This window comes from Mchenga conophoros, linkage group LG11 (genome assembly GCF_057382185.1).
Source record: "Mchenga conophoros isolate Kocher_MC1m ecotype Shallow Benthic linkage group LG11, M_conophoros_male_GT1.1, whole genome shotgun sequence".
NCBI lineage: Eukaryota > Metazoa > Chordata > Actinopteri > Cichliformes > Cichlidae > Mchenga > Mchenga conophoros.
Window position 1 is genome coordinate 35,965,325 of NC_140536.1, and position 101,078 is coordinate 36,066,402.

A 101,078-nucleotide genomic window follows, 5' to 3' on the forward strand; every position below is an offset into this window, starting at 1 on the left:
AATGAAATTGCTGCATTTGGGTGCACTCTGAAGAGGGTAGATTTGCTCGCAGCTGGAAGAGGGTGCGGTTAAAACGGCACTATTATTTTTTCCGTAGACTGCTTCTCTTAGCTTCAATTAACAATATTAGCAAACTTACTAATGGGCAAATAAATAAATGAATAAATATATCGCTCTTGCAAAAATGATCAATGAAAGGCTCAGCTTATTGTCAATGGTCGATAAATACGTCCAATCGCCCAAATGCAGCTCTTTTAGTGAGTCATCATTCATGTAAATGGCCTGTAAATGTATAGCGCTTTACTTAGTCTCTAAGGACCCCAAAGCACTTTACACTACATTCAGTCAGATCTGGCTCATATTTATCCATCTGTGATATTGTGCTCATTCACATTCTAATCAAGATGTGTCCATTTTCAGTGTGTGTTCAGTCTGATAAAGAATATTGAAACTCTGAATCTTTTGCCTTTAACTATTTCTGATTACAATACCTGTAAACAGAAGGCAGTTGCCTGTTTATCTCTTAGTCTTTGATCTTGTCACCCCACTGTTGTCTTCCAGACTCTTGATGCCACACATTTATCTCAGTTTAACACCCAAATGTAAAAAAACACACCCTTCACCGAATGTTGTGCCCCCCGATAAATGCTGTGCCTTTGTTATGGCACAGGCTACAGCAAACCTTGAGAAACAGGATTTAAAGTATAATTTCTTCGATATGTTAACTCAGTAGAAAACCTTCTCCTACAGATTTTATGCATCTACCTAAGTTTGGTTATGGAGTCAAGCCACCGAGCTGGTTAGCTCTAGTATTTACTGTAAAGTTAACCTGTTGTCCCTGGAAACTTGACAGGTAGTTGTGGCAAATCTGTGCGCAGTGGATGAACTCAGCATTTACTAACGTGCTGAATAATAGCTGTGTCTGTTAGGTTTTGTAGTTTCACAGTAATTTGAGAAAAGGGCGTGTTGATGAGTGTAAGCTGATCCTCATCGCATGTGTGTTCATGTTTTATCAAACTGACTATCTGTGCGTTTGTGCGTGTGTGTTATTTTCTTCTTTTGTTATATGTTTCACAACCTTTTCTTTTCTCAACCTCCTCCTCTACTCAGGTTTCTTTTTCAAACAAGAGTCTCTTTTTTTTTTTTTTAGAAAAGGTTTATCTCCATAGCTATACAGTGATCAAATTGTTATATAAGGGGTGGCTGTAGATCAGAAGGTTGGTCATTTGAGCTCTCGCTATAGAGTCCCTGTGTGTTAGAGTGTTGGATAGAAATCACTTAATTCAGTTCAGTTTAATTTTTTTTATATATAGTGCCAAATTACAACTGCAGTCACCTCAAGACTCTTTATATTGTTAGGTAAAGACCCTGCAGTAATACAGAGAAAACTCCAATAATCAAACACCCCCTTTTAAGTAGCACTGGGCAACATTAGGTCAGAAAAAAAACCTTTTAACCTCCTCCTCTGCTATTCCTACTTGGATAGAAAAAACATAGAGAAAAGTGTTCGTGTGAACGGCTGTGAAAGTGCTTTGATTGCTCGAGTAGAGTAGAACAGCGCTATATAAGAACGAGTCCATTTGCCATTTAAGGTGCAGGGCATCGTATATCTGCTCCTGGCCCTTTGCTTAGGATTGTTTTCGGTTTGTTAGTTCCCCTTCATGTTTCCATTGTGCGTTTCCTGTTCTGTCTCTGTGATTCTTTCTGTTTTTGTCTGTATCTCAATATTAGTTATTTCCTGTTTTTATTTTGTCTTCTGTCTCTCGTGCTTTTTATTTAGCTCTGCTTCTCTTGTCTTATCTTCTGTGATTTAGACCCAGCTGAGCTCCCACCTGTTTCTTCACTCCTCATTACCTGGTTTGTATTTATTGTCTGAGTCCTCTCTTCCTCTCCTGTATTCCTGACTCAAGCCCTGTTGAGATTTTGTATTTTATATTTTTTGAAAGAGACTTCAGCAGCTGAATACAGAAAAAAAAACCCTTAACAATCAGACATCCCTCCTAGCACGTACTTGGCTACAGTAGGAGAGAAAGACTCCCTTATAACAGGAAGAAACCTCCAGCAGAACCAGCAGTAGGTAAGGGGAGGGAGTCGGGACAAAAGACAGAGTTTTCGAATAATATTGTCTATGGGAAACATGTATTTTGTGAAAAATATGGGTTTCAGATAAATAAGGCTTAAGAGGCACTGCAGGACTTCTGACACGGTCGTATGTGTTCTGTTTCGTATTATTAATCTTTGATTTCCTGATGTACGTTTGTTAATTCTTAGTTTGGTTTCTCTGTTCCCTCGGTTTAGTGTCTTTTCCATGTCTCTGTGCATTTCCTGTTTTATTGTGAAGGTTCGTGTCTCATGTGAGTGTATTCTGTTTTGATTCATGTGGTCTTGTCTTCCCCAATCAGTCCCAGCTGTGTTGCCAACTGTTCCTCGTTGCCTCTTGTGCCTGCCTGTGTATTTATGTGTGTCATCTTGTACTCGTCGCTGGTTCACCTGTGTCATTTCTCTCCGTCATCCTGTGATTTCTCCCTGCTCGTTGTCTCCACTCGTGTTTTCCCTCGCGTTCAGGTTTGTTGTTTAGGTTTTAGTTTTTCCTGTACATATTACAAGTTCTGTTTCTCACCGCCCTGACCTTCGGTTTGTTATCACTCAGTCTCAATAAAGCCCTCTCTCTTCACTGCAATATTCACATCTTGGGTCCTTAGTTAAATTCTACACGGCTTGCCCAGCAAGCCGAGAAAGCTTCTCCAGGTCTACAGACTGAACCTTCCTTCACGAAGCACATGGAAAGGTCATTAACACTTAGCTGCATGGCAGAATATATCAAATTCTATGAAACGATTGTAACCTGAAAGAACTGTTAAATAATAATAATTTAAAAAAGCCTTGAGGTCTTGTGAAGAACTAACATGAGTACATCATGACCTAACTGTGAACCTGTGGAAATGTGGGCCGTGTGGACAGGGTAAATGATCTGAACAGTTCCTTCAACAGGTTTAGTCCACAACACTCTGTTGGCTCCTCCATCACGCTGGTCTTCACATACTCCAACTACCTATACTTATTTTGCCCTTTTCCTTCTCTTCCCTCAAGTAAATTCTGTGTATCGCGCCCACCCACCAATGACAAATACTCCCTGTTGGACTGTTAGTCAGCTGGAGCTCCGCCCCATTTATAGTTCAGCCAAACTTCAGCTGCCCATTTTTCTCACTCTCTTCCCAAAGTTACTTTGTACATTAAGTACACAGTTAAACTGTCAGTGGTGAGGCCTGCTGACAGTCAGTAGTCTTCTAATTGGAGCCTGCAGAAGATTTCTGAATAGCTGGATGCTCACCAAGTGAAAAGGTTAAAATTAGCAACATCACCAGGTACAACAACTAAACAAGCCAGCACAGAGTGCCAACTCTGCTAACAAACAGAACAAAAGGTGACTGAGACTCCACACCCGATCATCAAGGAGAAAGCTCATTTCTGCTGCTTGCATCGATGATTTAATTCTTTCAGTCACTACCTACACCTTGTATTCATAAACATGGGTAGGAACACAGGTCAGCTGGTAAATTGACAGCTTTACTGTCACACTCTGCTCTCCTTCACTATAACAGTGTCAGATACAGTGTTTGCATCACTGCAGATGGCAAAATAGTCTGTCCATCAATCTGCTGCAGTCCATACAGCTCCAGCACAAGAGCCTGAGGCACTCCAATTGTTTTGCCAGTTGGCTATAATATAAAAGAGCACAGTGACTTCATTCATGTGTGTACTGTAATCTGAACTTTTACTCTCAAGTAACATTCACGCCCTGCGTGTGTAAACTGACACTAGTTTCACCAATTCCCACTCCACCTCAAAACCTCAGCTGCACCTTGTTCTTTCTCTGTTCCTAAACACACCTCGATAGGGATGATAACTACACTGTTAAACACTCAGAGGTGAGCCCTGCTCTGCTTCTTTCTTTCAAGCTCACGTCCATGCGCTCTGTAAGCAAACACACTTAAAAGCCCTTTAACACAGCACGCCAATTCAATTCAGTTTTATTCAGTTTCAAATATAGTTGCCTGAAGGTGCTTTTTATTATAAGGTAAATGCCCTACAATATAAGAGAGAAATCCCAACAATCAGGCAACCCCTGACAAGCAAGAACTTTGTGACAGTGAAATGAGAAAACCTCATTTTTAACCGAAAGAAACCTCTATAGCTGAACCAGACTCAGGGAGGGAGGCAGGACAAAAGACACTATGGATGAGAGACAGTAATTAATGACTAAATACAGAGTGTTGTATAAACACAGAGTGAGAAGAGGTGAGTAAAGAATAAACATCCAATGCATCATGGAAAAACCCCAGCAGCCTAGATGTAACAGAGGGTGTGTTCAGGGTCACCTGGTCCAGCCCTAACTATATGCTTTACCTAAAAGGAAAGTTTGAAGCCTAATCTTGAAAGTAGAGATAGTGTCTGTCCCCTGAATCCAAACTGGAAGCTGGTTCCACAGAAGAGGGGCCTGAAAACTGAAGGCTCTGCCTCCCATTCTACTTTTAAATACGCTGGGAACGGAAGTAGCAGCAGCCTCAGAGTGACGTGCTCCTTTGGGGTGATTTGGTACTATGAGATCTTCAAGATAAGCCAAGTGTAAGCTCCACAATGCAAGAAGACAGTGTAATTGAAGTTGTGTACAATTTTCATAATTGCTTTCTAGTTCTTGCTTAAAAAAGGTTGGACATAAAGAGTAAAATGTTTGCGTATTTGAGTGATGTGTGTGCAGCCGAGTAAGACAGCCTTAGATACGCTTTTAAGTGTTTTTAGTTACTGGGTGACCATATAATTTTGATTGTTTAGAATTAAATGTTTTAGAAGTGAATTAAATCACCTGTCATACTTACGTTACTGTGCCAGCAGCACATCTGAGGTTAGTTTAGAAAAATTAAAATGGCTAAGTTAGTTCAGCAGAGAAAAAAGGGCCCATGCTTTCGTCTGGGCCGGGCTTTCAAAGTAAAAGTTAAACTGGACCAGAAAACTTCCTGTTTTAGATGCTCCATCGGTGAAGTCCTGCCCGAATCAATGACTGAACAAGCAGACTGGTGACAAGCCACAGAACACCTTGTCATATTGTAAGGTAAAGATTCTAAAGTATTACAATTATTCCATTCACATTCCACATCATTACACCCTGTATTTGCTTAAACATCATTGCCACTCATTTACAATTTGAGAGAAACCAAATGTGTCTAATAATAAATTAAATGCTGCACTGACTTTGCTTTTTTAGGCTTTTGCATTAAAGTTAAAAGCACCACTATAATTATTTTTATCTGACCTGAACACTAACTTAACATTTAAAAAGTCTGAGAAATCAAATAAGAACTCAGACAAAAAAATGTTCCCCCAGCTTCAGTGTAAAAGGCTCAGACTACATCTTTTAAAGAAATTGTGTCAAATTAATGTCATATATCACACATATCACATGTATCTTCCAGCTGTAAAGATGATCCAGCGTAACTCCTGCGTTTCTTAAAGCCTTCTGTGAATGACGCCAAATTAAACAGTCATAGTTCATAGCAGTAACTCATGATTCAGCTGTGGGTTGTTTATAAAATTTCCAACTGTATCAGCAGGTTATGGCTTGGACTGGAAAAGACACAACTCATATTATGACTGCTAGGCAATGTGACGTTAGTCAGTTGAGAAACCTTCTGAAGCAAATTTGACCCTGTGATGAAAGCCTGTGTAAATTACTACCTTTGTTTTATACAGTTGTATCTGTGCAGTAGATAGTAAATGGTAAATGACCTGTATTTATATAGCGCTTTACTAGTCCCTAAGGACCCCAAAGCGCTTTACATATCCAGTCATCCATCCACCCATTCACACACTGGTGATGGCAGCTACATTGTAGCCACAGCCACCCTGGGGCGCACTGACAGAGGCGAGGCTGCCGGACACTGGTGCCACCGGGCCCTCTGACCACCACCAGTAGGCAACGGGTGAAGCGTCTTGCCCAAGGACACAACGACCGAGACTGTCCAAGCCGGGGCTCGAACCAGCAACCTTCCGATTACAAGGCGAACTCCCAACTCTTGAGCCACGAGTATGCTAATTTAATCTACATGTGATTTAATGATAATAATAAGTTTAAGAGTATTGTAGCAGGAATCATAGCAGAGAATAATTCTTTCTTTCTTTTCATTTTTGTGACAGTTTGATTGTGTATTAGTGCCACACAGTGGAAATTTGTGTTTTTATGTTTTATCAATCTGTGTATTGGTACATAGTGTTGATTTTATTGTGATATTTATATTGCATGTTTGTTTATTGATATTTATATTGCATGGTTTTATCCTCATAATTATATTATGTGTGTTAATGTTGTTGTACCATATTCCTTTAATCCACTGTGGACTAAACAGACAATTGTAGGCACCTGTGAGGTGGGGGCGTTCCCCAAGGTGGCCTATCAGCCGCCAGGTTGACCTGTTAAAGGGGATAGTGAGCGGAGAGAAAAAGAAGCGACGCATGAAAGATGAGCAGGAGAAAAAGGAACGCGTGCAAGCCCACACGTGCGTTGAAGGAACTGCTGCCTGACTGTGGGGCGCCGCGAGTCATTCGGCGATCCAGTCCCAACGGCAGGAACAGCAACAGCGGGTGGCGATGGCCGCAATTCACAACAGGGCAGGGATGCCCCTCTGCCTGCATCTGACGGTGAGACGAGGGAGGCCGTGTTCAGGTGTGGCGTGGGGCGGGACTGTGCGGCGACATGTTGTCAGGAGGAGACAGGTCTACGATAGGAGCCTCCTCCCTGGTCTGCTGCTGGCGAGTTTTACCATACCGGAAGAGAAGTTCCCCTCCTGTCTCTTGCAGATAAGGACCATCCGCCCATGAGGCCTCACCAGCAGTGGCGTGTCTAGAAAATTTTTGTTGGGGGGGCCAGGTAGGGGCACAGATTTGGAGAAGGGTGGCAGATTTAATTGGCAGATAATGTTTAAAAAAAAAAAATTCTACCAACCCTTAACCATAATTCAATAATCCTATAAACCTAATAACCAAATGCACTTTTAACTCTTATTAGAATGAGATTTTAACCACTACGGTGCAAAGTTTTTAGATACTGCGTTGATAAAGTACAAGAGATACAATCAGTGCTTTGTCAGTGTTTACTCAGCATTCAAGGACAGCAATATTTGCATAGTATTTTTACTGACATATACTGCACATATGTTTTGGGCAAAAACATTTTTGAAAATTAAAATACGAACATTTGTAACAAACAATTGACAAATTAGCCAATGCCAATGCAAAACTTTATCTGCCTGTTAAAAAAAGAAGATAATCTTCTCACAAACTGGTGTTTGATTTTGAAACAGGAAAAAAGTGGGGAAACAAATGAAAAGACTAACATTTGAATAAAACCTGAAAGCAAGTAAATACTTTCTATGCTGCCTTATGGTAAACTTTGGTAATATTGATAAAGAACAACACTGGCTGATGATGAAATACAGTCAGCTGGCATGGTGACACTGCCAGTATTAACCTGCAGGGCTGGACTGGGACAAAAAAATTGGGCATTTTTACTACAGACCGACCCACCAGGTAGTAAAGCCATAAAGCCTTTGAATGAAAACAAATGCTGTTGTGACAGTGATGTACAGTCTTGTTGGTATATGTATGATTTCTATACATTTTACGTCAGATAAAAACTTTGGTTGTAAGATTTAGATAATTATTTAATAAAAACTAGGTATTTTAAATGAGAATAAGAAAGAAAAGTATTTCTTTGTGCCCCCCTTTCCCTGTTAATTCCCTACCTGGCCCCCTGGCAAAACTTTGCTAGACCCGCCCCTGCACAGTTACCAGCTGTCAGCTACATAAAAAAGGATCCTGGTGTTATTTATCTCTCAGAAACAGTTGATAACTTCAACTCATTCATGTCACCTAAAAGGTAAACCTGTTTCTCCATCACCTGTTCAGCTCTGATGATTCAGTAAGGACATCTCCTGGTTTCATCTTCATGTTTCCCTCTCACCACATATCTAAACAGACATCATGACCAGCAGCTTTACAGCTGTGGCTCCAGCAAACATCAGCTGATACTAGAAATTAATATTAAATACATTCTAACAACAGCTGATCAAGCTTAAACGTGCTGCTGTTGTTTAGCGCAATATCTGCTGGTTTCCTCTTTCTGGCGCAAAGTGGGCGATAAACAAACAAGAGAGAAAAGCCGATCAGCTGATCATTGATCAGTTTCATGATTGAAGTAGCAACAGGAGAGGGAGGGGGAGAGAATGAGAGAAGAGGCAGCTGTGCAGCATAAAGACAGAATAAATCCAGCTTTGTGTCTTTTTTCCATTCTAGCTAAAGTTCGGGACAAACTGCGTCTCTTCTCAGCTCAATACGAAACGTGTAATATTTTCTCTGATTGAGGGACCATTCCATTTTTAAGGAGCCGTTGGCAACTCTACTAACTAACCTTATAAATAAAATAAAGTTCACTATCAGTAACATCATAGCACCCACCCAGCTGTATAAAAACTCCGTCAAGCTGGCTAGAACGCAGTACGAGTTATTGCAACTGACAGTAAAAAGTCAGCAACATGAAAATAAACTCCACCTAAACTTGGTTTATATCTGACCCAGATAGACTGCAGGTCATAACTTCTTACATGAAGTTCAGTTCACCTGACACTCGGACTGGTGGCTGCTTCGGGTCTCTCCTCCTGCCTCCCCTTCCCTCATCCACCTGTTGCCTCTGTGGAAGCCCCGCCATAGCCACCACCAAACACCTGAGTTATTTCTACACATCGACCTGCATCTGGCCAATCCACCACCTCTCATTGTTCATGCCATTACAAAAAAAATAAAAAATAAGTCACTGGGGATATGCCCGATGGCCAGTCCAGCTATGTTAACCTGCAACCAAATTTGCAGCTCCATACAGCAATGTTACGACTTAGATTATATCTTATAACTCTTATGTTAGCTGCCCTCAGTAGCCTACTGTCTGAAATATTCCACGGCTGCAATAATTCTTTAAGTGTTATTTTTTCCTTGGTATTCTAATTTCACCGAAGTTTACTAAACTCAACAAACTTGATATTACTTACCGGGACATTTATTCTGTCCTCATTTTCTTTCACCGAAAAATTGTTTCCTGCAGTGCCGTCTTTCGCGCCTGGCTCTCCTACCTTTGCTAACGTGATGCGCATAGCGCAGAAGCGATGCTGCATTCACTTACACTTGGATATCTGAGCGTCACCGTGAAAACATAATCGGACATTTGATATTTGATTGAATTTTATTGTTTTGCCTTTGGGGTGGCACCTGGGGTGGCCAGTCTGGTTTGGGGGGTGGCCTGTGCCCCCCCAGGCCACCCCGCTGGACACGCCATTGCTCACCAGCTGCTGTTTATCTGGGGCTTTGAAGGGGAGAGGGTGAGCTGCTTTAGATACCTGAGCGTCTACATGTCTGAGGACCTCACCTGGACACTGAACACCATACAGTTGGCCAAGAAGGCTCAGCAGCGGCTGTATTTTCTGAGGCGGGTGAGGAAATTTGGTATGTTGGCCAAGATCCTCAGCAGGTTCTGCAGCTACACTGTGGAGAGCACCGTGACCAGCTGCACGGTACAGCAGCACTACTGCTATGGACCGAAAACGCCTGCAGAGAGTGATAACACCTGCGGAGAACATCACCAGGACCCCGCTGACCTCTCTGCAGAGCATCTACCATCAGAGTCCAGAAGAGAGCTGCTGCATAAGTCTATTTAATACTTCAATTTTTTTGTCTCCGTTTATTTGTTCATACTATTTGTATTTTATCTATTTGTACGTATTAACCGGCATCTGTGTGTGGCCAGCAGAGAAAGAATTTCATTGTACAGAGAAATGCTTTTTCTTAGTACACATGACAATAAACTCTTTGAATCTTTGAATATTCATTACCTGTAAAGTGAAACGTTTCATGTATTTCATTTCGATTAAGGCTCACAAAAATCAGAAATCGTGTGTGTGTGTGTGTGTGTGTGTGTGTGTGTGTGTGTGTGTGTGTGTGTGTGTGTGTGTGTTCTGGGCTAAGGAGTAAGAACTGAACTGCTGCTTTTTGCTACGAGTTCTGATTTTCAGATTAAAGCAAATTTTGCATTTAATTTAGAAATCGAGGTCTTAGCGTCTGGAGGAAGATTAGAGAGGATCAGGCGTCTTCACAGAATTTACAAACCAAAGCGATGCACTGTCACCTAGTGGGTGGCATCACAGCACACAACATGTAATCTAAAATGTGAGAACAGTTTAAATCAATCAATTCAGAGAATACATATTCTGATTATTCAAATGGGCTTTCAGGAGCCCTCTAGTGATGGTAAGTGACAGAAGGAAACATGGGCCCGCCCTTCTAGACAGAGCCTAGGTGCAGACGGCTTTTACTTTGGTAGCCTCAGACTCTCATCTCTGCTTTTTTTGTGGATGATGCGGTTCTGCTGTCTTCATCAGGTGGTAGAGTCCAGCTCTCACTCGAGCAGTTGCAGTCAAGTGTCAAGCAGCGTTTGGATATCTGACCAGGAGGCCTCCTGGGTAAGATGTACCAGGCATATCCTACCAGGCCTTGGTGTGTCTGGCCTTAGCTGGCCTGGGAATGCTTCCCTCAAATAGTAGGTGGCTGGGAAGAGGGAGATCTGGGCTTGTATGTTTAGGTTGCTGACACCCGTGGCCTGGCCCCAGATAAGCGGAAGAAAATAGATGTGTAAATGCTAATCACAGGTCAAGCAGCTGTGCATACTTGCTTGTTTAAAAAAAAAAAAGCTTTTCAGTGTCACAGCTTTCCACAAATCATATTCAAACATTCCTGACATTTTGCTAAGTTAAGACTTTGAGATATAACAGCTGTGTTCTCACCAAATTGTTCAGGATCAGCTCCACTTTGAGCTAACCTGATAGCGCTGGTTCACATTTTATTTCTTACAAAGCGTGTCCAGCATGTACGCTGAGACGCCTGCAGAAAAGCTGACTGAATATTATTACTGAAAAAACCCCACAGCGTAATATCACATCTTTTGCAATTTATTTAGGTTTTATTCAATAAATGTAGAAGATTATTTGCAGCCAGAAAACACACTTAACATTTTGAAATATACTGAAACGGGTATCAGAGTAAATACTGTCTTTACTGTGTAACTATTACATGATAGTTACACATGGGGACACTGTGTTAAATGTGAATACAACGATTTGCAAATCTCATAAACCCACATTTTATTCCGAGTAGAACAAAACATTTAAATGTTTAACCTCAGATTTTTACTGTTTCACTTAAAATAGTAGCTTATTTTGAATTTGATGGCAGCAATTAAACAAAAAAATGGTATGGGTGCAAGCTAATTAGGTTAATGAGCAACAGGTCGGTAGGATTACTGGATATAAAAAGGATCTCACAGAGGCAGATTTTCTCAGAAACAGAGACAGTTGGAGGTTTTCTACTCCACAAAAACTGTCTACAAATTGTGGAACAATTTCAGAAAAATGTTCCTTAATGTAAAGTTACAAAAACGTTGAACATCTAATTATCTACTGTACAGACTGTCATCAAAACATTCAGACTCTGCACGACCGACAAGGCCAAAAATCAACACCAGATGCCTGTGATCTTCCTCAAGAGCCAATAAAAACAGGCATCATTTTAATGGAATCCGTGCATGGGCTCAGAAACACTTTCACAAATCACTGTCTGTGGACACAACTCACAATGACCTCCATGTTGTTGCTGCTATTAAATTTAAAATTACCTTTTTGTTTTTTTCCTGAAATTTACATTTTCTCAGTTCAAACATTTGACATCTATTTCTGTTCTACTGTGAATAAAATATGGGTTTCTGAGATTTACTCATTTTCACTGCATTTTAACTTTACACTTTACACAGAATCCCAGCTTCTTCAGAGTTGGGGTTGTACTTTTGATTACCTTTCACTAACGCATCTTATAGATTTACACAAGGTTTAAAAAGACATATCGCTTTTTCATGCATCCACATGTTAGGGTAGTTGATTTCAGGCACCAGGACACGTCATGAGGACTTCCTTCAATACAGGCTTGTAAATCTCAGCATGTCTGAGATCCTGCTGAGACAAAGCAGAGTAAAAAGTCAATTACAGATAATTGTACAGGCCGTATCTATTTTTCTTCATGTAGTTTTTAGTCAAGCTATATCAGCACATCCAGCAGCCCAGAGCAACTGATACCTGATAGGTCGTTACAAAGAATAGTACTATAAATATTATGGTCTGAGGAGGACCTCGACTCTTACACCTCGATGTGCCGTTGTTTTTGTGCTTTAGAAAATCAAGTCAGTAATTGATGACTTTAGCCAATTACAGTCTTACAAATACACCATCAACACAAGGTTATTCCTTTCATTATACCATAAAGAGAGAGAGTGTGTGTGTGTGTGTGTGTGTTTGTCTTAGTTCATACCTTTTCCTTCATCCTGTTACCCAGAGCCCTGATTCCCAGAACCGTGGCACTAATGCAGACGCACAGCTGGAGAACAGTGAGCACGATCAAAGTAATGTCCATGGCTGTCAGCAAACTCTGAAATAAAGGAATAATTAACAAAATACAATCAATGTGCACAATTAATGACAAAAATATGCTATTCTGTATGTTTTAAAAGCATATTTACCTGAGCAAAGAACGCCACATATTTGCAGTTATCGTTGAATTGAGCAGTGGACCAGTTCAAGTCACACATCCAGACAACAGAGGCTTCTGCCAGGTCTATAGCATACAGCACAATACCAGTGATGGCGAAGATGCAGCCAGCTATGTTCATAAACACAGCATACCATGTCTGAGAGGAGAGATTCAATCATTTACCTCACTGTGCTCCATAACAATGTACGTTTCCTTTTAACTTTAGTCTTTAAAGTAAAGTGTGCGTGTTAGTCCCCATAGGGAAATAGTTCCTCTGCATTTAACCCATTCACCCAGTGAAGCAGTGGGCAGCCACCAGTGCAGCGCCCGGGGAGCAGTGTGTAGGGACGGTACCTTGCTCAGGGTACCTCAGGGTAGCCGTTCAGTGGAGTCGAACCCCCGACGTCCGATCATGGGGCCACCACTCTACCTACTGAGCTATCCCTGCCCTCGAGTAGTAGTAGTAGTCTTTACTTACAAAGCACAAGCAGGGGCACTGGCCGATGATAATGGAAAGGATTCCAGCTGCGATGCACTGAACGGGGATCAACGACTCATTAAACAACTCATTAAAGTCAGAAATACTAAATGCATCATTTCTTATTTTGTTTTTATTCTTAAATCAACAGTTTTATTTTTTTACCACTGCACCCAGCCAGTAAGGAGCTCCCAAGCTGGTCAAATCTCCAGGATGTGTGCTTGTGCGTCCGGGACCAAGCCCAATGTTAAACAGCCCCACCATGATCTGTATGGTCTGTAAAAGAATAAATCACACAGTCATACCAATGAAAAATGAATTTTTTAAATGAATTTGAGTTCCCCTCACCCCAAGAACTGCAAATGCCCCATTAGGCATCGCCCCCCTGAACACTGGACAGCTGGTGAAAGCCTTGAGGGTTTGATGCAGTGGTGGAAATCTGCTCTTTTTTGTGGTCATCACAGTGACTATGGATAACTCTCACATCTGCAAAGTGGCAAAGAGATTTTAGGAGGCATGGTTCAACAGACACACTGAAATTATGAATCCCACTATGAAGCCAAAACAGTAAATCACAACTCAAACAACACAAGACTGACATATCGCTATGACTCAAATATATGCAGTGAGAGTGTGTAGTGACATGCTGCATAATGTAATCCTGCTGTGTCATATAATTTTACATAATGATATTTCACAGATAACTTGTCTCTATACACTTAAGCATTTGCACGTGTGACATATAAAGGAATGTATAACTATGTTATAAACACCTGTTTCCAAAGAAATTGAGAAGAGATGTAAATAAAAACAATAAAAATATAATGATTTCTAAATCACTGAAACCCTGCTAATTAGATTCATTGGCAAAAGGTTGGCTGATAACATGATTATGGACAGAAGTGCATCTGAGAGAAGGTGGATGCATTGGTAAAGGTAGTTTGTTTTTTGGTTTTGTTTGTTATTGTTGTTTTTAAATAACTGTTCTCAAAATAAAATTAGAAAAGAAAATGCATGGATGTCATCATCAATTTTATTGCTACTCTATAAGTACAAAATTTAAAAAGTAAAGAAGAGGTGGGAAAAAACACTCTTCAATCATGCTATGACTGTCCACCAGAGGGCGCTCTGCAACTTCGCTGTTTGCTGCTGTTGGAATGCCACAAAAAGAATAACCAGCAACCTTAGAGCACAAACAAACAAATAAACGGGAATAAAGGGAAAATTGTTCTCATTTTTCTAAAGAATATATATATATATATATATATATATATATATATATATATATATATATATATATATATATATATATATATATATATATTAGTCGACATATTGGCATATCGCATTTTGAAATGACAAAATATGTGTATTTTTTAAAATCTAAATTTTTTTTCTTTTAACAAAATAATAAGCACTGGATCGCCTTAATGTAGGTTTTTCTTTTGATTGTCGTTTGTTATCATAACTACCCAAAGTCCCCGAACTGTCAAATTATAAGTTGTTTGCTTTGTTTATGGCAGGTTTATGAGTGTAGGAACGCTTGGATTGTTGGTTGAAGAGAAGAAGAAGTCAGTTTGCTCCGTGGGAAGTGTTAGTGGTCCTTTTCACTATCATATTACACTTCACAGCTACAAACGCTGGAATTTAATGTGATTGACATGCGTAATTTCAAAACAGGAAGCGCTGCTTGGTATTTGAAAGAGTAACTGTGATTGAATGCTTACGAACGGGTTTTGTCTCTCAGCAGATGAAGTTCTGAGAAATCTTTGCACTTCCTTCAGCCTCTTATATTATAGCAAAGATATGTACTCAAATAAGAAATCAGGGTAATTGAAAGTGACCTTGAAAATCAATTATTAACCCAAAACAGCTAAAATAAAACAAAATCGAACAAAATTAAAACGAATAGGCTACATGATAAAAAAAATTAATGTATTCAAAGTTTAAGTTTAAATTATTCCTTGTCTATTCATTTCTTTTGCAAGCAGTGCAAACATTGAGAAAAATCCGCATCATACAGTCCGCGGCTTCACGTTAAGTATTATAAATGACTGCAAGTGTGCGTTTCGTGCAGATGACTTACCTGGCGAGCTGCCTCAATCCCTGTAACGCCAACAGTTTCGTTCGCTGGTGACAAACTCAGGTAAAAATAAAAGTGAAACTTCCTGTGTCACACTTTTCTTCAAAATAAAAGCCATTTAAAACTGAATGTGCAAAATCTATGACCAGGTTAAAGTTCAGCATTTCTGGAACATAATACAGTGATGCCACCTGGTACTCTGTAAATAATTACTCCCAGCTCTCTTTATTTTGTTCCTGCTGATTCGATACACAGTGGTAACGTAAAGTTTGTTTAACACAGAGACAGTTCTTTGTCTTTTATATAAAGGGACGATTTTCTGCACATGAAAAATATTATGTGCAGACTTTATCTTAACATTAGTTAACAAAAGAGCAGTGACACATCAAAAAAATAATAATATGGTCTATGAATAAAAATACATGTGACGAAGGTTTTTAGATTTTTTTTTAAATAATAAAATTGTCACGTGATGAAGGTATTCCAGAAAAAAATATGTTCTAGTGTTTTGTTTTCCTCTTCTTCTATCGTTTTAATATTAATCATATTAAAAAATGATAAGTGCTGTAACTGAAGAGTCATCATTGTTTTCATTATGCTTTTTAATTAAACGAGTAAGAACAATACATAAAGCTCATCATTTTATTTTTTTTTTATAGGTTGGTTCATTTTACAGTTTCATTTCTAATTCACTGTGTATTCTTTCTGTTGTCATATGCAGCTAAAAGCTAAAACAACATTTGGGCCCTTTTTCAAAACAAACAAACAAAAACGGGGAAAATAAGTGAAAATAACAGTGAAAATATTTATTAATTAAAATTATCATTTTGCAGTTTGCTCCATTCACTCAGTGAAGTTACAGTTTATTAAAAGAGCTAAAAATACGAGAAAAAACAGACAAACTAGTACTTCCATACCGTGCATTGATGTGCTTTGCTAATGTGCAACCGTGCCATTCAATTACTATTATATGTTTGTAGAATAGAAAATCTGCAAGTTAGAAAATGATTAGAATGAATTAATTGAGTTAAGAAACAGCTTTGCAGTAACAGTCATTAAACATTATTACTGTTGTAATGCAGTTTTGATTTGATTCTGCTAGTAGATCTTGAGGATTTATTTCAAGGATCCAAACATTAGAGTGAATCCTTTTTCAGCACCGGGACTCATCATGAGGACTTCCTTCAAAATTGGCTGGGAAATCTCAGTATCTTTGACACCCTGCAGACACAAAACACAGTGCACTTCAAGAACATTACATCATGATTTACTGATGGGTTATTTTTGTTCTGTGAGTTGTCAATTTTATATCTGCACAGGTGCATTCTTATCATTTATTGTACGTGTGTGTAGAACAGAGTCTTCTCATTTGTTTACACAATGACATCAGAAAATTAGCATAAAGAAATATTTCAAGTACTTCCCAACGGTGGAAAAAGCCAGAAATCCTATGAAACTGAAGAACAAAACAAATAGTTTTACTTCTTTTTTAAATTCAAGCATCAAAGAAATCATCTACAAGCAGATGAGGATTTACAGAGAGATACTGGACGGGATTATTGTCAATACTTTCTGCTGGAGTTCAGAGAAACAGAAGTAAATGTGCAGCTCATGCATTCATGTGTTCACGAGGTCAGTTTTCATTTCTGGGATGGATCAGGATGATCTCTTCCATGATTTGTGGCAACTGTTCCTCGACATCTTTGTCACCCTGTGGACACAGAGCTCTGATGCCCCAAATAGCATAACGAATATTGACAGCCAGCTGAAGAAGAGCCAGGATGATCAGTGTGATGTCCAAGGATTTCAGTAATTTCTGATGATTTTAGAACACAGTAAAATAAAGAAAAAACACAATTTATCTCAAAAATTGTCATATAGCACTGTACAGAGCAACTCACATGACAACTTTGCTGCAGTTATGGTACACTGTAAATGTGTGTTTAGGCTGGATTACTTGGGCAAAAAGCGCTACATTTCTGCAGTTGTCTTCATCAAGAACAGCATCATCGCTGCTGCGGTCACAAATCCAGAGGAGAGAGGTGTCTCTCAGGTCCATGCCATACAGCACAATGGCAGTAATGGCAAAGATCCCACCAGCAATATTCATGAAAACAGAGAAGCCCATCTGAGAGGAGACATTTAGAAAATTAAAACTTAGAAACAAGTTGTTTAACACATTTTTTATTGACAATCTTATTTAGAGTACAGTCTTAAGTCCTTCATGAGTTTTCTTACCAAACAGGATGAACGGAGTTGTCCAGCCAAAATGGACACAATTCCACTAACAATGAACTGGTGAGAGGTCAGTAGACACGATGTTAGAGGTGATCATAAATTCAAGAAAAGTCCTTTTTTTTAAAAAGAAAAAGGTAATAGACCATTTAACAAATTGTTAATGTATTTATCGAAAAGTTATAGACTTTAGTTTCGGGTGATTTTACACCTTTGCTTAGCAGGTGAGTTCCAGCTGGAAACATAAATTCTTTTGAGATTGTATCAGGAAGGAGATCTGGTGTAAAACTCCACCAGAGCTACCTGCTTTGGTGACCCTTGTGACAAAGGGACAGCTTTGGTCATGTCAGGCAAACAGCCCCACCTCACTGCTGTAAAATCAATCAGCAGAAATTTGACACATAGGGAGAGGAGCTACAACACCAAGCCCAGCATGAGTTATGAAGTAATTGATCTGAGCTATTGTGAAGTCCAATTGAGAGCTGCCACGAAGTGTACAGTTGTAGGTTGAAGAATGACTCCCAACATTAAATATTTGGACCTACAAATGACAGGATAACTAACATGTGCATAAAAGACACGTTAATTTAAGAAAGGCCTTCTTTTTTCCTGCAGGTCAAAATAAAAAACTCTTCTACCACAAAAAATGCTAAATATGCAACAATAAAAGGAAAAAGAAGATTATTTTACCACAGCACCCAGCCAGTAAGCAGCTCCCAGGCTGCTGAGGTCCCCAGGATGTGTGCTTGTTCGTCCCGGCCCAAGTCCAATGTTAAACAGGCCCACTAAGATCTGTATAGTCTGTAAAGGATTCAGAACGATTAAAGTAAAAGCTTAAAATTATCTTTTAACAGCTGGATGATACATTTCTTTTACGTTCTCACCCCAATAGCTGCAGCATCAAAGACCTGCAGCAGATGCAAACAGCAGCAAATCTTTGGACTGCAGCAAAGAAACTTCAGGATGTGACACACTGATGGAAGCATCTTCTCACTATTTGCCAGCTTCCTTTTTTTGATGATGGACCGACACCTAAAACTTGAAAGACGTTTCTGTCCTTTTGTTCAGCAGTGGGAATGTGCCTCCCACCAAAGAAATGTGTCGTCTTGCTACTGACTAGAGGTTGGAGCTCACGCAGTTGGTCTCTCATTTTTGGTTCATGTGTGCATGTGAAGGGTGGGTATTTGCAGAGGACCCACATTTGAATGTGCCAAATTCTCAATGCTTAAAGCAAACAGAGTCACAATTATCAGTCAACAAACCTATCAAATCCAAACATGCAGGTGTATTAAAGCTGTGGGTGTGCTCTAAGGCAGTGAGATAATGCTTGTGTCCTTTGCCTGCCATTATTTATTTAGTAACTGTAAAATATGCAACAGAGGACAAAGTAAAGCTTGTTGTGTTTCTGTCTTTTCTGTCTTATTCTTTAATAATACATATTTTTATTAAATACTTCTGCTTTTTTAATCTTCCATTCACCTGTGATATGTATATATTATTAAGTGCTGTATGATGCAATGGTGGCTTCAAGTGGGACTTGGGGAAAAGGTCAAAATGTGACATTTCTTCTGTTGCAGCTAATAAAAAAGATAACTTGAATGTTGTCATGGTTACTTGGATTATGTATATGTTCCTTAGCTGTTAGTTTCCTTTTGTGATTCCTGTCTCCCTGGTTGTGTCCTTGTGTTTGTCTGGTTTCTCTGTGTTCCCTCTCTTGTGTTGTTATTATATCTGTAGCCCTGCATCCTGTGTTTCTCCCTATCCTGGTCCCACATTCTCCTCTCTGTGTTTCATCTTTTTGTTTTTCCAGTCTTTCTGTTTTTCTTCACTCCCAGTGTCAAGCTTATGTGTCTGAGTCTCAGTGTGGATGTGTTACTTTCCTATTGTGTATATATTGTCTGTTTCTGCCACTGCTCTTTGTTACATGGTCGTCAATTTTTCCCTCATCCTGGCTGGCCTGTTCATTTAGAAGTTTCCTGTTTAGTTCCTTTTTATTTCTAAGTGTCAGCTTAGTGGTAGTGACAGACAAATGAAGCTTTCTGAAGCATCGGAACTTGTATCCATAAAGGGTTCATTACTCAAAGTCTTTCAACATAATCTTCTTTGGTAGCATCTGGTGGCCAAAAATATGAAGCAGGTTGAATCTACAACTTAAAAGGAACTGTTTCCTCATGGTTGCCCACACAAGAGAGCAGAGTTGACAGCTTCTGTTTAATAAAATGTAGCAGTTCTACCTGAAATCATTCTAATCATTCTAACATTGTGGAGTTTTGTACATGTTTCTTTTTAACAGTTCCAGTAGACTGAGTAGTAGTACAGGCTTTTTGATCTAAATCCATCACAGGACAGCAAACTAACCTGTTCATCCTGCAGTAACCTGCAGAGCATTTTTAAGCAGCCTATAAATGACACAGGTAGTCTGCCTCAGTTTGATTTGTAGCACCTTTCACAATCTGAAGAAATATAATGTCACATGTAGCCTACAGACCCAAAAAACAATAACAATCCCCCCCCCCCACACACACACACACACACACTAAAAAGAAAGAAAGAAAGAAAGAAAGAAAGAAAGAAAGAAAGAAAGAAAGAAAGAAACACTCAAGTAAACTTCAGATGCCTGAAAATTCTACTTAAGTACAGTGACAAAGTATGTGTACTTCGTTACTTCCCACCTCTGCAATCACCACCAAAACACGCAGCGCAAATCCCGTCAGTGATTCATTTTCTTGTAAACTTTTGGAGGATTGGCGCAGTTACGATTTTCTGTCACGTTCACCTGTGTCTTAAATTTTTAGCAATAACGCTGTTTCAAGCTTAATAACAATAGTAGTTATTTAATACTTAAATGCCATCCAAAATTAATTATAATTATGTTGTAATATAACACACTTCTTGGAGGTTTGCTGTGCTTCCACTAAAATCCTACGAACAGTCATTAATGTGCATTTCTACAACAATTTGCTGTTTCACTTAATGCCTAAATAAATAGATAAAAATCGGCGCTTTGATTATTATAATCTGTTTCCTTATCCTTAGGTTAATGTAGTGACACGTCTGATTTCATATGTGTGTCCACCAGAGAGCACCGTAATTCTTTTCAATAGTCCCAAATTTGATGAAGCCTCATAAAAACGTTTATTTGCTAGATTATTGTCAGAAATTATCATCATTTTAGCTAAACTTTTTAGAAAAATTGAAACAACAACACAATGTCAAAGTAATATAAAAAAGTTTTGCAGATGTTTATATAAATATTTATAATATATAGTTATAACCGGAGTTCATTTAAAATATTGCTAAATTAGTCCACCAACGTTTTCCACTGTGTTGTTCCTTTTTGCTAGTGAGGGTAATTCTTCTATATTGGATTATTTTCAATTATCAGTGTGTTTAACTGGACGTTGAGCAAAGGGTTAATTTGTTTATATCTTCCTTGTGGGCGGAAGAACAACGGGCAAAATTTCGCATCCAACAACAGCTGCGCAACAAACATACAACCAGATATTAATTTGATCTTGCTTGCTTTTCTTCTGCTCTGACAAGTAAATCGGTTTTTGTTTTATTTTGTATTGTAATTTAGGTCAATGTGACGTAATCATTGGTAAACAGGGGCTGGAGATCAAAGCGGGCCTGTAGGACTAACTTGGAAAGCTGCAATGCCCTCCGTGGTGCCAGTCACGGGTGGAGCTGTATTACTGTAATAGTTGAATTACGTCATACTGCGCCATATTATAGTGTCCAGAAAAAAGGCTGACCAAAAGCATAGCTCGATTTTCCGGAACAGTTGACGCAGTTTCGCTCCCTGCCGCTGGTAGCAGGGCAGTCACTTTCAAACATTTACAGGAGTAAAGTCGAGCTTCTTCCGCTTTACAGCAGATTAACGTCGAGTTTTCTCTCTGGTAGGTAACAGCACTTTCCTTATATGAGGATAAAAAAAACAAAAAACAAAGGCCAGACGATTTCAAAAATATCAACAAAGCTAATGAAAAGAGAATTAAGTTCAGAATTTTTCATGCAGCTTTACGCTGTTACTTAATTTCACAGGAAGATGGAATTACAGTACAATCTGTCTGATATTTGTTTCATGATTTCTCAGTCTCGGTTTCAGAAATACTCTCCAATGCCACTTTATCGAGTGCATGCTGCTAATAGGAGCCTTTGCCTTCAGAGCTGGTTTAATTCTGCTTGGCACAGATATGCTTGCGATTCTCAGCCTGTTGCTTCTACTCATTCAGACGTTCTATTCAGACTGCCTTGTCCCAGAGAAATGTCACCCTGATTTTAATTAGTTATGATGTGCATGTTTGCAAATCCTTCTGCAACTCAGCACGTCAGCCTCAATAATTCGATTCAATTATAGCACTGAATTGATGCTTTTGACCTTTATTATACAGAGTGCCAACTCTTAATGAGCACAACTGGAATGTGTATAAAAAAACACATAAAAACAACTTATTTAATCATTTTATTCCTAACACCTTTGTTAAAGCTCAAAGCAGTCTGGCCATTCTTCTCTGACCTCTATAATAAACAAGGTATTTTTCTCTCATAGACCTCACTGAATTTGTCATTATGGACATTTTTCTGTAAACCTTAGAAATCATTGTCTAAGTAGATCATCAGTTTCTGTAATATTCAGACCAGCCCATCTCTTACCGAAGACCACTTAAATCACCTTCCTTCACTTTAACCTCAGCAGGTCATCTTTCCAATATCTGCATGTTTAAATACTTTAAAGTGCTTTCATTAGATATTTCACTAACAAGCAGTTTAATGGTTAATAAAGTGACTGTGAGTGTTTTTCTTTAGTACTGTTATTCAGTTAATCATCATCTTTATCTAATATTTAAATGTATAGCACATGGACAGCAAATGTAAACATAACTGCATCACTTTATGTAGTAATTTATTTATATACAAGTTATTTTATTTAATTATAATTAACAGCCATTCAGTATAAGTTACCGTTAATGGAGCTCACCTTCATTATAAGGTGATTTTATAAGAATTAATATAAGACAATAGTGTGACAGGGTGTGGTTGGTAGCTCAGCTGCAGAGGAGGAGTGAAGCAGTGGGTTCAGGGTGTGGTGTCAGGGAAGGCTGGTGTTTACAGTCGACGAGCATCATCTAATCATGCCTTCCCTATTTCAGTAGTGGCCGGGCTGGAGAGGAGAAGAGCTGCTGGAGCAGAGCACTGGTGCAGATCTGGAGCCGAAGAAGTGTGCGCTGGAAAGTGCAAAAAGTGATATTGTAGCAAATAAACAAAGGCAAAACGCACGTTTCTGCATCATGTCGGTGTTTTGGGTTACAGTGGTGCTGAAACCCAAGCTCCCCAGATGACCCCCAAGCAATTCTGGAGGTGTTCCAGGCAACCACGGTCGCATACTAGTGGAAGCCCAGGTGGCGGCGCTGAGCCTTCTCACAACAGTGTACGTGTCCTTTCTGACGTTAGGAGAGCCATCGTGGACTGATTGGGGCCCTCCCCTGAGGACCATCAGCGCCCCTTCCAGATGGGATGGGAGGACTGGCCCTTGGCGTTCAGGAGGCTGCATGGCGCTGCAGCACTGTTTTGAGAGTGTTTTGCAGTTATGTTCTGCCATACAAATCTCATGAAGCATCACTTTGAAACGCAGGCTGGTGTGATGGTGTGTTCGCACCACTACATGTTACCTGAGCACGAAAGACAAATTGTGCAAAACGAACTGGCAGAAATGTTAAAGCTGGGAATAGTAGAAGAGTCGCACAGTGCTTGGTGTAGCCCCATAGTTAGGTCTATGTGGTTCTGTGTGAAGTATTGCAAGATGAACGAAGTGCCACCGTTTGATGCCTACCCAATGACCCAGGTCGACGAGCTCCTGTGTACATCATTGACTGCCCCATTGTGTACATCAGCTGAAAATTGTCGGAGCATGAGGCCAGGTACGGTACATTAGAAAAGGAGTGCCTGGCCATCTGGTGAGCGGTCAACTCCCTATTTCTGTAGCGGCAGGGCCGGAGATGAAGAGAGCTGCTGGAGCAGAGCACCGGTGCAGCTCCGGAGCTGGAGCAAAATTCGCTGGAACGTGCAAAAAGTGCTATTGTACAAAGAAAAAAACGACAAAGCACAAGCTTCTGCGTTGTGTCAAATCCTTTGGGTTACAAATCGGTATTGAGGGAATTAGATTTTTTATTTTGTTATTTGCACAAGTTAAATAAATGTTTTGTCTTAACACTTCAATGAGTTCAGCCATTTCTCCACAGCTGGGGCCTTAATGTGATTCAGACTATGTTCATTTTTTTCTACTCTTCTCTCTTTCAGTCTCCAGGATCTCAATTCAGGATGTCTGTCACTGTGTCCAAGGCTGATGGAGTCACTATACTCACCTTGACCTCTGACCCTAATAGCCCTTGGCCTCCTCTGTGCCAGATCCTCAAGAACCTTTGCAGCAGTCCAGTGTGCTGCAAAGTGTCTCAGCACCTGAGGCGCCTCAAAAGACCTTCTGAGATAGTGCTGGGGGTGAGCTACAACCTTTAAAGCTTCAGATAAGCCTCCAGATGTTCTATTAACTCATTCACTGCCAGCCATTGGCAGTGAATGGGTTAAACCCATTGACTCATGCACTGCAATTGACGGCTGTAGACGTCAATGGCAGTGAATGAGTTAAAAATGCAAATGAACTGCTAACTTAGTCTGATACACGTTTAGTTAATATTCTTTTAATGAGCTTCTTCTTTGCACCCACCACATACTTCTTTAAAGGCTTACAGACAAACTCACTCATCCACTTGTACATTTAAACATTCAGGAGATAAAACACTGTCAGAACTTTTGTTGCCTCCTATTAATGTCAGAAAGCCTTCCAAGAAGACAGAGTAAAGGTAAATTTTATGTGTCAGGGATGCCACTGGCTTTGTATCAGTGTCATGTTTCCTTACCCCACGTGAGTCTAACTCTCACGTGAGTCTAACTCTCTCACTGACAAATTTATTGGACTTAAAAGTGAGACGCTTTTATCCACTGTGGTTTAAAAGAGGGCAGCACGATGGTTAGCGATGTTGCCTCCTCCTGACTTCACTTCCACCATCAGGCTGGGGTCTTTCCGTGTCGAGTCTGTCCAGGGTGTACTCTGCCTCTCGTCCTAAGACAGTTGGGATAGGCTCCACCCCCCCCCGCAACCTTGTAAAAGCAGAAGAGAATGGATAGATGGTTTAAGAGTTTTCTCATCACACTACAGAAAAAGCCTGAGAGAAAGTGCTCCAGTATACAGCATATCCTATGACTGGTGTTGAACACCACATGATCACCAGTTGTTAATTCTGTGCTTCTTCTTTGTCAGACTCTGCAGATTATGATTGGGCTTCTCAATGTTGTCCTCGGATCAATCCTTATAAGCCAACACGATGGATCATGGACCATGAGTTATACCGGCTATCCTTGTTGGATGGGAGGGTTGGTAAGCAAGCTAAGCAGCTTTTTCCTCATGTTTCTGAACTAAGATTGGATCCACATAAGTAAATACTACTCAAAGGAGCTGCTGGAGAAACATTTTGCAGCGTATTAGGTTAACTGGTAACAGGGCAGAAATATCTTCTCTGGGCCAAAGCTAATTTAAAAAGCAAAGTGTATAACTGTTCTGTGGTCAGACGAATCAAAATGTGGAAATAATATCCAAAAACATTTAATTTCTTCGAAGGAAGTACAGGAGAAATATCTGTTTTTTGAAAAGATTTCATTTGCTTTGGCAGCGCTGGACCTCTGTGAAAGCAGCCATGTGACTCGACAAATAACATGACCCTGAATTGGGCAATACAGTTTTATATCCCAACAATAACACATTACTATTATGACTTTCTTCTTCTGGAACTGACGTGGCAGTCCTGTTGTCACCCTTTGAATCTCCTTCCCCCGCTCACGTCTGTTCACATCCCTCATTATCTGCTCCTTTCCTGGAATGACACAGACAAAAAAAAACCCTCCCTGCCTTGCTTTGATATTATCCTGATACCGATTTATTATCTAAGTTTGGGACATTCTGTTCGGACTCACTTGGCCCAGAAAATATCATCCTGACTGTTATTTGGTGTGATGAAAGACCCTCTGCGCTTTATGCCAATTCTCAATATTTCAGTCCAGACATGGCACTGACAGAGGCTCCCGACCCTCAAAAACACAGAGCGCCAACAAGTTTATGAGTACATGTGATATGTATATAAAAATATCAAAAAACAGATTTTGTCTGTGAAGAATTTAGCGAAGTCTTTGCAGGCCATGGTCGAATGAAGTTCAGCTGAAGTGAAGGCCAGTTGGTTTCAGAGATTTCAGCTCGCCGTGCCCTGCTTGTGATACGTCCTCCCCCTTCCAGGAGACATGATTTATGTCATGTTTATGTCAGAGTTTTATTTCTTGGTCACATTATCTGTGCTCCTTAGCTGTGTGCTAGCTTGCTCATCGCCATTGTTTTGAATCAATGGCGAGGTTGTTTCATTTCTACACAGTGCATTTACCTCCACGTTTACTTCTAAGCGATTAATTTTTGTCTCCAGTACTGCAATCTTCTGCAGGAGGCTGTGGTAGTCATCTGTGGAGAAGGGAGGCATCTTGTTGCCAGTTAGCCTAGCGGTTAGCACCTTTCACTTCACTGGATAACCGGTGTTCCCAGGTGTGCTGTCAGATCTAGGCAAACTCAAAAAGTCAGGCAGAAGCTCCAGGTGTTGTAGTTTGTACCCCAGTTCTTTGTGATGACGTTTGTAATTTTTGGGCTTCAACTTGTAATTTGTGGTCTGGATCTTGGATTCTTACTTGTCTTTCTTTTCCTCTTAGCATCCAATAGCACATTAGTGATGGGATTTCTGGCTCTTTTTAGCGAACCGACTCTTTTGGCTCGGCTCACTAAAAAGAGCCGGCTCTTTCGGTCGCACGACTCAAAGATCGGCTTAAAATGGGCCAAAAATCGCACAGTGTGAGCCCGGCATAAGAGCCGTTTCATTCACGATTGACACACCACTTTAGCACATATCTAAGGTTGTCATCACGTGCTCTCGCTTCTTGTCCATTTCCTTCCTCCTGATTTTCTCCCTTTTTTCGTCCATTCTGCTTGCTCATATTCTTCATTAGCTTGCTTCTCTATTTGGAATATGGTTGCACTCCTGGCTGTTGCCCCCACCCAAGACAAGATGCTATATCTAGGAATAAGGACTCGCTTACTTGCAGGTCTAATTATTATTTATTTCCTTTACTTTGCTGATATGTTTTTTCTCTGTTATTCTTTGAAATTTCTTCATCAATTGCTAAGAATTAGACCTCTATTTGAAAATGATGACAATGCAATGTTTTTCTCTTTTCACAAAACTGCAAACTTCAACTGTAAAGAAAGTAATACTGAAATAAAACTGCAAATGTAATTATTCTAATTTAACGCAAGGAAAATCAAAGCAGTGCAACCCAGCTGGTAAAAAAATTCAAAAACAAACACACTGTACTAAACTAATAAAAGATGAAATCAACAATGTCAAATGTAAGAATTAACTATAAAAGAATCTGTATCAATACTTGATTAGAAATGAATCAAACAAAAATAAAAGTCAATTTAGCAATCGACTTAAGAGTAATTATCTTCAGAATCAAAACAAACAAAAATGAAAATTAATTTAGAAATTGACTCACGCAATTAACTGTATATATGAATCCAAGAAAATCATATCTGACAAAAATCCATTATAGGATCAAATGCAAAAACACTTGTCATCAACTGATGACAGAAATTAATCCCAAGATCAAATCCAAGGATCAGAAAAAAACAGCAGTTACTCTAAGAGTGTTAACTGATAACTCAATTAAATGATGAAGATACAAAGTCCAGATGCAAAAACAAATAGCAGTTAACTCTACAGCAGTTTACTGATAACAACTAATGACAGATCATTTGTTTCACACTGTAAACTGTAAAGCTGCTACGTTGGTCATTTTGAACCGCTTCAAAGTCAGTTCAAAATTTCAATTGTAAATTTTTAGACTGTTATTAACCATTTTTGCCTCAAAGTGTATATTTTACTCCTCTTACCTCAGTCTCAAATTGTACATATATTTATTCTTCTCATTCTTACTCTTCCTATATTTATTGTTGTTCTTTTGCACTGTATAGAACTGGAGCCTCTTCGTCTCATCTCTCTATATACTGAACTGTATATAGCAGAGGTGACAATAAAGTTTACTTTGAGTGGAATTGAAAGGTCAAACTGCAAAAACAAATACCAGTTAATGCTAAGTGATTGCCAAACAAAAATAAATGTCAATTTAATATTTATCGTCAGAAACATCTAATTGTTTATCAAACAAAACAAAGTCAATTTCGACTTTGTTCCTCATTATCTGCTCCTTTCCTGGAATGACAGAGATCATGACCACTACTCATGCTAGTTCCTTCATCTGGGTAGGAATCTTCTCCAGGACCCAGGTCAGGTTCTTTTCAAATATTTATCTATTGGTATTACATGCTGCATCGTCTCACTGCATGACTATTATGTAATATCTCCTTCGTCTTCTTCTGTTTTACTGGCAGTTGGCAACCCATTTAATTAGAGCAGGTAGTTGTACTGTCTTCTAGTGGAAGAGAATGTAATTGTTCTGCCCGTTACTCATGCCAGTTGCTTAGAGTACGAATTAGGTGGAACCAGATTATCTTCCACGGCACACCTGACCATTTCTCACAGCACACCTGTGTGCCACAGCACAGTGGTTGAGAAACCGGGGTTCAGAGTATGTAGAGTATCAGACTTGGTGTTTAAGAAAAATCAGGAGGATCTTATGAAATCAAATGTGTTTTATTACTGGAAATCTTAATCCCTTACTTCTATGGTTTTATTGATATATTGCAGTTTCTTGTTGTCACCTTAGACACATGATGTGTCTCCTCGTTCAGTTGGAGGAATGTAACTTTATTGTCTTTGTTTTTTTGTCTTGTGTAGTTCATCATGTTTGGAATTGTCAGCATTTTGTCTGACAAGTATCCAAGTCCATGTCTGGTGAGTAGTTCAGATGTACCTTAGAAGGACAACTTGAATTTCGTGTGTCTTCTTTTTCCTGTTTAAGTTGAAGATATGAAAGTAGAAGTATACTATTCTATTTCAATATACAAGTTTACACCAGGTCTCATGTATGCACATCTATGTATATGTATTTATGTAGGATGGAGCTGCAGAGCTTTAATACCAACCATTGCAAGCTTTCCGGCACTGACTGACTGTAAAACTTTTAACCGACCAGCCTTCTAATGTCTAAAATTTTATTTTACACTAACTGACCCATCTTGTATTTCAGGTTATCGTCAATGTGATTCTGAATCTGACTGGCGTTGCTTTTGCCATTGCAGCTATTGTGCTGTATAGCATCAGTGTATCTAATCTATATTGGCCGGAAATGTGTTATGAATGCTACGGCGGCAAAACAGTAATTATGGTAAGTGTAGTTAAGGTTAGTTCAGGTTCAAATACCTAAGTGACAAGTGGAAAATATATGGTTTTAATTGTTTTGTAGATATAATCACAGGTTTCTGCTTCTGAAATCTGTGGATTTGCAGCTGGTAATCAGATAGGTTTTTGACTGTAGGAGGATGTTGCGATCACAGTCACGTCTGTACAGAAGTCTCCGCCCACTCTCCGGTCAAAGGGTCTGAGCCTCTGATCCTTTTATTACTGCAATAAAATTGAGCGCTGTTGTTTGTATCCCAACAGATGCTCTACAGAAGCATCATTGCTGTGCTAATTGTGCTGTCAGTCCTGGAGCTCTGCGTCACCATCAGCTCAGTCGTCTTGGGGATCAAGAGTCTGAAGAGCAAAGAAAAGGGACAAACCAAGGTAACAGACTAGCATCACAGAAAATGTTGGCTGTAAATGTGGAGGGTTTTTTTGTTTTTGTTTTGAGTTCTTGTGTGGAAGTTTGTGAATATTTGGTGACTTGCTCAAAAGCCAAAAAGATTTAGTGTCATTTTACTTCACCAATCTTTTCTTTTTTAGAGCACTGATGACCCAGAGCTCTACAAACCACTTCTCGAGGAAGTTACCACTAAGCCTACAGTCTGAATGTAATTGTGCTGTGAGGAATTGTAAGCATGTGCCTTCATAGCTTTGACTCTGTACTACGACTATATTGGTCCATGTTACATAAAAATAACGGAATCTGTTGCACGTTTCATCAGCATTTGACTACAGACGTGAGGGCTGTAGGTCTTTAGTCATTGAAGCTGAGGCACTGAGGCAACACTGTCTATATACTTTTGGCAGTGATGTTATTATTTTAGTTGTGACCATCATGGATGCAATGTGTTTTAGTGGCGAAAGCAATCACTTCTAACATTATAACTATGCTTAAAAAAGTGATCACATTTTTAAGCATAGTTATATTTAGAATAAACTTATTTAAAATTTTATAATGATATCTAATTTGAAGCCATCTCTAAGCTTATGAGATCATGCATATACTGTATATAGATCCATGATGTCAAGAGATGGGTTATGAAGCCTTTTTGTGAAGCTGTGGGCTGAGTGTTTTCGTCATCGTAGTGTTTTGAAATGACTCGAGAGTTTTCAAATTTCGTCTCCTTTATTAGTGCTAGTACGACTGGACTGAGGACGATCTGCAGGGCAGTTTGGACAGATACTAGAACCTTTTTGAATGGTTTTGACAACTTCCCATGCTGTGGATTTTTGGATGACATGTATATCTATACCCCAAGTGGAGGAGTTTAAGTATCTCAGGGTCTTGTTCACAAGTAACGGGAGAAGGGAGCAGGAGATCGACAGACGGATTGGTGAAGCGGCCGCAGTACTGGTCTGTTGTGGTGAAGAGAGAGCTGAGTGTAAAAGGAAAGCTCTAAATTTACCGTTCGACCTATATCCTTACCCTCACCTATGGTCAAGAGCTGTGGGTAGTGACCGAAAGAACGAGATCGCGGATACAAGCAGCAGAAATGGGCTTCCTCCGTAGGGTGGCTGGCCTCTCCCTTAGAGATAAGGTGAGACGTTCAGCCATCCGGGAGGGGCTGCCTTCCGGATGAGGGGTCCCGGGCATGTCCCACCGAGAGGAGGCTCCAGGGCAGACCCAGGACACACTGGAGAGATTATATCTCTCTGCTGGCCTGGGTGTTCCCCCGGACAAGCTAGAGGAGGTGGCTGGAAAGAGGGAGGTCTGGCTTCTCTGCATGGGCTGCTGCCCCCGCGACTCAGCCCCGGATAAGCGGAAGAAGATGGATGGATGGATGGATGGATGGATACCTATATACCTGCACTGAACGTCACCAGACGTTTTGCTCCAATGGATTACAACCAAAACATGTCTCTTAAAAAAACAGAAAGTGTGCAGCAAAAATAGTGAACAGATCACAATAAAATCACCTTAAGGATCATAACAGTACTATATAATCATATATACACACACTTTACCTACACTGAAGTGTTTATATATATATATATTAGAATTAGCATTTTAAGCATTTAACCTATATATATATATATATATATATATATATATATATATAAAAATTGTATGTAACCAATATATTTAGGCCAAGTATTATCCACATCATAAATTTATGCATACTGCTTGTTTTGTGATTTAATAATCAGGATTAATGTCTGACATTTGACATGTTGTGGCCTATTGTGACAAAGCACAACAATGGTTTCTTTTTTTAAATTTATTGATTAGCATTCAAATGTATTCATTAAACGTGATCCATCTGAAGATGGCTCCTGGCCACACCCCTGACCTGCACCTGATCCTGCATCTGCTGTTTTTGGCTGGAGGACGAGTGGAAAGTTACCCAGTAGCAGGAGTGATTCCTGACCCCTATAAAAGATGGGTCAGCGGTCCACCAGGCTCTTTTCTGTCTCTCTTGGTGAGACTCTGCAGTCTGTGCTTATGGCTCTACACCCCAGGGTTTGCTTTGCTTCTTTCTATCTGTTGTTTTTCTATTCTGTCTTAATGTACTATCTTGCTGTTCACATGAGTCTGCTTATTAAATTGTGTTTCAAGAATGCCTGCTACTTCTTTCCAGAGGATTTTGTTTTTTTGAGTAATTTGATTTTCATTGGATTTAAAAAGTTGGATCTCCAAACCATTGGCTAGATAAGGTTATCATGTTGGCTTTAAAACCTGCGACCCAACACCTGTCCTGGAAAATCCAAAGAATTTCACTGGAGAAGATACTCTCAACAGTTATCATACAAGGATACATGAAAATGATTTGATATACCTTTATTAGTCCCACAAGGGGAAATTTCATAAGGCTGCCGACCTATTGCACACAATGGCGGCGCCATCTTACCCTCCGACCATACATACATTACACAAAAACATCACATGGGGAAGACAGGTCAGAGAGGTATAACAATGGAAAATGCACCACATGAGGAAAGATAAGGAGAAAAAATAACTCCCCCCAGACTGAGCTCCAACAGGGAGATCAATTTGAGACTGGAAAAAACACCTCTGCACATGAAAAACTCTTAATACACCAAAGAAACACATGACAAGCAACAGTGGTGGGTAAAGGGTGCAGCATCGGAAGGGAATAAGCGTCGAAGGCGTTTGGAAATGGAGGGGGGATGAGTGTGTGCATATCAGTGTATGTGTGTGCGTGTCCAGAGTTCAGCTGAGACAGTGTCGTTCGCCCTGCTAGGCTAAGTAAACAGTCTTCCAGCCAACCCAGGTGGCCTTGCATGGAATGGGAAGGAACAGACTAAACACAGACCGCCGCTGGCGCCAAAGGGGCTATCCACATGAAGTGATAATGTGGAAGTTGATACATTTTATTAGCCCATAGAACATGAAAGCAGTAAAGTCAGAGACACTGCACTCTCATTAGGAAAGCCTGGTTGTTAGCCAAGTATTACTCCTTGGATCATCCTACTTAACAACTTTTATAATAACCATAATTTACAAAATTAACTCTTTTTTTTCTCAATACAGTTTACATGAGCACACACACATCAAGGACAAACCAGGAGCGGATCTAGAGAAATATTCTTGGGGTGGCATGAAAATCAAATGGAAGAAAATCAAAGCTTTTTCTTTTTTCCAAACACATGCAGGTGGTTACTGCATTTGAATCCTTTTAAACATTTCAGTTACATAAAACAAGCACATTTGGATTTTTTGTACTGTATAGCCTATAAAATAAATAAATATGTAGCTCAATAAATACAAAATCCAGAAAATAACATGAATGGTTCATTTACAAACACAAGTCTAACGTAAGTTTCACACTGTTTTTCTGTTAGAAAAAAAATCAAATTGTTGCTTAAAGTTAAAAGTAAACGTCAGAAATCTGCCCTGTCGTGAATACAAATTTAAACCCATGTTTTCATGATTTTTTGGGTTAACCCTCTAAAGTCCAAAGTATAATTGGCTATTTTGGACTTATTCTTTTCAGCTCAACTTCACGTGTCTGAATTTGGTTGTTTTTTCATTGACATATTAACACAACTGATCTGAAATTACACAAAACACAAAATCCTAGTGGTAGTTTTTTGTTTTGGGTTTTTTTGGGGGTTTTTTTTACAAAAAAACTTCATAACTTGAAATGAAAATATAAACTGTAAATTTTGAAAACGTGTGCACAAATTCTGTAAACATATACAAATATATATTTAAAAATGCAGGTGTAACGCAATCTGTACTTACGCCAAACCTTTAATGCGTGGAAATCAGGACTGTTGACCTTGGGCAGTTCACTAGGTGTCAGTGTCATCAATTTCACCCCGATGTTTAACCCAGAATCACAGTTTCTCTAAAAATAGGTTACAAGAAATCAAATGTATCCCAAATACCTGTATCCTGTCAGAAGCTAGTTTCGTAAAGGAGATTGGTAGTAGCTGCTCCACCACAGGAACAATAAGGCTTCCAGCACACAATGGACACCACACTTACTTAGCATAAACACATTTATTTGACACAATTTTAAATAATAAACCCCTTTTTTTGTAGTGTCTTTCCACTCAGTGTCATAAGAAAAATAAAATAAATAAAAACAAATATGTATCCTTTAAGGTCCTTTGGCCAAAAGAAAATCACCTGAGCTCAGGGAAAAATAAAGCGCATCGTTGGGGCCCTTTGAATTGTTCCTACCGCTCTGTTGGAACGGTGTAGCATCCAATAATAGCATCCAGCAAGCAGCAACGACCATCTATTTGCCAGGACGGTTCGGCAGAGTCATCAGATGAGGACTTCCACAAGGCAGTTCATCCAGTAGGATCCAGGGCACCAAAAGGGCAAACAAACCAGCCAGAGGAGTTCGTGTAATGGCGAATGCTGTCGGACTCAGCTCCGCTTCACGTTTGTAACCGCTACAAGACTTTTTCCCGAATTTCCAGCTCGTAGAGGGCACGAGAGCAGCATGCGCCTCATCGGACGAACGGAAGGAAAAACTCTGTAGCTGGACTAGAGAGTGGCTATGCGCACGGCACAGTGGTGCGTTCAGTGACCACAAATAATCAGAAATCCCATACTCAAACAATGATCTGGGTTACACTCTCCCCCTCTAAAGTGCATGAGTCTCTGCATGCACACTTGACTTAACAGGTGTGTGAAGGAAAGTGCTCTGAGAGAATACAATTGCGAAACTCTGACAAAAAGGAACTGAGAGCCAAAATTAAAGGCTCACCTAACTCATCATAAGTTAGTTTACGAGGTTGGCGTCTCTCTCTCCCAGAACGCCGCAACTCTACTGTCTCTGGCTCTAAACTCCGCTCAGCAGTGTCGCTGCTTCCTTGATTCATTTCAACAGATTCTGTTTGTTCAGGAATGTCAATAACAACCCAACCTGGACCTTCATCAGATGGAATGGGAGATGTGGTCACCTCATTGCTTTCTGAGTGTAACAAAGGCTCAGGTTCAGAAACATGACTGGGTGTTTCTCGTGCGTGTGACTCGTCTTGTGGCTCTGCACGGGGCAAACTAGAATGCACATCCCCAGTGGACAGCTGAGGTGTGATAACCTGCCTTTCAGTCTGGATAAAAGGACCTCTGGTTATTATTTCTGGAACCACAAAAGCTGGATACACTTCGTCCTCATCACTGTATACCTCATCTTCCTGACCATCAGGGTTATCAGAAGATTGTACTTCTCTTTCGGCTTTGTTCCTTGGTTTCTTCCCTTTAGAGGGCCCATGAGATCTGCTCCCTGCCATTTCTTCCACAGGTAAGAACCCACACGGTAGAAGGAGATCCCTGTGTAAGGTGCGTTTTGGTCCGTCTCCCAACTCGGGTTCCACAACATAGACAGGGCCATCATTGATTCGTTTAACCACAACATGTACTTTCTGTTCCCACCTGTCTGAGATTTTGTGTTTACCTCTGATACTCATGTTCCTAACCAAAACCCTGTCACCTGCACAGAGCTCGGCCACTCTAATCCTCTTGTCAAACCTAACTTTATTCCTTTCTCCGATCTTCTGGGAGTTTTTTGCAGCTAGAGTGTAGCTCTCCTCCAGACGTTGACGAAGGTTGTTCACATACTCTGAATGAGACTTATGGTTGGCATTTTCAGGTTGGATACCTAAGACTAAATCAATGGGTAGTCGGGGTTGTCTGCCAAACATCAGTTCATAAGGAGAGAAACCAGTTGTGTCGTTCCTCGTGCAGTTATACGCATGAACTAAGGGTTTAACGAAGTCCCTCCAGTGAGATTTGTCTTCCTCTTCCAACGTACCCAACATATCAAGAAGCGTCCGGTTAAACCTTTCCACCGGGTTTCCGCGAGGATGATAAGGTGTAGTGCGGATTTTGTCTGCTCCTATCAACGCACATAGCTCTTTGATTGTGTGAGATTCAAAGTCTCTACCCTGATCACTGAGTAGACGACTGGGAAACCCATAATGAACTATGAAGTTCTCCCACAGAGCTTTTGCAATGGTCCTGGACTTCTGATCTTTAGTTGGCACTGCCACAGCAAACTTCGTAAAATGGTCAGTGATAACTAATATGTTCCGGGTGTCTCTGTTGTCTGGCTCAACTGACAAATAGTCCATACAGACGAGTTCAAGCGGGTAAGTTGCTATAATATTTTCAAGAGGCGCTGCCTTCTGAGGCACTGCTTTCCTCCTGACACAGCGTGGACACTGTCTGCACTTCTCTTCTACAGACTTTGTCATCATTGGCCAATAGAATCTGGAACGGGCAAGATGCAGTGCTCGTTCAAAACCAAGATGACCAACTTCATCATGCACTCCACGCAACGCTTTCCCTCTGAACTGTTCAGGTAGGACTAACTGCCATACAGTGTTGTCTCTATTTGTCCATTTCCTGTACAATACTCCATCTCTCATTTCGAGTCTTCTCCACTCCTTGAGAAGGAGCCTAACATCAGGAACTTCAAGGTTTGTTTCTCTGAAGCTGGGCTTTTGAGCTCTTTCAACGAAGGTAATGACACGTGAGACAACCGGGTCATCCCTCTGAGCTTTATACCAGTCAGAGCTTGTCATAGATGGTAATGTGTCTTCTCCAAATACATCCGCAACTGTTGAGGGATCAACAGCAAGAGACTCTACAGCCAAAGGTTGTTCTAGATTTGAACAGTGCTCGATCTTTGACACCACAAGATGGCGTTGACACAAGGCAGATACCACCTCGTGACTCATCTCGTTGCTCACCTCTAGAAGACGGTTTTTCATGTCATCAACTCTCTCCCTTTCTTTGATGAAATCCTCATCTTCAAAAGGAGGAGCTTGTGGTCGTCGGGACAGCCCGTCTGCATCGCGATTGGCATGACCGGCCCTGTACTTAACGGTGAACTGATAAGTAGACAGCGCAGCTAACCAGCGATGACCAGCAGCATCTAACTTTGCAGATGTCAGTACATACGTGAGAGGATTGTTATCCGTCACAATGGTGAAGTTAGCGCCATAAAGGTAGCTGTTAAACTTCTCACAAACTGCCCACTTCAAAGCTAGAAATTCAAGCTTGTGAGTGGGATAGTTTCTCTCACTTTTGGAAAGTCCTCTGCTTGCATAAGCCACAGCTCTCAGCTTCCCGTCCTGCTCTTGGTAGAGCGCTGCACCCAAGCCTTCACGACTGGCATCAGTGTGCAGGACATATGGTAGCTGTGGGTTGGCAAAAGCAAGGACAGGTGCCGATGTCAGTCTCTCAATCAAAGTCTTAAACGCATTTTCACATTCAGGTGTCCACTCCTCTCCAAAAGGTAAGTTAATGTTTGATGGTTGTTTGAAACGTTCTCCAAGATACACTTTACCCCTCTTTTTGGGTGAGTAGTAACCAGCCGTGAGACTATTTAAAGGCTTTGCGATCTTTGAGTATCCATCAATGAATCTCCGGTAATAACCGGCAAAGCCTAGGAAACATTTTAACTCTCTCTTGTTTGTAGGACGAGGCCATGTTTTCAAAGCTGAGATCTTATCAGGATCTGTGTGAACTCCTTGGGCATCAACCACATGGCCAAGGTACTTCACCGAGGGCCTAAAGAAATGACATTTTTCTGGGGACAGCTTCAACCCAAAGTCCCTCAACCGGTTCAGCACCCTCATGAGTCTCACCTCATGTTCCTCCAGGGTGTCTGAAAACACAATCAGATCATCCAAAAACACAAGTACCTCACTCAAGTTCAAATCCCCAACACACTTCTCCATCAGTCGTTGAAACGTACTTGGGGCATTTGTAACGCCCTGAGGCAGGCGATTAAACTCATAAAACCCAAGAGGACAGACAAAAGCAGTTTTAGCTTTATCTTCCTCGGCCATCTCAACCTGATAATAGCCTGATTTGAGGTCCATGACCGAGAACCACTTGGCACCACTAAGGGCCGTGAAGGTCTCCTCAATGTTTGGGAGGGCATAAGCATCCCTAATGGTCCGTGCGTTCAACTTGCGGTAATCAACGCACAACCTGATTGAACCATCCTTTTTACGCACAACTACTATTGGAGATGCGTAGGGGCTCTCTGACTCCCTAATAACCCCTGCATTAAGCAGTTCTTTGAGGTGTTGCTTGACAGCTTCTCTGTCACTTGGGTGGATGGGCCTCGACCGTTCCTTAAACGGCGTGTCATCGTTCAGCCGAATGTGGTGTTTTACCACAGTGGTGTGACCATAAGACAGATCATCAACCGCAAACACTTCTGAAATAGACTTGAGCTTGGTGGTGATGCGCTCTTTCCATTCTTCAGAGATGGGTGACTCATCAAGATTAAACTTAAGCTTCTCTCCATCAAACTTGTCATGAGAAGAAGCATTTGAAACAGGCACCAGGGGTGAAATGTGCTGGGCTACACATACCTGGGCAACTGTACTTCCTGGTTGCAATACAATACTATGCCCACTCAAGTTCTGCAAGACGACTGGAACCTTACTCTTAGCTTTGTAAGGGATGTCTATCAAAGCAGTTTCAAGAAATAAACCACCAGGTAACTTGTCGTGTTCATTTGGTTCAAGGACGAAACTTACGTTAGGAGTGTTCTTTCTCAGCCTAACATCGCCCATTAAACAGCACTTGTGGTTGGCAGGGATGGTGACTGGTACTTTCCCGTGCAACCTCACTGGGTGTATATGGCAATCATCCATTTGTTTAGCCAAGTGCTGGAGAACCAGTGCTACATCTCTGGAACACAGTCTGTGAAGGAAATCTGGACCGTCACGTTCAGATAACTTATCATGGAGTCTTAACAGTGCATTGGTACCAATCAAAACTGGTATTCTGCTGTTAAAATGGCACTCAGGCACAACAAGAGCCAAAACAACCAACTCTTCCTCTTTGCCTGTAATGTTGTGAGGAAAAGTGATGTGGGTCTCAACATAACCAAGGTAGGGAACGTGCTGTCCACCTGCACCCTCAATCTCAAGCAATGCTTGAATGGGCTGAATGGGGAGATGTGCCAGCTTATCCTTGTGAAATGATTCGGAGATTGTAGTGACTTGTGAACCACTATCCATGATAGAGTTGCATTGTACACCCTCAACCAAAACAGAAGCTGAACAACGAGGACCTATCAGACCGGGTGGCAAGCGGGATTGGGAACTGAAATCTTGAACCGTTGTCTGGGTCTTTATTTTGCTCTGAACACCAATTCTTTGGTCACTTGAGGCGGGACTAATGCTGGTCTCAGCTCCTGGACGTCCCACAGCAGGAGCCGCTACAAGTTTAAAGCAAAAGGCTCAGTAACCTGTTGGGCTTGGAACCTTCCTTGCTTTTCCTTTAACTCAGCATTCTTCTGGCGGACTAGTGCCTGGTTGGGTTCATTTGGGCATCGAGCGGCAATGTGGTTATCTTCACCACATCTAAAGCAGAACCATGCTTTTGGCATAGAGGGAACCTTAACTGGTCTCCTGGCACTGCTATTTCTTGCCGCAAGGAAGTCTTTGCCACTATTATTCTCTTTAGGACATTTTTGGTTCTGAGTGAGCTCTCTGAGTTGTTTAGACAACTCATCTATTTTACTTTCAAGTTTAACAGTTTCTTCTTGTCTCTGTTTTAACGCTGCACTAAGCTCACTGTCAAAAGGAGAATTCTTGGACCTTTGACTCAGTTTCTCTACCTGCTTTGAAAGCTCATCCATTCTCCTCTCAAGCTTAGATGCTTCGCTCTGCTTTGCAGTCTGTGTTGGAACGGGCTCATCATCATAGGAGGGTACATCAAAAATGGAGTGGGCATGTACAGCTGCTTTTGTAGCACCCAGATGTTTTTTCATCCTGTCTAGCTTTGCAGATCTACGACCTTCCTCGGTCCTCAACATAAGGAGTAGATCTGGGAATGTTGGTGGACTGTTCTTTTTGTTTTCTAGTTGGAGAGCTATAATGAGACTCTGGTCCCAGCAGCCTCTAATAAACTGTCTGAGTAGGTGTTCGCTCAAACTTTCGACAGAGACTCCCCCTCTAGAAATAGCTCGAGTAAGGAGGCTATGGAGTCTGTTCAAATATGCTGAGGGCTTTTCTCCGCTATTCTGGTTGGAGCTGAGAAAGGTTGCAAATAACTCTTCTCCGTCCTCTACAACACTGAAAGCGGAATCGAGCTGCCTAACATAAGCCCTGGGTGGTGAGCTCACACCAAGCAACTTAACAACATCGGCTGCTGGACTTAGCAAACTTTCAAATATTTTCCTAACCTTTTGCACATCACTAAGAGAGCAATCACTGACAAGAAGGTCCACTTGTGTGCGCCATGTTTCATAGTCTACCTCACCATTGGGCCTAGGAGCACGGCCAGAAAAGGTGCGCAGTCTGGTTTGTGTAGACCACGGGGCTGTTGAGTCATTTCTGATAACGTGCTCAACGACAACTTTTTGAATCTGAGGTGGGTTAAGGAGACTGCGGTCGATATTAACAGGGTTCACCACAGCACTATCAGGTGCATTGTGGGTCTGTGTGTAGTGATTAGGTTCATCATGATCACTAGCTACAATGTCATGGAGGGATGTGTCCCCATCCTGAGCTGTGTGTGGCTGTGTGTCAGGAATCTCAGAGTTATGTCGAACTTCTTTGACCTCACTCTGAATAACACTCAAGAAACCTGCTTTACCACTATCTCCAACAGCCTTCAGTTCTTCTAAATATCTACGAGCTAACTCCTTGCCTACCTCTTCCTGAGCAACATCTCGAATGGTTTTGACAGACCAACCGATAGCAGGATCCTTGGGGCTCGGCAAGTCGCCTAAGATCTGGGGGTTGATCTTGGAAATGGCTTGATCGGACAAATATTGTATCAGGACTCTACCCTCTGGCTGGTTTGATTCATCTGGAATTCGAACTATCCGAGAAACTTTACCATTTACTGAAAAAACACTAGCAATGTCATCATCTGTGTAAATCCCTTCAACGCCAGTCACAAAAAGTGAGCACTGGCCATCTACATCAAAACGTCTGCAAAGATCCATGTCCAACACAATAGGGTCAAGGAAAAGAGGTAGGTGTTGTGAGCTGGAAAGTCAAGGTGCTACTTTTCACCAATCTCCTGGCTGGCTCGCCACTTGTAACGCAATCTGTACTTACGCCAAACCTTTAATGCGTGGAAATCAGGACTGTTGACCTTGGGCAGTTCACTAGGTGTCAGTGTCATCAATTTCACCCCGATGTTTAACCCAGAATCACAGTTTCTCTAAAAATAGGTTACAAGAAATCAAATGTATCCCAAATACCTGTATCCTGTCAGAAGCTAGTTTCGTAAAGGAGATTGGTAGTAGCTGCTCCACCACAGGAACAATAAGGCTTCCAGCACACAATGGACACCACACTTACTTAGCATAAACACATTTATTTGACACAATTTTAAATAATAAACCCCTTTTTTTGTAGTGTCTTTCCACTCAGTGTCATAAGAAAAATAAAATAAATAAAAACAAATATGTATCCTTTAAGGTCCTTTGGCCAAAAGAAAATCACCTGAGCTCAGGGAAAAATAAAGCGCATCGTTGGGGCCCTTTGAATTGTTCCTACCGCTCTGTTGGAACGGTGTAGCATCCAATAATAGCATCCAGCAAGCAGCAACGACCATCTATTTGCCAGGACGGTTCGGCAGAGTCATCAGATGAGGACTTCCACAAGGCAGTTCATCCAGTAGGATCCAGGGCACCAAAAGGGCAAACAAACCAGCCAGAGGAGTTCGTGTAATGGCGAATGCTGTCGGACTCAGCTCCGCTTCACGTTTGTAACCGCTACAAGACTTTTTCCCGAATTTCCAGCTCGTAGAGGGCACGAGAGCAGCATGCGCCTCATCGGACGAACGGAAGGAAAAACTCTGTAGCTGGACTAGAGAGTGGCTATGCGCACGGCACAGTGGTGCGTTCAGTGACCACAAATAATCAGAAATCCCATACTCAAACAATGATCTGGGTTACACAGGCATTACATTGGAGGGTTTTTTTTTTTCATTTTGTGCAACCATTTAAAAACACTACTATAACTAAAATGAAAGAACAATCAGGTGTCACAATAAGATGCCCCACAAATTATTTGTGCCATTAAAAAACATATTTGTCCGCTACAAGACAATCCATTTCCAAAAACCTGTTGAAATCTCAAATGCCATAGCTGGGCTGGCCATCGGGCATACCAGGCATTTGCCCGGTGGGGATGACTTATTTATTTTTTTGTAACGCATGAACAATGAAAGGTGGTGGATTGACCAGATGCTGGCCATGTGTAAAAATAACTCAGTTGTTTGGTGGTGGCTGTGGCAGAGCTTCCACAGAGGCCAGCAGGTGGTGGTCTGAGTGTCAGGTGAACTGAACTTCAGGTAAGAAGTTATGACCTGCAGTCTATCTGGGTCAGATATAAACCAAGTTTAGGTGGAGTTTATTTTCGTTGTGCTAACTTTTTATAATCAGTTACAATAACTCGTACTGCGTACTATCTAGCATGATGGAGTTTCTATACAGCTGGGTGGGTGCTATGATGTTACTGATAGTGAACTTTATTTTATTCATAAGGTTAGTTAGTAGAGTTGCCAACGACTCCTTAAAAAATGGAATGGTTACTTTTACGTGTTTCGTATTGAGCTGAGAAGGGACGCAGTTTGTCCCGGACTTCAGCTAGAATGGAAAAAGGCACAAAGCTGGAGTTATTCTGTGTCTTTGCTGCACAGCTGCATCTTCTTCTGTTATTCTCTGCCCCCCTCCTGTCCTACTTCAATCATGAAACTGATCAATGATCAGCTGATCGGCTTTTCTCTCGTTTGTTTATCGCCCACTTTGCGCCAGAAAGAGGAAACCGGCGGATGTCGTGCTAAACAACAGCAGCATGTTTAAGCTTGATCAGCTGTTGTTATAATTTATTTAATATTAATTTCTAGCAGCTGATGTTTGCTGGAGCCTGTCAGTTTGGATATGTGGTGAGAGGGAAACATGTCCCCGTCCGGCCCTGTGAAATGCCCATGGTTGATTGAAATGTGCTCTGGCACAATCATAGGCATTACCACTGAAAACAAGAAAAAAAAGCGCTAAGGGCTGAACCAGTGCTGGACTGGAACAAAAAAAAATCGGCCCGGCATTTTGGCTGGAGACCGGCCCACCAGGTCTTATAGGAACGGCCATAAAGCCTTTGACAACAGGCATCTCCAAAAACGTTAGAGCACTTTTGCAAATATGTGATGGCTTGATAAATCGAGCAGGTATTTGAAGTTTACACAGCACCATTATCGCATGAAAATATCTTTAAATTTTATTTTGTGACCCAGAAAGAGTAATATTCCAAACTCTGCCACTCTGTGTTCCTCCGCCACTGCCTCCTTTGAGTTTTGGACGAAATGGATTCTGGGATATTGCATTTCGTCATTTCGAGCTGATTGGAGAGCAGAACAGCCAATCAGATTTTTTTGTATCCAAGTCTGTGATTGGCTGGTTTTGTGGCACAAATATAACGGTGTAGAGAAAGAGTTGAGCGCGCATGGGCAGAAATGTTGAGAGCGCGAGCAACACATTGCGAGCGAGCGCAAATGCAAAAACTGAGCTGGAGGGGCTGCTGGTGTTTGTATGTGGATAATAAAAACACTGAAATACATTTTTTGCACGCAGGAATGAATTTTGTTCACTCAAATTCAGCTTTTCTTCGCTCAAAATAAATTTCTCCTCAAAATTCAACACATGCACCTGCAAACTTTTTTTACGTGCGCTCAAATTTTTTTTACGTGTGCTCAGAATAGTGGCACAAAAATAACGCCATAGCTCTCGAGGCCTGGAGTTCCCCCACCTCTGACTTAACACAGTAACCCCAAGTCAATCACACTTCCAGTGAAAGCAAACTGTCCACTTAGGAAACAACCGAAATCCAAAATTCATTTACCTGGATTTCTACAACAATTTGCTGATTCACTTAATGCCTAAATAAATAGATCAAAATCAGTGCGTTGATTATTATAATCTGGTTATTAGTCCTAAATTAGTTTAGTTAAATTAGTCCACCAACGTTTTTCACTGTATTGTTCCGTTTTGCTAGTGAGGGTAATTCTTCCACATTTGATTTTTTTCAATTATCTTTGTGTGTAATTGGATGTTGAGCAAAGGGTTAATTTTTATATTGTCCTTATGGGCGGAGGAACAACTGGAAAATCTCATCCAGCAATAGCTGCGCAACAAACACACAACCAGATATTAATTTGGCTTTTGGTTGCTTTTCTTCTCCTCTGACAAGTAAGTTTGTTTGTTTTATTGATTTTGTATTGTAATTCAGGTTAATGTGACGTAATCATTGGTAAACAGGGGCTGTAGATCAAAGCGGGCCTGTAGGACTAACTTGGAAAGCTGCAATGCCCTTCGTGGTGCCAGTCACGGGTGGAGCTGTATTACTGTAATTGTTAAATTACGTCGTATTACTGTCGAGAACAAAGACTTTGATCAAAGACTTTTTTACATACATGTTTGTTTTTGTGGTCGTGGCTCGATTTCCCGGAACAGTCGGCGCAGTTTCGCTCCCTGCTGCTGGTAGTGGCGCAGTCACTTAATTTTTTTGGACTTTCACTCACAGGAGTAAAGTCGAGTTTCGTCCGCTTTGCAGCACATGTACGTCGAGTTTTTTCTCTGGTAGGTTACAGCACTTTCCTAATATGCGGAGGAGCCCAAAACAAGTTTAGAGGATTGCAAAAATGTCAACAAAGCTAATGAAAAGAGAATTAAGTTCTGAATTTTTCATACACCAGCTTTACTCTGTTACTTCGTTTATATTCGTTTCATGATTTCTCAGTTTCGGTTTCATAAAAACTATCCAAAGCCACTTTATTGGGTCCAGCCAGGCTTTTGTTTACACTAAATTCTGACCTGCGTCCAAAATTTGCAACGAAGCTTCGACATGTTGAGCGTTCAGAGCGTTCTCTGCATACGTTGGTCGCGGTGAGTGATTATGGGAGTTAGTCTTGCTTCGTTTATTGTCAAAGCAGTCTGGCCATTTTCCTCTGACCTCTATAATCAACAAGGCATTTTCTGCAGGTCACTGAATTCTTTATTATGGACATTTTTCTGTAAACCTTAGAGATAGTTCTCTCATCATCAGTTTCTGTAATATTCAGACCAGCCCATCTGTCACCAAAGACCACGCCCCATTCAGAGTCATTTAAATCACCTTTCTTCACTTTATCTTTTCAATGACACTGTGGTCAGCAGCACAGGAGCACCACAGGGAACTGTGCTGTCCCCTCTTCTCTTCACCCTGTACACCTCTGACTTCTGCTACAACTCTGAATTATGCCACATTCAGAAGTTTGCAGATGACACGGCCATCATGGGGTGTATCTGGGATGATCAGGAAGAGGAGTACAGAAGTCTGGTGAGGAACTTTGTCGCATGGAGTCACACAAACCACCTGCAACTCAACACCTCAAAGACTAAGGAACTGGTTGTGGACTTCGGGAGGTCCAGAGAAGGTCCACTGCCGGTTCAGATAGAGGGGGAGGAGGTGGAGGTGGTCAACAAGTACAAGTACCTCGGGCTGTGGGTGGACAATAAACTGGACTGGTCATGCAACACAGAGCACCTGTGTAAAAAAGCCCAAAGCCGACTGTACTTCCTCAGGAGGCTGAGGTCTTTTAACATCTGCAGGAAGCTCCTGAGGATGTTTTACCAGTCGGTGGTTGCTGGAGTACTTTTCTATGCTGTGGTGTGCTGGGGGAGCAGCACAGCAAAGAAGGACTCATCCAGGCTGGAGAAACTGATCAGGAAGGCTGGCTCTGTGGTCGGCATGAAGCTGGACACTCTGGTGACAGTGGCAGAGAAAAGGACATTAAAGAAACTGCTGGACATTATGGACAATGCTGGGCATCCTCTGCACACGGCCATAAACAACCAGAAGAGTCTGTTCAGTGACAGGTTGCTTCTCCCAAAGACAAGAACCAACAGACTTAAAAACTCCTTTGTCCCACACGCCATCAGACTGTTTAACTCCTCTCTGGAGGGGAGAGGGAGGAGAAAGGAGGACAAAGGAGGGGGGAACAACTAAGCTGTAGTGCCTCTTCACCTCACTGTACAATACCTTGTGCAATACTTTTTGTAAATAGTCAACAGTGCAATAGACTCAATACTTGAAATGTGCAATTCACTTGTATTTTTATTTTTTATTCCTATTTATTCTATTTATGTCATGGTCCTGGGTCGTTGACCCAGCGTTTTGTGTTTTGTGATTATTTTCCTCTGTTCTAGTTATTCTGTGTCCTCCCCCCTTGTGTCCGGTTCGGGTTCTAGATTTCCTGTTTTGTTCTGAAAGTCTGTGTCTGTTGTCATTGTGTTCAGCTTGTCCTCTGCTCCTCATGTGTATTAGGTTCAGCTGTTCTTCCCTCCTGTGTGTGATTACCTGATTACCTTGCGTGTGTATATTTAGTGGGTGTCGGTCTATGTTCATTGTCGGCTCGTCTGCGTTCATCCATGTATCACTGCATTCATCCGTCTACCTCTGCGTTCTATGGTGTTCCTGTCTCTGCGTCTCTCTGCCCCGCACCCCTTTTGTATGGTCTCAGGTTTGTCACTTAGTTTCTCCCAGTTTAGGTTTCCGTTTGTAAAGTACTCATACCTCGTTGCCTGTTTTTGTCACCACCACCTTTGTAAATAAAACATCACTCGTATCATCAGTTTGCTGCATCTTGGGTCCTCCTTTTCCTCCACACCACACGGCTCCCTCCGCCAGCCGTGACAATTTATCCCCTTTGTATATTTTATTTATATTTGTCTCTATATGTGTGTGTGTGTGTGTGTGTGTGTGTGTGTGTGTGTGTGTGTGTGTATGTGTATATATATATATATATATATATATATATATATATATATATATATATAAAAACAATTCTGTAACTGTAACTTCGGTCGTTGCTGTGCTTTTTTCTGGAAGTCGAATTTCCCAGAGGAACCCACCCGAGGGATTAATAAAGTTCTATCTTATCTTATCTTATGTCCACATGCTTAAATACTTTAAAGTGCTTTCATTAGATATTTCCACTAACAAGTAGTTTAATGGTTAATAAAGTGACTGTGAGTGTTTATCTTCATTACTGTTATTCAGTTAATCATCATCTTTATCTAATATTGAAATGTATAGCATCTTGTTATAACTGCAAACACAACTGCATCACTTAATGTAGTTATTTATTTATATACAAGTTTTTTTTTTTTTAAATTTCATTATAATTAACAGACAGTGTAAGTCACTGTTAATGGAGCTCGACATCATTATAAGGTGAGTTATAAGAGTTAATATAAGATAATAGGTATCGAGTGATTTGGATTTTTAATTTTGTTAGTTGCAGAAGTTAAATGAATGTTTTGTTTCAATACTTCGATGAGTTCAGCCATTTCTCCACAGCTGGGGCCTTAATGTGATTCAGACTATGTTCATTTTTATGTACTCTTCTCTCTTTCAGTCTCCAGGATCTACAGACAGGATGTCTGTCACTGTGTCTAAGGCTGATGGGGTCACTGTGTTCACCTTGACCTCTGACCCTGATAGCTCTTGGCCTCCTCTGTGCCAGATCCTCAAGAACCTTTGCTACAGTCCAGTGTGCTGCACCGTGTCACAGCACCTGAGGCGCCTCAACAGAACCTCTCAGACAGTGCTGGGGGTGAGCTACAACCTTTAAGGATTCAAATACCTCGCTTCTGTCAGTCTGCCCCAGGGCAGCTGTGGCTACACCTGTAGTTTGCCTCCACCAGTGTGTGAATTAATAGTGGAATTGTAAAGCGCTTTGACGGTCTCGAAAACTTGTTGTTCCTAGAGTATTTAAAAGTAGAATGGGAGGCAGAGCCTTCAGTTTTCAGGCCCCTCTTCTGTGGAACCAGCTTCCAGTTTGGATTCGGGAGACAGACACTATCTCTACTTTCAAGATTAGGCTTCAAACTTTCCTTTTTGCTAAAGCATTTTCTCACCTTTCTCACTCACTATGTGTTAATAGACCTCTCTGCATCAAATCATACCTGTTATTGATCTCTTTCTCTCTTCCACAGCATGTCTTTATCCTATCTTCCTTTTCTCACCCCAACCAATCACAGCAGATGGCCCCGCCCCTCCCTGAGCCTGGTTCTGCTGGAGGTTTCTTCCTGTTAAAAGGGAGTTTTTCCTTCCCACTGTCATCAAAGTGCTTGCTCATAGGGTGTCATATGATTGTTGGGCTTTTCTCTTTGTCTATTATTGTACGATCTACTGTACATTATAAAGCGCCTTGAGGCGACTGTTGTTGTGATTTGGCGCTGTATAAGTCGAATTGAATATATATAGTTATATATAGCTTTTATAACACAGAATATAGTTTGTGTACTCCCCTTTACGCGTGTGTGTGTGTGTGTGTGTGCGTGCGCGCGCGTGTGTGTGTCGAGTAATTCAAATCATTTTAAACATTCAGGAGATAAAACACTGTCAGAACTATTGTTGCCTCCTATTAATGTCAGATAGCCTTCCAAGAAGACAGAGTAAAGGTAAATTTTATGTGTCAGGGATGCCACCGGCTTTGTATCAGTGTCATGTTTCCTTACCCCACGTGAGTCTAACTCTCACGTGAGTCTAACTCTCTCACTGACAAATTTATTGGACTTAAAAGTGAAGAAAAGTAAAAAGTTATCCACTGTGGTTTAAAACAGGGCAGCACAATGGTTAGCGATGTCCTCTTCGGCTTCCTCCCACAGTCCAAAGGCATGCGGTTAGTGGGGTTAGGTTAGGTCAGGTTAATTGGTAACTCTAAAATCGCTCTAAGGTGTGTATGTGGTTGTGAATGTTTGTCTGTCTCGATGTGTTTGCCCTGTGACAGACTGGCGATCTGTCTAGGGAGTACCCTACATCTCGCCCTCAGACAGCTGGGATAGGCTCCAGGCCCCCACAACCCTGAATAAGCAGAAGAGAATGGATGGATAGTTTAAGAGTTTTCTTATCACACTACAGAAAAAGCCTGAGTGAAAGTGCTCCAGTATACAGCATATCCTATGACTGGTGTTAAACATCTACATCACCAGTTGTTAATTCTGTGCTTCTTCTTTGTCAGACTCTGCAGATTATGATTGGGCTTCTCAGTGTTGGACTCGGAACAATCCTTGTAAGCCGATATGTTGGATTATGGACCATACGTGAAACCGGCTACCCTTTTTGGATGGGAGGGTTGGTAAGCAAGCGAAGCAGCTTTTTCCTCAACTAAAATCCTCTGAGTCGGAAAAGAAAGGGACAACATTCCTCTTCCAAAAGTCCATCGGCTGCTCTCTACAGTTCCCAAATGTTTTGGGCTGTTGTTAAAAGAGGGGAGCTACACAGTAGTCAACATCAGATAAAAAAAATTCTCCTTTTCTTTTTTGTAATTGCAAATTTTCTCAGTTTTACTGTAAAATAAATAAATAAATACATAAGGGCATATGAAGTTTACCAATCATCGCATTCTATTTTCATTTACATTTTAAACCCATTTCAACTCTTCAGAATTGAGCCTGTAGTTCAGAGTATGTAGAGTATCAGAGTTGGCGCTTAAGACAAAGCTGGAGAATCTTATGAAATCAAATGTGTTTTATCAATTGAAATCTTAATCCCTTACTTCTGTGGTTTTATTGATAAGCTGCTGTTTCTTATTGTCACCTTAAACACATGATGTGTCTCCTCATTCAGTTAAATTACACATGGGAAGGAATTAAACTTTATTGTCTTTGGTTTTTTTTTTTTTGTCTTGTGTAGTTCATCATGTTTGGAATCGTCAGCATTTTGTCTGACAAGTATCCAAGTCCATGTCTGGTGAGTAGTCCAGATATATCCTAGAAGGACGACTTGAATTTTGTTGTCTAAGTTGAAGATATAAAAGTAGACGTATAATATTTCAATATACACACTTGTGCCAGGTCTCATGTATGCACATCTATGTAGATGTAAGATTAATGCCAACCATTGCAAGCTTTCCTGCATTGATTGACTGTAAAACTGTTAACCAACCAGCCTTCTAATGTTGAAAATTTGATTTTACATTAACTGACCCATCTTGTATTTCAGGTTATCGTCAATGTGATTCTGAATCTGACTGCCGTTGCTTTTGCCATTGCAGCCATTGTGCTGTATAGCATCAGTGTATCTAATCTATATTTGTGGAACATTTGTGGGGAGCCCGACTACTGGTATGGCCGTCATACAACACCAAGTCCGTCTCCTGAACAGATGATACTACAGGAGAGATGCTTGGAGGCCAAAGCTTTAATTAAGGTAAGCGTTAGTTCAGCAGTTTACATACAAGTTAAATTACCTAACTGACAAGTGGAAAATAATTGTTTAAAGTCGAATAATTATTAAATTGTTTTGTAGATATCATCACAGGTTTTTGCTTCTGAAATCTATGGATTTGCAGCTGGTAATCAGATAATAGTATACAGTGGTCCCTCGCTAAAACGCGGTTCACCTTTCGTGGTCTCACTTTTCCGCAGATTTTTTTTGTGCAATTTTGCATGCTCTTCAGAAAAAAAATTTGACTCCTGTACAGAACGTCAAATTTACATAAATCTTTGATCGCTAGCAGTGTAACTCTGAAGTGCTGTACTATATGTTTGTAAGTTTTCTCTCCAACTGACACAACAATGTCAATGAAACGTTTGGCACCATCAAAGGAACCTGCGCTAGCACCCAAAAGGCAGAGGAAGATGCTAACCATTGCACAAAAACTTGGACTTCTGGACATGCTAAAGGAAGGTAGATGTTAACGTAGTTAATTACCACTATGGTGGCACCACTACCATAGAATTTACAGAAACAGTCAGATAAGTCAAACTTTACTCAACTTCTTCTTGCTTCCTTTATTTCTACACCATTGATTCATTGATGTTGGATTTTCTGGCAGCTTCTCTATTCTCATGTTCTGGACCTGAAAACAGTGTTTGATCTTTGGTTTCATTCTATAATGCTGAAATTATTTTTCTACAAAGGTTTGAACTTTGAGAGCATTTTCAGAACGTTACTCCCATGATAAATGAGGGACCACTATATATAGGTTTTTGATCTTGCGATCACAGTCACGTCTGTACAGAAGTCTCCGCCCACTCTCCGGTCAAAGGGTCTGAGCCTCTGATCCTTTTATTACTGCAATAAAATTGAGCACTGTTGTTTGTATCCCAACAGATGCTCTACAGAAGCATCATTGCTGTGCTAATTGTGCTGTCAGTCCTGGAGCTCTGCGTCACCATCAGCTCAGTCGTCTTGGGGATCAAGAGTCTGAAGAGCAAAGAAAAGGGACAAACCAAGGTAACAGACTAGCGTCGCTTCAAGGTGAAACTGTTACTTAAGCAGAAAATGTTGGCCGAATATGTTTAGGGTTTTTTCTTTTGTTTTTGTTTTGTGTGAGTTCTTATGTGGAAGTTTATGAATATTTGGTGACTTGCTCAAAAGCCAAACCGATTTATTCAGTGTCATTTTACTTTACCAATCTTTTCTTTTTTAGAGCACTGATGACCCAGAGCTCTACACACCACTTCTAGAGGACCACTAAGCCTACAGTCTGAATGTAATTGTGCTGTGAGGAATTGTAACCATGTGCCTTCATAGCTTTCACCCTGTACTGCAACATTATCATGCACTTCTCTTGCACTTTTATATACTGCAAATTGAATGTATTTCTAAATCTCTACTTTTTCTCTTCAGTGTGCCTTCCTCCAGATAGTATGCCACATGCTTTGTATGCTTTGTTGTTGCTTTTCTTTCTTTCTTTCTTTCTTTTTTTTTTTTTTTTTTGACAATATTGGGCCATGATACATAAAAATAAAGAAATCTGTTGCACATTTCATCAGCATTTGAGGTCCTTTAAAAAATGTTTTCAAAGGTAATTGAGAAGTAAAAATTGTGTGGTAAAATCTGTGGAAAAAGTGTGGGGCTAATTCACTGCAGAACACTTTGTAATGTGCAGCTGTCGAGAACTCTAATCAATAATCAATGGCTGATTGGGATCTTTGATTATCTGCTGTTGTCACTGAATAGAATAGGATAGAATAGAATAGCCATTTATTATCATTTTCCCAGTACAATGACCAACCTTGCCGGAATAAAATATAAACAGTAGACAGCAGGAATAAATGACAAACAGGACAAGTTTATACAATCAAGACGGAAATATAGAAAACAAGAGAAATTTATACAAAACAAACAAATGGTGTTTATTTGCAAATGGACTGATTCTTATATAGTGCTTCTCTACTCTCCTGAAGCACTCAAAGCACTTAAGACAACATACTACATTAATTTTCTTCTATGCTGCTTAAGTACTTTCTATTTAAACATTCACACAAATTGATTCTCTGATGGATGCAACTTGCCCAAGAAAATTTAGCATGCGGACTGTGAAAGCCAGAGATTGAACCACCAACTTTCTGATAAGTAAGCGACCTGCTCTGCCTCCTGAGCTACAGCCATCACCACCGTCAGAGCTGTCTGAACGGTGAGTCTGGAGGTGTGGGAGCAGCAGCTTCTGGTCCAGTTTATTCTTCCTCAGGACTTGGAGGAAGTGCAGCCGCTCCTGGGCTGTTCCAAAACAGGGAGGAGACAAAGTAGACTGAGTCATCAACTAAGATGTTATTATAATGTGTTTGGTCAGTGAATAAATCTTTAGCTTTGAAATCAGCACAAATGAGTTTCAGTGTTATAAACTACATTTAAAGTAGCCTACACAGATACATAAGAAGACACACGTGCGATAAAACACATACAGTTAAAACCAGATATTTACATACAAAAAGACACGAATACCTTTTTTTCTCTTTTTCGTCAAACATCAAATCAGAGTAAACTTTTTGGTTTTAGATCAATAAATATTAACATATTTTTTGTATTTGTGAAACACTTTCATCAAAGTCAGAAGTATACATACACTAAGTTTATTGTGTCTTTAAACAAAAAGAAACCTTCATACGATTTTATGCTGAGCCTAAGAAGCTTCTTATAGGTTAATTGAGTCCATTTGAGTTAATTGGTGGCACACCTGTGAATGCTAATAAAGGCACACCCCAAACACAGAGACTCTTTCTACACTCCACATTAGTTGGTGGCGGTAATGCACCAATTTGTTGTTTGCCAACTGCCAATAAACAATATGAAGAAGGAGGAGGAGGAGGGCCTCTTTCTTTGACATCATGAGAAAATCAAAAGAAATCAATGAAGGCATCAGGAAAAGAATTGTGGACCTACACAAGTGTGGCTCATCCTTAGGTGCAATTTCCAGATGCCTGAAGGTCCCACATTCAGACAACAATATGCAAGTATAAAAAACATGGGGATGTGCAACCATCATGCCGCTCAGGAAGGAGACAGATCCCCAGAGAGGAATGTTTTTTGGTGTAAAATGTGTAAATCAACCAACAAGGACAACAGCGTAAGATCTTGTGAAGATGCTGGTAAGACAGTGTGACTATTCACAGTAAAAATGAGTCCTGTAGCACCATGACCTCACAGGGTACTCTGGAGGAGAAAGCCATTACTTTAAAACCTCAATAAGCTGGACTACAGTTTACAACTGCACATGGGGACAAAAATCTCTATTTCTGGAGACATGTCGTGTGGTCTGACGAAACAACTGAACTGTTGGGCCATGATAAACTGTATATTTGGAGGAAAAAGGTGGAAGCTTTGAAGCCTCAGAACACCATCCCAACTGTGAAGTATGGGGGTAACAGCATCATGTTGTGGGGCTGTTTTACCGCAGGAGGGACTGATGCACTTCACAAAATAGATGACATCATGAGAAAAGAAAATTATGTGGATATATTGAAGCAGCATCTGAAGGCATCAGCCAGGAAATTGAAGCTTGGGCCCAAATGGCTCTTCCAAATGATCAATGACCCAAGCATTCCTCCAAATTATTTACAAAGTGGCTTAAATACAACAAAGTCAAGGTATTGGAGTGATCTCAATCACAAAGGCCTGATCTCAATCTGATAGAAAACATGTGGGTGGCACTAAAAGGTGAGTGGGAGCAAGAAGGCCTGCAAGCCTGACCCAGGTACACCAGTTCTGTCAAGAGGACTGGTCCGTGATGCCCATCAACTACTGTAGAAAGCTGGTGGAAGGATACCTGAAACATTTGGCCCAAGTGAAACAGTGTCGGGGCAATTCTACCAAATACTAAGGAAGTGTATGTATGCTTCTGACTTTAATAAAAGCCATAAAAATACGTAACAGTTCTCTCTTTACTCTGACATTTCACAAATAGCCTACAAAAAATATGTTAATATTTATTGATCTAAAAGAAAGGTTTACTCTGATTTGATGTTTAATTGTAAGAATTTTTTGTTGTTTTTAAAGTGTAATATCTGGTTTTAACTGTATGTGTCAGTATTTATCTTTATTTTTATTCTTTTCTAACTTTTTTAATATTGTCATCATACATTGTGGAATGGCAAAGAAAATAACCCCATATTTCACAAGAATAAACACATTTTTACCAACAAACATAATTGAGTTTAAGGCACTTTTCTCAACTTAAATTTTAATCATTAGCACAACAATGAAATTATCAATCGATTCAATTTAGTATAATGTCTTCCTTTCAAGAAGCACTTAGGAAGACAAAGTCTTAATTATTATAAATCATCAAGACATCAAGTTAGTTGTAGGTCATAAAGGAACATGATTCCTGGTGACTGATAGAACAAAGACATTTAGGCTACAGCCTGTGCAGTGACTTCCTCCAGCAGTGGTTTGGTCAACTCTGAGTCATCAGTGCTCTACAAGAAGAAGAAAGAAATGGGAAAGTACGTGAAATGTGCTGACGATTACACAAAACTGAATGAACTGTGCTTTTGTGCTTCGTGCGGGGAGTTTTAGTCTGCGCTTCTGTAACCGCTCTTTTCTTTTCGGGTAAATTATGAGCCTCAACACTGTCAGACTTTGCATCAACAAAAGTTCAAAAGCATCCTTCTTTCTGTTATACTGAGCCACGGTGCAGTCCCTGAGTTCATTCCCTGTCTGAACCGGCTGTTTTAGCCTCTTATCATTAAAGACAAATTTAATTTGATTTAATTGAATCTGATTGACTGAATTGAACTCAGTTAAGTTAAATTCAATTGAATGCCTGTTATAAGCAGACGATTTGAACAGCATGTGGGTGGGTCCAGTGTTCTTAGACTAAGCTGTTTTCCTGGGACAACTTAGGTCACTAAGGGTATCCTCTCCATGACATTACAAATAGCCAAGAGTTGAAAAATAAACTGTATGAAACAAAAGGTTTAGAGCCGTTTGCAGACCTATTGACCAACAGGGATTACTTTAACAACAGCAAACATTATATGAATCTCTGTTTGAAATTATGAGATTTGTTTTAAAACCATGTCTAATATGAACATGGGGACATGGAGACAGACACTATCTCTACTTTTAAGATTAGACTTAAAACTTTCCTTTTTGCTAAAGCATATAGTTAGGGCTGGACCAGGTGACCCTGAATCCTCCCTTAGTTATGCTGCAATAGACGTAGGCTGCCGTGGGATTCCCATGATGCATTGAGTTTTTCCTTTCCAGTCACCTTTCTCACTCACTATGTATTAACAGACCTCTGCATTGAATCATATCTGTTATTAACCTCTGTCTCTCTTCCACAGCATGTCTTTATCCTGTCTTCCTTCTCTCACCCCAACCAGCAGATGGCCGCCCCTCCCTGAGCCTGGTTCTGTCGGAGGTTTCTTCCTGTTAAAAGGGAGTTTTTCCTTCCCACTGTCGCCAAAGTGCTTGCTCATAGGGGGTCATATGATTGTTGGGTTTTTCTCTGTACCTATGAAGCGCTTCGAGGCGACTTTTGTTGTGATTTGGCGCTACATAAATAAAGTTGAATTGAATTGAATTGAACATCCACCATCAGAGTTGGATGTATATAACACAAAGGGGAAACACAACATTTTCAAGAAAAAAAAAGAGAGAGAGATTTAAATTGACGATTTGAGAAGAAAAGAAAAAAAAGAAAAGAAAAGAAAACCTTTATGTTACCAGACAAATGTTTGGACACCACTACTCATTACATGAAGACAGAATCAAAACTATGACACATTCTTAAAAGTAATCTTTTAAGAACTCATATAAAACTACTGTCTACTCAACATTTACAGATTAATTAAGATGTTTGTCAGACTGTGTTAGTTCATACTATATATCTTGTACCTCATTTTTTCCCTTGTCCTTCCTCCTCAGAGATTTGATCCCCAGGATGGAAGAGCCAATGGTGATGCAGAGCTCGAGGACTGACAGGACAATCAGGACAACACTGATGCTTCTCAAGAGCATCTGGTGAGACAAACATCAATGCTGCATTTCAAAACAACAATGTCACCTCAAAAACTTCTGAAAATAGTTTATCTTTGTATCGATTTAATGAAGAATTTGTTCTTCATGATTTAAATTGTCTTCTTAGATGTCATATTTACACGTTTTTTGTTTGCTTATTTGGTCCAACCAAATAGTTCATTTGGTTATTAAGTTCAAATTCATCTTCTTTGCTATAACGAATGACTCCCTGCTTGTTTTGTCCAACCAACAGTTGGAAAAAAAACCTTTTAACTGTTGGCCTTTTTCAAACTTACCTTCACCACTGCTTGGCCCTCTAAGCATCTTTCCTTAATGATCATCTCCTCAGGAGATGGAGTAACTGCGGTTGTTGTACGCATCCGGTACCAGTATGGATTGTAGTCATTATCACACTGCGATCCCCACCACAGGTATATGTTTGCTAAATGGATGCTGTAGAGCACAATGGCTGTGATTGCAAAAGCAACCCCGGCAACATTTAGAGTCACAGTGAGGATGAGCTGAAATAGGAAACATATCACTTGATGTACAACCAAAAAAAATATCTCTAAATATAACCTACATACAATACAACTTTACCTTTTCACATTCTGTCACAACAAAACTGACTTTGCAATTTTTCGGCAGCTACAACTCTGTTAGTCTTGTAAGAAATGTTTCAGGCCCATTCTCAGCTGGTGTACATCCCCACTACTTGTTTTGCCGTCAGTCTGGATCCCTGATATTGAAGATTCCACAGGTCCCTCATCCTTTTTATGTAACCCCTTCCACTAGGATTACTTGCATAGTACCTTTCCAACAGCACAGTCCAATCATAATCTGCAGAGTCTGTGAAAAAGGAAGGACAGTATTGGTGATAAACATCTGTGGTGCAGTGATGCTGTACAGTGGACCACTTTGCCTTTTTGCTTTTCTAAATAAACACCTGAAGCGATTACATCCATGAGGAGTGACAGCAATATGAAAAAAAATCACTAATTATTTCATCAGCAGAAATGATTAACTCAAAGTTTAGGTTTAGAGTTCTGAAAAAAATCTAATACGTATATTAATGTATTAGTAATTATATGGAAACTATCTGTTCTATCTTTGATCTATCTTCTATCTTTGAATGTTGTAGCTCACCCCCAGCACTGTCTGAGAAGTTCTGTTGAGGCTCCTCAGGCGCTGAGACACAGTGCAGCACACTGGGCTGTAGCAAAGGTTCTTGAGGATCTGGCACAGAGGAGGCCAAGAGCTATCAGGGTCAGAGGTCAAGGTGAATACAGTGACCCCATCAGCCTTGGACACAGTGACAGACATCCTGTCTGTAGACTGAAAGACAGAACAGAATGCATGAAATTAAAATGAAATTCTGGACCCAATCATCCTTTCACATCGAGGGTTAGGTTCATCTAACTAACAGTCTAAGCTAAGCCAACACCACAGTCTTTTGACTGTGAGAGGAAGCCAGAGAGAGAACTCACACAGACAAGGAACATGCAAACTTCACACAGAAAAGCTGCTGTCATATATACACATGCATTAACAAACCAAGCTACTAAGTAATTAATATGATCTTATTCCTGCATTTCTGTATTTATTCCTCATTTCTCCATTTTTCCATCCAGAATTATCCAGTGTGTAGTTACTTCCACATTGTTTCAACAATTCAAATAAATGCAACCTTTGTTGTTTAGGTTACATTTGCTCACCCAGATGTTGACTTCATAGGTCTCAACAGTGTTGGTCAAGCTACTTGAAAAAAGTAATCAGTAGCGCATCTGCGCTGCTATGTGTTTTTGGGGTCTTCTTTTGCGGCTCATTCAGTGAATTTTGGTCAGAATGTGGTGAAACTTGGTGTTTGGAGTCAGTAATAGCTCTGGAAGCTAACCAGCCTGTCTTTAGCCGGTTACATGAAGTTTGAAGAAGTTCTTGTTCCATTTGGTTTGTTTAGCGGTCTTCTGCGCATCTACATAACTGCTTATTTAACCATGGCTTGTTTTCGGTGTGTTTGGTGGTTGTAGAAATGGTTTATGTGACATTTTAGCTGAGATTCAGAGGGCTTTTTTTTTTCCACTGTAAAAAGAAGTTTTCTTCCCACGCAGTGAACAGCGGACGCTAACGTTTTCGTCATTCTTTACAGAATCAAACTCAAACTAAGGTCAGTACTTCCACGCTTTAAATGCTGCACGCTCATACTCTCTCCCGCATTGTTGATCTGCACACAGCTGTTGCCATGATTGTTGCACTCGCTTACGTCATTGTCATGAGACACTCTCGCAAAAAAGTTCACGGTTTTAGTAATGCAGTAACGCAGCATGCTTGCGGGAAAGTAACAGTAATCTAATTACCTTTTTAGCAATAGTAATCCCTTACTTTACTCATTACTTGAAAAAAGTAATCGGATTACGCATTACTGCCCATCTCTGGGTCTCAATCACTGGATCATTAACATATTTTCATATCCAGTTGAATGTTGTGATAGCTTCCAAAATGTCCAAGGTGAGGCTACAGAGCAGTAATAAACTGTTATAGCTCATAATTAGGTGAATTCTGTTTTCCAAGAATCAAACAAATACCATTCCAAACTGGATTCATCCTGAGGTTTAACTCATTGTATTTACTGCAGCAAGTGAAGCAATCTAAAGTGACCTTTTGCTGTCAGAGTGAATGAAGTAAAGGCTGAATAACATAAAACAGTCAATTTTATCTGGACATGTGTTCAAAGTGCAAAAACATGAGGAAACTCAAAGCAAATACAAATGATGTATACTAGTGTATCTCAAGATTCAAAGTGTTTATTGTCATGTGTCACAAGAGAAAAGGCATTTCTTTGTGCAATGAAATTCTTTCTTTGCTGTCTACCCACAGATGCTGATTAATATATACAATAGTAATAGAACATATAAATACAAATAGTACAAATAAATATCTGAAGACAGAAAAGGAGACAAAATATGGAGATTTGAACAGATGTGTACAAAAGAGCTACAGCTTATTATGCTGGCTTAATATGTAAGTGCATTCCAAAAAATATGAAAGTTCATTTGTCATGTAATTTATTTGTCATACCCAAGGTTCATGTACATTTAAAATAAACTTTTCACCTTTACCTTTTATTTTCTCACATATCTTTCTGCAAATCACTTTAGCATAAGCGTAGAATATTCATCATAAAATGGACATCATGGTACTAAATCGCTTAATCTGTAGTTACATAATGAATATCTCATATTTAATTAGGCTGTATAAACTGAATCATTTGAAAGTACCTCTCTGAGAAGAAGAAAAACGTAAACAAATCCTCTTGAGAAAAAAATCAGTCTGAATATTGGCTGCGAAGTCGGGAAACAAGCCTTTAGAGGAAGCACGAAGTACAAACAAACCTCTTAGCAAAAGTGCCTCCTCCCATTCAGAGCATACAAAGACCTTTACCCTTTGCTTAACACAGAGTAAACACTGATTAAAAGTGAGCATAAAAAGTCAGGGCAGGATGTTAGCTGGAGAAAAGTATGTGGCAATATTGTTTAGAAATAAACAATATCTGTTTATTTAGATATTGTTTAGAAATAAATCTGTCCAACACAAATGAAATTCATGCTTCCAAATGTTTATTAAATCGTTTCATATTCACATGTTGCTTGTTTATTAGTCAGTTAATAGTTCTTTCTGTATTCATTTATCCTCCAGTAGGAGGATGTCATTGGATCCATGGGCCCACTTTTATATCAGCAACAGAGAACGGAAACAACTTTGTGTGAAAGTGATCTTTATCATTTATGTTATGTACAGACAGGTTTTGTAATCTCCATTTTATTATTTTACGCCTCTGAATTGAGTATGTGGAAGAGGAGTCACATGACCCATAAAACGCCCCTTTTTATGTGACCGTGAACGGATCCTGGAGCAGAGGGTCGCGCTTCCAACCAGCCCTTTTTCCCTATAGTGAGCCAGCTGAGCCAAAGAAAGCCGGCTGTGTTGAGCTTGGTTCGTAGTGTACCCTTTAGGTCTGGCTCTCGGTATTCTGCCCAGCGCCACGCTCCAGTCTGAGCTACATGTCAGTAACCAAGGATAGGGCAGATTAAATTCCATATAACCACTTTATTTTTTCACTTGAGGATTTCGATTCCTTGAAATTGTTCCAGAGATTATTCAATTTCGCTGCAGAAGTGCCTCCTCCCACTTGGCAGCTACATGTAGGAGGAATGTTTGGAGTTGGACTTGTCTAAATGTGGTCCACAGTCCATGTGAAAGTGGGAGGTTGATTGATTGATTGAGGGAAATTGTTTTAAGGGGCAGGAAATCAGAAGATTTAACCTGAATATTGTGCACAATATGCTTCAGAAGAGTTTAAACATAATTTTGTTTTGGACGATAGTTTTATAAACTGAAACGAATTCATTAAAAGTTTTTGAATGTGATATAGAGGGTTTTTTTTTTTATTTTAGGGCAGTTCCACACAGATCCGTGTCTTCTACCCGTTCCTACCTTCTTTTTGGTTCTGATTTCTAAATTCCCCTGATCACACTTAAGATGAGTGAAAGGATGAATATCCGTGCTGCTTGGTGGAGAAATTGTGCAAAAGCATCAAATCCAAACTTCAGTTTTCTTCCTTCTTAACCACTTATCCAGTATACTTACAAACAATAACGCCATGTAACAGCTATAGATGGCATCATTTTTGTTCTACATGTTCCAAAATTAAATTATTTTTAATAAACAAACAAAAAAAACCCTCACTGGTAGCAATAAAGAAGAACACCAACAATGGTGGAAAACTGACTGTGTCAGAATCAATAAATGCAAGGTTTGAAAAATACAAGCACACAGCAGGAATGCAGTCTTTAAGCAGCACTTCAAGAAGAAAACTTTGTATAACTCAGTGACGTTAAAGGACAGAGGCAACACATTTAGGCTATAAGCTGTGCAGTGACTTTCTCCAGCAGGTCTTTGTAGCGCTGTCGATCATCAGTACTCTGAAAGTGAAAAACAGCATGGGTAAAGTGCATGAAAAGGTGCTGACACATTCAAACCATGAACAACAGCAGTGACCACTGCTCTAACTACTGCGACTACTGCACAGACTGACTAAGTGTGGTGTTTTAAACTGAGCAGACAGTGAGCAGGACAGTCACAGCTGATGCATAGAATCAGAGATCCACCTAATCATTCCTGCTTTTTCCATTTCACAATTTTTGCTGTTAACTATTTAAATATTAAAATAATTATGTGAGTAAAATTTAAATGGTTTCTATCCACTGAATATGAACCTCTCACTATCTCAGTTGACTGACATTCTATGTTTCCATGAATCTTCTAATGAGTTTGAACTTTAAACACAGCATGTAACTTTTAATAAAAAAGTCCTAAACTAAACCTAAACTCAGACTGGTTGCTTGCTGTGCAGTTTGGAAAACAGAAACCAGGAACTAAATGCAGACCTGTTACAATTAGTTCTTCCTCATATTTGGCAGAAGTGAGAATGTGGTTTGGTCTCCATCTGATTCACGATTACGAAATCTGAATAAACACACAACGCACAACAGCTGAACCTTTCATGTTTTATTGAACATGCCAAGAAATACAATACAATACAACTTTATTTGTATAGCACATTTAAAACCAGAGATACACCAAAGTGCTTCACAAAATCCATTAAAACAGTAGCAAAATACAAAAGCAGATACGCTAGCAAGTGGGAGGCATTGATTAACCAAGTATACAAGTATGCAGATAAGCAAGTAAGACTTAAAAATAAAACTGATAAAACAATATAAGCAAAACAGAGGAAAATGGGGAGGGCAAGGAAGTACACTTAAAGGGCATGCTTTAGGAAGCTGGGAAGGCTAAACTAAAAAGGTGGGATTTCAATCGAGCCTTGAAGGTCTGGATTGAGTCAGATGCGTGAATAGCATGAAGGAGGTTGTTCCAGAGGTTAGGTGCGACTGAAGCGAAAGCATTTACAGCACAGGCTGGGAAAAGTAAATTCTTGAGTTTCTTAACATTTCAAACCTCATTTAAAAGTAAAAACCTCCACCTGACATTCCCTGTTTACACATTAAAAAAGAAAGAAAAGAAAAGAGTTACCAGTTTGTATTTTGACTGAATAAACTTCAGGTTATTGCACAGCGTCTGAGCTCAGGACTCTGACTTATAACAATAATTTTGTTGTTTATCAATCACTTTTTACCAACCCGGTGCTGGGATCTAACTAAATATAAGATATATGTCACTACATTAACACACAGTCATAATTTGTATATTATCAGTTAGCTGTTAGTAAGAATGTGTGTAAATCGCAGACATTTCCAATCACAGAGCCAAGATGTTTATGCCACAGGCTGTGCAGTGACTTCCTCCAGCAGAGGTTTGTGGAGCTCTGGGTCATCAGTGCTCTAAAAGAGAAAAAAATATTTGTGAAGTGTCGACTCCCTCCAATCAAACAACCATGACTGCGCACACTTTGATGACAATTTCATGCAGGAATACAAAAAGGAATCATGATGGGCTGTTGTTTTGTTTTATGTTGTCATCCTGCTCTCTGTCTGTACATCAGATATAAACTTTAACTGACTCACTCAAACTGGTAGAGAGCATGAGAACACTGCACAGACTCACTGTTACCTGGTTTCACTGATATTCAGACAAAACAAACAGAATTCCTGCAAGAACACTTCATGTGTTCAGCCAACATCTTCTACTATTTAACATGTTTATCAGAATGTGTTTGAACCATTGTGTTGTCCATTATCTACCTTGTTTTGTCCTTTTTCTTTGTTCCTCAGAGCCTTGATTCCCAGGACAGCAGAGCTTATCACAACACAGAGCTCCAGAACAGACAAGGTGATCATCACAGCACTGATGCTTCTCAGGAGCATCTGATGGGATGCAAACAACAGCGTTTCATCTACAGTCTCAAAATGTTATATACTGCAGTATATAAGATAGTATCATATAGTGTATATGTGCCATTTTTCTTTCCGCTTTCCCTAACTTACCACCAGCACTGCTCGGCCCTCGTAGCATTTCTCCTGAAGGAGTTTTTCCTCCAAAGATGGAGACCTTATTGTTTCCCTGCCATACCCGTAACCATTGTAGCCATTGTAGCCATTGTAGTATTCATAACAGTTCCACCAAGAACGAATGTTTCCTAAATTAATGCTGTACAGTGCAATGGCTGTAATGGCAAAAGCAACTCCAGCCAGATTCAGAATCACAGTAAGGATGACCTGAAAAACAAAAATGACCAGTTAATGTACAAGAAAATATCCAAACCATAAATGACACTTAGTGCATTCTTAGACTAAAGTATCATAGCCTCTGTGAGTACACATGTTTACGTAGTCATGTCTGGATTCCTCATTAATCTAAATGTTGGTTTCTGTCTAGTTGCTGCTTTAGGATATGATGGTTGTTATTTTCATGTTAAGTTTGGGGTTTCTGTTTTTGGTTTGTTAATGTTATTCTTCACTTCAGATTAATGAAGTATCTGATTCTGATGATTCTTCAGATTTGGAATCTCTGTCGTAGATGTCATGGTCCGGAATCTGGTGACTCCATGTTTATGTTTTGTGTTTATCAATTTTTAGTTTTCTGATTTTTTTGTTATTTTCTTCCAGTGTTTAGGTGTTCACTGTGCTCCCTTGTGTTCATGTCTTTTTACTTTGACGGTCCCTTGTCTCATGTCTGTGTCCCTAGCATTGTCTCCCCTTAGGCTACATCCACACTAGCCCGGATAGATTTGAAAATGGCGTTTTCATCTGAAAACTCTCCGCGTCCACACTAGCGCTTTCAGTCATTTTCACAGAATTGTGCGTCTACATTGAAACGGCCCAAAACGCTTACGCTCCAGTCCTGCGCAAAAGCGAGTGAATTTGCGCAAATTAAAGAATTTGAATAAAAGCTATCTGGAGCACGTACAAACTGATGTTAATCTTTTTTTAGGGCTGTCAAAATTGAGACAAATCAAAACAGCTGCTGAATAATGCACTCCGCTATCTTTGTTTAATTGGTCACATGACTGCATCACATGACTAAAATGCATCATCGTTTTAGAAAGTCTGCGTTTTCAAACATCCACACTGCAATGGGACAGCTCTGTTTGGAAATATATGCGATTTCGAGAGCGCTTTCAAAACGCTTTGGTGCAGTTGTGGATAGTTGTGGACTTTGTTGTTATTCTTTGTGATTTTTTTTTTCTAATGTTTTTTGATTGTTTTGTTTTTTTGTCTGGCAGCTGACACAGTCTCTCAGAGGATGGGATTTTTCATTTTAAGGGGGGTGACAGGAGGAGAGAAGCTGCAGAGACACATAATAAAACTGCAACTCTGCTTCCTGGTCCCAAGTCTAGATAATCACATTTGTGGAGGAGGGTTCATTAATTTGGCCAGATTTCTAAAAATTTGAGCTTCTTCAACGTGAATTATAATTTTACGGAAGTTACGTTTAAACTTAGGCAGCAGTTTTTTAACCTTAGCCAGCTAATCTGCCTCTTTTTCATTTTCCTCTTCCTTTATTCTTCTTGACATAATGAAATATAGAAACAGAACAAGTTCTGGATCACATCCCCTATTCAGTGTAATGTTCAGGAAATCTATTGTGACTGTTGTCTTCATGCATGCTCAATCATCCAGGCAAGGAAATCCCAGAAAGCTGGTTCAGTGGGAGAAACGTTTGGTCACTCATCCATCCTCTTCAGTCTCATTTGCATACTTACTGAAACTAGCACCACTGATGAACAATGGGCTGTGAGGTCAGTTTCTTGACCATTAGTATGCAAATTGTCACGACTGCTGAGCTACAACTACTGATCAAAGACCATTGATCAGTGGCCATGAGTACCATTGAATATGAAAAGTTGCAGGTTAGCCTTCTTAGACTGTAAGATTTCCATCAGTAACGAGAGACATTTAAATGTTGATGTGTACCGTAAAACCACGCATACAGATCATTATTTAAGGTTTGACTCTCACCATCCAGTGGAGCACAATCTGGGTATCACCAGTGCGCTACAACACAGAATGAACACCATCCCCACAGACAAAGTGGTCAGGGAAGCAGAAGAACATCACATCAAGAAGGCCCTGAGTTAATGTGGTTATCCCAGCTGGATGTTTGTCAAAGCTGGGAAGGCTCCTAAAGAAAGCTCCAACTGATCCAGGAGAGAAGGACAAGTGCTGCCTAAGTGAAAACCCTTTGTGATCCTGTATGTGTCATGAGCATCGGAACAATTAAGACTCATTTTTTCTAAACACCGTGTCTCTGTGGCTTTTAAAACCCTGAACATGTGCCGCTCTTCTGTGTTGCGCCGGATGGCACAACACAGAAGAGCTACCTCATCAGGCCAGGACTCTGCAGTCTATTCACACCTACAGGCCAGTGGACAATCTTTCCATGATGAGGATGTAACATCCTGATTGTTGTTTGTAATATAAACTGTTTCAAGATGCAGTGCGAAAAGTTGGAGGTGGGGTCAGGAGTGGGAAATCATTTTTATCAAAGTATTTTATTTGCTAAAAATAATTTAGCAATTATATGTAGACTAGAGGGGTGTTAAGTCCTCCTTCAGCAAACTTCCCTCCAGTATTTATGCAAGTGTGTGTATGCTGTAGGACATACTGTACATGTTTAGTATATTTATCATGAATGCAAATAAGAATAAGACATGACAACAAAAAGTCCTTTAGAGATCATATGAAAATGTTTTACAGCTGAAATACTCACCAAACATGGACTTGGATACTTCTCAGACAAAACGCACACAGTGCCGAACATGATGAACTAGACAAAAGACAAAATAAATAAATACATAAATAAAGTTCACGTCCATCTTTTTACTGAGTGCAACAGAGAAAACAGAGGGGTCTTTATGGACATTTTATCCCCTCTTCTTGCAGGATATGTTGTAAATAAAACTTTTCACCATGAGAGAGCAATTGTTTGTTTGTGTGAACTGCTATTTTGAACTATAGCTAATTTTTAATGTAACCTAGCAAAACTATGAATCTGTGTTTGTAAATGTGCACTGGTGTCATCACACTTAAAAAGATCTTGGACAAAACTTGGCAATTAAGCTTTCTGTCACATATTTAACTGTGGAAAGATATGTTTGACCCCCAAAATGATCTTCTCGTAAAGATTACTCAGTTGATTCCTATTCCATTACTGTGACAGGTTTGGTTTACATGGCTCTTTTTTGGCATTTCATTTCTCATCTTGTGTATCCAGTATGACCTGATGTGAAATGGAAAAACAAATCTGGTCATCTTTTTTTTCGTAACCAAATCTCACTAACAAGGGAGCAACACAGGTCACCCATTTATGACAAACAGACAACCACAGAAATTTCCACTCCTAAGGACAATTTAGAATTACAAGTTAACATGAAACACATCTTTGGGCTGTGGAGGAAACCGGATCACCCAGAAATAACTCGCACACAACTGACACCCAGTCCAGAACCTTGTTGCTATCAGGCAACAATAACAAACACTGTGCTGCTTATTAGACAATGTGTATATATATCTATCTATATATATATATATATATATAGATAGATATATATATAGATATATAGATATATCTATATATCTATATAGATATATCTATATCTATATATATATATATATAGATATATCTATATATATATCTATATATCTATAGATTATAGATATATATATCTATATATATCTATATCTCCATCATTATTTACTTACCAATGCACCCAACCAAAATGGAAAGCCTAAGTAGTTTAAGTAAAGGGAGTTCCAAGTGCTATAGAGTATAAGTCCCAATCCAATGTTGAGAAGCCCGATCATTATCTGCAGCGTCTGTGAAAAATGAAGTACAGTATGAACAGTGAACATTGTGCACTTTAAGAAAAAACTACAAATTAAAAAATAGGCATAATATAAAATGTGATGTGTAGATGGTTGTAGCTCACCCCCAGCACTGTCTGAGAAGCTCTGTTGAGACTTCTCAGGTGCTGAGACACAGTGCAGCACACTGGACTGTAGCAAAGGTTCTTGAAGATCTGACACAGAGGAGGCCAAGGACTTTGGGGGTCAGTGGTCAGAGTGAACACAGTGACCCCATCAGCCTTGGACACAGTCACTGACATCCTGTCTTGAGATCCTGGAGACTGAGAGACAAGAAAAAACTGAAATAAGAATCAGATTAAAGTCTTAGCAGCAAAAACAATTTGATCCACACACCTCACTTCCCTTCACTTTCCACCAAAGGAGCTTTAAACAGAATTTTAAAAGTAATTTGTTAATTTAATTAAATCGACTTGATGCTGGGACGCTGTAACATCACTGCACGCTCTCAAGTTGGCTTTAACAGGTGACACGGGTTCTTCATATGGATAACACTGTGCTGATACTAGTTTACAAGAATGTTTTACATGGAAAGGCAACCTCCAGGTGCTGAAAATGGAATCCCGTAGTGATGTACCCAGTCCCTTTACTGTGTCGGCTACAACAGCAGGTCACTGTATGTTGTATGTTTTATTGTAATATGTATTTATTTAGATTGTAAGCCCAACAAGGGACAATTGTTGAAAATTAGCAGTAGCTATAAACCTATGTGCAGTACATCAGTCTCATGTCTTGCACTTGAACTATGTTAAACTGCACTGTCCCTTTTAAATAAATAAATTCAAATTCAAACTTGTCATAAACTTCTATGTTAAAATTTTCACTTCACAGCAGAAAAAAGTTTGTCGTGTGCTACAAAAATGACTTTGGTCTCTATAGATAATTTCTGGCATAATAATAATAACAATTATATTCATAATAAAAGTGTGATGGTCTGTAGTAGGGTGACTCCATGTTTCGGTTTTTGTTTATTCAATGTTCTGGGTTTTTCATGATTTGTTTTTTTGTATTTTCTGTTCCTTAGTTTTTCTTTAGCACTGCTGTGATTTCCTTTAGGTTTTGTCTCTGTGCCTCCCTTGTGTTCCTTCTGTTGTGTCTTATTTTCCTGGTTCGATGTTTGTGTTATTTCCTGTTTTACTTTGACAGTCCCATGTCCAATGTCAGTGTGTCTAATTTTTCTTCCCCTTGTCTTGTTATGTCTAATTAATCCCAGCTGTGTTTCCCTCCTACATCCCATTCCCTCATTATTCCCTTGTATATTTAAACCCTGTGTGTTCCTTTGCCTTTTGTCCTGTTGTACCTCCTCATGTGTGTAAGTCTCCCTGTGTTTCTGGTTTGGAGTTTTAGTTCTAGTTTTCTAGAACTAAAACTAGAGTCCTGTGTTTGCATCCCCTTCCTGCCTGCCTCTGCCTCACATGACAAAAAGTTGTCATTATAAATTTTTTAATCTTTCATTTCTGCTGAATTGTTTCTACTTCCTCCCTCAGTTGTTACATGAAAAATCTCTTTCTCAATAATCGTTGCCACATTTATATCAACAAAGCTAAATAAAAGAAACCTTTTCTATTTAATGCAACACATTTCAAAAACTCCAGAAATGTAGTTAAATCCACAGTTTTAGCAGATAAATGTGCAGCACATAGTGATGTCAGCACCATGCCCCAGCTTTATTTACTGCATGCTCTTGTTCAAGGAACAAGGAAGTCATGTTTTTGTGTTGTTTTCCACCCATAACCTGAAACCCCTGTACCAATCAATAAATATATGTACTATATTTTATATTTATTATTAGACTTCTTACTGTATAAGTTGTATTTTTGTCTTCCAGAAATCATAAAATCAGTTTCAACTTGATGTGTTTTCTGATGTTGTTAAAACTTACAACATGGAGATAAATGAACAACGATTAGATTAAACCACATTTTTTACATAAATACACAACTCTTAATTAGTCTGAATTACAAGCTGAATCAAACATGAAAGACTTACCTGTTAGTGAAGAACAAAAACTTAAACACCTCCGTTTGAAAAGCAAACAAGTCTGATCAAGTAAGCGGTACACTGGAAAGAGGAAACCAAGAGCTGGCCAAACCTGTTACCAATAGCACCTCCTCTTTATGCTCTCGGTTGTGAGAAAGGTGAGCATAAAAAATATGATGTATAAGGTAACACCTGCAGAAAAGGTAGCAGTGACATGAGAGGAGCCACAAGTTTATGTTCAGTTCATGTCAAGAGTTTTTTTTTTTTTTTTTTTTTCTTTCTAAATGACATCAGAAACAGCAGTATGCGACATTACGTGATGGCAGAGCTTCAGTTCATCCTTTGTCATTTTTTTTTTTTTTTTAATAAATAGGACAGGGGGAATGAATGAGAGAGAGAGGGGGAGAGAAAGAAAGAAAACCAAAGGGGAGAAGAGACGGTGAGAAGGGGGGGGAAGAGAGACAAAAAAAAAAAAAAAAAAAAACTCCTGGGTCACCTGTATGGAGAAAAAAAACAAACAAACAAACAAACAAAAACAAACAGAGGAGACAGCAAACAACAAAGAGCAACATAATAATAGAGAAAACAAAGCACCATCACAATAAACTAGCTAGTCATAGATATCAGTATTTACTAAGTAATAAACGATATTGTGCAGCACGCAAGATAGACAGCGCACAGTGTGCTTTGAGGCAGCAGCCAAGAAAGCTTTAGTCTGCGTCTGTGAATACCCATGTGTGCATACCTGTGTGGATCAGCATGCTTGCATTCCAAAGGTTTCTCCATGTAATGATCTGCTAGGGAGTGTGGGGGGGCCACAGCCCCGTCCTCCAGGGTGTGAAGCGGGTATGGAGGAGATCAAAACTCCAGACATCCAGAGGCCCCCAGAACACAAGAGACCATGGAAGACCAACAGAGGGGCAGCCGCGCCACTGTTCCAGTAAGAGCTGAGGAGAGTCCCAGATGAGGGCTCGCCCAGCAGCCGCGGAGCAGAAGTCAGGGGGAGTTGCAGTGACGCGCCCGTGAGCTCCGCCGGCCCCCAGCTGCGCCTGAGTGACCGAGCCCCAGGCCGAGAGGCCGGGGGCACCCCACCTCCAAAGGGGCCCGAGCGAGCCCCAGGCCCCAGGCCCCAACAAGCGGCCGCCAAGGAGTGAGCCGGTGTGTACCCGGACGCCCACCCCCAGACATGTCAAGAGTTAAAGAAATATTTTCAGCAAACATGCCAAACTTAAACTTCAAACATTCATCAAATAAACTTGATCAGCAACTTTATAATAAAGATTTTTATTACAATTAATTAATTGGGACGTATGTCTGTGAAGGTTCTCAGTCATCCAGGTCATCGTAGTCAAAGGAGCTTGCAAAGAAAAGCGTCTGGACTTCTTTAATTAAGTTGCTTGAAAGCAACTTAAAGAAGTCCAGACGCTTTTCTTTGCAAGCTCCTTTGACAATTAATTGGGACAATCAGTCAAACATAATAATTAAAAGAATCACCTGTTAACAAACTTGGTGCGTTTGCTGCACAGTTTGGAAAAAGTAAACAGGAAAGAAATACAACAGCACTCTCTGGTGGTCACAGCAACACTCTTACTACACCTTTATTGTACAATTACAAGAAAAAGGTTATGAGCCGTGTCCACTTCTCCACAGGCAACCAGTGATGAATAACAGCGTTCTGCTTCTGTAATAAAACTGTTAGGGGCACACAACCATTTTGAGAACCGCGGCACCGTGTCATGCAGGACGCATCTCCCTTCGAGAAGTAATTGTGTAACAGAATAAAGTGTGAAATGGTGTACTGAACAGGGTTTTGTCTTCCATCGGATGCCTATGAGAAATCAAAAGAACTCAGTGAAGTGTTGATATTCAACACTAATTACTATTTCTATCGTTACAATGTCGTTACCGTTACCAACAAGAAAATGCGGGGCGGTCGCGTTACAATTTTTCAACAACGGTTGAAGCTGTCTTCAGCTTACTGCACCTTACATCAGTTGCACAGACTTAGCTCTCTATGTAAGTAATCTGGGCGCTACAGCTTTAAGCAGCTGCGCGCGCTCCCGCAGACAGCAATCACTTTCTACCAGATGATCACTTTTTGGCACAACACCTGGAGCTCAGGGGGGGCAAAACAATTGCACGAGTGCTGCTGTTTGACTGAGGAAGAATAAAGTAGTCGTGGTAAGCCAATCACATGACCACTTCAAGATGACAAAGCAACAAGGTGATATATACCAGTTTTTAAATGGTGTTGATAGGCCACGTAAACCCAGAGTCATGATAAACAATATATACGCAGCGTTTTTTCCTGAATAGTTTCGTCACATTTACTGTCTAAAGACAGCGCTAGCAAGCACTCTCTGCTTATGAGCAAAAAATCAAAACAAAACAAAACAAAAAACAGCCCTTTTGTATTGGTGGAAAAATAATAATAATACATTTTATTTGAACGCACCTTTCAGAACACTCAAGGACACTGTACACGGTAGAATAATAACAGCAACATAAAAGCAAGCAGTTTACACAATCATAAAAGCATAAGACATAAATCAAATTGAAAATAGCCGAGTGGAGAAGCTATGTTTGATAAGCTATTTTGAACAAATGAGTTTTGAGTTATGACTTAAAGAGAGAGAAGGAAGAGATATTTCTTAAATCAGGAGGAAGGGAATCCCAGAGTCGAGGAGCAGAGTAGCTGAAAGCCCTGCTACCCATGGTGGCAAGACGGGGGGAGGGGACAGAGAGAGAAAGGGAAGAAGAAGATCTAAGACACCGAGATGGGGCGGTGATCTGAACCAGATCAGAGAGATATGGAGGAGAGAGATGATGAATAGCCTTAAATTTGTGCAAGAGTATTTTGAAATTGATGCGATATTTGACCAGGAGCCAATGAAGCTGCTGCAGGACAGGAGTGATGTGGTGGACAGAAGGGGTCCTGGTGATAATACGGGCAGCAGAGTCCTGGACACGTTGGAGCTTGTGGGTGGATTTTTGAGTAAGACCAAAAAGAAGTGAATTACAATAATCAATCCGGGAAGTAACAAGGCTATGGACAAGAATGGCAGCGACATGTGGGGTGAGAAAAGGACGGAGATGATTAATGTTGTGCTACTCAAAATATTTGAATTCTAATTTTGCTGAAAATTTCATGTCATCTTGGTCTGATTCAATAATTCAGAGACAAGTTAAAAATATAATTAATAGGAATAAAAACAAAAAAAAACCCATATAAAACATTGCACGGCCACGCTGTGCTAATTATATATTTAAAAAAATAAATGTAGAGGTAGGAATTGCAATTAATATAAATCTCAAAGTATTCACAACATTCCTGACCAGAAATAGGCCTCTGCACCTGGGGTGAGGGTGTGGCCATGAAAACAATGTGACATGCCATTGGATGTTGGGACACATAATAACATGAAGCTAAGCATTGGCCAATGGATGTGAACTAACAACCACAAGGTCGCGGGTATGGCTGCACTGTGGGAAAAAATCCTAATATGAAAGTATTTTATTGTTCATTTTACAGTTTTGTTCTGTTCTTCTAGAATATCATTAAAGTTACGTAAATAGACTGTGATTCCACATTTCAAATGTAAATTAACGTTAAATCACTGTAATGTAATAAAACATAATTTTCATGATTATTAAATGTATCTGTCTGTACATATGCATATTTAGATGTTAAAATACATTCACAAATGTATCATGATTTCACAAATATCTGTCCGTTATTTGAAAGATTGAACTGTTGAATTCAAATGTAATGCTATGGAAAAGTATATAACACGATTCCTATAAGCTTGTGTTACTTCACATAAGTATTATTATCATTGCTGTTTAGGGCGATCGTGGTTCAAGAGTAGGCAGTTCGCTTGTGATCAGAAGATTGCCGGTTCGAGCCCCGGCTCGGACACTCTCTGTATTGTGTCCGTGGTCAAGACTCTTCACCTGCTGTCTACTGGTGATGGCCAGAGGGGCGATATGGCAGCCTCGCCTCGCCTCGCCGGAAATTGGCGGGTCATTCCCCTCATCCCCAGACTCTGCTTCCTCCTCGGAAGACGTGTCAGTGGGATTAAGGAGGTCCTCGAAGTATTCCTTCCACCGCCTGACAATTTTCTCAGTCAACGTCAGCAGCGCTCCGCCAGCACTATACCTCCTCTCAATTTTAAATGCATGTAGACATTGAGGGTTCTGAGGAGGGCTCGTGCTACACCTGCTGCTCTCTGGCAGGAAGCACCATGCCCTCCCGTGTTTTAAATGCACTTTAGAACAACACGCAGCACACTACACATGAGCGGGAGGAGGGAGGTATGGGGTCTTCACACACTCCCGTTCTCTGTTAGCCATCGGGGCGGAGGGGCTGGGAGGAGATATTGGCTGTCCGACTGGGGTCTGGGATGTCTGCTTGCCTCCACCCGAAAGGAGAGGGCAACATCTCCTGGGTCTATGTGTGGTTTCACCCTCGGGGGGTGAGTTTACCTGGACATGGGGTATAGAGTATGTTTGGGGAGTATGATTGTGTGTACAGTGTCCATTAGTGTCTGCCTTTACATTGGGTGAGTGCTGAGTATTTGTATATGCGTCCATGGGGGGGAGGGGGGGGGGGGGGAATGCATGTTTGTGTCTGTGTCTATATGTCAGGTCGGGTCTTAGACTCCACGTCTGGGAACATCTCAGGCCCTCCAGAGTATGGAAGCCTATCTCCTCTCACTACACTCCCTGCTGGTTGCTGATGCCCTCAGGTGTCGGTTGGTGGTTTTTGGGCTGGGCACTCAGGTATGTACCAGTTCACTCCTGGTGGCTCCTTGGAGGGGCCGGGCTTGGTCAGGTCTCCTCCGGGGGATGGAGGGCCCTCAGGCCTCTGGGCCTACGGTTTGGTTCACTTGGGCACAGCTGGCGGGAACGCCACTGCAGCCCCCTCTGGTTTCTGCTCCATGGCTGCTGGTTGGCCTCTTGTCTGGGGCTCTACTCAGTTATTCCCAGGAGGGTGGCAAGGATGCCCCTCCGATGGTCCTCCTTGGGCTCTTGGGGCCTCTGGATGTCTCGGGCCTGATCTCCTCAATGCCTGCTTCATGACCTGGGGGACGGGGCTATGGCTCCCCATACCCCCTAGAAGATGATTATATGGAGAAACCATTTGAATAATAACACGCTCATCCATACAGGTGTGCACACAGGTGTACACACGGGTGTTCACTGTTCATAGACACAAACCACACCTTTCTTGTGTTATGGAAATTTTAACAATAACCTTCAACACACCCAGTGAGCTTGAGTTGAAGTGGGTTTAATAAACACATTGCAATGTGGAGAGAGCATCCCAGTGAAACACCAGGACCATCTCTAAATTGTGTCCATCGCCCTTACATCTTATATACAGAGACACAGACAAAGAACATTCCACAAACTCTTACACGCTGGCCCCTCTCACGGGGGGACTATGACCTTGTTTTTTGCTTGGCCGTCACCTAAGGATTTACATCCTTTTTTTTTTTCTCTTTTTTTTTTTGCCTGTCCCGTTTGGCTCTTTTTCCATCAGAATTATTGTCTAAAGACGAGGGAAGATGCCCAACGGATTTACTTTACCACATTGACCATCCCAGCCTTACCGTAATGGTCTATTTGATTCACCTTTTATTGTTTTTCTTCCAAATGCAATGAGAATGTGTTTTGGTCTCGATCTGATTCACGATTACAGGCAAACAATCTGAATTTTAAAAAAAAAACGCACAACAGCTGAACTTTTCATGTTTTATTGAACATACCAAGAAATCCTTTACAGCACAGGCTGAGAAAAGTAAAAATTTGAGTTTCTTAAAATTTCAAACCTCATTTAAAAGTAACAACCTCCACCTGACATTCCCTGTTTAAACACTTCTGTAAAAAAAGAAAGAAAAGAAAAGACTTGTAACAATTATTTTTTACATACGCAGGTGCTGGGATCTAACTAAACATAAGATATACATCACTACATCAAAACACAGTAATAATTCGTATATTATCAGTAAGTTATTAGTAAGAATGTGTGTAAATCGCTGATATTTCGTGAACAGAGTCAGGCTGTTAATGCCACAGGCTGTACAGTGACTTCCTCCAGCATAGGTTTGTAGAGCTCTGGGTCGTCAGTGCTCTAAAAGAGAAAAATAATATTTGTGAAGTGTAAACTCCCTCCAGTCACAAACACGACTGTGCACACTTTGATGACATTTTCATGCAGGAATACACAAAGGAATCAACATTTAAGGTGACATTAAAAATAAAGTGCAATTACAATTTATTTTATTGTTATTAAAACAATAGCTCCGGAGTCAGCCGACAGGTATCGACAGGCGAAGCGGAATGCGGATCGGGCAGTGGCTGAAGCAAAAACTCGGGTGTTGGAGGAGTTCGGAGAGGCCATGGAAAAAGACTTTCGGACTGCCTCGAAGAGATTCTGGCAAACCGTCAGGCGTCTCAGGAGGGGAAAGCGGTGCTCTACCTGCACTGTGTATAGTGCTGGCAGAGCGCTGCTGACGTCGACTGAGAAAATTGTCAGGCGGTGGAAGGAATACTTCGAGGACCTCTTTAATCCCACTGACACAGCTTCCGAGGAGGGAGCAGAGTCTGGGGATGAGGGGAATGACCCGCCACTCTCCGGGGGCGAGGTCACTGAGGCAGTTAAACAGCTCCTTGGTGGCAGAGCCCCTGGTGTTGATGAGGTCCGCCCCGAGTTCCTGAAGGCTCTGGACGTTGTAGGGCTGTCCTGGTTGACACGCCTCTACAATGTTGTGTGGAGATCAGGGGCAGTACCCCTGGACTGGCAGACCGGGGTGATGGTCCCCATCTTTAAGAAGGGAGACCGGAGAGTGTGTTCCAACTACAGGGGGATCACGCTCCTCAGCCTCCCTGGGAAAGTCTATGCCAGGGTGCTGGAAAGGAGAGTTCGTCCGCTAGTCGAACCTCAGATACAAGAGGAACAATGCGGTTTTCGTCCTGGTCGCGGAACACTGGACCAGCTCTTTATCCTCTCGAGGATACTTGAGGGTGCATGGGAGTTTGCCCAACCAGTCTACATGTGTTTTGTGGACTTGGAGAAGGCATTCGACCATGTCCCTCGGGGTGTCCTGTGGGAGGTGTTGCGGGAGTATGGGGTGTCTGGCCCATTGTTACGGGCCATTCGATCCCTATACAACCGTTGCAAGAGCTTGGTTCGCATTGCCGGCAATAAGTCGGACTCGTTCCCGGTGGGTGATGGGCTCCGCCAGGGCTGCCCTTTGTAAACAGTTCTGTTCATAATTTTTATGGACAGGATTTCTAGGCGCAGCCAAGTGGCGGAGGGCTTTCACTCATCTCTGATTTTTGCGGATGATGTGGTTCTGTTGGCTTCATCGGGTGAGGGCCTCCAGCTTGCACTGGAACGCTTCGCAGCCAAGTGTGAAGCAGCGGGAATGAGGAGCAGCACCTCCAAATCTGAGGCTATGGTTCTCAGCCGGGAAAGGGTGGAGTGCCCACTCCAGGTCGGGGATGAGTTCCTGCCCCAAATGGAGGAGTTCAAGTATCTCGGGTCTTGTTCGCGAGTGATGGGAGAAGGGAGCCGGAGATCGACAGACGGATTGGGGCTGCGGCTGCAGTGATGCGGATGCTGCACCGGTCCGTCGTGGTGAAGAGGGAGCTGAGTGTAAAAGCGAAGCTCTCAATTTACCAGTCGATCTATGTCCCTACCCTCACCTATGGCCACGAGCTGTGGGCAGTGACCGAAAGAACGAGATCGCGGATACAAGCGGCAGAAATGAGCTTCCTCCGAAGGGTGGCTGGCCTCTCCCTTAGAGATAGGGTGAGACGTTCGGCCATCCAGGAGGGGCTCAGAGTAGAGCCGCTGCTGCTCCACATCGAAAGGAGCCAGCTGAGGTGGTTCGGGCATCTGACAAGGATGCCTCCTGGGTGCCTCCTGGGTGAGGTGTTTCAGGCATGTCCCACCGGGAGGAGGCCCCGGGGCAGACCCAGGAAATGCTGGATAGATTATATCTCTCAGCTGGCCTTGTAACGCCTTGGTGTTCCCCCGGATAAGCTGGAGGAGGTGGCTGGGTGGAGGAGGTGGCTGGGGAGAGGGAGATCTGGGTCTCTCTGCTTAGGCTGCAGCCCCCGCGACACGGCCTCGGATAAAGCGGATGAAGATGGATGGATGGATGGATCTTATTAAAACAAATTTTGGTAAGCTGTTGTTGTCCACACTAACAGAAAGTTGGGCACAGCTGTTCAAACTTCCTCTGGTCTATCTTTTTATTAGTCCCAACAGCTCTTCTTCCTCATGGATCTCTCTCTCTCTCTGCAGCAGTTCCACCACCAAGCTCTGATTCACACAGTCTCTCCCTAAAATCTGCAGCCTGAACTCTGGACTTGCTGTCCTGGGCCGGTCCATGTGGGAGCCAGACGTGGGACTGACTGAGCTTCATGCCTTAAAGTCATGATGGGCTGTTGTTTTGTTTTATGTTGTCATCCTGCTCTCTGTCTGTACATCAGATATAAACTTTAACTGACTCACTCAAACTGGTAGAGAGCATGAGAACACTGCACAGACTCACTGTTACCTGGTTTCACTGATATTCAGACAAAACAAACAGAATTCCTGCAAGAACACTTCATGTGTTCAGCCAACATCTTCTACTATTTAACATGTTTATCAGAATGTGCTTGAACCATTGTGTTGTCCATTATCTACCTTGTTTTGTCCTTTTTCTTTGTTACTCAGAGCCTCGATTCCCAGGACAGCAGAGCTTATCACAACACAGAGCTCCAGAACAGACAAGGTGATCATCACAGCACTGATGCTTCTCAGGAGCATCTGATGGGATACAAACAACAGTGCTTCATCTAAAGTCTCAAAATGATATATACTGCAGTATATAAGATAGTATCATATAGTGTATATGTGCCATTTTTCTTTCTGCTTTCCCTAACTTACCACCAGCACTGCTTGGCCCTCCAAGCATTTCTCCTGAAGGAGTTTTTCGTCTAAAGATGGAGGCCTTATTGTTTTCCTTCCATACCCGTAATCATTGTAGCCATTGTAGCCATTGTAGCCATTGTAGCAATCATAGTTCCAACGAAAGCCAATGTCTTCTAAATAAACGCCGTACAGTGCACTGCCTGTCATGGTTAAAGCACCTCCAGTCAGATTCAGAATCACAGTAAGGATGACCTGAAAAACAAAAATGACCAGTTAATGTACAAGAAAATATCCAAACCATAAATGACACTTAGTGCATTCTTAGACTAAAGTATCATAGCCTCTGTGAGTACACATGTTTACGTAGTCATGTCTGGATTCCTCATTAATCTAAATGTTGGTTTCTGTCTAGTTGCTGCTTTAGGATATGATGGTTGTGAATTTGGGTTTAGGGTTTCTGTTTTTGGTTTGTTAATGTTATTCTTCACTTCAGATTAATGAAGTATCTGATTCTGATGATTCTTCAGATTTGGAATCTCTGTCGTAGATGTCATGGTCCGGAATCTGGTGAGTCCATGTTTATGTTTTGTGTTTATCAATTTTTAGTTTTCTGATTTTTTGTTATTTTCTTCCAGTGTTTAGGTGTTCACTGTGCTCCCTTGTGTTCATGTCTTTTTACTTTGACGGTCCCTTGTCTCATGTCTGTGTCCCTAGCATTGTCTCCCCTTAGGCTACATCCACACTAGCCCGGATAGATTTGAAAATGGCGTTTTCATCTGAAAACTCTCCACGTCCACACTAGCGCTTTCAGTCATTTTCACAGAATTGTGCGTCCACATTGAAACGGCCCAAAACGCTTACGCTCCAGTCCTGCGCAAAAGCGAGTGAATTTGCGCAAATTAAAGAATTTGAATAAAAGCTATCTGGAGCACGTACAAACTGATGTTAATCTTTTTTTAGGGCTGTCAAAATTGAGACAAATCAAAACAGCTGCTGAATAATGCACTCCGCTATCTTTGTTTAATTGGTCACATGACTGCATCACATGACTAAAATGCATCATCGTTTTAGAAAGTCTGCGTTTTCAAACATCCACACTGCAATGGGACAGCTCTGTTTGGAAATATATGCGATTTCGAGAGCGCTTTCAAAACGCTTTGGTGCAGTTGTGGATAGTTGTGGACTTTGCTGTTATTCTTTGTGATTTTTTTTAAATGTTTTTGGATTGTTTGTTCTTTTTTTTTTGTCTGGCAGCTGACACAGTCTCTCAGAGGATGGGATTTTTCTTTTTAAGGGGGGTGACAGGAGGAGAGAAGCTGCAGAGACACATAATAAAACTGCAACTCTGCTTCCTGGTCCCAAGTCTAGATAATCACATTTGTGGAGGGGGGTTCACTAATTTGGCCAGATTTCTAAAAAATGAGAGCTTCTTCGACGTGAATTATAATTGTACAGAAGTTACGTTTAAACTTAGGCAGCAGTTTTTTAACCTTAGCCAGCTAATCTGCCTCTTTTTCATTTTCCTCTTCCTTTATTCTTCTTGACATAATGAAATATAGAAACAGAACGAGTTCTGGATCACATCCCCTATTCAGTGTAATCTCTCAGGAAATCTATTGTGACTGTTGTCTTCATGAATGCTCAATCATCCAGGTAAGGAAATCCCAGAAAGCTGGTTCAGTGGGAGAAACGTTTGGTCACTCATCCATCCTCTTCAGTCTCATTTGCATACTTACTGAAACTAGCACCACTGATGAACAATGGGCTGTGAGGTCAGTTTCTTGACCATTAGTATGCAAATTGTCACGACCTCTGATCTACAACTACTGATCAAAGACCATTGATCAGTGGCCATGAGTACCATTGAATATGAAAAGTTGCAGGTTAGACTTCTTAGACTGTAAGATTTCCATCAGTAACGAGAGACATTTAAATATTGATGTGTACCGTAAAACCACGCATACAGATCAGTATTTAAGGTTTGACTCTCACCATCCAGTGGAGCACAATCTGGGTGTTACCAGTGCGCTACAACACAGAATGAACACCATCCCCACAGACAAAGTGGTCAGGGAAGCAGAAGAACATCACCTCAAGAAGGCCCTGAGTAAATGTGGTTATCCCAGCTGGACATTTGTGTTACGGCCTCTGGCCTTCCTCTATGGAAATCAAAGTGCTCCAGGACTCACGGGGGATTGGCTGGCCTAGACCTATGCTCGCCCCAACTTCATGCAGATCAGAGCGTGTCAGACCACTCACACCATTGGCTGCTGCAGGAGCCTTGAGTACGACAGACCAATGACACAGCTGCTTGCAATTATGACACAGCTGCCTGCAATTACCTGAGAATATAAAAGGCTGAGGATGCTTCATTCGAAGAGGGACTTGTTGACTCGAACAGACTGTGAAGATTGTCTCGCCTTTTGCCTTTTGCCTCCTGCCTCCATTTGAGCCTTTGTTTTGAGTTGCCTCCAGTGAGATGTTTAGATGAATAGTGTTCTACTGGTGCTAGTAGTGTTACTTGCAAAAAGAGCAACAAGCCTATTTTGTAGAACATGATGTTCTACTGCTTCAGTGGTCTCCACCAGGTGCAGATTGTCGTGCCCTCTGTGTACCGACAGAAAATCCTGGCCCTTGCCAATGAAAGCCAGTGGTCGGGACACTTGGGCATCACGAAAACATACCAGCTACTATTAAAACATTTCTTTTGGCCTGGTATGAAGCATGATGTTTCTAAATTTTGCAACAGTTGCCATGTATGTCAGATTGCAGGTAAACCTAATCAGGTCATACCCCCGGCTCCGTTGTGTCCCATTCCTGTAGTGGATCAGCCATTTGACCATGTCATAGTAGACTGTGTGGGTCCACTACCTAGAACAAAATCAGGAAAGCAATACCTTCTCACGATCGTGTGTGCAGCTACCCGTTTCCCCGAGGCTGTCCCGTTACATAAGGTTACAGCAAAATCTGTTGTTAAGGCGTTGACAACATTCTTTTCAGTGTTTGGCTTGCCAAAGGTCATACAGACTGACCAGGGCTCAAACTTTCAATCTAAGTTGTTCAAACAAGTGGCTAGCACTCTAGGTGTCAAGCATGTCGTGTCCTCTGCTTATCATCCTGAATCGCAAGGTGCATTAGAGCGGTGGCACCAGACCTTAAAGACGATGCTACGCCAATACTGCCTGAAGTCTGAAAAGAGCTGGGATGAGGGTGTTCCATTTGTGTTATTTGCTGCCCGTGACGCTGTGCAGGAGTCACTTGGTTTTAGTCCTTCTGAACTGGTATTTGGCCATAGGCCACGGGGACCCCTCAAAGCTCTGAAAGAGGCATTTTTGAGCCCACATGGAGTTTTCGAAGTAAATGTCAGCAGTTATGTAAAGCACTTCTGTGAGCGTTTGAATCAAGCCAACGCTCTGGCTAAACAGCACCTTGCCGTTTCACAGGGAAAGATGAAACGCCATTATGATAAGGCTTCTGTTAAAAGAACCTTTCAGGTGGGTGACCAAGTTCTTGTGCTCTTGCCTGTTCCAGGCTCAGCCTTGTCTGCTAGGTATAGCGGCCCCTTTAAAGTTTGTGAATGGAGAGGGGAGACAGATTATGTAATTTGCACTCCCGACCGCAGACGCAAAACACGCGTCTGTCACATAAACATGTTGAAACTGTACCATCCTCGGTCAACGCCAGAGCCTGCTGGGTTCTGTGCTCCTATTGTAGCCTCAAGCCACCTAGAGGAAGGAGGGGTGGACGAGGTTGATGGTTTAAACATAAGTTATCCCACCTGTTCTAGACCCCGTCTGTCTAACTCAGAAATGCTGAATGCATTGCCGAGTTGGCTTGAGCATCTGTCTTCGGAGCAGCAAGAAGACATAACTGCCTTGATTAGGGAATACACCTGTTTATTCGGGGATGTGCCAACTTGCACTACGGTGCAAGAGCATGACATTGATGTCCAGGGAGCTAAACCTATTAAGCAGCATCCTTATCGAGCCAGCCCCCATAAGCGCTTGCTCATGAAACAGGAGGCTGACTATCTGCTGCAACATGGCTTAGCGAAGCCCAGTCAAAGCCCCTGGAGCTCGCCTTGTATAGTGGAATCTAAGCCAGATGGCTCGCCCCGCTTTATTACAGACTTCCGGAAGGTGAACTCTGTGACTGTGGCTAACTCACATCCTCTCCCAAGAGTTGAGGATTGTGTGGACAGTATTGTGACTGCTCAGTATGTCACGAAATTAGATCTTCTTAAAGGTTACTGGCAGGTCCCTTTAACTGAACGTGCCTCTAACATCTCTACCTTTGTTACACCTGATGATTTTCTACAATACACAGTCATGGCTTTCGGCATGTTTAACGCTCCTGCCACCTTCCAGAGGCTAGTAAATAAAGTCCTCCATGGCCTGTCCAACTGCAGTGGATGGTTGGATGCATCAGCAGGGATGATGAGACAGAGTACCGGGCTGTGGTCGACTCCTTTGTCACGTGGTGTGAGCAGAATCATCTGCAGCTCAACGTGGCAAAGACCAAGGAACTGATCGTGGACTTCAGGAAGACCAGGAAACACTTGACCCCTGTTTCAATCCAGGGGGTCAGTGTTGACATTGTGGAGGACTATAAATACCTTGGAGTACACATTGACAATAAACTGGACTGGGCTAAAAACACCACAGCACTTTACAGGAAGGGCCAGAGTCGTCTCTATTTTTTGAGGCGACTGAGGTCCTTCAACATCTGCCAGAAAATGCTGAGGATTTTCTATGAGTCTGTGGTGGCCAGTGCGATCCTCTATGCTGTTGCATGCTGGGGGAGCAGGCTGAGGGTCGCAGATGCCAACAGACTTAATAAACTGATCCGTAAGGCCAGCAATGTTGTGGGGATGGAGCTGGACTCCCTCAAGGTGGTGTCGGAGAGGCGGATGCTGTCCAAGATAAAGACAATGTTGGATAACACCTCCCACCCACTCCATGACATGCTGGTCAGTCACAGGAGCTTGTTCAGTGAGAGACTGAGATTACCGAAAAGCACCACTGAACGACACAGGAAATCATTCCTGCCTGTGGCCATCTCCCTGTACAACGCATCCACTTAACACACTGTTTGCTGCTACAGCTACACATGTTTCTTTTCCAACTATTTATTTATGAGTGACTTATGTATGTATGTATGTATATATATATGTATATATTGTACTATTCTTAGTTAGCGTATTGTCTGTCTTGTCTTAATGTTGGTTTAAAATGGAGCACTGTAACAAAAAATAATTTCCCCCAGGGATCAATAAAGTATTCTGATTCTGATTCTGATTCTGATACCTAGATGATCTAGTAGTTTACACTGAAACATGGCAAGATCATTTGGAAACGTTACACCAGGTATTTCACCGTTTGGCTCAAGCTACTCTAACTCTCAACTTAGCTAAGTGTGAGTTTGCCAAAGCTACAGTGACGTACTTAGGCGTGAGTTGCGTAGGTTTCTGGGGATGGTGGGCTACTACAGAAACTTTTGTAAAAATTTCTCACTGTAGTGAAGCCATTGACTGACCTACTCAGCCCAAAGGTTGAGTTTATATGGTCAAGTGAATGTCAAGATGCTTTTGAGAGTGCAAAAGCCCTCCTCTGCCACACCCTTGTGTTAGCTGCACCTGATTTGACGCGACCATTCAAACTTGAGGTTGATGCCAGTGCTGTTGGGGCTGGGGCAGTGCTGTTGCAAGAAGACTTGCAGGGATTAAACCACCCCGTTTGTTACTTTTCCCGCAAGTTCAATAAAAAATCAGTTAAACTACTCCACCATTGAAAAGGAGACCCTGGCTTTGTTGTTGGCTCTTCAGCACTTTCACGTATACCTGGGATCCAGTATGTTACCTCTTGTTGTGTACACCGACCACAACCCACTCGTGTTCCTTGCTCGCATGTTTAATCATAACCAGCGCCTTATGCGCTGGGCTCTGTTGTTGCAGGAATACAACTTAAGTATTCACCATAAAAAGGGGTCTGAAAATGTTTTAGCTGATGGTCTGTCCCGCTTGTAAACATGTTTTACTGTGTTTGTTCTTTGTTGTTGTTCACACTCTGTAATGTCTGCTTCTGCCCAACATAGTTGGTATTTTAAGGGGAGGGGTGTTACGGCCTCTGGCCTCAGGTGGCCCCGCCTTCCTCTATGGAAATCAAAGTGCTCCAGGACTCACGGGGGATTGGCTGGCCCGGACCTATGCTCGCCCCAACTTCATGCAGATCAGAGCGTGTCAGACCACTCACACCATTGGCTGCTGCAGGAGCCTTGAGTACGACAGACCAATGACACAGCTGCTTGCAATTATGACACAGCTGCCTGCAATTACCTGAGAATATAAAAGGCTGAGGATTCTTCATTCGAAGAGGGACTTGTTGACTCGAACAGACTGTGAAGATTGTCTCGCCTTTTGCCTTTTGCCTCCTGCCTCCATTTGAGCCTTTGTTTTGAGTTGCCTCCAGTGAGATGTTTAGATGAATAGTGTTCTACTGGTGCTAGTAGTGTTACTTGCAAAAAGAGCAACAAGCCTATTTTGTAGAACATGATGTTCTACTGCTTCAGTGGTCTCCACCAGGTGCAGATTGTCGTGCCCTCTGTGTACCGACAGAAAATCCTGGCCCTTGCCAATGAAAGCCAGTGCTGTTGTAGATTGTCCCTCCTTTTGCCTTCATTTGAGCCTTTGTTTTGAGTTGCCTCCCGTGAGATGTTTAGATGAATAGTGTTCTACTGGTGTTAGTAGTGTTACTTGAGTTGTTTGTTATGTTTGTCTAAAATCCCTCTATTGCCTAGTGAGCTGTTTCACTAACGGGTCAAAGGAGCTTGCAAAGAAAAGCGTCTGGACTTCTTTAAGTTGCTTGAAGACGTTTCACCTCTCATCCGAGAAGCTTCTTCAGTTCTAAGGTCAAATGGTGGAGAGTCCCAGATATAAACCTAGTGGGAGTGACCCCCACAGAGGGACAAAAGGACCCCCTGATGATCCTCTAATCACCTGAGCCAAGGTGTGAAACTGGGTGTGGGTCCCAATCAGCCAGAGTTTCGGGTGTGTTCATTGTGAAACCTGGCCCCACCTTGTCATGCGAATTCCTGAGGTCAGATGGCCCAGGATGTGAGTGGGCGTTAAGGCGTCTGGGAAGGGATCTCAAAACTGGATTATAGATGGCAGAGAGTTGGTGTCGTAAACCCCGCCTCTGTTCAAAGATGGTCGCTCACAGTGGACATAGATGGCTTCTTTCACTCCTCTTTCAAACCATCTGTCCTCTCTGTCCAAAATGTGAACATTGGCATCCTCGAAAGAGTGACCTTTATCCTTAAGATGCAGATGGACTGCTGAGTCTTGTCCTGTGGAGGTGGCTCTTCTGTGTTGTGCCATGCGCTTGTGAAGTGGCTGTTTGGTCTCTCCAATGTAGAGGTCTGAGCATTCCTCGCTGCACTGTACAGCATACACCACGTTGTTAAGTTTGTGTTTTGGCGTTTTGTCTTTCGGGTGAACCAGTTTCTGTCTGAGCGTGTTGCTGGGTCTGAAATACACTGGGATGTCATGCTTGGAGAAAACTCTCCTGAGTTTTTCTGATACACCGGCTACATAGGGAATGACAATGTTGTTGCGTCTGTCCTTCTTATCCTCCTTCGCTGGTGTCTGGTCTTCTTTTCTGTGCCTCTCACTAACGGTTTTCAGTTGTGTTAATAAACCTCGTGTGTTTCTTTTTATCTAACCTCCTGGTCTCTGGGCTCATTTATGTTACATCCGCTGTCGCCTAGCAGAGCCGGGTCATAACAATTTGTCAAAGCTGGGAAGGCTCCTAAAGAAAGCTCCAACTGATCCAGGAGGGAAGGACAAGTGCTGCCTAAGTGAAAACCCTTTGTGTTCCTGTATGTGTCATGAGCATCGGAACAATTAAGACTCATTTTTTCTAAACACCGCGTCTCTGTGGCTTTTAAAACCCTGAACATGCTCCGCCAAAAATTGGGGAATCAGGGAAACCAAACAACCTTTGGAGAAATGGATGGCACCACACAGAAGAGCTACCTCATCAGGCCAGGACTCTGCAGTCTATTCACACCTACAGGCCAGTGGACAATCTTTCCATGATGAGGATGTAACATCCTGATTGTTGTTTGTAATATAAACTGTTTCAAGATGCAGTGCGAAAAGTTGGAGGTGGGGTCAGGAGTGGGAAATCATTTTTATCAAAGTATTTTATTTGCTAAAAATAATTTAGCAATTATATGTAGACTAGAGGGGTGTTAAGTCCTCTCTCCGCAAACTTCCCTCCAGTATTTATGTAAGTGTGTGTATGCTGTAGGACATACTGTACATGTTTAATATATTTATCATGAATGCAAATAAGAATAAGACATGACAACAAAAAGTCCTTTAGAGATCATATGAAAATGTTTTACAGCTGAAATACTCACCAAACATGGACTTGGATACTTCTCAGACAAAATGCACATAATACCGAAGATGATGAACTAGACAAAAGACAAAATAAATAAATACATAAATAAAGTTCACATCCATCTTTTTACTGAGTGCAACAGAGAAAACAGAGGGGTCTTTATGGACATTTTATCCCCTCAGGATATGTTGTAAATAAACTTTTCGCCATGAGAGAACAATTGTACAGTTTAAGGAGGTTGGAAAGACTATATAATTTGTTTGTTTACAAAAACAAATTGTATGGTTTGTTTGTGTAAACTGGTATTTTGAACTATAACCAATTTTTATGTAACCTAGCAAAACTATGGTAAATGACCTGTATTTGTATAGTGCCTTACTAGTCCCTGAGGACCCTAAAGCGCTTTACACAACCAGTCATCCACCCATTCACACACACATTCACACACTGGTGATGGCAGCTACATTGTAGCCACAGCCACCCTGGGGCGCACTGACAGAGGCGAGGCTGCCGGACACTGGCGCCACCGGGCCCTCTGACCACCACCCGTAGACAACGGGTGAAGTGTCTTGCCCAAGGACACAACGACCGAGACTGTCCAAGCCGGGGCTCGAACCGGCAACCTTCCGATTACAAGGCGAACTCCCAACTCTTGAGCCACTATGAACTGGTGCGTGTAAATGTGCACTGGTGTCATCACACTTAGATAGATCTTGGACAAAACTTGGCAATTAAGCTTTCTGTCACATATTTAGGAAAGATATGTTTGACCCCCAAAATGATCTTCTCGTAAAGATTACTCAGTTGATTCCTATTCCATTACTGTGACAGGTTTGGTTTACATGGCCCTTTGTTGGCATTTCATTTCTCATCTTGTGTATCCAGTATGACCTGATGTGAAATGGAAAAACAAATCTGGTCATCTTTTTTTCGTAACCAAATCTCACTAACAAGGGAGCAACACAGGTCACCCATTTATGACAAACAGACAACCACACACTCTCATTTCCACTCCTAAGGACAATTTAGAATTACAAGTTAACATGAAACACATCTTTGGGCTGTGGAGGAAACCGGATCACCCAGAAATAACTCGCACACAACTGACACCCAGTCCAGAACCTTGTTGCTATCAGGCAACAATAACAACCACTGTGCTGCTTATTAGACAATGTATGTATGCACATATATATATACGGTTCAATATCGTTGCACCCCTAATATATATATATATATATATATATATATATATTAGGGGTGCAACGATATTCGTATCGATATTGAACCGCTCGATACAGTGCTTTCGGTTCGGTACGCATATGTATCGAACAATACAAAATTTGTAATTTATTTTATCAACTTTCCTTCTGACGATGCTGTCTGTGTTGAGCGCTCAGTGAATCTGCGTTCGACTACTCCGCCTAGGGTCGACAGTGCAGCCTAGGCGGAGTAGTCGAACGCAGATTCACTGAGCGCTCAACACAGACAGCATCGTCAGAAGGAAGAGCGCAGGGCAAGCTAGCGAGACAGAAGTTAAGCTCTCCTTACAACATGGACCTCCCCCACCCTCATTCAGATCTGGCGTTTGGAATTATTTTGGTTTTCATGTGACGTATGACCCTGAAGGTAAGCGAGTCATGGACTAAAGTAAAACAGTATGTTGGATGTGCCATGCAATGCTGAATTACATGGGTGAGAACTAGTGTGTTAGCGCAGTTAGCTCGTTAACGTGTTGGCCGTCTAGCCCCATGCACGGGGCGATCGGCGGTAGCTCGTTAACGGAGATTTGCCGTGTTGTGGCGTTAAGGTCATTTCAACGAGATTAACCTGACAGCACTAGTGGGAACACAACGAATATGACTGCACATTTACGCCGACATCATCCTAGTGCAAAGACAAGTGGAAGCAGAAAAAAAACAAGCAAGCATGCTACTAACTTTAGCCGAGTCATTTAGACAGCTGTTTAATATGCTGCTGAGAATATAGCCCAGAAGAAGCGGATAGTATAGCTTTTATTTTGGAAAGAGACATTTCTCTGTAATAAACTCTCTTTTCCAAAGATGAGTGATTCCTCAATCAGATACAGGGCTTGCAATATCGCTAGCCCGACGTCCCGAAGCTAGCGATTTTTTCAGTCGGGCTACCAAAATCTATCTCTTCCCTGCCCGTCGGGCTATTGTAGGAAGGAAAAATATATGTCAATGCTTTTGCATTCTTTCGGAAATGTAGCTGGGTAATTATGTCATTGGCATCGGTGAGCCACTGTCAATATGTGACATATTGAAGTCGCGTTTGAATTTGCGCTTGTTTTTTTGCTTTCACTTTGCAATGGCGCGAACTGTGTATAGAGAGCGACAGCACTGATCTGTGAGTGATGATAATTTGTGCACCAATTCCTCTGACATCATCTTATTAATTGTTAGCTTACTATGCAAACATGACAAGTGAAATCTCCCGCAGCAAGCTTAAACATGTGAGAGGTTGATCGCGCAGAGAATCGCTGAGCTTATGTGAGTGCGTGTTTAAAAGCAGCAGGATATATATTTGACTATGACCTGGATGACTGAGAACCTTCACAGACAGATATATATTTTAGTTCTGCTGAGCCAAATAAGAGAGGTCAGGGTGAAGAAGTGACAGCCAAAGAAAAGCTTACCACAAAACAGAGAAGTTATGACAAATCAGACTATAAGGCAAAAATAAAGTGCAGCTTTATGGTTTCATGGACAAAAGAATTTCTGTGGCTGCAATATGATCAGATAAATAAACAGGACTGCACATAAGTGGTCCGCAGGTGCGTATTCGCTGTCAAAATAAAAAACACGCACAAGGGTTAGGGTTAAATTTAAAAACTGTACTTTTGAGTTAAAATATATATTTATAATTTTAATAAATGACAAATTAAAAAGGCATGAACATTTTTTTTGTATCGAAAAAATATCGAACTGTGACACCAAAGTATCGAACCGAACCGAACCGTGAATTTTGTGTATCGTTGCACCCCTAATGTATATATATATATATATATTCATTCATTCCATCATTATTTCCTTACCAATGCACCCAACCAAAATGGAAAGCCTAAGTAGTGTATGTAAAGGGAGGTCCAAGCGTTATAGAGTATAAGTCCAAATCCAATGTTGAGCAGCCCGATCATTATCTGCAGCGTCTGTGAAAAATGAAGTACAGTATGAACAGTGAACATTGTGCACTTTAAGAAAAAACTACAAATTAAAAAATAGGCATAATATAAAATGTGATGTGTAGATGGTTGTAGCTCACCCCCAGCACTGTCTGAGAAGCTCTGTTGAGACTTCTCAGGTGCTGAGACACAGTGCAGCACACTGGAATGTAGCAAAGGTTCTTGAAGATCTGACGCAGAGGAGGCCAAGGACTTTGGGGGTCAAGGGTCAGAGTGAATTCAGTGAACACAGTGACCCCATCAGCCTTGGACACAGTCACTGACATCCTGTCTTGAGATCCTGGAGACTGAGAGACAAGAAAAAACTGAAATAAGAATCAGATTAAAGTCTTAGTGGAAAAACAATTAAACCCACACACCTCACTTCCCTTCACTTTCCACCAAAGGAGCTTTAAAAAGAATTTTAAAAGTAATCTTTTAATTAATTAAACCGACTTGATGCTGGGACACTGTCACATCACTGCACGCTCTCAAGTTGGCTTTAACAGGTGACACGGGTTCTTCATATGGATAACACTGTGCTGATACTAGTTTACAAGAATGTTTTACATGGAAAGGCAACCTCCAGGTGCTGAAAATGGAATCCCGCAGTGATGTACCCAGTCCCTTTACTGTGTCAGCTACAACAGCAGGTCACGTGTCATAAACTTCTATGTTAAAATTTTCACTTCACAGCAGAAAAAAGTTTGTCGTGTGCTACAAAAATGACTTTGGTCTCTATAGATAATTTCTGGCATAATAATAATAACAATTATATTCATAATAAAAGTGTGATGGTCTGTAGTAGGGTGACTCCATGTTTCGGTTTTTGTTTATTCAATGTTCTGGGTTTTTCATGATTTGTTTTTTTGTATTTTCTGTTCCTTAGTTTTTCTTTAGCACTGCTGTGATTTCCTTTAGGTTTTGTCTCTGTGCCTCCCTTGTGTTCCTTCTGTTGTGTCTTATTTTCCTGGTTCGATGTTTGTGTTATTTCCTGTTTTACTTTGACAGTCCCATGTCCAATGTCAGTGTGTCTAATTTTTCTTCCCCTTGTCTTGTTATGTCTAATTAATCCCAGCTGTGTTTCCCTCCTACATCCCATTCCCTCATTATTCCCTTGTATATTTAAACCCTGTGTGTTCCTTTGCCTTTTGTCCTGTTGTACCTCCTCATGTGTGTAAGTCTCCCTGTGTTTCTGGTTTGGAGTTTTAGTTCTAGTTTTCTAGAACTAAAACTAGAGTCCTGTGTTTGCATCCCCTTCCTGCCTGCCTCTGCCTCACATGACAAAAAGTTGTTATTATAAATTTTTTAATCTTTCATTTCTGCTGAATTGTTTCTACTTCCTCCCTCAGTTGTTACATGAAAAATCTCTTTCTCAATAATCGTTGCCACATTTATATCAACAAAGCTAAATAAAAGAAACCTTTTCTATTTAATGCAACACATTTCAAAAACTCCAGAAATGTAGTTAAATCCACAGTTTTAGCAGATAAATGTGCAGCACATAGTGATGTCAGCACCATGCCCCAGCTTTATTTACTGCACGCTCTTGTTCAAGGAACAAGGAAGTCATGTTTTTGTGTTGTTTTCCACCCATAACCCGAAACCCCTGTACCAATCAATAAATATATGTACTATATTTTATATTTATTATTAGACTTCTTACTGTATAAGTTGTATTTTTGTCTTCCAGAAATCATAAAATCAGTTTCAACTTGATGTGTTTTCTGATGTTGTTAAAACTTACAACATGGAGATAAATGAACAACGATTAGATTAAACCACATTTTTTACATAAATACACAACTCTTAATTAGTCTGAATTACAAGCTGAATCAAACATGAAAGACTTACCTGTTAGTGAAGAACAAAAACTTAAACACCTCCGTTTGAAAAGCAAACAAGTCTGATCGAGTAAGCGGTACACTGGAAAGAGGAAACCAAGAGCTGGCCAAACCTGTTACCAATAGCACCTCCTCTTTATGCTCTCGGTTGTGAGAAAGGTGAGCATAAAAAATATGATGTATAAGGTAACACCTGCAGAAAAGGTAGCAGTGACATGAGAGGAGCCACAAGTTTATGTTCAGTTCATGTCAAGAGTTAAAGAAATATTTTCAGCAAACATGGCAAACTTGAACTTCAAACATTTGAAATAAACTTGATCAGCAACTTTATAATAAATATTTTTGTTATATTCCCTCTATGGTGTCAGTACACTATTAGGGCTTATACAGAGTCAGACTGATACACACAGTAGCTTGTTTACATGTTGACTTCTTCTCTTTATTAACATAACACAGAAGTTACACACACACATAACTGGGCGTGGTGCCCCCTACTGTTGATAGCTTGTACAGCATACCATAAATCTTGGTTCATACATAATATCTCAAACCCAAAATACAGGCAGTTGACTGGTGATGAGCGTGACGTTTATTTACAGAACAGGCAGTGAGGAATGACAGATGACTGGAGAAACCTAAACTGGGAGAACTAAATGACAAACCTGAGAGCAAAAGAAACAGGGTGCGGGGCAGAGAGACGCAGACAGAGGAACTGAACACAGATGAACCAGCAACAGGCAGGAGAACACACAGGGCTTAAATACACACAGCAGTAATCAGGGGACGAGAGACAGGAGGGCAACACACCTGTGAGAAATCAGAGCTGACGGGACAGGGGAAACGTAAAGTGAACACACTCACATGAGACGGGGACCTTCAGAATAAAACCGAAACTCAGACACCGAGAACCAGACAAGACACTGAACTAAACAGACAGATTCACAAACAGACAGTGTGACACCATAGACAGACAGAACACAGAAGTGGGACCAGGGCAGGCACAGCACACAAACCTAACAAATGGCAAATTATAAAAGAATATATACTCAGAATAAACAAAAGCATAAAGAAACACAAAACACTGAGTCTGCAGACTCAGGACCATGACAATGTGACCGTGGCACATGACGTTTCCACACTCCTTGTGCTCCCACATTCACCACTGGCCCAGTCTTCTCCAGTACGACACCGTGCGTCCACTTGTCCTCTCCCTTCCTATAGTCACACACTAGGACAGGCTCGCCAACAGTGAACCATCTGTCCCTGGAGTGTTGCTGTCGACGCACTGCTCCGACCACACTGGGCTTCAGAAAATCCAGCCGAGAGCGCAGCTTGCGTCCAATGAACAAGATAGCTGGCGTTTCTCTAGTCATTGCATGGGGAGTGTTGCGATATGTCAAGAGGAACGCATCAAGGTGCTGCTGCACAGGTGCTGTACCCCTGGAAGCTTTCAATGCATGCTTGAATGTCTGCACAAAACGCTCAGCAAAACCATTAGTGGCAGGATGGTATGGCACGGAGTGGATGTGTTTGACTCCATTAGCTTTCAGGAACACCCTGAATTCCTCAAAACAGAACTGCGGTCCATTATCACTCACCAGGACGTGAGGGATGCCATGGCGACTAAAGAGACCCTGTAGCACTTGTATGGTTTTACCAGCTGTGGTGCCATCCATAATATGCACCTCAGGCCACTTGGAATATGCGTCTACCACCACCAGGTACATGTGACCTTCGAATGGACCCGCAAAATCCACATGGATCCGTTCCCACGGACAGGAAGGCTACAGCCAAGGGTGCAAAGGTGCTAACCCAGGCTCTTTTTGCACACGCTGACAAGAGTAGCAGGCTTTAGCTTGAAGCTCAATTTGTGACTCAATGCCAGGCCACCAAACATAGCTGCGAGCTAAGTTCTTCATCCTTACTATCCCTGGATGTGCTGTGTGGAGCTCTTCAGGACACGAGAGCGCAGCTTAGGTGGCACAACCACCCTTACGCCCCACATGAGGTATCCCTGCTGTATTGTGAGTTCTTGCAGCAGATAAGGTGACAGGTCTTGATCTGTGTCCTTTGCTGCTGGGAAACGTCCAGTTGTTACCATTTTCAGGACACGAGACAAAGTCACATCAGACACAGTGTCACATCTGATCTCTGTAACACTGACCGGTAATGTGTCCAGTTGAGATGCGTAGAATACCTCAACCGCTCCCGGTTTCTCTTTTTGTGCAAGGGGCAGAGGTAAACGTGACAGACCGTCAGCATTGGCATGATGTGCACCCTTCCGGTACTGCAAGGTTCAAATTCAAATTCAAATTTTTATTTGTCACGTACACAGTCATACACAGTACGATATGCAGTGAAATGCTTAGACAACTGCTCGTGACCTAAAGAGAAAAAAAAGAAAAGAAAAAAGGGCTATGAATAAGATAGGAAATAAATATGAAAAATTAAAGTGTAAATTTAACTAGGAAGGAATAAAATATAAAAAATTAAGGTTAAAAATGAAATAACTATACAACACAAATTAGAATGAAGGGTAAATTTAACTGGGAAAGAATAAGATAAAATATATAAATTAAAGTTGAAAATAAAATAACTGTACAACAAAATACACAATACACAATATAGAACTATATAAGAATGTATGAGGAAATATAAATAAATAAATATATGCATGCACACACACACACACACACACAATAACAGCAGCTGTACAAGTATTAACTGGAAATGAAGAATATAGTGACCAGTGTTGTGCAATCCACATTATGTCTTGTGCAGTGCAAATATGCTTAAAGTGATTTAAGTGATAACAATGTCCAGAATGTCCAGTGTGTGTGTAAGAACTATATGTGTGGGTCAGTACTGTGTGGTGGTGTGATTGAGAGACCGTATCGCCTGCGGGAAGAAGCTCCTCCTCAGTCTCTCTGTGTTGGTCTTCAGGGAGCGGAATCGCTTTCCTGACCTCAACAGAGAGAACAGTCTGTTGTTGGGATGGCTGAGGTCCTTCACCATCTTCCTGGCCTTGGTCCAGCACCGCCTGCTGTAGATTGAGTGCAGGTCAGGGAGCTCGGAGCGGATGGTGCGCTCAGCTGACCGCACAACCCTCTGTAGAGCTCGTCTGTCCTGCATGGTGCTGTTCCCGAACCAGGTTAAGATGTTTCCCGCCAGGATGCTCTCTATGGTGCACGAGTAAAAGTTCCTGAGCACCTTGGAGGGCAGTTGGAAGCCTCTCAAGCGTCTGAGGTGGTAGAGACGCTGACGGGCCTTTTTCACCACGGTGTTAATGTGACAGGACCATGACAGGTCCTGCGTGATGTGAACTCCGAGGTATTTGAAGCTGTCCACTCTCTCCACTGGGCACTCGTTGATGACAGGGGTCTGGTAGTTCCTCTCCTGCTTAGTGCTGAAGTCCACTATCAGCTCCTTTGTCTTACTGACGTTTAGAAGGAGGTTGTTCCTCTGGCACCAGTTCTCCAGATTCCTAATCTCCTTCAGGTAGGCCGTCTCGTTGTCATCAGAGATCAGGCCCACCACGACGGTGTCGTCAGCAAACTTGATGATGGTGGTGGAGCTGGTAGTGGCCATGCAGTCATATGTGTACAGAGAGTACAGCAGGGGGCTCAGAACACACCCCTGGGGGGCTCCAGTGCTGAGAGTGGTGGAGGCTAAGACATGTCCGCCCATCCTTACTGCCTGTGGTCTGCCAGTTAGGAAGTTGGAGATCCACAGACACATAGATGAGCTGAGTCCCAGATGCTCCAGCTTGGTGGTGAGTGTGGAGGGAATTATGGTATTAAATGCAGAGCTGTAGTCTATGAAGAGCATTTTAACATAATTCCCCCTTCTAGTGTCCAAGTGAGTGAGTGATGTGTGGAGGAGATGAGAGATGGCATCGTCTGTGGAACGATTTGGACGGTAAGCGAACTGTAGTGGGTCCAGTGTGTCTGGTAGTGAAGAAATGATGAAGTCTCTGACCAGGCGTTCAAAGCACTTCATCACTACTGAGGTGAGGGCTACAGGGCGATAGTCATTGAGAGAAGCAGGGTGGGGTTTCTTCGGGACAGGAACAATGATGGACTCTTTGAAGCATGTGGGGATAACCGACTGAGATAAAGAGATGTTGAATATCTCAGTGAACACAGGAGCTAGCTGGTATGCGCAGTCTCTGAGGATACGACCTGGGATGCCGTCTGGTCCTGCTGCTTTCCTGGTGTTCACTCTCTTGAAGGCTCTCCTTACTTCATGCTCGGAGATGACGAGCACGTTTCCGGTGCTGGCAGTAAGGTGTAATTATGTGCTGACAGAAGGAGCACCCAACGCTGCATCCGCACAGCTGCCATTGACCTTGTGTGTTCCTTTCACTGGACTCAGAATGGAGGTCAGTGGGCGATGATCAGTGAGCAAGGTGAACTTGTTACCATGGAGATACTGGAGAAACTTGCACACTCCAAAAACAATTGCCAACGCCTCCCTCTCGATCTGAGCATAGTTTCGTTCTGCTTTACTGAGAGTTCGTGAAGCATAAGAAATTGGCCGTTCGTGGCCATCTGGCTTGACATGTGAGAGCACAGCTCCAACTCCATATGGTGAAGTGTCACACGCCAAACAGAGGCAGTTAAGGATTGTAGTGGGTGAGTATTTCTTGTGAGGCCAGACGTTCTTTAGCTTTTTGGAAAGCTGACTCACAGGCTGATGTCCACTGCCATTTCTTCTCTTTACTGAGCAGCTAATTCAGCGGCTTCAGGACCGTAGCTAAATCAGGTATGAAACGTCCGTAATAGTTGAGCATTCCAGGAAAGGATGTTACTGGCTGACATCATCTGGTGCTGGAGCTTCCATAACAGCACGCACCTTTTCTGGTGATTTGTGTAACCCTGCCGCATCAATTATGTGGCCCAGGTATTCCACTGATTCCTGGAAAAACAGGCACTTCTCCTGTTTGAGATGCAGGCCATAGTCCTCCAGCCTGCTTAAAACTGCCTCAAGGGTTCTCAGGTGTGTCTGTTTGTCAGGACCACTGACGAGGATGTCATCCAGATAACAATGGGTGTATGGCAGGCCGAGAAGCACTTGATCCATAGCCTTCTGAAACAATGCAGGTGATGACGCTACTACAAAAGGTAAGCGATTGAAACAGAAAAGCCCCATTTGAGTCGAAATAGTCAACAGCTTCTTAGACTCCTCTTCTACCTCCATCTGTAGATAGGCATTTGCTAAGTCTTGCTTACTGAAATGCTGACCCCCTGCTAGAGAAGCAAACAGGTCCTCAATGCGTCGAAGTGGGTACTTATCCACACCGAGCTGCGAATTAAGAGTGACCTCGAAATCGCCACAGAGTCTCACTGAGCCATGCTTTTTGTTGACAGGGACCACGGGCGTAGCCCAATCACTATGCTCCACTGGTGTGATCACCCCAAGCTCAGTCAGGCGTTTCAGTTCTGCCTCCACCTGAGGGCGGAGGGCATAAGGCACGTTGCGTGGTGGACAGAATTTGGGGACACTATCAGGCCTAAGAGTCAATCTGGCTTTAATTCCCTTCATTGTGCCCAGCTCCTTAGAGAAAAGGGCCGAGTGTTTCTTTAACACAGCCTCCAGATTGCCATATCCACTTTGCTCTCTGGCATGAACCATCTTTAAGTCTTTCCAGTTCAGCCTGAGTACTCTCAACCACTCCCTACCAAACAGTGGTGGAGCATCCCCCTTTACCACGTACAAGGGTAGTGTTGCACACTGCTTATTCAGTTCAACTTGCACCTTGATGACCCCTTCTGGTGCCAGCTGTTCCCCAGTGTATGTTTTCAGCATGATGTCATTGGATTTCATGTCATTGGAGCGGCAACTGACTCAGCATACTTTTGTATTGTTCCCATGGGATCAAAGATACAGCAGCCCCTATATCCATCTCCATTTTCTTCCCGTTAACTACAGGAATTAGGGAGATACGTGAATATTTCTCTTTTGGAGACAAAGAATACAGCTCAAACTCACTATCAGTGTCGGGTCTGGTTCCTTCACTTTCACTCTCCTCTGCAGCAACATGATGAACTCTCCTCTTTTTGTCTTTTCCTCTGTTTTTAACTGCATTGCCTTTCAGCTCAGGTTTTCCCTCTTTCGCTTTCCTGTTCCAATCTTGGCTGCTTCTGGCTCTACCTTTACACATGCATTTCGTGTGGCCCTTCCTCCCACACTGGTGACAGTCACGGTCTTTGTACCAGCAGTCATCATCAGTATGATTCATTTTCCCGCAGCGGTGGCATTTATGACCTTTTTGTGACAGCACCGCATTCAATGCTCAAAACGTTCAATATATGTTGCCCATTGCTCACCAACATCATCAAAGGGGTCAATCTGCCCAATCATTCCAGCCATGATGTATCTGCTGTCCACAGCCAACACTGTCGCTTCTGACTCGTCGGAGAAAAAGCAGCTAGCTGCATCCACAGCTCCGATGCTAATTCACCACGCGATTGTCCATTTTCCGTCCAAACTCAGCCACGCAGTCAAAACATGCTCAGTAGACGGCCAAGTCTTCCAGACGTCACAACTCGTCGCCAATTTATGTTATATTCCCTCTATGGTGTCAATACACTATTAGGGCTTATACAGAGTCAGACTGATACACACGGTAGCTTGTTTACATGTTGACTTCTTCTTATTATTATTATTAACATAACACAGAAGTTACACACACACACACACACACACATAACTGGGCGTGGTGCCCCCTACTGGCGATAGCTTGTACAGCACACCATTAATCTTGGTTCATACATAACAATTTTATAACAATTAATTAATTGGGACAATCAGTCAAACATAATTAAAAGAATCACCTGTTAACAAACTTGGTGCGTTTGCTGCACAGTTTGGAAAACGTAAACAGGAAAGAAATACAACAGCACTCTCTGGTTGTCACTGCGACACTCTTACACCTTTATTGTACAATTACAAGAACAAAGGTTATGAGCTGTGTCCACTTCTCCACAGGCAACTAGTGATGGGAATAACAGCGTTAGAAGTAACGGTGTTACTAATGCCGTTACTTTTTTCAGTAAGGAGAATACTGTAGACTGTAGACTCTCGCTTGCCTGGGATAAAGTAGATAAGAGGGGACCATCTCTAGTGGAAAGTTACTGAGACACTGTTGTTTAGACTAGAATGAGAGAGCTTCTGTAATAAAACTGTTAGGGGCACACCACCATTTTGAGATCCGCGGCACCGTGTCATGCAGGACGCATCTCCCTTCTAGTAATTGTGTAAGAAAATAAAGTGTGAAATGGTGTACTGAGCAGGTCTTCCATTGGATGCCTTTAAGAAATCAAAAGAACTCAGTGAAGTGTTGATATTTAACAGTAACTAATTACTATCTCTATCGTTACAATGTCGTTACCGTTACCAACAAGAAAATGCGGGGCGGTCACGTTACTATTTTTCAGCAAACAGACGGTTAACCTGAGTAGCGAAAGACCGCGAGGGTTTGAAAACGATGTGCCGGGAGTTTGCTCTTCTCGTCGGCTCACATATTTGAAGTTTGAACAGCTACATTCTCGCCTGAAAATATGTTATAGGTTTATTTTGTGACCCAGAAAGAGTAATAAGAGTAATATTAAAACTAAGTAGCTGCAGTAATAGTAGCCATTGTTGGAAACTGGAATTGGCTGGGCCAATCTGGGATATGGTTTTTCATTTTTGTTGTCCGGGTGAAAAATCGGGAGAAATTCGGGAGAATGGTGACTCCGGGAGATTTTCGGAGGGGCACTGAAATTCGGGATTCCCCCAGAAAAATCGGGAGTGTTGGCATGTATGAGTGGAAGTCACTGAGTGACTGCTGTTCACTGGAGGAAATTTCTTCAACGCTGTTCTACACAATGTGGGTGCATATATTGTCAGGTTCGACGGTGCCCCGACCGGCGACCTGTGTGTGTGTGTGTGTTTGTTCTCCCGCTCTGTTTTTGTCTCCGTTGTAGTTGTTACGCGGTTGCGTAGCAACGGGAGATGTCCGACCCGGAAGTTCCGCCACTCTGAGTGGTCCCACCTGCAACTGATTCCTCGCCAGCTGCTGCCAATCATCCACCATTGTGACAGAACTATTTAATGATGTGGCTGAGTGACAGACAGCGCTGGAGTATTCCACCAAGCCGGGCTACGAGTGAGACGGAGATACGAGAGGAGAGACGTCACTGTTTACGAAAGTCGTATGGACACACGAGGGGAGCACGGAAGGGACTTAGCACTATGGATTACTTTGGATTTGCTTCACTGTAAATAAAGACACTGTTCAATCTTAACGAGCGATCCGCGTCTGGGTTTTCTTACTCATCACTCCCGTAACAGAATACTCCAGCCACTTACATGGACCCAGCGGACGCCGCTCCAGTTCTGCGAGAACTCTCGATTCAAGGTGAGATGTTGGAACGCCATGAAAAAATGATGAAACATGTTGTTGAAGAACAAACTGTGTTACGGCAGCTGGTTGCTGAATTAAAAGGGATTTTGCTAACTCCCCCTGGGGCTGCAGCTAATGCTCCGTCGCCCGGGCCGTCTCTCTCAGCACAGCCGCGGCTACTCCTCTGCCTCCTTCCCCTCCCACACTGCAGCGCGAGCACCCGCTGCCGGCCCCTGAGAAGTTTAGTGGGGATCTGGATAAGAGCCGCGGGTTCTTAACACAATGTTCGTTCATTTTTAGAGAACAGCCTCGGTCTTATTTCTCAGATGGAGCCAAGGTGGGGTTAATGGTGGAATCAATGACTGGACGCGCTTTACAATGGGCCCAGGCCGTGGTAAGCATGCAACCTGCTATCTCTTATGAAGATTTTTTGTGCAAATTTCGTTGTGTTTTTGACAAAGGCTCCAGCGCCGACAGCGCAGCACATCGCATGTTTTCCCTGAAACAAGGATGGAGGAGTGTAGCGGACTTCTCGACTGACTTCTGGATTTTGGCCGAGGAGACCGGCTGGCAAGAAAATGCACTACGAGGGGCTTTCATAAACGGCCTGAACGAAAATCTAAAACGTGAGTTGGCCTCAAGAGAACTGCCTAAGTCGCTCAGTGCTTTGGTGAATGTGTGCATTCAGTTGGATGAGCATAAGCGTGAGTTTGGACGGCGACCAGCGGGCGGCAGCAAAACCTCGGCAGGGCCCTCTCTCGAGTGGAGACGGGAGTGGGAGGAACAGCCGTTGGAGGAGGAGCAGCCCATGCAGATCGGTCGAGCCAGCTTTAGGTCTGTGGCCCGACGGAGAAGACCTCAGGGGGGTGAGTGTTTCACTTGCGGAAAGAGGGGACACTTTTCTGATAAATGCCCAGAGTCGGGAAAAGACGCTGCTCGTCAGTAGCCGTGGGCATACTGACGGGCGTTACCGCAAACATCTTGCCCCACCTCAGCTGTCCTGCCAAATTGATTTTCCAGTCCTGTATTCACCCATGTAGTGCTTTAATCGATTCGGGGGCCGAACAAAGTTTTATTGACGAAGCCCTGGCCCAGACGTTGGGCATACCTGTTGAACCCTTACCTGAGGTCCTCCAGGTGGCGGCGCTGAATGGTGCCCCCTTGGCCAGTATAACACATCGCACTACTGATTTGACTCTTTCTCTTTCCGGAAACCATGTTGAACAAATCAGCCTGTTTCTGTTCAAGGCTCCTCACACTCCGCTAGTTTTGGGCTACCCCTGGCTCGAACGCCATAACCCGCAGATCGATTGGGAGAACAGCAGGATAACTGGGTGGAGTCCTAAGTGTCATGAACAGTGTTTACGTTCTGCTACAGTTAGCCAGACGTCCACTAGCCCATCTTCACCTGACGCTCCTCCCGATTTGACTGCAGTTCCAGCTGAATATCATGACCTAGCCCAGGTGTTCAGTAAAGAAAAGGCCCAGTCTCTTCCCCCCCATCGTCCGTACGATTGTGGGATAGACTTGCTACCCGGCACTCCCTTGCCCACAAGCCGTCTATACAGTATTTCGAAATCAGAGCGAGAGGTAATGGAGGGCTACATCACCGACTCGCTGGCGGCCGGGATAATTCGGCAGTCCACCTCTCCTCTCGCGGCAGGTTTCTTCTTCGTTGAGAAGAAAGACAAAACGCTCTGCCCCTGCATTGACTTTCGAGGTCTTAACAAGATAACCATTAAGAACAAATACCCGCTTCCTTTACTCACCTCTGCTTTTGAACTCCTTCAGGGGGCTGCCATCTTTTCTAAACTGGACCTCCGCAGTGCTTATCATCTGGTGA

At 41.7% G+C, this 101,078-nt stretch overlaps 6 protein-coding genes and 1 long non-coding RNA gene across 14 annotated transcripts; 2 read left to right on the plus strand and 5 right to left on the minus strand.

Annotated features, from left to right (window-relative positions):
* Positions 1–11,060: 11,060 nt before the first annotated feature.
* Positions 11,061–15,276, minus strand: LOC146564894 (uncharacterized). Of its 3 annotated transcripts, none has more exons than XM_085292685.1 (7): positions 15,237–15,276; positions 13,499–13,636; positions 13,316–13,417; positions 13,151–13,207; positions 12,662–12,829; positions 12,454–12,570; positions 11,061–12,101 (listed from the first exon to the last, which is right to left on the minus strand). In XM_085292685.1, the coding sequence occupies exons 2-7, from the start codon at positions 13,607–13,609 to the stop codon at positions 12,030–12,032; spliced, it is 627 nt and encodes a 208-aa protein (XP_085148811.1). In that variant the 5' UTR covers positions 13,610–13,636; positions 15,237–15,276; the 3' UTR covers positions 11,061–12,029. The 3 variants fall into 3 exon arrangements, with proteins under 3 accessions (XP_085148811.1, XP_085148810.1, XP_085148809.1); XM_085292684.1 differs by having other exon boundaries at positions 11,061–12,098; positions 13,316–13,426; XM_085292683.1 differs by having other exon boundaries at positions 13,316–13,426.
* Positions 15,277–15,981: 705 nt separating this feature from the next.
* On the minus strand, positions 15,982–18,511 carry LOC146564895 (membrane-spanning 4-domains subfamily A member 15-like). The gene is made up of 5 exons (XM_085292686.1): positions 18,353–18,511; positions 18,159–18,269; positions 17,472–17,528; positions 17,135–17,361; positions 15,982–16,454 (listed from the first exon to the last, which is right to left on the minus strand). The coding sequence occupies exons 1-5, from the start codon at positions 18,452–18,454 to the stop codon at positions 16,418–16,420; spliced, it is 534 nt and encodes a 177-aa protein (XP_085148812.1). The 5' UTR covers positions 18,455–18,511; the 3' UTR covers positions 15,982–16,417.
* Positions 18,512–20,924: 2,413 nt separating this feature from the next.
* LOC146564896 (membrane-spanning 4-domains subfamily A member 8-like) lies at positions 20,925–31,485 on the plus strand. Of its 3 annotated transcripts, XM_085292680.1 has the most exons (8): positions 20,925–21,367; positions 22,622–22,899; positions 23,769–23,966; positions 24,787–24,903; positions 28,415–28,471; positions 28,767–28,904; positions 29,180–29,302; positions 29,462–31,485. In XM_085292680.1, exons 2-8 carry the CDS (start codon positions 22,807–22,809, stop codon positions 29,525–29,527), a joined length of 792 nt encoding a protein of 263 aa, XP_085148806.1. In that variant the 5' UTR covers positions 20,925–21,367; positions 22,622–22,806; the 3' UTR covers positions 29,528–31,485. The 3 variants fall into 3 exon arrangements, with proteins under 3 accessions (XP_085148806.1, XP_085148804.1, XP_085148803.1); XM_085292678.1 differs by lacking the exon at positions 22,622–22,899 and having other exon boundaries at positions 20,927–21,367; XM_085292677.1 differs by lacking the exons at positions 20,925–21,367; positions 22,622–22,899 and adding an exon at positions 22,950–23,389.
* Positions 31,486–43,192: 11,707 nt separating this feature from the next.
* LOC146564897 (transmembrane protein 176A-like) lies at positions 43,193–51,144 on the plus strand. Of its 2 annotated transcripts, XM_085292681.1 has the most exons (7): positions 43,420–43,572; positions 46,782–46,979; positions 48,390–48,506; positions 49,064–49,120; positions 49,373–49,579; positions 50,486–50,608; positions 50,805–51,144. In XM_085292681.1, the coding sequence occupies exons 2-7, from the start codon at positions 46,803–46,805 to the stop codon at positions 50,850–50,852; spliced, it is 729 nt and encodes a 242-aa protein (XP_085148807.1). In that variant the 5' UTR covers positions 43,420–43,572; positions 46,782–46,802; the 3' UTR covers positions 50,853–51,144. The 2 variants fall into 2 exon arrangements, with proteins under 2 accessions (XP_085148808.1, XP_085148807.1); XM_085292682.1 differs by lacking the exons at positions 46,782–46,979; positions 48,390–48,506; positions 49,064–49,120; ... (1 more) ...; positions 50,486–50,608; positions 50,805–51,144 and adding an exon at positions 44,539–46,133 and having other exon boundaries at positions 43,193–43,572.
* Positions 51,145–51,362: 218 nt separating this feature from the next.
* LOC146564898 (uncharacterized) lies at positions 51,363–58,967 on the minus strand. Of its 3 annotated transcripts, none has more exons than XR_014894461.1 (6): positions 58,900–58,967; positions 56,771–56,959; positions 56,225–56,473; positions 55,921–56,093; positions 55,502–55,624; positions 51,363–54,075 (listed from the first exon to the last, which is right to left on the minus strand). It is a non-coding gene; the product is annotated as an uncharacterized LOC146564898 (long non-coding RNA). The 3 variants fall into 3 exon arrangements; XR_014894459.1 differs by having other exon boundaries at positions 55,921–56,145; XR_014894460.1 differs by having other exon boundaries at positions 55,921–56,473.
* Positions 58,968–61,174: 2,207 nt separating this feature from the next.
* LOC146564899 (uncharacterized) lies at positions 61,175–68,652 on the minus strand. The gene is made up of 7 exons (XM_085292688.1): positions 68,494–68,652; positions 66,570–66,767; positions 66,343–66,456; positions 65,351–65,407; positions 62,626–62,856; positions 62,383–62,505; positions 61,175–62,022 (listed from the first exon to the last, which is right to left on the minus strand). Exons 2-7 carry the CDS (start codon positions 66,744–66,746, stop codon positions 61,957–61,959), a joined length of 768 nt encoding a protein of 255 aa, XP_085148814.1. The 5' UTR covers positions 66,747–66,767; positions 68,494–68,652; the 3' UTR covers positions 61,175–61,956.
* A 5,581-nt stretch (positions 68,653–74,233) lies between these two features.
* LOC146564900 (uncharacterized) lies at positions 74,234–90,925 on the minus strand. Its single transcript, XM_085292691.1, has 7 exons — positions 90,857–90,925; positions 89,104–89,310; positions 88,877–88,990; positions 85,838–85,894; positions 77,432–77,668; positions 77,189–77,311; positions 74,234–74,620 (listed from the first exon to the last, which is right to left on the minus strand). Exons 2-7 carry the CDS (start codon positions 89,287–89,289, stop codon positions 74,546–74,548), a joined length of 792 nt encoding a protein of 263 aa, XP_085148817.1. The 5' UTR covers positions 89,290–89,310; positions 90,857–90,925; the 3' UTR covers positions 74,234–74,545.
* Between the last annotated feature and the right edge of the window lie 10,153 nt (positions 90,926–101,078).

What these genes read in the sequence shown, in the direction of transcription:
- LOC146564895 (XM_085292686.1), bottom strand. Translation starts at nt 18,454, where the DNA reads ATGCTTCCATCAGTGTGTCACATCCTGAAGTTTCTTTGCTGCAGTCCA. An exon ending in TTGATGCTGCAGCTATTGGG is followed by an intron (nt 18,270 to 18,352) that starts GTGAGAACGTAA and finishes AATCCTTTACAG; the next exon opens with ACTATACAGATCTTAGTGGG. An exon ending in AACTCCGTTCATCCTGTTTG is followed by an intron (nt 17,362 to 17,471) that starts GTAAGAAAACTC and finishes GTCTCCTCTCAG; the next exon opens with ATGGGCTTCTCTGTTTTCAT.
- LOC146564899 (XM_085292688.1), bottom strand. Translation starts at nt 66,746, where the DNA reads ATGTCAGTGACTGTGTCCAAGGCTGATGGGGTCACTGTGTTCACTCTG. An exon ending in CTTCTCAGACAGTGCTGGGG is followed by an intron (nt 66,457 to 66,569) that starts GTGAGCTACAAC and finishes CATTTTTCACAG; the next exon opens with ACGCTGCAGATAATGATCGG. An exon ending in CATTTTGGTTGGGTGCATTG is followed by an intron (nt 65,408 to 66,342) that starts GTAAGTAAATAA and finishes TCTTTTGTCTAG; the next exon opens with TTCATCATGTTCGGCACTGT.
- LOC146564897 (XM_085292681.1), top strand. Translation starts at nt 46,803, where the DNA reads ATGTCTGTCACTGTGTCTAAGGCTGATGGGGTCACTGTGTTCACCTTG. An exon ending in CCTCTCAGACAGTGCTGGGG is followed by an intron (nt 46,980 to 48,389) that starts GTGAGCTACAAC and finishes CTTCTTTGTCAG; the next exon opens with ACTCTGCAGATTATGATTGG. An exon ending in CTTTTTGGATGGGAGGGTTG is followed by an intron (nt 48,507 to 49,063) that starts GTAAGCAAGCGA and finishes TGTCTTGTGTAG; the next exon opens with TTCATCATGTTTGGAATCGT.
- LOC146564900 (XM_085292691.1), bottom strand. Translation starts at nt 89,289, where the DNA reads ATGTCAGTGACTGTGTCCAAGGCTGATGGGGTCACTGTGTTCACTGAA. An exon ending in CTTCTCAGACAGTGCTGGGG is followed by an intron (nt 88,991 to 89,103) that starts GTGAGCTACAAC and finishes CATTTTTCACAG; the next exon opens with ACGCTGCAGATAATGATCGG. An exon ending in AGTATCCAAGTCCATGTTTG is followed by an intron (nt 77,669 to 85,837) that starts GTGAGTATTTCA and finishes TTTGTTTTTCAG; the next exon opens with GTCATCCTTACTGTGATTCT.
- LOC146564896 (XM_085292680.1), top strand. Translation starts at nt 22,807, where the DNA reads ATGACCCCCAAGCAATTCTGGAGGTGTTCCAGGCAACCACGGTCGCAT. An exon ending in CTTCTGAGATAGTGCTGGGG is followed by an intron (nt 23,967 to 24,786) that starts GTGAGCTACAAC and finishes CTTCTTTGTCAG; the next exon opens with ACTCTGCAGATTATGATTGG. An exon ending in GCGGCAAAACAGTAATTATG is followed by an intron (nt 28,905 to 29,179) that starts GTAAGTGTAGTT and finishes GTATCCCAACAG; the next exon opens with ATGCTCTACAGAAGCATCAT.
- LOC146564894 (XM_085292683.1), bottom strand. Translation starts at nt 13,609, where the DNA reads ATGACCACAAAAAAGAGCAGATTTCCACCACTGCATCAAACCCTCAAG. An exon ending in CTTACTGGCTGGGTGCAGTG is followed by an intron (nt 13,208 to 13,315) that starts GTAAAAAAATAA and finishes ATCCCCGTTCAG; the next exon opens with TGCATCGCAGCTGGAATCCT. An exon ending in AGTGCCCCTGCTTGTGCTTT is followed by an intron (nt 12,830 to 13,150) that starts GTAAGTAAAGAC and finishes CTCTCCTCTCAG; the next exon opens with ACATGGTATGCTGTGTTTAT.